The sequence below is a fragment of the Salvelinus alpinus genome, chromosome 23 (genome assembly GCF_045679555.1).
Source record: "Salvelinus alpinus chromosome 23, SLU_Salpinus.1, whole genome shotgun sequence".
Classification (NCBI taxonomy): domain Eukaryota; kingdom Metazoa; phylum Chordata; class Actinopteri; order Salmoniformes; family Salmonidae; genus Salvelinus; species Salvelinus alpinus.
The window spans coordinates 34,864,842-35,009,020 of NC_092108.1; the positions used below are offsets into that span (position 1 = coordinate 34,864,842).

Sequence of the window (144,179 nt, forward strand, 5' to 3'; positions counted from 1 at the left end):
CTGATGATTTCATCTTTACCAAGGATGAGTAGAAAAAAATCACGGTGAAAGTGGCATTAAGAGGCCGTGTTTACACAGGGAGAGTAATCTTTTGCCAATAGCTGGTCTTTCAACCAATCAGATCTTTGCCAATAATTTAGTTGTAATTGAATTGCCTGTGTAAATGCAGCCAGATAAAGCAGGGTTTCCCAAACTCAGTCCTGTTTTTTGCCATAGCACCACACAGCTGATTCAAATAACCAACTCATTATCAAGCTTTGGTTATTGGAATCCGCTGTGTGGTGCTAGGGCAAAAAACTAAACGTTCACCCAGGACCGAGTTTGGGAGTGTGGGAAAAGCTGATATAGAGGATATAATTTAGGGGTACTCCCCATCACCAAGCTGTCATCAACCAGTATGCCAGACTCATCTCACACTTTTTTTTTTTTTTTTTTACATAGATCAAGACTCTCAGATGCCCATCTGGCTGTGTGACACAATATCCACCTTTAGAGAATCGTCTCATTGAAACAGACATCAATGTCCTGCTAACAGTATAGCTAACTCCATTGTCCCTGTCCCCATATCAAACTCAAACCACTGATTTTCTGCTCGCTAACACACGTGACCGCCCCCCTCCTTGACAACATACCAACCGTTTGAGCTGTCGGGAAATATCTAATTCGATAGCTCCATCGGCGACATTTTAAGCTAGCTGTGGAGTGAGTTTACAGTACATTCTTAACTCTGTTACATATTTATAAGTGGTTTCTTCAATTTGAAAGAGAACTGGACAATAAGATCCTGGAATATGGTTACCAGAGTCCTGTTATTGCTTAACCATTAGACATTGTAAGTGCTGGACAGCGCCACTTTGTCATACATGTCTTTACTTTACTTTGTAATATCTAACCCATTGGGCACAAACTGGTTGAATCAATGTTGTTTCAACTTAATTTGCCAATGTATTGCGACGTCGAATCTACGTAGAAAATACATTGGACTCGAAAAAATTCAGCGACCATAAAAACGGTTGTTTTGAGGGTGAAATTTCAACCACAGGATTATGTCGTCATGGTCACCAAATTTCCACAAAGACATTTAAAAATCCATTTCATAGAGAGTGTTACAAATTGAACTATATTACAATGTCCCCATTACAGGCCATTCTAAAAAGTAAGCCTAAAGGCTAATTGAGAGTGAAATAATATACATAATACACTGATGATGCTCTCCCAAGATCATGTGATGAAGAGTAGGGTTAGGGAGCATGAAGCCTACAGGCCAGTTGTGTCATGAGTGTTGCCAGAGCATACATTCCCTAAAGCATAGTAAAGGGCAATATTTGCCTGCCACCAGAGAATACTTCCATGAGGGCAGTTCTGATATATGGACATGATGTTGGACATTTGAGTGCATGTGTGTTTTGGTATAAATACTTCATCCTCCCACTAATCTGGCTGGCCCTGATGGAAAACAGTGGCTGTCCGGATTGTGTTTCCTGGTTGATTCAATATGAATAGATCAACCAGATTCATGAGGAATGCTTTTCCAACAGTCTTAAAGGAGTTCCCACATATGCTGGCTGCAGAATGGATGCCTTTTTCATCCTAGCCCTGATCCCAATATAGGGATATTGCTCATTTAAAAACAATAGAAACAACCATGAATAAAAGTAATTATTGTAAAACATCCAATATGTAAAAGCCATTTAAAATGTGTATCAACAACTATTGTTTCAATTAACCCCAGAATTCAACTATAAATAGACAATACAATCGGCCTAAGGTTTCAAGCTCTGGTGGATTTAAAATGTAATGATGTGAACCATCTATCCACATTTTATGGAAATGTACCTTCTCCTTGGATAGTTACATCTGTGCCATTGACTTAATTAGTTATTGATATGTTGGATTCACGTCTCCATGTTACCAAAAATCAAATCAAATGTAAACTTCAATGGAGGCGATGGAGGAATGTGAGCATGTTATTTTCTTTTAAATGACGTAATCACCTTCAAGTAACATCAAACCAAATATGGAGTTGATTTTAATTTATTTCAGGTGATTTGCGCATAATTGTTTTACACGTGTTCTCATCACCACTTCCATTGAAAGTTAGCTGAAGTTTGTAGTGGTTGTTTAAAGAAGACTGAACCATGGATGACAGTTTATCTTGGCCTATAACCTACTTTCAGGGTGAGGAACCATCTAACACCAAGTTGTAAAATAGTGAACTACTCCTTTAAATGGTTGAAAGCCACAGTGATAGACATTTGTGTGAAAACTAAACAAAAAATCCGACATTGTTTTTTCATTGGAATTTGGTTGTGCTCTTCGATGGTTGAAAGCATAAAAAAATAACACATTGGAAATTCTAACTTCTGGCTGTCTTTTTGAGTGGGTGAATATAGGTTGTAATGTCATTGATCAACGTCTCAACGAAATATTATCCATTGAATTATCATTTTTTGGGGGGTATTTTTTAATATATGTTTTTTTTACCCCTTCTCCCCAAATCCGTGGTATGCAACTGGTAGTCCACGTTGAAATGACATGTGTGCACAGTGGGATGTGAGGAACATGCTGTTGAGCAAGATGGTTTGGAGAAAAAAGAACGGGGCGCGAGCGTGCGGTCGCGTGATTTAAAAAAACATTTATAGGGAGATTTTCTGAAGTCTGAACGTCTTCAATTCTGCTAAACTGAGTTCTCGGGATTAACATGATGATGGTCGGTGAAGGAGGGGGAATACGGTGGCGACCTCTTCGTTGTTTAAACTAGTCTAGCCTTTTCTCAACGGGCAAATCTGAAAAAGGAGAGGATAAGGTAACGACCAAAAACTATTCTGTTTTCTTGTAGCCAGCTCGATGTATTGGGGAGAAGGTCCTGTTTTTATACGATGTAGGACATAGGTGAATGTTAGCTAGTTAGCTAGCGTGTTTTTTTGAGACAACCGCTATCTTGCCTGGCTTCCAATCATTCTCGTTTGATGTCGCCTTGGTTAGCTAGCTAAGTGTTTAGCTAAGGTAATGTTTTTGTAAATGACTATCGTGTATACAGTTTGCAGTGGTGATTGCAATAGCTATATTCAATAACTAATTTAGTAACCTCACAAACCCAAGGCAATTTCACCACAGTTTATTTGATTTCACTGTGTAGCTAACGTTAGCTAACAAGTCAAGAGTTAGCTGAAGAAGTTAGCTATCCGTACTAATTTTCTTCTCTGTGGGTTTTGTGGGTGCCAACCCGACTGCTACTAGGGAAAAGTCATTTTATGTCCAACAAGCTGCCTACATAGTTTTTATTGAGAAACGGCTGCATTTCTGCATATAGAAATTGGGATTAATGGACCGTTATTTTCCTACGTGACGTTACGTGCTAGAACGTTAACCAGCTAGAACAAACCTGGGATGTAATCATTAGCCAAACAGTTTCGCAATTAAAACTAGAGTTTCTATGCTGGGACACATTCAGTTAGGTCCCTCCCGTTCTGTTTGCTTCCGTTTTAATACGTTTTTTGTAACAGAATCGGCGTAATGAATACGGACGGACTGGGACTAGAATTCGGCCCTGACATTTTATCCACTCCAGCCCACATCACTGCCTGCTCCGCACTGAAAACGGCAGTACTGTTTTCAGTACTCCAGCACCCTACACTTGTGAGGAGAAAGACATTTAAAAAAATGTTTTATGCGATTGGAGAACACATTGGGAGGTATCTTAGACCATTCCTCTATACACAATTTTTCCAGATTCTTAATATCCTAGCCTGCGTTTATGGACTGTCCTCTTCAATTCAAACCACAGGTTTTCAATGGCGGAGACTGAAATGGCAATTGCAAAATGTTGATTTTGTGGTCAAGTAACCTTTTCTTTGTGGATTTTGATGTGTGCTTGGTTATTGTCTTGCTGGAAGATCTACTTGCGGCCAAGTGTCCACCTCCTGGCAGAGGCAACCAGGCTTTTGGCTAAAATGTCCTGGTACTATGGGGCTATTTTGCTTCCACTGGTCCTAGGGCCCTTGTTAAGGTCAATGGCATCATGAGCTTTACCTGGTACCAGAATATTTTAGCCAAAAACCTGGTTGCCTCTGCCAGTAGGCGGACACTTGGCCGCAAATGGGTCTTCCAGTAAGACCTTTACCCCAAGTACTAATCAGTCAACCATTTCTGTACCAGTGACTGGTGAGACATGGTACTCGTCCTGTTTTTTTACCAGCTGATGTTTAAAACCAATGCAATATGTAAAAACACCAACTCACCACTGTAACTGTACGTCTGCTCTAGCCATTTTGTTTTCCGCCTTGTGCTGTCTTATCTGTCTCAGCACCTTCTCTCTGCTGTCACTGTTTTCTCTCTGCCAGTCTGCTTAAACCTTATGTTATAATAGCCAAGCTAACAACATAGGCTATATTGCAAATTAGTGCCTGTCATGTATTCCCCTGAATCAACAGCTACTGTATCCTAACAGCCTGGCCTCATAGCCATACAAAACATAATTTATGTATTTCTGATACCTACTAAAGGTTACTTAAGACAAACAAAAGTAGGGAAGTTGGACACACCAATATCATACCTCCCCTCTTAATGTAATGGTGAGAGGTTAGCATGTCTTGGGGGGTATAATATTTGTGCGTTTAACTTTCTCACATCATTCACGATTCATTGAGGATTATCCGTAATCATGGAAGCATCCACATTAATGTAGAAATGTTTAGAAGCGTTCTATTCTTATTTAAAAATACAAATTACTCCAAAATGACACTACATTATTTATCATTAATTTCTATTGGGCACAAAATAATCTGAAACACAACCAAAACAAACAGCAAATGCATCCATGTTTGTAGTCAAAAGCTTGAAGTAGTCATTGCGTGCTAGGATCAAATACTTAACTTTTTACTACACTGAACAAAAATATAAACGCAACATGCTTCAATTTCAAAGATTTTATGGAGTTAAATCATATAAGGAAATCAGTCACTCTAAATAGATGGGTGAGTCCCTAATTTAAAAAAAATTAAATGTATATTTTTATATTTAACCTTTTATGTAACTGGGTAAGTCAGTTAAGAACAAATTCTTATTTACAATTATGGCCAAACCTGGACACCGCTGGGCAAATTGTGCGCCACCCTATGGGACACCCAATCATGGCCGGATGTGATACAGCCTGATCTATGGCTTTCACATGACTGGGAATCCAGATTGCATTTTTTAATAGGTAGTGGCGTGGATCAGAAAAGCGGTCAGTATCTGGTGTGACCATAATTTGCCTCATGCAGCTCGACACATCTCCCTCGCATAGAGTTGATCAGGCTGTTGATTGTGACCTGTGGAATGTTGTCCCACTCTTCAATGGCTGTGCAAAGTTGCTGGATATTGGCAGGAACTGGAGCATGCTGTCTTACACGTTGATCCAGAGCATCCCAAATGTGCTCAATGGGTGACATGTCTGACGAGTATGCAGGCCATTTTCATCTTCCAGGAATTGTGTACAGATCCTTGCGACATGGGGCTGTGCATTATCAAGGTGAAACATGAGGTGATGGCTGCAGATGAATGGCATGACAATGGGCCCCAGAATCTTGTCACGGTATCTCTGTGCATTCAAATCAAAGTTTATTTGTCACGTGCGCCGAATACAACAGGTGTAGACCTTACAGTGAAATGCTTACTTACAGGCTCTAACCAATGGTGCGAAGAAGAAAAAAAAGAAGGTGTGTGTGTAGCTAAGTAAAGAAATAAAACAACAGTAAAAAGACATTTGAAAAAAGAGTAGCAAGCTATATACAGACACCTGTTAGTCAGGCTTATTGAGGTAGTATGTACATGTAGGTATCGTTAAGGTCCTGGGCTGGTGTGGCTACACGTGGTCTGTGGTGAGGCCGGTTGGACCTACTGCCCAATTCTCTAAAACAACGTTGGAGCCGGCTTATGGTACAGAAATGAACATAACATTTTCTGGCAACAGCTCTGGTGGATTGCACAGTCCCTTAACTTACGACATCTGTGGCACTGTGTAGTGTGACACAACTCAACATTTTAGTGTCCTTTTATTGTCCCCAGCACAAGGTGCACCTGTGTAATGATAATGCTGTTTAATCAGCTGCTTGATATGTCACACCTGTCAGGTGGATGGATTATTTTGGGAAAGGAGAAATGCTCACTAACAGGGATGTGAACAAATTTGTGCACAGAATTTGAGAGACATTTTTTTTTTCAGCTCAGGAAACATGGGACCAACACTTAACATATTTTTCATCAAATTTTATTGGTCACATGCACGTGTTTTAGCAGCTGTTTTTGTGGGTGTAGCGAAATGCTTATGTAGTTTGATTGTTAGTTCTCAGATTCTATTAAATATATAAACTCGGCAAAAAAAGAAACGTCCCTTTTTCAGGACCCTGTCTTTCAAAGATAATTCGGAAATATCCAAATAACTTCACATATCTTCATTGTAAAGGGTTTAAACACTTTCCCACTGTTGTTCAATCAACCATCAACAATTAACGAACATGCACCTGTGGAACAGTCGTTAAGACACTAACAGTTTATAGACGGTAGGCAATCAAGGAGGCTGAGGACTGCAGATGTGGCCAGGGCAATAAATTGCAATGTCCGTTAATGTGAGACGACTAAGACAGCGCTACAGGGAGACAGGACGGACAGCTGATCGTTCTCGCAGTGGCAGACCACGTGTAACAACACCTGCACAGGATCGGTACAGCCAAACATCACACGTGTGGCACAGGAACAGGATGGCAACAACAAGTTACACCAGGAAAGCACAATCCCTCCATCAGTGCTCAGACTGTCCGCAATAGGCTGAAAGAGGCTGGACTGAGGGCTTGTAGACCTGTTGTAAGGCAGGTCCTCACCAGACATCACCGGCAACAACGTCGCCTATGGGCACCCCACCGTCGCTGGACCAGACAGGACTGGCAAAAAATGTTCTTCACTGACGAGTCACGGTTTTGTCTCACCAGGGGTGATGGTCGGATTCCCGTTTATTTTCGAAGGAATGAGCGTTACAACGAGGCCTGTACTCTGGAGCGGGATAGATTTGGAGGTGGAGGGTCCGTTATGGTCTGGGGCTGTGTGTCACAGCATAATCGGACTGAGCTTGTTCTCATTGCAACTGAGCTTGTTGTCAATCTCAACGCTGTGCGTTACAGGGAAGACATCCTCCTCCCTCAGGTGGTACCCTTCCTGCAGGCTCATCCTGACATGACCCTCCAGCATGACAGTGCCACCAGCCATACTGCTCGTTCTGTGCGTGATTTCCTGCAAGACAGGAATGTCAGTGTTCTGCCATGGCCAGCGAAGAGCCCGGATCTCAATCCCATTGAGCACGTCTGGGACCTGTTGGATCAGAGGGTGAGGGCTAGGGCCATTCCCCCCAGAAATGTCCGGGAACTTGCAGGTGCCTTGGTGGAAGAGTGGGGTAACATCTCACAGTAAGAACTGGCAAATCTGGTCAGTCCATGAGGAGGAGATGCACTGCAGTACTTAATGCAGCTGGTGGCCACACCAGATACTGACTGTTACTTTTGATTTTGAACCCCCCTTAAGGGACACATTATTCTGTTTCTGTTAGTCACATGTCTGTGGAACTTGTTCAGTTTGTCTCAGTTGTTGACTCTTGTTATGTTCATACAAATATTTACACATGTTAAGTTTGCTGAAAATAAACACAGTTGACAGTGAGATGACGTTTCTTTTTTGCTGAGTTTATGTCCATTTATCTTTCTATATACTTTATCCAGTTTTAGTTTAAGTTTACACTGAAAGCAGGTTTTCCATTCCGAAATGAAAGTTACACTGATTGGACGACCCAAAGTAATATACATGGGTAAAAACAATTATTTGTTATTTTACAATTTATACTCCCCTCATATAAAAACCACAAAGACTGACGGAAAGCCACGAACACAAAATTGTCAATTCTATGACTCTCACGGTGGAGGACCGTATGGCCTGTAGCCTACTGTACACATTGGAGGAACGTATGGCCTGTAGCCCACTGTACACAATGGAGGACCGTACTGCCTGTAGCCTACTGTACATGGAAAGCTGTAAGTGTCACTTCACTTTTTAGTATGGCAAACGGATGTGAGGATTTTTCTTTTTACAATGTTCACAAGTAGCATTCTGCCCCGATTGCTCAGATTGTCCGGGCGGCCAGCTCTAGGAAGAGTCTTGGTGGAGTCTTGGTGGTTCCAAACTTCTTCAATTTAAGAATGGAGGAAACTGTGTTCTTGGGGACCTTAAGTACTACAGAAATTGTTAGTACCCTTCCCCAGATCTGTGCCTCAACACAATCCTGTCTCGGAGCTCTACGGACAATTGCTGTTAATACACTGTTAACCAGGGCTCTACGCACATTTTTCCCCCCAAGGAGTACAGTGAATGAAAAAATGTGGGAGCACAGTGAAAAATGTTCAAGTAACAGTTTATTAACAAACTATTTATTTCATACATAGTACACGTATACAGTATAAATAAGGGACACATCTGTGCAGCAGCACATACCACCAAAATCACACATTGACCCATGCCTACTAGACGCAAAGGATATCAGTTGTCTAGTTGCTTTTGTATGCGGTCCACGGCAGGAGTGGGATCGAACTCCTCGACAGAAGGCCCCTCCAAGCTGATCCTCATCAGGTCTTTGGTGGAGGAGACCCCAAGGCAGCTTCTTGTCATTCTTAATCCGGTTCAAGCAGAGAAGCCTCGCTCACACTGGGCGGCTGAAATGGGCAGCACCAGCATAAGCTGCACCAACTCCAGTATGTTCTAGGGAAAATATATCTTTCAATTTCATTTAAACTCTTACCATTAACTTATCTAAACCAACCATAGGATACTATACATAACCACTCAGGACTGTTAGTCTACCTTGTAATCGTGCTTGTAGAGGTCTTTTGTCAACATGGTCTCCCACAGGCCACTGTAGGACCACTGTAGAGCAAGTGAGTTTGCAAATATGCGAACATTGTCTCATATGGCAATGCAGTGTCAAATAAATTCTTACCTCTAGAGGCTCCTTGAAATGCCTCATCAGGTCTGCCACATCATCATTGCCAAAGGTGAGAAGGCTGGCCTGGTATTCTGGCCATGTGTCAGGGTTTAGCACTCTGAAAGACTCCACTGGGGTCTGGACACCCTCATCCTTCAGCAAACCACCAAACCTGGCTTTGAGATCATCCACGCCGATGTTGATGGCCGCCTCCATGTGCTGCTTCAGCTGGGGATTGGTGAGGTCCGTGAAGCCTTTCAGATTCCCCTTCAGTGTTATTCCCTTTAACAGAAATAACACACACACACACAATGAAATATTTGGCCATTTGTCTGTCTCCCATTTTTTTTATTTTGAAGACTTCTGCATTTCCCTCATTATCCTCAAATCATTCTGTTGGGCAACGATTACATTGATTCTCACACTGAGAATCTGTCTTAATCATCGATTTCTCTTACATCCTAACAAGCACTCATCCTAACACACCTGGAATCTCCTCTCATCACCCTGCTACTGAGCAAGCATGGTCTGGATCTTCTCCAGCATGCGTCCTGCCTTTGCCCTAAGCTTTAGTGCTTCCAGTCTGGTCACTGTCTTGCTCAACTCTGACATGGCTTGGGGGAGGAAGGTCATTCCTTTGCAGGGTGAGGCTAAGTGAGGATAGCTCACTCAAACATGTCTGTGAGGAAATGGCAGAATACACAAGTGCATTCTCCATGTCCCTCTTTATCTGTTAAGTAGTGAGGAAATAAACAGTCACCTGTCAATTACTTGATTCTGAAAGTTCATTTGAGTCTTGAACTTATTATTATTTTTAATAGTGTGGTATTACATTTCCTGTGTAAAACTGACCTGCTTTGCCCGCCCATGCCGCAGGAACACTTTGAGGGTTCTGTGGACATGGGGGATCCAGCGAGTTCCCTTGACGCTAGACAAATATCCACACCGAGCTCTTGCCCGAGACATAGAGCTCTCGTTTGGATTTTCCGCCGAAGTGATACGTCTTCCATATGAGATTCAGAAGATCGTACACGACAGACACCTTTTGGCTCTTTCTTCTGAATGGTCAGTATTGCCATCTACCCCGAAGGAGATGCACTTCTTCATCCATGACCCTCCGTCCTCCTCTGGGCAAACAGTATGAAATGTGGCCTTGGTGGCATCCAAAACACCTCGAATGACAACACAAATAATTATACAAAAGTATTTCTGACAAACTAAATTCTAACCATTACGAATAATGATTAAACTTGACACAATAATGAAGCCTATAAAGAGAAACGACTTACCAATGGCATGGGAGTGCTCAAGGGTCTGTTGTCCCACCAGGAGATTGACTGGCTTCCCATCCTCCAACAAGCGCACATAGACAATCTCGCATTTGGTGTTGGGTATATCAGTGTCTATTAGAATGACAAGATACTTTGCGGCTTTCAGCTTCGTTGACAGGCTCTCTCTCATTATGTCAGCAATTTGACCGATCATCTCCGCACATCTTACATCATTGTCGTATGTGGGATTAATGTCAACTCCATTTTTGTGGTGGAGTCTAAGCCCAAATTTGACGAAAGGTTCTTCTTTCGAATTGAAGTATGCAATGTATATCTTTATTTTCAGCTGCCTCCTCTTCTCCTCCTCAGATAGCAGCACTTGCCTCCCCATGCTGCTGACACCGTGCTTGATGGTTTCTCCTTTCTCAACAGGTACAGATCTCTGTACTGGATATGCCGCTGCGAGATGTTAGCATAGCGAAAGATATCTCTTTTCAGATGCGGGTTTCCTGACACGAAGGACGAGTTGCCCGCTTGTTTCTGCCCTCTACAATATTTGCAGAACATGATGTTTTCGAACTCTAGCCATGGGAACATTTTGAGCCAATTCGCATTGAATCTATATGTTCTCCCTCCGCCGGCTACAGTGGACATTGAAGTGACAGCAGGGGTCACCGTAGCTTCGCCAATGTTGTTCTCAGCAGCTTCGCCATCGTTGATGTGCTCGTAAATAATTTTTCCGGTTCGCACATATCTATTTTTAGGGGCAAATGTGAGTGAAATACTCGCACTGTAGAGCCCTGTTAACTGTGGGACCTTTATATAAACGTGTGTCTTTCCAAATCATATCTTTTTGGTATTTCGGTTTTCGCTTTGTCATTATGGGGTATTGTGTGTAGATTGATAATGTTTTAAAATCAATTTTTAAATAAGGCTGTAACGTAACAATGTGGAGAAAGTGAAGGGGTCTGAGTACTTTCCGAATGGATTGTATATAGTTGATTTTATTAAAACATTGTCTATATGAAAAAATAACTTGAAATGTGTTTCTACCAATCGATTGGTCGAAAGAACAGACAACTTTTGGTCAACCAATATTTATTTTGTTGTCGGGGACAGCCCTAGTATACATATTCCGGTCTCTGACATTGCTCGTTCTGATATTTCTTAATTTCCTTAATTGTTTATTTTTCTGGATTGTGTTTTTTATTGCTAGGTATTACTGCACTGTTGGAGCTAGAAACACAAAGATTTCGCTGCACCTGCGATTACATCTGCAAATGTCTGTACGCGACCAATAAACTTTGATTTGACATGAAATCAGTCAAAACACCTCAAAGCGAGACCTGGTGTCATCGGATCATTTTTCGTATCAGCAAAAAAACAAAAAGGGAGACAAATATAGCTTTGCTTTCCATTTATTACTTAAAGAACACTTACAGCAAGGAACTTTTCAATGAATCTTAAATATTGAATTCTCAATTGTTAGTGCAATGTGAGGCATGATACCTTCTTCCTTTGAACAATAGTGAATGAAAAAATATGCTGTGTCCACATCAAAAAAAAAGAAAAAAGCAGACCTGAGCTTATAACTTCAAATTATTTTTCAGAAAGATGAGGATGTCTACATTGTCTGGGGAAAGGGTAGAAAGGGTAGACCTCTTTGCAGTCACTATGTCCCCTGCCGTGGAGAACACCCTCTCGCTAGGAATTGAAGTGCCAGGCACAGCCAGGTAGTGTCTTGCCATCATGGCAATGTGAGGGTATTTGCACTCATTGCTTTTCCACCATGCCAGTGGATCACCATCCACCTCTTTGATGGTGTTGGCAAACGTCTTGCCTGTGTCCTTGCTCGCAAAGCTCTCCTTCATGGCCGAATTATTTTGTGGAGGAGATGCCTCTGAGTCTGCTCCTGTCGGCTCAGTGGCTTGACCCTGCAGAAAGAAATGATCTATTAAACTATTTTCATAGAACTATAATTGTGGCAATAATATTTAATAAAAGCCATTATTATTCCATATCAAAAATGAATGATTCTAATAGCAATAGCATAGACTAAGATTAGACTGCAGTATGTTCATTATTTAAGTAATTCACTCTTATTTTTTTTTATTTTTTTACCTCTTCAATGCCCACAATCTCAGTGGTGAGATCACTGTATGTCCTCTGGCGTAGGGCAGGGTCTAGGTGAGACAGGGACTTGGACCTTGGATCCAGTGCAGTAGATCTATGAAGGTAGTCCTGTACATTAGGGGGGTATCTGGGGTTCATGTCCTCCCTAATGGCAGCCCTGACATCTCTAGTGATGGTGCTGTCTTCCTCACTTGGGGCCATGGATTGTAGAATCCTTGTTTTCAGAGGTAGGATCATGGACACAGATAGTTTCACACAGTTTCAGTGCTCAATAGGGTTGTAACTGTTTTGAGGGGTTTGAGCACCTGGAGGACCTCCTCTGCCACTTTCACGTTATCATCAGACAAGGTGCTGAATTTTTTTGTGTATATATACACTGCTCAAAAAAATAAAGGGAACACTTAAACAACACAATGTAACTCCAAGTCAATCACACTTCTGTGAAATCAAACTGTCCACTTAGGAAGCAACACTGATTGACAATAAATTTCACATGCTGTTGTGCAAATGGAATAGACAACAGGTGGAAATTATAGGCAATTAGCAAGACACCCCCAATAAAGGAGTGGTTCTGCAGGTGGTGACCACAGACCACTTCTCAGTTCCTATGCTTCCTGGCTGATGTTTTGGTCACTTTTGAATGCTGGCGGTGCTCTCACTCTAGTGGTAGCATGAGACGGAGTCTACAACCCACACAAGTGGCTCAGGTAGTGCAGCTCATTCAGGATGGCACATCAATGCGAGCTGTGGCAAGAAGGTTTGCTGTGTCTGTCAGCGTAGTGTCCAGAGCATGGAGGCGCTACCAGGAAACAGGCCAGTACATCAGGAGACGTGGAGGAGGCCGTAGGAGGGCAACAACCCAGCAGCAGGACCGCTACCTCCGCCTTTGTGCAAGGAGGAGCACTGCCAGAGCCCTGCAAAATGACCTCCAGCAGGCCACAAATGTGCATGTGTCTGCTCAAACGGTCAGAAACAGACTCCATGAGGGTGGTATGAGGGCCCGACGTCCACAGGTGGGGGTTGTGCTTACAGCCCAACACCGTGCAGGACGTTTGGCATTTGCCAGAGAACACCAAGATTGGCAAATTCGCCACTGGCGCCATGTGCTCTTCACAGATGAAAGCAGGTTCACACTGAGCACGTGACAGAGTCTGGAGACGCCGTGGAGAACGTTCTGCTGCCTGCAACATCCTCCAGCATGACTGGTTTGGCGGTGGGACAGTCATGGTGTGGGGTGGCATTTCTTTGGGGGGCCGCACAGCCCTCCATGTGCTCGCCAGAGGTAGCCTGACTGCCATTAGGTACCGAGATGAGATCCTCAGACCCCTTGTGAGACCATATGCTGGTGCGGTTGGCCCTGGGTTCCTCCTAATGCAAGACAATGCTAGACCTCATGGCTGGAGTGTGTCAGCAGTTCCTGCAAGAGGAAGGCATTGATGCTGTGGACTGGCCCGCCCGTTCCCCAGACCTGAATCCAATTGAGCACATCTGGGACATCATGTCTCGCTCCATCCACCAACGCCACGTTGCACCACAGACTGTCCAGGAGTTGGTGGATGCTTTAGTCCAGGTCTGGGAGGAGATCCCTCAGGAGACCATCCGCCACCTCATCATGAGCATGCCCAGGCGTTGTAGGGAGGTCATACAGGCACGTGGAGGCCACACACACTACTGAGCCTCATTTTGACTTGTTTTAAGGACATTACATCAAAGTTGGATCAGCCTGTAGTGTGGTTTTCCTCTTTAATTTTGAGTGTGACTTAAGGACAATGTCAAATGTGATATAGCGAAGCACCTGAGTGAGTTGGGTACGCAGGTACTTTCCTGAAATTGATGACACAAACAACTGGATTCATTATCCCTTTCATGCCCTGCCTCCAGTCCACTTACCGATATCTGAACAAGAGAGCCTCATTGAAATTGCAACAAGCGGTTCTGTGAAAATGGAATTTAAATCAGAAGCCACTGCCAGATTTCTGGATTGGGCTGCGCTCAGAGTATCCTGCCTTGGCAAATCGAGCTGTTAAGGTACGTGGTTGCAAAGGGCATCAGTGTCTATGTGAGAGTGGTTTCTCGGCATAGCATGAACTCAATACAGGCACAGACTGTGTGTGGAAAATGATTTAAGACTTACACGGAACCCAAACCGGCTGCGCGCGTGCGCCATCGTGCATAAATGTATTTTGTCCCCCTACACCAAACGCGATCACGACACGCAGGTTAAAATATCAAGTGTACTGCATTGACTTGACTGTTTGTCTTTGACACACACGCTTTTGTGTTGTTTCTCAGTCACGTTACACCGTTTTATTGAATGTAATCTTTCTATGATTAGTCCTGTCACAGGTGTAGAATCTTCAAGTCCTATAGTATGCCTTTGCTTTTAACCCCTCGTCATCTGTTCGTTTTTCAGCTGCTCCATCGCTTTTCTAGTGGTCCCTGTAAAGAGAAGTAATGTAATCATATTTCAACTAATTCAGCTCCGTGAAGTTGCCTCGCTCCGCAGTGGTTTTGAAGACTAGTGTTTGCACAAGCCCTTAGCTGTTCTGCAAGAGAGAAAAAAGGAAAGTGAAATGGAATTTGAATTGTGGCTCAGTTTTACATTTCACGCCCACAATCCAAGCTGTGTAATGTGTTTCGACAGGTTCTGTGAGTGATAAAAGTCAACAAAGATTATTGGAATTTGCAGGTGAGACAATTTGCATTGTTGGATTATATTTTTTTTAACATTAGGGGCTGGGGTAATTTGGACATGGCACAGTATATTGTAGAAGATATTAAAGGAATGGTTTCATTATCCAGATTCAGCCACTATTTCTTTGTTCTTCGGTGCTGCGCTCAGATCTCAGGGCATAGTGGCTTTTCCTTTGTCTCAGTGGAAACAAGGGAACCGATGGTAGAGGAAGCCAGTTGGATAATATTACCTCAGTTATGGAGAGAATGAGAAATTTATGTTTTGGGAAATTAAAAAACGTCTCTCTCACAAGACTATACTGTATGATTAGCCTAGTTTGAGTGTTGGCTCAGCATAAAATCTTTCTTTAACTACACAGTGTTGACCACTTTCAACCATTGCAGTTTCTTAAGTAGCTGACAAGCAGGGTGTGCTTTACCTGTTAAAACAGACTTCTTTATCTTCCCCCTCCCCATGAGCACTGATCTTAGCATAATGGAAAAGTGAAACTAATAGCACTTATTGGGGATCCACCTTATTGCATAAACACAGCATTGGGTAGTCTTAGATCGCTCTCTAAAGAGCGTGAAGGGTTCTCCCGAGGAGAAGGTTGTGACGCCACTAAGTACGGCCGAGGGGAGGTCCCGAGGGGGACAGAGATTTTTGCGTGTTTGAACACCTGTAACTGCCATTTTCTGAAATCTAGAGCAAAAAATTATATATAAAAAAAAAAAAAAAATATATATATATATATATATATATATAAAAAAAAACAAGAGTAGATTGGATAAGGTTTGACATGGCCTAAGCCAGGGATCATCATTTATTTGTATTATTTTTCATGAGTGGGTGGTGGGGAGCCGAAACAATTTGTACTGCAAGAAGCCTGGACAGATATAATGTTTGACTCAAACGAAATCATTTCAAACCTTGCTTACCTTTTTCGTATATGATCACGTGTCTCTTTTATTATGTATGGGAATACTTGTACAGATTTCCAGAATGTAAAATCAATTGGAGCTGATATCCTGGTGTCTTTTATGTCCAACAATGAAAATGCTACATTTGTTTGTTGTTGCTCAGAACTTGGGGTGGGGGCAAATAAAACACACCAGTTGGGGAACCCTGGCCTAAGCCATTTCTCACAGCCAGACAGCCTATTTTCACACAACACTGACTCCTTCATCCTCAACTCCATTTTCCTCCTCTGCATCTATCCTGTAGGTGATGTGCCATGTGAATGACTGAGAACCACCATGAAGCCCTCACACAAGCTGCTGTTCGTCCTGTGCCCCATGCTGGTCGTGGGCTTCATCTACTACTCCTCTGGGAAGCTACACCTGCACGTATGGGGCCAGAAGCCACGTGAGTTACACTAGACAGCCTACGCCTCTCTCCAATCATCCATCCCTTCGCCTGTCTATTTGCTAGACTGCTGGTCTGCCTCTTTTTCAATTGACTTGCTTTTCAGTCTGTTGATTTACCTGTCTTTGTATGTCTCCTTGTCGGTCAAGCTACTGTCTCTCCGTCTGTCAACCTGTGTGCTTGTCAGTCAGTCCATTGTTCACGGATGGTCTGTCAGTTTGTGTGTCAAGTCTTCCTCACTTCCTGTTGTCGTTTCGGACCACAAGCGTATCTCGATTTGCCCGCTAGTCCCAACAGTCAATGCCTCCCCCGGTCCCCTTGGGAGAGCTTAATTAGAGTTGATGTACAGCCGCTCAGACTCCCTGTCTGACTTCCTGCTACTAGAGAGGATTGCAACAGACCTTGCAAGACAAGTCTAGCTGTTTGCTATATACTGTACATGTATTACTATTCCCTAGGTAGCCCATTTCTCTCATTCATTTCCTGTAGTTGACGAGGACTACATTTCCACCTGGACGGTACTTCTACAGCCGGGTTTTCTAACTGGCGGACCTCAGGTTTTATATATTTTTTCTGTGCAAAAGACATTTAGATTTTTACAATTTTGTTAGACATAAGACTGTAAGAACACCAGGAAATCATCTCCAAGTGATTTTAATTTTGTAAATCTGTTTACAAATGTAAGCAAGGTTTGATATGATTGTTTTATGCAAATATTATATCTGTTTGGGTTTCTTGCGGTCAATTTGCCAAATTATTTGTAATCATGTTCCGGCCCCCCGACCATCCTCTGTGGTCAGTGCCCGAACCCACCTGGCAGTTCTGGATACTGGCTGGTTATGAATCAGGGTGATGGAGAGGGTTACGTAACGGTGGAAAATCTGAAACCTGACAGGGCGTGGATGGTGGGGTGATGTTTCACTAGTGCGGGTCCCTGAAACTGTTCTTTGTAACCAGTAGAGGGGGCTAAAAGATTCCCAATAAACATTCCCTGGAAATATTTGAACTGGCAGGCGGAGGTGTGTTTCATATCAGCAGGGAACACTGTATTTGTGCTTCTCAGTGGAAAGGGTTTTTGTTTTGTGCTTTAGACTATGTTTGCCTCTGAGAAACATGTAGCCGGAGACGTTGTGTTGAAGGAAGCTTGAGGGGCTACAAGAATATCAGTTTGACACTTCAAGTTTTGGGGTCTTGTCCACCGGAGGGTACAGTAACAGCACAGTGAGACAGGCGTCCGAGAGGGGACGCCTAGCTTTTGGATGCCATCCTAAGTATCGGACTTCCTCAAGTAACTTGTCTTAATCTTTGTATACTCCTCCCATTTAAATTAGTCATAAACATTGGAATTTTAGATAGGTGTGCTCCTTCAAAGAAACTTATTTGAGTCTTTCATTTCACTCCTCTGAAGATGTATTTTTTTTTGTCATTCGAGTTATTCCAAAATAATGAATTAGTTATTTGAAATATATTCAGAAATGATTTATGAGGGTTCCGAAGTCACTGTTTCCAATTATATTTCTCACAACACCAAGATGGCAAATATTTATTCCAGAAAAATACTATTTGGGAGTTGGAGCTTTTTGCACGCTGCTGCCAGATGTTGAGGTCCCGATTTTGTTTTGTTTGTCCAAGAGGACAGGTAGCATGTTCGTAAGTCCCTTTTGTGTGCTCTCCCAAACTCTGACCTTGTGATCTGTTAATTCACCAGAGAGAGTCAAACAGGATAATCCCTGTTCTACACTTTTGAGGTATTCTACTCTGGGAGTCTGAGTCACCGTTGGTATCCAAGGTGGATACGCTTTTAACTACTGTTATGTAAATATGTATCCTTACAGTGAATAGGCTAAATTTTATTTTGGCGTTTGTCGTTATTTTGGCTAACACTAAACTGGTGTGTCACAAACCCTGAAATGGTCAACCGAGCAGGTAGGCTATAGGGCTGAGTCCTCATGTTTGAACCCTGATTGAAAGGCTATTTTGGCTTTTAACATGACCTACCTGACCCCTTGAACTTCAAACAAGTTCATATGAATGTTTTCATTCCCGCTGTGGCAACTCGAGAGGATGTTTGACACTTCTGAAGTTGCCGTGACAAGACCCCTGTGTGCATCGCTTTACACCGTCAATATTTAGGGTCCCCGGTTCCCCTCTCTGATTTCATTACTCTCAAGGATTAGAGCAATGATGCCCACATTGCCCATATACTACACTTGTTTATAGTGTCAGGAGACTGAGCCCCCCCCTCCCAAGTCCATTTGCACATCACTGACTAAGGGGTCTTTATTCATCTCTCATAAAGATGCCTTGGCTGGATTTGAGTGAGTGCTTCAGTTTGACAGTCAGTCTGCATCCGTTTAATATCAGAGCCTCTCGAGGCCTGTAAGTGGTCCTCCACTACAGACAAATGTAATGAGCCGTGACAACCGGAAACGGTTTGACGGTGTGCAGTAGGAAGTGAGAGCATTAGCCTCTGTTGACTTTTGTATGATTAAGGCTTAGTTAGCATTGGAGAAGAGGACATCTTGACATGTTATCGTTTCTCCCAGCCCTCATCGCTTCTGTCTGCCACCCTCGGCACTGTCACGCAGGTGTGACTGAAAGTGGACACTCAGTTTTTGTCTGTTGGTACATCACCCAAGGGTGTCGACTGTGAAAGACCACACCTGTGTTTGGCGTATAACCAATTTGTGGTTTGCGTCGGCGACAATCTATGCAGCACATTAGCCACCTGTGGCTTCATACACGGCTTTTGTTCTTTCTACACAGCTAGGTTTTTATCTAGGCAAGGCAGCAAGCACGCTTGGCCTTATGGTTACAATTAGTTTAGTTTCTAATTGGGAATTGTATTTGTTAACACGGACTTGTTGTACCATTTGAGAGAGAGTTTGGTTAAAATGCCAGTTTATGGCATAGGTATGTGCATCTTTCCCTTCTATATATCTGCTTTCCATTACCGGAAAGATATGTTTTAGTTTGAAACAAATCAATGCGATATGAGGATTTGTTGCATAAACACATTAATTTCCCATTCTAAATTCAAATCTGCTGCTGATGGAGCTCATGAGCTGGGCCTCTGAGCTGGATCTGTCTGAGCTGACTTCTCTCTCTTTGTGTGTGAGAGAGAATTATGTTTGTCTATGGTATGTACTATGTAGACGCCTGATTTGAGCCATAAGAGAGACTAGGCATCTTCCGCTCCACTATCAGATTAGGGGACGCAGTAATGTTCCCCCGACCCAAGGTTCTGAAATCCCATCATCCACTAATTAACTTGTTAACTTGGCAGATTTTAATTGAGTTGGAAACAATGATGCATCTGCAACAATCAACTATCATTCTGAAGACTAAGATGCCTAGTTTATGGCACAGTGTCTTATTTTAAATACGTTTGATCTTTTTTCCTGAATTGTGTACATTTTCACCTCAGATTCTTATTACCCAAATGTGTCCGGATTAAATTTCTAGTAATTTTATCCAATTTTACATTTAGATTTTTTGTTGTTGTTGAATAAAACACAGTTGCTGTAGTTTGTCCATAAACCATAATGTTATGCTACTTGAAGTTTACATTAAACTATAATATTTATTACATAAAAACATTGTCTGTGGACATGTTTCTCAATACCGTCATTGCTGTAAAAACTCATAATTTTTTAAATAAAATTGTAGTCACCCATGATGCATCCTCTAGAGCAGGTATTCCCAAACATTTTCAAACAGTCCACGTATGGCCCTGTTGGGAAATATACATTTGGGTGAGGTTTCTTTCCCGCCCAAGTAGCCTCGTTTCACTGCCAAAAATAAAATGAAACCATCTAGTGTTCAGCGAAATTAACAACACAATGTCAAATACAGGTAGCCTAGTCAAATAATTAACATCCAATCACATTAACCGTTACTCTCTCATGGGAATTACACTAACGGTCCGTATGTAGCCAAACGTAGCTGCTGCTCATGTTGGTATCTGTACTGATGGCGCAAAAGCCATGACAGGGTGACATAGTGGAGTGGTAACGCACGTGCAAGCAGTTGCTCCCGACGCCACTTGGGTATACTGCAGCATCCACCGAGAGGCTCTTGCTGCCAAGGGAATGCCTGACAGCTTGAAAGACATTTGATACTACAGTGAAAATGGTTGACTTTGTTAAAGCAAGGCCCTGAACTCTCATGTATTTTCTGCACTATGCAATGGTATGGTCAGCGACCATGTGACACTTTTTCAACCTACAGAAGTGCGCTGGTTATCAAGGGGCAAAGTATTGACACTTTTTTTTTGAATCGGGAGACGAGCTTAAAGTTTTCTTTACTGACCGTCATTTTCACTTGTCTGACCGCTTGCATGATGACGAGTTTCTCACACGACTGGCCTATCTGGGTGTTTTTTTTTTTTTTTTTTTTCTCAGCTGAATGATCTGAATCTAGGATTACAGGGATTCTCCGCAACTATATTCAATGTGTGGGACGAAATTGAGGCGGAACCCCTCGGCAACATTCCGCTGAAAAGGCAGCGCGGGAAATTCAAAAATATTTTGTTGGGAATATGTAACTTTCACACATTAACAAGTCCAATAATTCAAATGAAAGATTAAACATCTTGTTAATCTACCCATCGTGTCCAATTTCAAAAAGGCTTTACAGTGAAAGCACAACATATGATTATGTTAGTTCAGAGCCAAGTCAAAATAACACACAGCCATTTTCCAGCCACAGATAGGAGTCACAAAAAGCAGAAATATAGATCAAATTAATCACTAACCTTTGATCTTCATCAGATGACACTCATAGGATATCATGTTACACAATACATGTATGTTTTGTTCGATAATGTGCATATTTATATCCAAAAATCTCAGTTTACATTGGCGCGTTACATGCAGTAATGTTTTGATTCCAAAACATCCGGTGATCTTGCAGATAGCCACAGAAATCCCAGAAATACTCATAATAAACATCGATAAAAGATACAAGTGTTATCCACAGAATTGAAGATATACTTCTCCTTAATGCAACCGCTGTCAGATTTTTTTTAAAAATCACGGAAAAAGCATAATCTGAGTTAATTTGGTTCAGTTTGGGGTCTGCGGATCGATGCATCTTAAACATTTGAATTGGGGACTGGTGTGTACCGGTGAATCGTTACGTCCCTAGTATGGCCGTTTTGGTGCAGTCTCCACTTAAATACTAAGCTAGTACCAAACAAAATCCAGGGTTTGCCTGCCTAGAATAGCCATGCCTCCTGCTTTGCTTTAATGATCAAACAGAATACAATTCATGACTCCCGTCTCATTGTTCAGCAGAGGTCTGTTGGTTGTGCTTGATCATCAGCAGTTGGATAAAAGAACACGACAGCTGTCCTCTGCTTATTTTGATAGAGGAATTTTTTGTTGCTTGTGAAGACATGGGATGGTTCTGTTTGAACCTGATCCTCGGTATGCAAGAGTTCGCCATATTTATCTCTTAGAAATATAAATTAAAAAGACAAATCTGTAAGGGGAAGTGGAAAGGAAATGTGGACCTGTTGCCAACTGCTAAAGATAACAAACCCTCATAAACAGGGCAGGGGAATTCAAAGGTCAGGGTGGGTCCGCAGTTAATTGAATTAAGTTAAACAGTTTTACACGGCCTGATAGGCAATGGTTACATTTATAAGCCCTCCGTAATGGGCCAGTCCAACCTGCCTGAAAGTCACATGGACTTTAGGAGTAGTCTCCTCTGTCTTGAGAATATTTTGTAGGGCAAAAAAAACTATGTTCACTTTGAGCCCAAGCTGTGTCTCTGTGCATTCGTTTTCTATCCGTCTCTGTGCTTGTTTATGTGCTTGTTTATCTGCTCTGTCTCCCAGGCCTACTCTTCCTTTTCCTGTTGAGCCCTCTTGGTCTCAGTTGCTCCAATAGCTCACCGGCGATGGCACGAGTGAGCTGCCATTCTGGCTCCTCTGATGTCCTCTAACCCATTTTGTTTGCAGAGATTGATTCGGAGCCCACTCATATTCCAGTCTAAAGGTCAAAGCACCACAGGTAGAGGCGCTAGCCCTCTTTCATTGGGTGACAGTGTGAAAGTGGCGCAATCAGGATGCTTAGGGGCTCACGTTGGAACATCAACAACTTTCTGCTAACACTACAACAAAAGCCTTGCGTTTTATCCTCTCCTTATGTCTTTCTGAAGAGAATGTACTCATTCACTCTTTACTGTGGTCTTTGCTTGTACTGTTCAGAAACCACAATAACAAACACTAAAATAACCGGGAAGGTGCATTTCATATATATATATATACACACACACTACCGTTCAAAAGTTTGGGGTCACTTAGAAATGTCCTTGTTTTGAAAGAAAAGCCATTTTTTTGTCAATTTTTTAAATAACATCAAATTGATCAGAAATACAGTGTAGACATTGATAATGTTGTAAATGACTATTGTAGCTGGAAACGGCAGATTTTTAATGGAATATCTACATTGGCGTACAGAGACCCATTATCAGCAACCATCACTCTTGTGTTCCAATGGCACATTGTGTTAGCTAATCCAAGTTTATAATTTTAAAAGGCTAATTGATCATTAGAAAACCCTTTTGCAATTATGTACTGATTAAAGAAGCAATAAAACGGGCCTTCTTTAGACTAGTTGAGTATCTGGAGCATCAGCATTTGTGGGTTCGATTTACAGGCTCAAAATGGCCGGAAACAAAGACCTTTCTTCTGAAACTCGTCAGTCTATTCTTGTTCTGAGAAATGAGGGCTATTCCATGCGAGAAATTGCCCAGAAACTGAAGATCTCGTACAGCGCTTTGTACTACTCCCTTCACAGAACAGCGCAAACTGTGCTTTTCTTTAAAAAAACAAGGACATTTCTAAGTGACCCCAAACTTTTGAACGGTTGTGTATATATAAAACTTTGGGTACTAATGCCACTAACCTCTCCTCCTCCTCCTCCTCCTCCTTCCTCCTTGGCTGCGGACACTGTTTGCCATGGTAACCCCCACCGACTGGGTCTATCTGACCCTCTTGTGTTTCAGAGTTGGAAGCGGACATTTCTCTCACCGTGGGACGAATAGTAGGCCCAGGTACAAACCTTTCCAACCTTTCCTCTCACCCCTCTTCAACAATACACTTCCAAGTGCCTCCTGAAAAGCATATTATACCTCAGCGGCCGTGTTTGGGGGGGGGGGGGGGTGTTCCTCATCTCTTAAAAGTTCACGCTTCTTTTATTTTGTGCCAATAGAGCTTCTCTGCAGTCGACATCATCCCAATTAGAAAGTAAAATGCTTACATGGAACATGTCGTGGTATTCAAAGGCAAGCAGGGGAAGATGAAACGATCAGTAAATCTGGTCTTTGATAGACGGTATTACAGAGTAGGACAGTTTTACATTTGATAGTCGCTGCTCATCGTTATTGGACTGTGTCGCCTCCCAACATCGTGCATGGCCAGACTCCCTGCAGGGCTCTGTGTCGCTGCCCACTGTTTTTACAAAGGGCCCCACACTTGGCACCCTTTTCCCTGGAAAGGGCTACTGAACATGCTCCCAAACCGTTTTTGAAAGGCGTCCTATTGAGATGGGATGGCGAGCGAGCCATTTGTTTTACAGGTAAATGTGGCACCATCTCTCTCCAACCTTTTGAACCCAGTCAACAACCACGCATACCCTAGACATTTGGATGGACCCCAGACACTGGTGAGTGGGTGAGTTTCAGCCGGCCTGATCCAAAAAGAGCACAACTGTAAGCTGCACGTAGACTCCTCTCGACTTTGACCACATATCCCCAAACCCAATGTGGATGGAGCAAATAAAGCACAGCTCAATTATTCATGTCGCTTGTATTAAATGTGATTCAACAGCGCCCTCTGTTGTTGATCACCAGGAGAGTGCCTCTGGATCAGTCACGGAAAAGGGGCATAAAGTAAAGGTTAGGCGGCAACACAGAGTCTGAAGGCATCTGGCGCTCGGTGGTTTCAGTGGCCAAGGTTTGTGCTGTACAGGCAGGGTCCTGCTGCTTTCTCCACTCAGCTCAGGAGGCTACAACATGCTTCCTTCCACCAACACACACTCATAGCCGCTGCATTAAAACCCATGCCCCCATCCACCCGTTCCTCTCTCTCTCGCTCTCTTTCTCTCCTCTAGCATCCCCCTGAAGGCGTAGCACAACCACAGGAGTGGTGAGAACTGCTTCCCTTTCACCCTTTTCTCCCCAATTGCTAATTGTATTGTTTTGATGAGGTGTCATTTATGTAACAGGCATGTTTTGAAATGGCTGTCCTTTTCATGTTTATTGCATCACAGATATAGCCTATAGTATTTACTGGCTTCATCGGAAGATGCTGTTCAGTTGTGAGTAATGGTAAACATATGGATAATTGAGGAACTGTAGTAGCTTTTAGAGATTCACTAGTAACGTACTGTAAGTCTTTGCTGTATTTCAGAGACATGGCGAAATGTCAATACTTCAGTAACAGTTGGTTCCAGAGACCTGGAGCATTCTGTAGAGCTAACGGTTTGACAGAATGACATATAAACTAAGTTAGCATGCCTCGTAATAGATTGCCGTCATGCCGAGTCACGTCCAGGTCACAATGCTGGATACATGTGTACACAAACGGACTGAAGTGGAATTCAAATAACTGTCTTGCGGAATTAATTTCCATGTTGAAGGACACGCTATTACTAAGCTGTTAACAGTTTTCTCTTGTCTCAGGGGAAAACAGCAGGTAGATATTTTTAAAGGCACATTTGGCTTGTGCTTCTTTCCCCCTCTACTGAAAAAGCCTAACCGCCAACTACGCTTGAAACGGCACCTATGGACCCGACCCCACATGGTCCTCCTCCATAGGTGAACCACAACTGCTGTTTTTAACTTATCATTTGGACTTGAACCTCAGCGAGAATGTTTTTGGCTGGCTTTCCTTAACACCCCTGCTTATTTGACCGGCCGCAAAAAAAACCCCGCTCTCTAACCCTAATGCTTTCAACCAAGTGTTTTGCTTTTGTTTCTTTTTTCTTTATGAAAATGCACAGGCTGTTTACTTGGCGAGAGATGTACAACTACATTCAACATGAGGATGGATGATCACTCTGTCTCCCGTGTATGGGACGAGTCCTAGTTCACAAGCGATTTTGACTCCTGTTTGTTCATTTCAGTTTTCTCTCTTTCTAGTGTACGATAAGCAGGGCTTTCTGCTGAAGCTGGATGGACAGTTGTAAGTAAAACGATTTTTTTGGTACAATGTTTTTTTTTTTAAGTACAATTTTATCATTTTAAACCAATAGGGTTTGGTTACTCATCTCCAATTGATTGTTGTAGCTGGTTTTCCGAGGCTATTTTTTTTTAGGAATGGGCTTAGCTATAACCAAGACGTCTCCCCTCATAAGAATGGGCTGTATTCAGTTTAAACAAAAACAAATCAGAAACTGAACTGGAGATGGTGTCCTGAATATTAGTTGTATTGTTAGATTGACTCTGGTTCTTAGATTACATGTAGCCCAATAGATGTAATCAATGGGATAATTAGTCAAATGTGACATTGAATTTGTGATTTATTAATCTCACATCCATCAGTCCATTCAAATAAACATTCATTGGGATTATTTTGGCCAATTTGACACCAAGCAGGTGTGCTGGGTCGAATTGTAATGGCCATATGAATCTCTATATGGCTAATGAGTGTCAAGGTTTGTTTGTGGGTTAAATGGAGGTAGGTGTTGGTTCTGGCTTATATGCAAACTTGAGTAATTGTATTCTGTTGGCCTGAGAGCTCAGCTATGTATGTGTGTGTGTGTTGCACTCCTACTGTAAACTTTCATAGGAGGCCTCAGTCCCTCGTCCCCTAGCTCACAGGCCATATTCTCATCATCACTCCGGCCTCTGAGGGCATATCTGTCCTCCCCATACATTCACACTATAAGCACAACGTCAGGAGAAGGGTTATGCTGGTTCTTATCTGGGGCTGCTAATACAACTGCCTGCAGCAGTGGCCACCAATTCTGATCACTCCCTCTGACTTAGCAAAGATAGCACGTCAGCAAGAGACCCCAGTCCACTCCAGCTACAGCCTGTCCATCCACGCCCCTCCTCCCCCCTGCCATACCCCCCCATCTTATCAACACTGACTCGGTGTGTGACAGATAGGCCTCCCATAACGCTGGGACCTCCTCCTTTCCCCCTGTTTATTTGAACTAGTCTCATGCCATATAGCAGGTAATTAATGAGTATGATCGCAGTGAGGAGGAGATACAAGGGGCTGGTTTGAACTTGAGCTTCTTAGTCCCTACTTTACCTTTTAAATCGGACAGGACCAGCATAGGACGGGCTTAAGGGGACATATCAAACTGTTTTTAGTTCTATCTTCCAGGGAGAACTTTGTCTAAATTGGATTATGTGTAGAAGTGCAAACACTGCTTGTTATCAGGTCACGTTGTTCTCAGTCTCATCTAATCCCCTTTATCCTCCCCTCTTGGTGCCACTAACAGGCCGGCGGAGTTGGCGTACAAGTATGGCAACCTCAGCGAAGGAGTTTGCAAGCCGGGCTACGCAGCGGCCAAGATGACCGCCATCTATCCAAAGTGAGCAAAACTCCTTCTGTTCTCTCCAGGGTTTGATTAAAGTCATTGGGTGCATCTCAAGGGTCTTAAGAGGCTTCCTCTCCTTGTCTCCACCCCTTTTGTACTTTGCACTGACTTGAAAACTTGGGGCGGCAGGTAGCCTAGTGGTTAGAGCGTTGGGCCAGATCGAATCCCCGAGCCGACAAGGTAAAAGTCTGTCGTTCTGCCTCTGAACAAGGCAGTTAACCCACTGTTCCTAGGCCGTCATTGTAAATAAGAATTTGTTCTTAACTGACTTGCCTAGTTAAATAAAGGTTAAACTAAAATCAACTAAAAAAGTTGTAAGATGAAGGCAAATTCACAGTAGGCATATGCCATAGTTCAGTTCAGTTCAGTTCAATGGAGAGGAGATGAGGAAAGGCAGCCACTTTAGATTATTGAGACGCTCCCCTGGAGACGTTACGTCATTACTCCAGCCAGCATGGCCTACGGGGAACAGCTCGTAACATAAAAGCCCCACATTTCCACACAATCTTTTAGGTTTCAGTCATGTTTCATTCATTAATTTCCTCACCACAAACTTCATACCATTTCCTCGTCAGCCCTCCGAGCACAAAAGCATCTCTGTTGGGAGAGCGTAACCCCCCCCATCCTCTCCCCATTTGAAATGGTCGCAAGTGATGCCTCAGAGGCTTATTGTCGGAGGGGCACCGACTTCCTGTCCAGGAGGGCATGACTCATCACTTCCTCCTTCAAACACAATCCACGGAACACTTGACGGCCCTCCGTGATGTCACTGGGCCTTTGATGCCATCCCTCGACCCTTCTCTCCAGCCATAGGTCATTATTCCATGAGGCCTCATCAGCTATGGCCAATAGAGGAACATTTTCCACATAGCAGAAGATTTTCCCAAGGCATCTTACTCAGCTGCTCCTAAATGTGGAAGATGGTGACTCCATCTTAACATACGATGAGGTTGTGTTGATGTATAGTCTGAAAAGATGGCTAATTGTGTCTCATAAAGCTCATATTCGCTTAGACCAGCAATGACTGACAGCTTTATTAAAGATATCCTGATATTTCTTGTATTCTGTGTGTTATACTTTCTGAACCGAAAATACTGGCATTTTTTGTGTAGATAACAGATTTTCGTATGGAAACCCAAAGGGGCCGTTGAGGCGTGTTACACAAATAGGCTTATGATTATTATGACTAGAGAGAAAAGGGCTTACTTGGAAGAGCTACGCTGGGGCTCTGCTAAATTAGAGCAGTCGTTAAAAAAGCCGCCTGGTTTCCAGGGAACTGCCCTCCCAACTAGGAGGCTGTGTGTTAACGATGTCTCCCAACCACTTCTTCTAATCAGCCACACGTTTTCAGATCAAAGTTCCCTACAACAGCGAGCACCTGCTTGGGACCGCATTGATTACTACCACGTTCACTTCAGTCACACACAGTTCAATTAGCACTATTAATGGCTTAGAGTGACAAAGTTGGGTGTATCTGTTAGATGTCCTGGAGTTTGAGGTTTGTGATGGGGGAAAGCAAAACGTGATTGGTCGTACATGACATGTACAAACACAGATGCCAAACAGCTTGACTTTTCCCCCCAAAAAATTGTTACAGCCTGAATTCAAAATGGATTCAATATTTTTTCTCACCCATCTACACATAATACCACACATTTTTTAACATTCACACCCGTGATTCAATACACCTTTGGCAGCGATTGCAGCTGTGAGTCTTTCTGGGTATGTCTCTAAGAGCTTTGCACACCTGGATTGTTTAATATTAGTACATTATTCTTTTGAAAATTCGTGCTCTGTCAAGTTGGTTATTGATCATTGCTAGACAACTGTTTTAAATCTTCCTATAGATTTTCAAGCCGATTTTAAGTTTAAACTTTAACTTAGCCACTCGGTAACATTCAATGTGGTCTTGATGAGCAACTCCAGCGTATATGTGGCCTTGTTTTAAGTTATTGTTCTGCTGAAATGCAAATTCATCTCCCAGTGTCCAGTGGAAAGCAAACTCCATTCTTATTTTTTATCTCTCTAGTCCTTAACGATTACAAGCATACCCATACCATGATGCAGCCACCACTATGCTTGAAAATATTGAGTTTGTTACTCAGTAATGTGTTATATTGGATTTGCCCCAAACATAACTTTTTGTCCTGAATACAAAGTGTCAGTGACACAATCTCAATTTAATCCATTTTAAATTCAGGCTGTAACACATTTTTTTTGTGAAAAAGTCAAGGGGTGTGAATACTTTCTAAACGCACTGTATGTCTGTAAACGGCTACCTCTTCTTGGCCACTTTTCCATGTAAAGCCACTCTCATAGAGGAGTGGCAACCCCAGCTCTGTTATCCAGATCTGAATCCCATCTTTGGTCTCATGGCCAAATTGGATAATAATGCATGTAAACATGTAGCTAGCATTTTCTTTTTGGCAAATTACATTTTGGCATAAATTCATTTAGTCTGTAGTAAAAACAACTGATGGTTATTTACTTGGCCAGATCCCTTAACCTCCTGAATTTGAGGTCCCTCCCTAATCATCTCCATCCTCCATGTTTGTCCTCTTCCAAAAGGCCCTGCCCAGTGGAATCCAATTTATTTTCAACGCTTCCCCTCCCCTCACGCCAAACTGTTTGTATTGGAGCTCTAAATCAAGTGTTGGCGGTGAACTTGGGCGGTGCGGTTATGAAAATATGGCCCCCAGTGAGAGGAAATGAGCACAATGTGCCTGGGCCTCCTGTTTTGGGAGCACTCTCTCTTTAAGACAAGCAAACTATCCCCTGTCTGTCCATCCATAGGCTAGGATACTCTTGACAGTCCCAGTTATTTAATGCCCGGCTCGGCCCCTGAAGCCACACGTTCATGAGTCACGGTTTGTTTTGGCAAGGGTCTTGGCCCGTCTGTTTCTGTCAGGTGATGTGTGGAGAGAGAGCCAGACATGACTGTTTACTCTTTTTCTTTCTTGGTGCATCAAGTGCAATTAAGGAGTTTGGAGAACGAGGACAAGTGGCTCCTCTTGTAAACCGTGTTTGCTCATTTGAGTTCAGATACGATTAGTAGGATGTGAAGTTTGGTGACCTGATAGCGGAATCGGATTTATTTGGTGTTAGTAGCCATCTTGACTGGGTGCGCTGTGGGCAGCCGTAACTAATTGTTGGTTAAGACAACCCGTGGATGTAGACGCAGGTTAGCCTAGTGAAGCCAGCCTGAGTTCCTCCTCCAGATGTTGTTGTGGTTTGCGTCCCAGGCCTGTGTGAGTTGTAGAGAACGTCTTGTTGCTGTCAGTGTAAACACCACGGGGGCCTCGCTGTGTAATCACAGCGAACTAGTAGTCTCGCACACTAACACTCGCTCTCACATTGGTCCTCTATGCTGTGTAGGTTTTCATAGGACGCAAAAAGATTTTTCCTTGTTAAAATGGGCTTACAATATAGTATAGCATGTAATGTTTATCCATACACATTTTTATGACTAGAGTGACCTAAATCTAATCTCATATTACTTTTCTACCACAACCACATTTTTCAAAAGAGCTACTAATCATACAAAGAATTTCTCCACAAGAATCACTTCTGACATATAAACCGTCCTAGAACCAGTAATACCCTTGTTTAAACCCCAATCTGCGAGCGTGTTGTGAGTACCTTAAGTGCGAGCTGTAGAAGTGGAGTGTTGGAGGCGTGGGCTTGTTAAACGAGGACCCTGGTGCTCTCCCCAGCGAGACAGCGGGTCATAAAAACAGACATCCATCGTCCAGCCACACTTCCAGAAGCAGAACGTACAGCCCGGGTCTGAGGCCTGACCAGGGGAAGTGGCTCTTTTTTTTTATTTGAGAGGAGTGCTTTATCAAATAGTGGTTGGTGTAGGAGCACTTTGTTCGTGCACCGGCTGTTTTTGCAAACATTACAAATCAACACTGCCTACTTTAATTTCCTCGAAACATCCCTTCCCAAATCGTCTGGGACAGATAAACACTGACATCAGGACATGTATACCCAGACTGTGTCAAGAATGGTTTCGGCCTTTTCCTGGGAAGAAACATTGTCCATAAGAGTACATGTAGCAGACTTGTTCTCTATTTTCCTCTCTTCCTTGAGTCAACCCATTTTGCCCCCTGTGTGAACGGGATGGGTTCGGTGAACGGGGGAGTGGAAAAGTGGGATGACGCAGTTAGATTGATGAGTGGAACAAGCGTCTCCTCTTACGGCCCAGTGTCTTTAACTCCTGGCGGGGAATTAACACCAGAGCCCCAGGGTCACGGAAGAGTTAAGTGGGGGCCATGGGCTTCTAGGGAGGAAGAAACGCTTTTAGAAAGAAACTGTCAGCTTCTAAGTTAGTGTCCAGAGAGACATCAGGGTTGTGCACACCCAGACCCACGTACTCTGCTTGATAACCTAATACACAGGTGAGTGAGTTATCAGGTAAACTCTGTTGCTCATTGGCAAGTCTCAATTCAACTTGATGAACACAGCAATCGATCTATGGTGAATATCTCACTAAACATTATCTGGCGCAGGAAAGGGCTCGCTTTTGAACTCTGCATCTAGAAATGAGAGGACATCGCAACACAGTAGGCCTATTTTGGTTACCTTGAGTCATGCTGGACTTCTCATGAGTGGACAGACAAACTGTTTTACAAGTTTTATAGTATTTGACTTCAATTAAATGCAGTCTCAAATGTCCGCCTGGCCCTTTTTAATAGCCGGGCACACGTTTCAGCAAATAAACACGTTTTCAAATAACCGCTGGGTTTAAAATAATTATTTACGAGGTTACAATGGACACAGCTCTGATATTCCCACGGTCATGTGCATTAAACATACATTTTTTATTCTGGCATTGTTGCTAGCCGTTGCGTCCCTGTCCCTAATTTTTTTTTTCTCGAGCTCTCCATGGTGCTGAAGCGCAAAATCAGGTGTGTATGATAGGCAGCCTAGTCTGCACGTCTGATCTGTGATGTATTTGTTGTTTTAATGTTTATACAGGTCATACGGGTCACAATAAATAGTGTGGTAGTCTTTTCAATATTTTATTGAGCAAAAGCTGTGTGTATCATTAGCGGGACGCCGGTGAAATTGGAGTGCGCAATTTCCGGTGAAATTGGAGGGCGCGCAATTCAAATAAATAATCGTAATATTAAACATTCATGAACATACAAGTGTCTTATATCATTAAAAAGCTTAAATTCCTGTTAATCTAACTGCGTTGTCAGATTTCAAAAAGGCTTTACGGCGAAAGCATACCATGATTGTCTGAGGACAGCGCCCCACATCAACATATTTTTTTAACCAGCACAGGCTTCACAAAATTACAAATAGCGATTTTAAATAAATCACTTACTTTTGAAGATCTTCCTCTGTTTGCAATCCCAAGGGTCCCAGCTACAACATGAATGGTCGTTTTGTTAGATTAAAATCCTCCTTTATATCCCAAAAAGTCAGTTTAGTTGGCGCCATCGATTTCAGTAATCCACTCGTTCAACATGCAGACAAAGGAGTCCAAAAAGCTACCGCTAAACTTCGTCCAAACAAGTCAAACGACGTTTTTATTTAATACTCAGGTATCCTAAAATGTATAATAAAGTATAATATTTCATACGGAAAGTAGTATGTTCAATAGGAAAGTAAAATTAGTAAGCGCGCGCCCTCCTCCTCATGCGCTGAAAGACTGATATTGTACCGGTGGTCTCTTCACCAAAACTCCAAATACTTGTTTGTTTTTCCCCCAAAAAAGCCTGAAACCTCGAATAAAGACTGTTGACGTCTAGTGGAAGCCATAGGAATGGCAATATGGCAGACAGATTTACATAGAAACCCATAATAAGAGCCTGGGAGTTTTATTTTTTTTTTATCTTCGGATTTTCGCCTGCCATATCAATTCTGTTATAGTCTCAAACATTATTTAACAGTTTTAGAAACTTCAAAGTGTTTTCTATCCAATGCATATCCTGGCTTCTGGGCCTGAGTAACAGGCACTAGACCCTATCCCTAAGAAGTTAAGTAAATAGACGCTTGGCTCAAATAGGAGCCCGTCTCTAAGTGCTGTTTTTCTTCATCGATTGAAACACCAGGCTATTTATTGAAGTTTTACAGTAATCCCTCCTGTTCTTCTTTCTACTGTTCTTCTCACAGGTTCATGAAGCCAGCTCCCATGTTTCTCGACCGGAACTTCAAGCGGCTGGCCAAAGTCCGCAATTACTTGCCTCCATTTGGATTCAAAACACAAGGTAAGACAAATTGTGCGTCTAACATTAGACAGATTTGATTATTCCATGTATCTCATTGATGGCAATGGATGTGTCATTAACTTGTCATGGTGGTTTTGGAACTGTGTATAGATGATGATTTGTGCTGGATAGGTAAGCTAAAGAGAAGAGGGTGCCAGAGCTCTTACCATCCTTATCACCACGGGCCAGTTAGTGCATCTTCACGCTTGGTGATAGAGCTGGCAGAACATCCCTCCTGGCCTACTTGGGTTGATCTCACGCTTCTCCTGTCATGCTCTCTGATGGTTACACACACTGCCACTGACTGTGCCATTGCCTGGGTTGTGGCGAAGGGTAGAGGGTGAGAATGGGATGCTTGGATATTACAGGACGTTTCTTGCTACGGCAACATCTAGACAGTGAGACCACTTCAGTTTCTCAGAACTTCTACAAACTTTTATGGCTTTTTCTTCAACTTCAACACCCATCCTGAAGGTGAAATGCATCAAAATACTTAAGTCTTCATTCTTTCCTCAATTGTGAAGCAGTAGGGATGGCACAATAACCAACTGTTATGGATGAAGACCGTCATGAAAATAAAATTAGAATAAAATAAAAAATTATATTTAACAGCTGACTGAATGACCAAAATGCAGGAGCAGCACACATAGAAATATAGTGAATAGAACAGGCGTGGAACCTCTAACCCTGGGTATTTGACTGGCATACTCATGGGTACAATCCCAATGTCTGGCTGGTATTGTGATGTAGTAATTTCCATGGAAATGTACAATGTTCATTCAAATGACGGTAACAGATGTGGCTCATGCAATGGAATGTACTTTTTTGGAATGTGAGTTGAATCAACAAATCATAGCACATACTTGACTTCCTACTTTGCTCATAGGTCGAATGTATACAGGTTAAGACAACGTCGTCACAAATCTGAGACCAGCGCCATTGCTAACTGCCATAGCCGGTACCATTGTTGAAAAGAGTTATGGGATATTAAAATCACGATGTCTCAACATAGCTTTGCTTCTATGGGTATACTCGTAATGGCTGCCAGTCCACCCATTATGCCATCATTGACTTGAATGGGGACTCCTGTTTTAATTATTAATCATTTTTTTTGTCCGATTTTATTTTATAAACATTACAAACGACAAAATCATACAAATATCAACTACATCACACCTGCCCAGACCCACTAGCACACACCCCCATCACCAGCGCCCGCATCACTTTCCGCCACATGGTTTGAAACTGCACCATTTTGTTACTCTCCGTAGCCCACGCACTTTCAATATTTAAATAATTAATCCTTAGATTTATCCATTGTTATTGATGGCGGATTAATTTTCTGTGGGTTTAGTATAAAAAAAAACATTTGAGAAGAGAATTGTCAAATCCATCGGGTGTCTCACTACACCCCCATATGCCATGTCTTGAAATATGCAGACAGACGGTTTAAAAGTAGGTTTACATTGTAGTACTTCTGACAGACAACTTTCTAGTGCCGCCCAGAACTTCCAGACTTAATAGCATTCCCAGAAAGCAAAATTCCGCCTAGTCACATCTCAATACGGGTTTAGGTAGCTCACTGACGGGACCGTCAAGAATCTATGCATTTTACGAATCAAACATGAGCACATCATGCGATCGGAATTGGGAAGATAAGATAGAGCATGATTTCAGGCTACCCTTTATAATTCAATTTCCAACACTTAGGAGCGAAGTGCATGTAAAGGTACACTGAATGTTACCTTTGTGCTCTGGCAAGTGCCCTCTACCCCACACTCACACGCTGGTTTTCAAAGGCAAGTGCGCTACACCTGGTTTCTGTTTTCTCCACGGTTTGTGACTGCAGTGGGGTTTCCCTTTTAGCTGTATTCATGTGGAGAGGTGATACGTGTGGACCTTGAATAGAACTCCACAAAGGATTCCAAATTAGGAGAAAAAAAATAGAAACCTTGAAAATAAAAGTTTATTTGTACTTTTTTTTGCGGCCAAGCAGCCTTGTTTGCTAGACTTAGAAACACAGGGGAAACCTCCATCCTTCATGTGGTTTCTAGCCTCTCCATGATACTATAAGCAAGCATGGGGGGGCAGTTTTTTCACACAGACCGTTTTGACATCTGGACCTATATATTGGTATAAGCTTTTGGATTGCCTAAACCAGGTATTCCCAACCTGGGGGGTACGCGCAATGCCGTCAGGGGTACGCTAAATAAAAATGTGATTCACATGTAAAATATATATATTTTTATCACATTTTCAAACAGTCCATTTCTATTTCCCAACGGGGCTATACATTTGAGTGAGGTTTTCTCTTGCCTGAGTAGCCTCGTTTCACTGCCAAAAATAAAATTTAACCATCTAGTGTTTAGCGAAATAACAACACAATGTCAAATACAGTCAAATAATTAACATCCAATCACATTAACCGTTACTCTCTTGTGGGAATTCCACTAATGGTCCGTATGTAGCTACTGCTCATGTTGGTATCTGTACTGATGGCACAAAAGCCATGACAGGGTGACATAGTGGAGTGGTAACGCACGTGCAAGCAGTTGCTCCCGACGCCACTTGGGTACACTGCAGCAAGTATAAACACATATTTTTGAATTGGGAGACGAGCTTAAAGTTTTCTTTACTGACCATCATTTTCACTTGTCTGACCGCTTGCATGATGACGAGTTTCTCACACGACTGGCCATCTGGGTGATGTTTTTTCTCAGCTGAATGATCTGAATCTAGGATTACAGGGACTCTCCGCAACTATATTCAATGTGTGGGACAAAATTGAGGCTATGATTAAGAAGTTGGAGCTCTTCTCTGTCTGCATTAACAAGGACAACACACAGGTCTTTCCATTGTTGTATGATTTTTTTGGTGTGCAAATGAACTCAAGCTTAAGGACAATGTCAAATGTGATATAGCGAAGCACCTGAGTGAGTTGGGTGCGCAATTATCCAGGTACTTTCCCGAAACGGATGACACTAACAAACAACTGGATTTGTTATCTCTTTCATGCCCTGCCTCCAGTCCACTTATCGATATCTGAACAAAAGAGCCTCATCGAAATTTTAACGAGTGGTTCTGTGATTTAGACTGTGATTTAGACTGACTCTCTCCAATACAATCCAACATTGTGGAGTTAACCTACCGGTCAAAAGTTTTAGAACACCTACTCATTGAATGTTTTTTATTTTTACTATATTCTACATTGTAGAATAATAGTGAAGACATCAAAACTATGAAATAACACATATGGAATCATGTAGTAACCAAAAAAGTGTTAAACATGTTTGATGTTCTTCAAATAGCCACCCTTTGCCTTGATGACAGCTTTGCACACTCTTGGCATTCTCTCAACCAGCTTCATTAGGTAGTCACCTGGAATGCATTTCAATTAGCAGGTGTGCCTTTAAAAGTCTAAGTACATATTATGGCAAGAACAGCTCAAATAAGCAAAGAGAAGACATGAAGGTCAGTCAATGTGTAAAATTTCAAGAACTTTGAAAGTTTCTTCAAGTGCAGTCGCAAAAACCATCAAGCGCTATGATGAAACTGGCTCTCATGAGGACCGCCACAGGAATGGAAGACCCAGAGTTACCTCTGCTGCAGAGGTTAAGTTCATTAGAGTTACCAGGCTCAGAAATTGCATCCAAAATAAATGCTTCAGATTTCAAGTAACGGACACGTCTCAACATCAACTGTTCAGAGGAGACTGCGTGAATCAGGCCTTTGTGATCGAATTGCTGCAAAGAAACCACTACTAAAGGACACCAATAAGAAGAAGAGAATTGCTTGGGCCAAGAAACACGAGAAATGGACATTAGACCGGTGGAAATGCGTCCTTTGGTCTGGAGTCCAAATGGAGATTTTTTGTTCCAACTTCCATGTCTTTGTGAGACGTGGTGTGGGTGAACGGATGATCTCTGCATGTTTATTTTCCACCGTAAAGCATGGAGGAGGTGCTATGGTGTGGGGGTGCTTTGCTGGTGACACTGTCTGATTTATTTGGAATTCAAGACACACTTAACCAGCATGGCTACCACAGCATTCTGCAGCGATACGCCATCCCATCTGGTTTGCGCTTAGTGGGACTATCATTTGGACAATGACCCAACACACCTCCATGCTGTGTAAGGGTTATTTTACCAAGGAGAGGGATGGAGTGCTGCATCAGATGACCTGGCCTCCACAATCCCCCGACCTCAACCAAATTGAGATGGTTTGGGATGAGTCGGACCGCAGAGTGAAGGAAAAGCAGCCAGCAAGTGCTCAGTATATGTGTGAAGATGGTTGAGAGAATGCCAAGTGTGTGCAAAGCTGTCATCAAGGCAAAGGGTGGAGCTTTAAAAAATCTGAAATATAACATAGATTTTGATTTGTTAAACACTTTTTTGCTTACTAGAAGATTCCATATGTGTTATTTTATTGTTTTGATGTCTTCACTATTATGCTACAATGTAGAAGTAAAAAAATAAAGAGAAACCATTGAATGAGTAGGTGTTCTAAAACTTTTGACCGGTAGTGTATGTGCATCCTTTCAAGCACACCCTTCTCATTAACCTGTGGTAAGTTATTCAACATTTTCGATGAACAAATAAGGTTTTATATGTAAGATGATAAACTAAAGAGCAAAATTATTGATTATTTGTGCCCTGGTCCTGTAAGAGCTCTTTGTCTCTTCCCATGAGCCGGGTTGTGACAAACTCCCACTCATTCTATTGTTTAATAAATGTATCAGATAGTGTGTGTGGCATGCTTACAATGATGGCAAAAAACAACATTTGAGAGTGCGTTGACCCTGGTGCTAGAGGGGATACGCAGCTGGAGGTTGAATGTTTGAAGGGGTACGGGACTATAAAAGTTTGGGAACAACTGGCCTAGACCAACTGAGCAGACCATAATGTTCTCTTTAAACGACACCTAGAATAGATAGCTATATTATGATTCAATAAGCATTGTATGTTTGTATGTATTTCTTCATGTTCGACTGACCAGTCTCACTTGTCTCCCTTTACCTTGTGTAAGCAGCACGCTGTAGCAGAACGTTGAGATCATGTTCAGTGACACCTCCAACCCCTCCTCCACATTTCAGCTGAAGATTTTCCTCGCCAGAAAAGTGTACTTCAAGACGACGGCCATTTATCTGAGCTGCCGCCTAGACATACTTGGCTGAAGTGTTTATCCTGGGTGCTAATAACAATTAGCCGCCATGTCTCTCCTCTTCGAGAAACCTGTCCCAATTTTGGGGGGGGGGGGTTTCACCCTATTGAGTCGGGTGTGGTCTGGTCCTCTGTTTATGCTGACCGGGGTGATGCTTGATGCCAGACTTCGACGCCGCGTCCAAACAATGGGCCACTGCTCATTTTGTGCTGTTTAATCATGAGGCTCGTTAGAGGGGATAAAGCTGTAGTCCTACTGCATTACTCTTGCAAGAAGCAAAGGAGATGCCTACATGGGGTTGTGGTTGAGCCTAATGACATTTCATATCAGTTGTTTAACAAATGGATCCAGCACGCAACTGAAATGTGATTATACAAGCGAGTGATTAATTTGGATATTACCTTGTTGGATAAATTGGACACACAACCTATATATAAATCTCCCAATCTATGGTAGACCTATGACTAATATGAGAAGGAAAGAGTCAAGAGGTGCTAGTGGGCTGTGTGGGGGTGGTGGAGCGAAGACAAATGTGTCTTAAACACCAGAGTCATGACTCCGCCAGAATACCCTCTGGAACATGGCAGGAATGCACGCTATGGCTAAACATCCCCGTATCTCACACCACCAGACCCAGCTCCGAGTCCACACTTGAGAGAGCCCTAGCACAGCACACTTCAACCGGGAGAATGTGCTTGTTTGAAAACGGCATTCCTCACTGAGTGGTTTTATGGGCAGCTTTTTTCTCTGAAGTGCCGTTTCACCCGGATTCATCCGTCCTGAAAGGGCTGATGGTTTTCCAATGTTACTGTCACCGGGCCCGTGGCTTATCCTTATCTGTAATTTTAATAAACGGTTAGGAACGTTTTCTCCTCCAGACCTTCTCCCAAGGACCACCTAGCTTGCTACATTGTTTTCTGGGCGTTGAAGTCCTCGACAGTTTGTTATTAAAGAGGCGCTATTAATCCTTTTCATGAGGGGTTTTGTCTGTGACCTAGCAAACAACAATGAACTGTAGTTGATATCTGAAATGTCTTTTTCTCTCCCGTTTCATTTTGCAGAAAGAATCATAGACAGTATTCTAACTGCCACAAAGAACTATGGCTTGGGTGAAGACCTTGACAGGTAATTACCATGGGAATTAAGTAGCGCACTCACGTGCGCACACACTTTTTAACCCCTCAGATGTTCTTCTCTTCCAGTCTTGGTTGTAAAAGATGCATTATTGTGGGCAATGGTGGTATCCTGGCCAACAAGTCTTTGGGCTCGCGCATAGATGATTACGACGTTGTGGTGAGGTGAGTCTACTTCCAATGGAAGGGCAACATGATGCCAGTTAAGAGGGTAAAGATGATAGTTCTGCTGAGTGTCAGTTCCTCCTTTTGAACTCTGACACTGGTTAGACTTTAATGGACTTGGGGTTAGTTTGGTAGCCTGGGTGCCAGCCGCAGATTATGTTGTGATGTCAACACACAATGTATTTGCACCCATAGCATTTCTTCTCTAACCGCAGGTTGAACGAGGCTCCTGTGACTGGTTTCGGCAAGGACGTGGGCACCAAGACCACCATGCGCATCACCTACCCCGAGGGGGCCATTCAGAAGCCTGAGCGCTACGAAAAGGACTCGCTCTTCGTCTTCTCCGCCTTCAAACCGCTGGACTTCAAGTGGCTCAGACAAATGGTCTTCAAAGAGAAACTGGTGAGGCATACCTCAAGGCTGACTGTTACCTTTTTATTAATTTGGACCGCTAAGAAAAAGTTAGTTGGTCATGTTTGTTAGTGGTTGGGTGCATTTCCGCTGCCTTGAAAGAGTATGCATTCTTCTGCCAAATGTCCAGTCCCACCTCCTTTCTAGGTCTCTTCCATTGCTTCTCCATCTGTCATAACATTAAGGCGACCACATAAACGTGAATCCCACTGGATGTTATGGATAGTTTGAGTGCTTTCTGTGGCACCACGTGACTAGGGGTGTTTTTAGAAAAGCCATTATGGTCATAGACACCATACGTGCATCTTCTGTTGCAGTCATTTGCTCGTCTTGTGACATTTAGTAGATGTGGTTATGGGTTCTCACAATACTTTCCCATTTCGTCATGATTACGAATAACAGGGTTTAAATTGTGCTTTATTGAGAAACCAATCTGAGCAAATGTTCTCCACTTTTCATTCTGCCCTGGTGAGAAATAAAACACGATTTTCCCATTTAAGGACCTTTGTCCTTTCTTTTGACGAGCCACTGACAGCCTGCGAATTGGCCTCTTAATCCGAGGGTCTGGCTGACTGAATGAGCTTTTCCTTATCTCTGCCAGAGAGGACGGCAGACAATCCTGTATCACTGAAAGAGCTTGCACAAGCACTCTCGTCAGTCTGCAGTTACTCTACCACAGTCAGGGTAGGGTATGCTAAATTCAAGGACATTCGCAGTCTCTCCAGATGAAAAAATTGTCTGCTGTTGAACTTGCCGGTCGAGCATTCAATTTTGGCCGTGTTGAGTTTCTCCCTATAGGGGGCTGCTAATTTTCTGAAGGGATTCTTCTGGCAATCCAGGGTCTGGGGGATCCGCTTCCTATCCAGCGCAGCTGTGTGACTTTCAGGGACCAGTGGCCAGCAGGAATTTTTACTAGGTGACATTTGTCAAAATACAAGCCTCTGGAGAGATAAGAGGGGTTAGGAGGAGGGAGAGTGAGAAAGAGGGGGTAAAATTAGGGTAAGGGAGAGGGCCATAAGAATAAGGGAAAGCGTAAAAGAGTTGGCTGTTCGATGGTGCCATTGAATTGGGCAGATTTGTCTGGACTGTCAGCTGGTAAGTAGCGGGGACAGTGGAAATGGCGGACATGGAAAACATTTATCTGATCTCTGACTCCTCACAGATCAGCCTTAGATCTGCAAGGGAAGGAATACTTTCTCTCATTAAATAAATCACTGGTCAAAAGTCCTCGGTCTTCCATGACGGCACTGTAGTTGGGATGCATGCACGCACACACACTTAACTCAGTCACACCAACTCACTATTTTGGGTCGAACATGCCTCATGCAGCTCATTGTAACTCACTATAGGTGTTGGTTAACACTTTTACATTGCCACTAATGTACAGTGCTTTCAGAAAGTATTCATACCCCTTGACTTTTTCAATTTGTTTTTGTTTTACAGCCTGAATTCAAAATTGAATATGTTCATTTTTTTCTCATTGATATACACACACTACCCCATAATGACAATGAAAATAGGTTTAGACATTTTTGAAAATGTATTGAAAGTTAAATACAGAAGTGTTCACACCCCTGAGTTAAAACTTTGTAGAAGCACATTTGGCAGTGATTCTAAGAGCTTTCCACACCTGGATTGTGCAACATTTACCCATGTATTATTGTCAAATTGGTTGTTGATCATTGCTAGGCAACCATTTTCAGGTCTTGCTATAGATTTTCAACTAGATTCAAGTCCAAACTGAAACTCCACTCCAGAACATTCACTGTCTTCTTGGTAAGCAACTCCAATGTAGATTTGGCCTTCTTTTAGGTTATTGTCCTGCTGAAAGGTGAATTAATCTCCTAGTGTCTGGTGGAAAGCAGACTGAACCAGGTTTTCCTCTACGATTTTGCTTGTGTTTAGCGCCATTCCGTTTCTTTTTTTATCCTGAAAAGCTCCCCACTATGCTGGAAAATATGGAGAGTAGTACTCAGTAATGTATTGGATTTGCCCCAAACATAACACTTTGTATTCAGGACAAAAAGTTAATTGCTTTGTTTTGCATGTTTTGGAATAAAAAAATAATTCCACTTTGACATTCCGGGTATTGTGTGTAGGCCAATACCCCCAGAAATCTAAATGTACATTTTAAATTAAGGGTGTAACACAACAAAATGTGGAAAAATATAGCCTAACCTATGCAAATGTGAATTCAGCAGCTGACCTTTTATTGAAGCTGCAGAAATTCCTGACAACCACAACACTTTGCTCCTGAGTGGCGCAGTGGTCTAAGGCACTGCATCTCAGTGCAAGAGGTGTCATTACAGTCCCTGGTTCGAATCCAGGCTGTATCACATCCGTCCGTGATTGGCCCAGCGTCGTCCGGGTTTGGCCAGGGTAGGCCGTCATTGTAAATAAGATTTTGTTCTTAACTGACTTGCCTAGATAAAAAATATTGAAACATTGTGATGTACAGTTGGAAGTTTACATACACTTAGGTTGGAGTCATTAAAACTTGTTTTTCAACCACTCCACAAATTTCTTGTTAGCAAACTATAGTTTTGGCAAGTTGGTTAGGACATCTACTTTGTGCATGCCACAAGTAATTTTTCCAACAATTGTTTACAGACAGATTTTTTCACTTATAATTCACTGTATCACAATTCCAGTGGGTCAGAAGTTTACATACACTAAGTTGACAGTGCCTTTAAACAGCTTGGAAAATTCCAGAAAATTATGTCATGGCTTTAGAAGCTTCTGATAGACTAATTGATATCATTTAAGTCAATTGGAGGTGTACCTGTGGATATATTTCAAGGCCTACCTCAGTGCCTCTTTGCTTGACATCATGAGAAAATCAAAAGAAATCAGCCAAGACCTCAGGAAAATAATTGTAGACCTCAACAAGTTTGGATCATCCTTGGGAGCAATTTCCAAAGCCTAAAGGTACCAAGCTCATCTGTACAAACAATAGTACGCAAGTATAAACACCATGGGACCACGCAGCCGTCATATCGCTCAGGAAGGAAACGTCTTCTGTCTCCTAGAGATGAATGTACTTTGGTGCAAAAATCCCAGAACAACAGCAAAGGACCTTGTGAAGATGCTGGAGGAAACAGGTACAAAAGTATCTATATCCACAGTAAAACGAGTCCTATATTGACATAACCTGAAAGACTGCTCAGCAAGGAAGAAGCCACTGCTCCAAAACCGGCATAAAAAATCCACACTATGGTTTGCAACTGCACATGGGGACAAAGATCGTACTTTTTGGAGAAATGTCCTCTGGTCTGATGAAATACAAATAGAACTGTTTGGCCATAATGACCATCATTATGTTTGGAGGAAAAAGGGGGAGGCTTGCAAGCCAAAGAACACCATCCCAACCGTGAAGCACGGGGGTGGCAGCATCATGTTGTGGGGGTGCTTTGCTGCAGGAGGGACTGGTGCACTTCACAAAATAGATGGCATCATGAGGGAGGAACTTTATGTGGATATATTGAAGCAACATCTCAAAGACATCAGTCAAGAAGTTAAAGCTTGGTCACAAATGGGTCTTTCAAATGGACAATGACCCCAAGCATACTTCCAAAGTTGTGGCAAAATGGCTTAAGGACAACAAAGTCAAGGTATTGGAGTGGCCATCACAAAGCCCTGACCTCAAGCCTATAGAACATTTGTGGGCAGAACTGAAAAACTGTGTGCGAGCAAGGAGCCCTACAAACCTGACTCAGTTACACCAACTCTGTCAGGAGGAATGGGCCAAAATTCACCCAACTTATTGTGGGAAGCTTGTGGAAGGCTACCTGAAACGTTTGACCCAAGTTAAACAATTTAAAGGCAATGCTACCAAATACTAATTGAGTGTATGTAAACTTCTGACCCACTGGGAATGTGATGAAAGAAATAAAAGCTGAAATAAATCATTCACTCTACTATTATTCTGACATTTCACATTCTTAAAATCAGTGGTGATCCTAACTGACACTAAGAAAGGGAATTTGTACTCCGATTAAATGTCAGGAATTGTGAAAAACTGAGTTTAAATGTATTTGGCTAAGGTGTATGTAAACTTCCGACTTCAACTGCATGTACTGCCACTGAGCACAAAGTGAGGCATTACAGTAGTTAAAGGGATATTTTGGCAATGAGGTTACAGGTAGTTTTAACGAGCCAGTACTAACTAGCGTTACCCATAGAATTCCAGTCATTGCACCGCTATTATGCTTAAAGTGTCTTTTTAAGTGTTTGTTGCTTGACAAATGAGGCCCGTCATTGGTGTGAATTCCTGTTGATGAGAGATTATCCGAGAAGCTCTGTTCGCTCCTAGAGCTAGATTAGCATCGAACGCATACATTCCGTCTGTTGTGGCAAACAGTTTCTCTTTGGCCGTGTTTATTCTTTGGCAGGTAAATAAAAAGGAACGTCATTTAGATGTTCAACCAGACATTCAACTAATATCAGGTTCATTCATTCATTCAATTACCCTGAGTAGATATTTCTCTACGCATGATATGGGGGAAATTAATGATGAGATGCGGTCCGGTGTCCAAACATGATTCATTCTCTCAGTAAACAACCTGTAACCCTGGTAACAAGGTAGTCAGTCAGATAACTGTTGACTGGAAACTGTGATCTGCTGTTTAGTAATTTTGGGAACCCTCATCAAAAGACAAGTAATCCTGTTGATTGAATATTATCGTCACTTCATTGCTACCGGAGTAACTGCATCATAAAGGACCTAAATATTGCAGTGGAAACATAACACACTTTGTATGTCTTTAGCGACTGCGGCTAGCAAGCCCCTTTGTGCTGTCATGTTTTTAACCCCTCACATTTTCACCTGGTTAATACCAGTAGGCAGGTTGTACACCGGTAAAGCCATGAGTAACTGTACAAAGAAAACAAGCTTCAGAAAACGCATGTTTTTGGACTCCTGTTACACTAATCTCTACACATAGCCAACCCCTCTGCACTCTCTCCTTTTTGTCTGGCCCACAGGGAGACTTGTATGTAACTTTGAACAGTTGCTCTGTGGGAGCTTTGATGTCTTTGGTCTGGCGGGGGCTCCTTTGTGTGGCGTGGGCGCTCACAGGTGGAAGGAATGCAAGGCCCTTTCAGGATGCCTCTCTCACCAGGTTTGAAAGGGAAGGTTTCTCACAGCTTCTTTTATGTGGGTGGGAGGTGCGCTTTCGTAATAGTGCTTCTGAAAGTGACTCTCACCTGTGCTGTCATGGCCGTCCCCTTTTACCCCCTCTCTCCTGGCAGAAGTGTTTTGATGAGTGACTGACACCTCTGACTGTAATGTATTTTAAAGGTTGGAGAGTTTATCAACATTTCTTGCCCAGAGGGAGTTGGAAATGACATAATAAAAGTGTAATGATGGCCGTTTTATGGGCTCCTGACCAATTGTACTATTTTGGGTATTTTTTGAAAGCTGATCTTAACTTTCTTTGTACATAATGTTTCCACCATCGTTTCTATGACTGACAAGAGCTTCTGGGCCATCAAAACGGCTAACACTAACCTCGATTTGGATGAGGACTTCTACTTCACTGAGTTGGAGGCGAAAGACATATTCATTATCCTGGACCTGGCGTTGATCTCCGACACTTGTAGAAGGCGAAGACTGCTCTATATAGGCCGGCGCACGGACACCCTGGTGAGACTACGGCGGCGAATAAATAAATCGCCCCTTCCCTCTGTTCTATTGGCGAATGTGCAGTCGTTGGAGAATAAATTGGACGAGCTCTGCTCAAGACTATTCTATCAACGGGACATAGACTATGCTTCTCGGAATCATGGCTGAACAAGGACATGGATAATATAAAACTACCTGGTTTTTCTATGCATCGGCGGGACAGAACGGCAAAGTCCAGTAAGATCAGGGGTGGTGGCTTGTGTCTCTTTATTAACAACAGCTGGTACGCAATCTCTGATATTAAGGAAGCGTTAACATACCTCATGATAAGCTGTAGACCATACTATTTACCAAGTGTTCATAAAACATTTTTGTAGCTGTCTATTTACCACCACAAGCCAATACTGGCACTAAGACCGCATTCAACAATCTGTATAGGGCCATAAGCAAACAAGAAAATACTCATCCAGAGGTGGCGCTCCTAGTGGCAGGTGATTTTAATGCAAGAAAACTGAAATCCATTTTTACCTAATTTTCTACCAGCATGTCACCTGTGCATCTAGAGGGATAAAAATATCAGATTAGATCTCCTTTACTCCACACCCAGAGACTCATACAAAACTCTCCCCCACCCTTATTTGGCAAATTGGACCTTAACTCTATCCTCCGGTTCCTGTTGACAAGCAAAAACTAAAACAAGAAGTACCAGCGCCGTGCTCTATTCGCAAGTGGTCCGATGAAGCGGATGCTAAGCTACAGTACTGTTTTGCTAGCACAAACTGGAATATCTTTCGGCATTCATTTGACAGCATTCAGGAGTTTAACATATCATTCACCGGCTTCATTAATAAGTGTATCGATGACGTTGTCCCCGCAGTGACCATACATGCATACATATTCCAACCAGAAGCCATGGATTACTGGCAACATCCGCACTGAGCTAAAGGCTAGAGCTGCCGCTTTCAAGGAACAGGACACTAATCCGGACGCTTATAAGATATACCGCTACGCCCTTGGAACCATCAAACAGGCAGTCTCAATACAGGACTAACATCGAATCCTTCTACATTGGCTCTGATGCTCATCAGATGTGGCAGGGCTTGCAAACTATCATGGATTACAAAGGGAAACCCAGCTGAGAGCTGCCCAGTGACGCGAGCCTACCAGAAGGGCTAAATGCCTTTTTATACTTGCTTCAAGGCAAGCAACACTGAACCATGCGTGAGTGCACCAGCTGTTCCGGACGACTGTATAATCACGCTCTCCGTAGCCGATATGAGTAAGACCTATAAACAGGTTACCGTTCACAAGGCCGGAGGGCCAGACGGTTTACCAGGATGCGTACTCGGAGCATGCGCTGGCAAGTATCTTCACTGACATTTTCAATCTCTCTCTGACCCAGTCTGTAATACCTACATGTTTCAAGTAAACCACCATTGTCCCTGTGCCTAAGAACACCAAGGTAACCTGTCTAAATGACTACGGCCCCCGTGGCAACATTTGTAACCATGCTTTGAAAAGGCTGGTCATGGCTCACATCAACACCGTCATCCCAGAAACCCTGGCCCCACTCCAATTTGCATAACGCACCAACAGATCCACAGATGACGCAATCTCTCTTGCACTCCACATTGCCCTTTCCCACCTGGACAAAAGGAACACCTACGTGATAATGCTGTTCATTGACTACAGCTCACCGTTGAGCCCTCCAAGCTTATCACTAAGGTAAAGACCCTGGGACTGAATACCTACCTCTGGATCCTGGACTTTTTTGACGGAGGTAAGGGTAGGGAGGTGGTAAGGGTAGGGAGGAAGTGAGGCCCTGGCAGAGTGGTGCCAGGAATCGTGGACTTCAGGAGACTGCAGAGGGTGCACGCCCACATCCACAGTGGAGAAGGTGAAAAGCTTAAAGTTCCTTGCCATACACATTACTGACAATATGAAATGGTCCACCCACACAGACGGTGTGGTGAAGGCGGCGCAACAGAACCTTTTCAACGTCAGGAAGCTGAAGAAATGTGGCTTGGCCCCTTAGACCCTCACAAACTTTTACCGATGCACCGCTGAGCACATCCTGTCAGGCTGTATCACCTGGTACGGTTGTGCGGTCTGCCCAACTCATCACCAGGGGCACACTGCCTGCCCTCCAGGAAACCTACAGCACCCGGTGTCACAGGAAGGCCAAGAAGATCATCAAAGACCTCAGCCACGCGAGCCACGGCCTGTTCACACCTCTATCATCCAGAAGGGGAGGTCAGTACAGGTGCATCAAAGCTGGCACAGAGAAGCTGTTTTTCCGTTTCTATCTCAAGGCCATCAGACTGTTAGTCATCGCTAGCCGGCCTCCATCCGGTTACTCTACCATACACCTTAGAGGCTGCTGCCCTATGTGCATAGTCATACAACACCGGTCACTTTAATGTTTACATACTGTTTTAACCACTTTGTATGTACAGTGCATTCAGAAAGTATTCAGACCCCTTGACTTTTTCCACATTTTGTTATGTTACAGCCTTATTCTAAAATGTATTAAGCTGTTTTTCCCCCTCATCAATCTACACACAATACCTCATCTTGACAAAGCAAACAGTTTTTGTAGAATTTTTACAAATGTATAAAAAAAAATCTAAATAACGGAAATTACATAAGTAATCAAATTGTATTAGTCACATGCGCCGAATACAACAGGTGTAGACCTTACAGTGAATTGCTTACTTACGAGCCCCTAACCAAAAAGGCAGTTTCCAGAAAATATGGATAAGAATAAGAGATAAAAGTAACGGCAGCAGTAAAATAACAATAGCGAGACTATATACAGGGGGGTACAGATACAGAGTCAATGTGCGGGGGCACCGCTTAGTTGAGGTAGTATGTACATGTAGGTAGAGTTATTAAAGTGACTATGCATAGATGACAACAGAGAGAAGCAGTGGCGTAAAGAGTGGGTGGGGGGGGCACTGCAAATAGTCTGGGTAGCCATTTGACTAGTTGTTCAGGAGTCTTATGGCTTGGGGGTAGAAGCTGTTTAGAAGCCAACTGAGTTGCAAAGAAAAATCCATATCTCAGACTGGCCAATAAAAATAAAATTTAGATGGGCAAAAGAACACACACTGGACAGAGGAACTCTGCCTAGAAGACCAGCATCCCGGAGTCGCCTCTTCACTGTTGACGTTGAGACTGATGTTTTGCGGGTACTATTTAATGAAGCTGCCAGTTGAGGAATTGTGAGGCGTCTGTTTCTCAAACTAGACACTCTAATGTACTTGTCCTCTTGCTCAGTTGTGCGCCGGGGCCTCCCACTCTTCCTATTCTGTTTAGAGCCAGTTTGCGCTGTTCTGTGAAGAGAGTATTACACAGCGTACGAGATCTTCAGTTTCTTGGCAATTTCTCGAATGGAATAGCCCTCATTTCTCAGAACAAGAATAGACTGACGAGTTTCAGAAGAAAGGTCTTTGTTTCTGGCCATTTTGAGCCTGTAAATCGAACCCACAAGTGCTGATGCTCCAGATACTCAACTAGGCTAAAGAAGGCCAGTTGTATCCCTTTAATTAGCACAACAGTTTTCAGGTGTGCTAACATAATTGCAAAAAGGTTTTCTAATGATCAATTAGCCTTTTAAAATGATAAACTTGGATTAGCTAGCACAATGTGCCATTGGAACACAGTAGTGAAGGTTGCTGATAATGGGCCTCTGTACGCCTATGTAGATATTCCATAAAAACTCTGCCGTTTCCAGCTACAATAGTAATTTACAACATTAACAATGTCTACACTGTATTTCTGATAGATTTGATGTTATTTTAATGGACAAAAATGTGCTTTTCTTTATAAAAAAAAACTGGACATTTCTAAGTGACCCCAAACTTTTGTGTGTGTGGTGTGTGTGTGTAAAACCAGGAAAAGCACATTGAGTCTATCAAGGGAAGCCTGGCCAAGAAGGCAGCAACAATCAATAAATTACAGAATTCAAACATACAACAATACAATTCAACAACATGATCCAGCCTAAAAAAAGCATTTATACTCCTTTGTAACATAGTCTCCCATCAAAATGTTTAATTAATTCAGTGGCACTAACATATCTAGATGTAGCATGGATTGTAGACTATTCCATGCCTCTGGTGCACAAGACGACAAGGCAGTCTTGAATAATACTGTAAATGTCCTGGGGACTTTAAATAGCAACCACCTAGCAGACCGGGTGTGATGACTGCTGGTGGTGAGAGACCAGACTACAGAGGTAAAGAGGGATTTTACCCTAAAGGGCTTTGTAGATGAACACAGAAATGTAGATTTCTGCACATTCAAAGTGAGGTCCAACCCACTGTTTGGTACAAGGTGCAATGGTGGGTGAGGGACTTGGCATTTGCAAAAAAGTCCAGACAGAGGAGGCTGCATGCATATACAAGAAGACACTGTAATCAATTACAGAGAGAAAAGTGGCCTGAACAAGCTTCTTTCTAGCGGGAAGCAAGCCTTATTACGGTAATAAAAACCCAATTTTAATTTAAGCTTTGTCGCAAAATTATCCATATGAACTTTAGAGGACAACTTGTCATCCAACCATATACCTAGGTATTTGTAGGATTACTCTTTATTCAATGGATAAGCCACCAGATTTGACAATGCTAGCCTTCTCTGGCTGAGTGCGAGCTCTGGTAAAGGTCATGAATGTTGTTATTTAATATCAGTTTGAGACCATAGAGGGAGGCCTGCACTGACTGAAAAGCAGTCTGGAGTTCTTCAACAACCTGAACCAGCGAAGGAGCACATGAATATATGACTCTATCATCTGCATATTGATGCAACTTTGCTGGTTGCATCCCATTTCCCAAATCCTTAACACAAATTTAGAGCAACACAGGAGCTAACATGGAACCCTGGTGCACACCTCTAATAATCTCAGGAAAGCTAGACTTGTGATTGTCAGCAGATACATGTTGTGTTCTGTCAGAAAGATAGTTTCTAAACCAATTTACTGCCCCTTCACTGAGACCAATGTTACTGAGTCTAGCAAGCAACAATTTATGGTCAACTGAATCAAATGCCTCTTGATAAATCAACAAACAGATTAGCACAATGTTGCTTTTTATCAAGGGCATTGATGTAATTTGCCACTACCATAGCTGCAGTTGTGGTGCTGTGCCCCGAACTAAAGCCAGACTAAATCCTGCTTAGTATGTTATTTTCAATTGCAATGTTTTTTAGTTAGGGATTCATAGACTTTGGCCAGAATAGGATTATAGTTATTAGCATCTGAGGGATCACCACCCTTTAGCAGTGGGAGGACATAAGCTGATTTTCTAAATGCTGGGTATGGAATTGGTCAAGAGACTCAAGTTGAAAATGTGAGCCACAGGTTCAGTAATAATACCAGTTCCTATCTTTAAGAGGTAGGAGTCCAGGTTGTCTGGACCTGCAGACTTTTGCTTTATAGACCTCAGCATAAGAAACAGGCTCAATGTTAAAATGGTTCACGTGAGGGCCTATATCATAGTTGACTGTAACAGAGCTTACATTAAAGGCCCTGGGCCCCACCATTATCAAAAAGGGAACCAGCAGATATACAGTGCTTGTTAAAAAAAACTATATCAGCTTTACCCTTCCCTTCAATAGAACACTTATGTAAATAAGGTATTTCTGGTTTTTATTTATAATACATTTGCAAAAACAATCTAAAAACCTGTTTTCACTTTGTCATTATGGGGTATTGTGTTTAGATTGATGAGGAAATTTTTAAAATGTAATTCATTTTAGAATAAGGCTGTAACGACTTGCTTCCATTTAGCCACCAGCATAAGTGATGTCGGGCACTGATGTTGGGCGATTAGGCCTGGCTCACAATCGGCGTTCTAATTCATCCCAAAGGTGTTCGATGGGGTTGAGGTGAGGGCTCTGTGCAGGCCAGTCAAGTTCTTCCACTCTGATCTCGACAAACCATTTCTGTATAGACCTTGCTTTGTGCATGGGGGCATTGTCATGCTGAAACAGGAAAGGGTATTCCCCAAACTCTTGCCACAAAGTTGGAAGCACAGAATCGTTGAATGACATTGTATGCTGTAGCGTTAAGATTTCCCTACACTGGAATTAAGGGCCCTAGCCCGAACCATTATTCCTCCTCCACCAAACTTTACAGTTGGCACCTATGCATTCGGGCAGGTAGCGTTCTCCTGACATCCGCCAAACCCAGATTCGCCCGTCAGACTGCCAGACTGTGAAGCGTGATTCATCACTCCAGAGAATGAGTTTCCACTGAGTTCAATGGTGGCAAGCTTTACACCACTCCAGCCGACACTTGGCATTGCGCATGGTGATCTTAGGCTTGTGTGCGGCTGCTCTGCCAAGGAATCCCATTTCGTGAAGCTGTCGACGAACAGTTATTGGGCTGAAATTGCTTCCAGAGGCAGTTTGGAACTCTGTAGAGTGTTGCAACCGAGGACAGACAATTTTTATGTGCTTCAGCACTCAGTGGTCCCGTTCTGTGAGTATTTGTCTTTCTCACGATCAGTGAGACATCTGTATAGATGTAGCATGCATACATAGTGCCTTCAGGTATTCACACCCCTTGACTTTTTCCACATTTACAGCCTGTTTAGTCTAAATTTAAAACCCATAGTGTCCGTGGAATTGTTTTTTGTATTTGTTAAATTAGTTTAAAATCTAAAATATCTTTAATCAAAAAGTATTGAACCCCTTTATGGCAAGCCCAAATACGTTTTGAAGTCAACATTTTCAGTTGCATGGACTCAGTGGTGTGCAGTAATATTGTTTAAAATGATTTTTGAATGACTACCTCATCTCTGTACCCCGCACATACAATTATCTGTAAGGTCCCTCAGTCGAGCAGTTAATTTCAAGCACAGATTCAACCACACAGACCAGGGAGGATTTCCAATGCCTCACAAAGGCCACCTAGTTTTGTATATGTACTGACATGTATGTGTAACTGATAGATGCATGCACATTGCATATTGTTTTTAAATGTATATTTCGTTGTGTTTGAACTCTAAGACTAGCTGTCGCCATTGGCGTTGGCTAATGGGGATCCGAATATAATCTAAACCTATTGGTAGATGGGTGAAAAAAGTAGACATTGAATATCCCTTTGAGCATGGTGAAGTTATTAATTACTCTTTGGATGGTGTATCAATACACCCAGTCAGTGTGAATACTTGAATGTAGTGAAGTCGTTTTTCAGGGTATCTGTACTTTACTTTACTATACTTGAATGTATTGAAGTCGTTTTTCAGGGTAACTTTTACTTCACTACATTCCTAAATAAACAAATACTTTTTACTCCATACGTTTTCCCTGACACCCATAAGTACCCATTTTGAAAGCTTTGCAGGACAGGAAAATGGTCCAATTCAAGAACTTATCACGAGAACACCCCTGGTCACCCCTACTGCCTCTGATGTGGCGGACTCACTAAACACACATGCTTCATTTGTAAGTGATGTCTGGTGTTGGAGTGTGCAACTGGCTATTTGTAAATAAAAATTTAAAAACAAGGAAATGGGGCCATCTGTTTTGCTTAATTTAAGAAATATTTTTATTTACTTTGATACTTAAGTATATTTAAAACCATTAAAAAAAACTTTTACTCAAGTAGCATTTTACTGTATGACTTGAGTAGTTTTCTATTAAGATATTTGTACTGTAAGACAATTGGGTACTTTTTCCACCACTGCACACAGTCACTACAAAGATACAGTACAGGCGTCCTCAGTTGCCGGAGAGGAAGGAAACCGCCGAGGGATTTCAGAGGCCAATAGTGACTTTACAGCAGTTTAGAGTTTAATGGCTGTGGTAGGAGAACACTGAGGATTGATCGATAACATTGTAGCCACCATACTAACTTAATTGACAGAGTGAATAGAAGTAAGCCTGTACAGAATAAAAATATTCCAAAACATGCATCCTGTTTGCAATAAGGCACTCAAGTAAAGCTGCAAAGAAAGGAACTTTATGTCCTCAATACAAATAGTTATGTTTGGGGAAAATCCAACACATCACTGAGTACCAATCTATTTTTAAGCATAGTGATGGCTGCATCATGTTTTCCTAGAGACACTGGGAGACAAATTCACCTTTCAGCAGGGCAATAACCTACACACTGAAGTTGCTTACCAAGATGACATTGAATGTTCCTGAGTGGCCTAGTTACAGTTTTGACCTAAATCAGCTTGAAAATGGCTGACAATGCTCAACTTGACAGAGCTTGAAGATTTATTTTTATAATGTGCAACTATTGTACAATCCAGGTGTGCAAAGCTCTGATTTACCCAGAAAGTCTCACATCTGTAATCGCTGCCAAAGGTGATTCTAACATGTATTGACTCAGGGGGTTGAATACTTATCTAATCAAGATTTATTGTTATTAAAAGCATATGTATTTTTTTTATACAAATGTTTAAAAAGTTAAGTATTTTTGTCAATTAAATACATTTTAATCCCACTTTGTAACAATTTTTTGGGGAAAAGGCACTATACAGAAACATTTACCTACCAGTAAACAAGGGTTAAGAACATTAGCCAAGCAGTATCTGTGTATATGCAAGAAGTCAAATCCAGATTATTTTAAACAAAGCAGAATCATTCATTTAGCCTGCTAACTTTTGATACACCTTCAGATGTAGGCTAGCTCTTAATTCCCTGGTTTTGACAGAAGACTGGGTTATTGAGAGTATCTTGATGGAGAGGCTTCTGAATATTATTTTGATAATTTGCTACACTACTCATTTAACTGCTTTGAGAACCATGCTGTAGGTCTGTTTGCTATAAGTAAACGGCTCCAGACTCTGCCAGTGGAACAAGGGTTGTCTAAAGACACCCTCTAAACCGCCCTGAGGCCACATAGTTCACGCAAGTCCTCCTTTGGGTCGGAATGCTGTTAAGTGTTCCCATTGTTTTCCCTGTTTGCCGTCATGGGAGTGCGAAGGCACGGGTTTCACACACCGGATAACCCCGGCATGACCGGGAGAAGAGAAACTCACGTGACCCGCAGAGAGGGCAGAGGTCGTAGTGCGTGTCAAGAAAAGCAAATTGGCAAATGCTTCAGATTTCTCCTTAACAAAGGGAGTAAGCATCGAAGTACCTCATAGAGTTTGGGTTGTTTTGGATTTTTGGTAACTGGAACCTTGGTCTGTCTGGCCAACCTGGTTTTCTCGAGGCGAGAGCCCTTCAAAAACCTTCTCCCCCCCCTTCATATTTCTTTCTCAAGTTCCTCCTCGTAAACTCGTAAACTCTGAGTTAAACATGTACACAGCGCTAATGACCTCCAGACAACCTTAATTGGGTTTGTTTGTAGCTTGGTGCTGCTATTTAGACCTTTAGTTACACTTAGTAGTACATTCCTGTGACCTGCTCTAGCCTGGTCCGTAAACAAGTCCTGACGACTACCCCTTCATTGATAGCAGATCGGAAGGAACCTGAATGGTGCAAGCAAAAAGGCCGAAGCTTTCCTAAGCCCATTGGAAGCCCAGCGCCTATTGCTTACAGGACACCTACAGTGTATCGGGTCCTTCCAGACCTTCAGAACATCTAAAGAGTAGCCTACTGGGAGGGGGTATGGGGTTATTTTTGCACAGGGAGTCAGTGTCCATCTCTCTGGTGTGCTCTTACCCTTTCCAACTTGGTCCAAGGTCTCGCCTGGCTGCTTGTGGCTGGGCGCAGGGTGAAGCGTGTTTTCTCCATCGTCTTTTCTCCATGATCATCTCCCCCTCTCATTTGGTCCCTCAAGCAATGGTTGTGAACTAGAACATGCACAGTGTAAAAATAGCTAATTTTACTTTAACAGCGTGGGTTCCGGAGGTTTATCTACCTCGGCTATACATAAACTGAAATGCAAACAGGAAGCCGTAGAGGCTAGACATCTCCAGGGCGTTTTATTGAGGCCGCCTCCTTCCCATTGAGGACCAGAGCTTAACTTGAGTGGCTTCTCTTCATCACTTAAATTGTACATCTATGGAGTGAATGCACCACAGGAGGTTGGTGGCCCCTTAATTGGGGAGAACGGGCTTGTGGTAATGACTTTAGTGGAATGCTATCAAATACATCAAACATGGTTTCCAGGTGTTTGCTGCCATTCCATTAGCTCCGTTCCGGGCATTATGAGCCGTTCTCCCCTCAGCAGCCTCCTCTCGAAATGCACAGTATGTTATATCATTGTGTTTATGTGTACGTGCACATTATGTACTTGCCTCCGAAGCGCCTGGGGCTACTATTAGTCGTCTAATGGTATTTCTATGTGCTTTAGAGATGATTTATTATCATATACACTACATGGCCAAAAGTATATCTCTCTGTGTGTTGTCTAGGTGACAGGCAGGAAGCTATATGGTGTGTGTGTGTAGGTAAGTGTTGCAACCGAGGGCCGAGTATTTTTACACGCTTCAGCACTCGGCGGCCCCGTTCTGTAAGCTTGTGTGGGCCAACCACTTCGCAGCTGAGCCGTTGTTGCTCCTAGACGCGTGGCTGAAATAGCAAAAACAACTCGCTTGAAGGCGTGTCCACATACTTTTGGCCACGTTGTTAGAGGGGTTTGTGTGGGCCGTAGAGGTTGAAAGTGTTATCGCTGCGATTACACATCGGTCAGGAATGTACAAACCTTTTGAGATAGTCTTCCATATACTTCAGGTGTTTAGATGCTTATGTTCCGCCGCAACTTTTTCCAGTGAGGGATTTAGAAATCTTCTTGGGGGTTTTGGATTTCGTGTTAGTGACATTCAGTCTTTTCAATATGACTGTCCTTGAGCACCACTTTCGTCAGACTGTTGGTTGCAAGAATTTTTCCCATTCAGATCAACCCACCCCCCCCATCTTGGTACACATCTCTATTCTTCCCCGACCTGGCATTGTCTTGCTTTAATCCTGCCCTTGGCTCTTGTGTAGGTTGATCTGTATTTTCCTATGACTTGGGAACAACTAGACAGAGCCACTTACCAGAGCCTCTGTTGTAGAGCACTCACATACAGTGGGGAGAACAAGTATTTGATACACTGACGATTTTGCAGGTTTTCCTACTTACAAAGCATGTAGAGGTCTGTAATTTTTATCATAGGTACACTTCAACTGTGAGAGAAGGAATCTAAAACAAAAATCCAGAAAATCACATTGTATGATTTTTAAGTAATTAATTTGCATTTTATTGCATGACATAAGTATTTGATACATCAGAAAAGCAGAACTGAATATTTGGTACAGAAACCTTAGTTTGCAATTACAGAGATCATACGTTTCCTGTAGTTCTTGACCAGGTTTGCACACACTGCAGCAGGGATTTTGGCCCACTCCTCCATACAGACCTTCTCCAGATCCTTCAGGTTTCGGGGCTGTCGCTGGGCAATACGGACTTTCGGCTCCCTCCAAAGATTTTCTATTGGGTTCAGGTCTGGAGACTGGCTAGGCCACTCCAGGACCTTGAGATGCTTCTTACGGAGCCACTCCTTAGTTGCCCTGGCTGTGTGTTTCGGGTCGTTGTCATGCTGGAAGACCCAGCCACGACCCATCTTCAATGCTCTTACTGAGGGAAGGAGGTTGTTGGCCAAGATCTCGCGATACATGGCCCCATCCATCCTCCCCTCAATACGGTGCAGTCGTCCTGTCCCCTTTGCAGAAAAGCATCCCCAAAGAATGATGTTTCCACCTCCATGCTTCACGGTTGGGATGGTGTTCTTGGGGTTGTACTCATCCTTCTATTCCTCCAAACACGGCGAGTGGAGTTTAGAGCAAAAAGCTCTATTTTTGTCTCATCAGACCACATGACCTTCTCCCATTCCTCCTCTGGATCATCCAGATGGTCATTGGCAAACTTCAGACGGGCCTGGACATGCGCTGGCTTGAGCAGGGGGACCTTGCGTGCGCTGCAGGATTTTAATCCATGACGGCGTAGTGTGTTACTAATGGTTTTCTTTGAGACTGTGGTCCCAGCTCTCTTCAGGTCATTGACCAGGTCCTGCCGTGTAGTTCTGGGCTGATGCCTCACATTCCTCATGATCATTGATGCCCCACGAGGTGAGATCTTGCATGGAGCCCCAGACCGAGGATGATTGACCGTCATCTTGAACTTCTTCCATTTTCTAATAATTGTGCCAACAGTTGTTGCCTTCTCACCAAGCTGCTTGCCTATTGTCCTGTAGCCCATCCCAGCCTTGTACAGGTCTACAATTTATCCCTGATGTCCTTACACAGCTCTCTGGTCTTGGCCATTGTGGAGAGGTTGGAGTCTGTTTGATTGAGTGTGTGGACAGGTGTCTTTTATACAGGTAACGAGTTCAAACAGGTGCAGTTAATACAGGTAATGAGTGGAGAACAGGAGGGCTTCTTAAAGAAAAACAAACAGGTCTGTGAGAGCCGGAATTCTTACTGGTTGGTAGGTGATCAAATACTTATGTCATGCAATAAAATGCAAATTAATTACTTAAAAATCATACAATGTGATTTTCTGGATTTTTGTTTTAGATTCCGTCTCTCACAGTTGAAGTGTACCTATGATAAAAATGACAGACCTCTACATGCTTTGTAAGTAGGAAAACCTGCAAAATCGGCAGTGTATCAAATACTTGTTCTCCCCACTGTAGGTTGATTAGCCAGACTGCCAGTGAATGTTTTTCAAGTATCAGACTATTTGTGGAAAGTCACAAACCGTATCCAGCCATTCCTTTGATGGTGATCAACAGAAATAGTTAGTCTCCAGAAAAAAAACACACCACTTGACATTTTGATATGATTTGTTAGGTCTACTCAACATACTTTCCCAGAAATGCTCCCATTTTATAAAATGATCTCCTCCTCCTCAATGGTGTTTACCATCCATACACATTCTGTTTTCCACAGACGCCTGTTTCTCATCATGGGAAAAAGTTTTTACCTTACCAAGTCTTACACCTGTTTTATGATTGTTGTTGAACAGTTAGGCAGTTAGAGCAGATGCCTTTTGGAAAGTCATTTCATATCATCTATTTGTTTTGTAACTCAGATTTGTTAAACCAAGCGGCCTTTGTTTTTTTTGAATGCCGTGTTGAGTGTTGAAGAGAAGATTTAGAGATTGAGTCAGAGGCTAGACTGAGGGAAGAGGCCAAGAAAGTTAGTGAAGGAAAGAGTGAGGTGAGAGAGAGCGAGAGAGGATGACTACCCTCTTGCTATGTGATGTTTATAGAGTGATTTAACATTGGGCTGGCACGCTGCGGGGCTAGTTTAGAGGGTCACCGGCAGGAGTGACATCCATTGACTGGTGCAGGAGGAGGGCGACTCGGCCAAGAAGCCTCACTCACCCGCTGGGTTATGGGTCGGCTCAGTTACACATCCCGCCGCGAGGGAAGAAAGCGTGGCGGTCATTAGCCTGACTCTCGCGTATCGCTTAAGGGCTCAACGATCAATCAGGTTCCCCTTTCTCTCCGCAAAGTTGAAATTCCCAAACTGGAATGCTGGTGGGAGTTCTGGCCTCGTGCCAACCAGAGAAGACAGCTGGGGAATGTGGAAGATTTTGAAATAACCAGAGGCTTGAATGGGAAAATCAGACCCTGGCACAAACACCACAATGAGGACATTTGTGTATGCCAGGGCTGTAGAATAGTAATGTGAGCATTGGTCTCACTGAGATGACAACATGTAGTATGGACTCATTCAACACTGTGTAGCATCTTAGATGGCCATGTAATACAATGATGTTCATGTCTTTCCGTTTTGTGGGTCGGTCCCTGGGTGACAACATATTTGCTTTCGTTTTCTGGTATGATGAAATTAAACACTGGATGTTCGGCTAGCAGGCCTGTTATAAGTCTCATTACTGTGTGACCGGTGACCCACCCATAGCTCCCATGTCTGGTTATTGAGTTAACCGGGGACCCACCCATAGGTCCCATGTCTGGTTGTTGAGTTAACCGGTGACCCACCCATAGGTCCCATGTCTGGTTATTGAGTCATTCCCCCTTTTCGACCTTTAATATATGACCAAGAGGCGACATCTGTGTTCTCTCATTGATGAGCCACTGTTAGGCGTTGAAATATGGTCACCCCGTAAGCCAACGTCAACGCTGGTGGAACTGAGGTAGTTTGGCCAGAGTTGAAGCCCTTGTCTGGATGAGAAATCTTGACCACAGTCTCATTCTCTTTCCCCGCTATGCAAACTATTGCCTCTCCAATTAAAGCCGATTATAACAGGTGCTGGCGTCAGGGCACACAGCCTTGTGCACGTACTTAAAGTAACTGTGCAGTGTTTCCAGATTTCTATCATATGACCTGCAGTGCATTCAGAAAGTATTCACACCCCTTGACTTTTTCCACGTGACCCGATTCAGGAAACTAGGCGTATGTCGCAAGTCATGACTTCACAGGAGAGCCGTTTGAACATCAAAAATGTTTTTATCAAAATGCGTTTTTTTGGCAGAAATGCCTTCTCAAACATGTGAACTTTCATGTGCCTTAATATCAAACTTGTAAGCCATCTGTAAATACGAATAAAATTGTTAAATTACGAGCCTAGTTGGTTTAGCCACAGAAAAAGTGAGCAACCTTCCCGCTAGCCATGATTGACTGAGATAATGAGTGGGCTGGACATGCCGAGGGATGAGTTTGGATTGGTCTGCCATATAGCTTGCGTCTGTCTATTGGAACTGGTCAGTATGTCTAGGTAATCGTGTTGAACGCTGCTTTTTTTTAAATGTATCGCATAGTAAAACTGCATAAACCTAATGTCAAGTTAAAGTGTACTGTTAGCTAGCTAATGTTAGCTGGCTGGCTCGCTAGCTAACAATGTGTATGCTCTCCACTTTCTTGATGACCGAGTTTTGAAATCAGTGTAATTTGAGTACGATAGCTAAGGAGATTTAGAAAACACCCGTCTGGATTATCTTCAAAAGGCACCCATGCATGGCATCAGACAGAAGACGCGTTCAACCATGATGTATACGGGTAAGATAGTCTAGCTAGCTACATTTTCAGATATTACACGTTTCTAATTTTGACAACGTGGTTTCTCTTCAAGTGTACTGTTAGCTAGCTAACGTTAGCTTGCTGTGCCGCTAGCTAAAGTTATGTGTATGATCTTATTCTTCGTATATCAGACACATTTGCTTGACTAGTTATAGCCAAATAACCTGGTTGGTTAGCTACCTGCAGATTCATGCAGGGTAGTAACGTCATGAGTTGTGATTATGGTCCATTGTTTAGCTAGCTACGTGTCTTAACAAAAGACTCCACTATGCAAGTATCCATTTCAATAGAATGTCACTGCAACAGTTGATAAGACGTACTAGCAGGTAAATTCGCTCTGGCTATCTACTCTGATTTCAGACCACTGGTAAGATAGTCTAGCTAGCTACATTTTCAGATATTCCGCGTTTCTAATTTTGACAAAGTGGTTTCTCTTCAAGTTAAAGTGTACTGTTAGCTAGCTAGCTAACATTAGCTGGCTGGCTGGCTGACATTATGTCATGCTTTAGGATTCATTGTTTACCTAGCTAGCTATCTAGCTACATTTCTTAACAAAAGACTTGTCTTAGTGTGCCAGAGAGCAGAATAACTGATGCATTTTTGAACGCTCAACGCCCGTTGAATATGTCCAGTGTCAGTAAACGTCGGCAACAAATCGTAATTCAATTGTTGCCAGCAGCACAGTTAGCCACCAACGCTCTGGATAACATGAAAACAGCTTAACCAGCTCTACTAAGGTGAGTAAAATGGTCAGAGTGGGGTGTTCTCTCATTGTGTTCTGGAAGTAGCTAGCCAATGTTAGCCAGTTAGCTTGGGTGCTTGGCTGTCGTTGTGAGGTCAGAGCTTTTGGATCAACCCTACTTATTGGCCAGAGCGTCCAGTCTGCTAGGGCGAGTAATGTTCAGGTAGCTGTTCTCTCGCTCTTTAACATCTGGAAGTAGCTGGCAAGTTAGTACAGAACTCTCGGATCAACCCTTAAATAGATGGGTGGGGCTAAGGCTTTTGAGGGTGTGATCTATGCTGAATGGGTGTAGACAAAGAGGGCTCTCCAATAGTAGTACCAAAACATTGAAAGACAGTTTTCTCAAAAGTGAGTTTACAAGTTGATCAACTTTCAAAGTAGAATTACTTTCCCATTGTTTCCCCAAATGCAGTGTATGATATACCATGTTGTAGCTGTGAGTCTCTACTTTTATCCAATGTAAAAAAACAGATTCAAATGTTGCTACATAAGACCGAATCCAGGTGGTGAGTCACATTTTGTTGTTACAAAGTGGGATTAAAATGGATTGAATTTTGTCAAATATCTACGCCAAGTACTCTGTCGAAGTTGAAGACAAATTCTAACATTTGTATAAAAAAATATATGAAAAATTAAACACTATCTTGATTAGATAAGTATTCAACCCCTGAGTCAATGCATGTTAGAATCACCTTTGGCAGCAGTTACAGCTGTAAGTCTTTCTTGGTAATTTTTTTATCCTGAAAAACTCCCCAGTCCTTACCAATTACAAGCATACCCATAACATGATGCAGCCACCACTATGCTTGAAAATATGGAGAGTGGTACTCCCTAATGTGTTGTATTGGATTTGCCCCAAACATAACATTTTGTATTCAGGACAAAAAGTGAATTGCCTTGCCACATTTTTTGCAGTATTACTTTAGTGCCTTGTTGCAAACAGGATGCATGTTTTGTAATATTTTTATTCTGTCTTCCTTTTCTTTCTGTCGATAAGGTTAGTATTGTGGAGTAACTACAATGTTGTTGATCCATCCTCAGTTTTCTCCAATCACAGCCATTAAACTCTGTAATTGTTTTAAAGTCACCATTGGCCTCATGTTGAAATCCCTGAGCGGTTTCCTTCCTCTCCGGCAACTGAGTTAGGAAGGACACCTGTATCTTTGTAGTGACTGGGTGAGCTGATACTCCATCCAAAGTGTAATGAATAACTTCACCATGCTCAAAGGGATATTCAATGTCTGCTTTTTTTATTTATTTGACCCATCTACCAATAGGTGCCCTTTGCGAGGCATTGGAAAACCTCCCTGGTCTTTGTGGTTGAATATGTGTTTGAAATTCACTGCTCGACGAACCTTACAGATAATTGTATGTGTGAGGCACAGAGATGAGGTAGTCATTCAAAACTCATGTTAAATACTATTGCACAGAGTCCATGCAACTTATTATGTGACTTGTTAAGCAAATGTTTTACTCCTGAACGTATTTATGCTTGCCATAATAGGGGTTAAATACTTATTGACTCAAGACATTTCAGCTTTTCATTTAAATTATTTGTAAAAACCTTACTTCCACTTTGAGAGTGTGTGTGTAGGCCAGTGACACAAAATCTTGATTTATTCAATTTAAAATGAAGGCTGTAACACAACGAAAAAGTCTAGGTGTGTGAATAATTTCTGAAGGCACTGTATAATTAATTAGTGATAGTTTTCCTTGTAAGTTTTTCACATTTTATTTCATTTTTTATTTAACTAGGCAAGTCAGTTAAGATCAAATTCTTATTTACAATGATGGCTTACCCCTGCCAAACCCTAACCTGGACGACACTGGTCCAATTGTGCGCCGCCCTATGGGACTCCCAATCATGGCCGGTTGTGATACAGCCTGGAATCAAACCAGGGTCTGTAGTGACGCCTCTAGCACTGAGATGCAGTGCCTTAGACCGCTGCGCCACTCGGGAGCACTTAACATAATTATGTTAAAAGGCTGCTTTTCTGTGTTGAAATGGGTTTGGGCGTATACTAGCCATTAAAAATATTCAGGCAAGTAGACTGCTGATTGGCCAGCCCATCCTCCTCTAGACCGTGGATTGGCCAGTTCATCCTCCTCAGGAGTATGACATCATTTTTTAAACCGCCAGTTTGAGATACACGTTTATGCTTTGACAGAAAATATGACTATAGGGTGAGTCAACAACATTTATTTGGGTATGAGTTAACAGAATATGAACTTTCACTTGACAGTTACTTAATCTAATAATCCAGATCAATTTAACCATAAACCTGTCACGAGAGAAGGGGGAACAGCCAGTTCCTTAAGGCTATAACACAACCCAACACAGCCACCGCCCTACACAAGCCATACACGTCTGCTCACCCTATAGTGTGTGTGTGTGTGTGTGTTCGTGCTCGCACATCCATATACGCGTATGTATGGTTGACTCAGGTTTAGCATGGCGTGTGAGTGAGTAGGACGGGATCATTCTGCAGCTTCCTGTTTTATCTGTTCAAACGGCCCATCTCCTGACTCACCGGCCCATGTCACAGCTCAGGGGAAATCACTTCCTGTCCCCCAGGGGCCCATTCAGAGACAGTTCTTTGGGTTCTGAGTGATAGAACTTCATTACATACAGAAATGTAGAAATAGGCTATATCTCTCATTTGATGCTATAGGTAGCTTTATTGGAACTGATCAGTGTTTATTGAAAAGCACTGCTGTTACCTGCTATTTGGATGTACTCTTCTCCAGCACTCTCTCTTAATACTTGTTTGTCTGACTCAGACATGACACTCTTGTCTCAGTGTGTGTGTGTACCGTCTATTTGAGTCGGCACCATGCTCTCCACAGTAAAACAAATGACTTACTGCTGCTACAGCTCTGCCAAACAGATCCCCTAACACAAGCAGCGTGTTGACAGTAGAGATGAGGTTTTCCTGCCACGGCTTGCGGAGGGCTCGGAGGCCCCTGGTTAAAAACATGCGGTTAGATTATTCCCCCCCTAATATCAAGGCGGCAGGGCGGGCGTCTGAATATTTGAACAGGTTTCCCATTTACATCTGCCGACCCCTTTGAATTGTGTGCAAGGTAGTCAGTCAGGCAAGCAGGCAGGCTAGTCAGTCAACCAGTGCTGTTTGTGGCAGAATGCTACTGTTAGTGTGTGTGTGTGTGTGTGTGGCGCATCACAGTAAAGGAATGATGCCTGAGGGATGTTTTCAGAGGACAAGAGCTAGCCGTAGCTACTTAGCTAACGTTATTAAATATTTTTGTGGATTTGGCAGATTTGGCAGATATTTGCGAAAAATGACTTCAGATTTTTATCTTTATATTCTGACTTTACATTCACATGTGTAACTCCAACTTTCATTGTCTTGAGTGAAGTATGCGCAAAAGTCTCTTTTTGGTATTCTGGAGCATATGAAGTCAGACAACAGGCCCAGTACGTGTCCTTAGATTTGGGAGTATTCTACCTCCGGTGTGGCGAGTCGGGTCTGGTCTCTGGTGATTGGAGTAGGAGGGACCAGGGGGGTGTGAGTGCTCCCGGAACCCCTGCTGAGGTCAGGGTGTGATTTGGCTCACTTCCTGTAACACTTCCTAGCTGATGAGGGGGCGCTGCTGTGGTCGTAATTATGGTCGATTGGCCATCCTCCATGTTACCCCCGAGGCACAGAGCCATTTTCTCAGTCCGTGTAGGGAGTGAGTTTGTAGGTGGGCCTCTGGGTGATGTGACCGTTTGTGTTCTATGTCAATGTTATAAAAGATCATCTCTTTGTGTTTGAAACTCTGGCTACCTCATACTAAGAAGTGCTCCTTTGACCCCCCCCCCACAAAAATTACAAATTGGATGTTTTTTTAAACTTTCAATGCCTTTCCTGAAACTCACCATCTCTCTTCACCTCTCAGCGGGGTACAGAGGGCTTCTGGAAGTCTGTGGCACACTACGTCCCCAGGGAGCCCACAGAGATGCGCATCCTCAACCCCTACTTCATCCAGGAGGCTGCCTTCCAGTTCATCGGCCTGCCGCTCAATAACGGCCTCATGGGCAAAGGGGTGAGTGACACTCAAACAGAAACCCGCTCCAGTTTAATGAAAATATTAAACTGGGAAGAATGTCCTGAAAAAAAACATGTATGGTGCTATGTTTGCGGAAAATGGCATGTCTTCAGTCACCTGGATTCAGGTGGATAAGATTCAGCTCGGTTTGCAGTCTGCATGCAAACACAAACACAGACATGCATTCACACATGCAGTACAAAGTGCATAGACTCTTACTCACTTTTTTTCTTAAGTTCAAGAATACAAACACAGGCACAACCTGACAGTCGCATTCCCACTTTCACTCTCTCACACATGCGACGAAACGGTACAACGACTCCACAGGCAGTCGGGAGCCGTTGACCGAGGACACGGTCATAACCAAAGTGTGTTTGACACACTTCAGGCCCCAAACAGTAGATTCGCTGTTCCTATGACAACCACCGTAACGCAGCACCTTGCCATGTCATCACAGGAAATTAAACCGTTAAAGGGATACGGCGAAATTCTGCCATTTTAAGCCCTTTTATTTACCCAGAGTCAGATGATGTGCAGTATGAAGGAAGTTAGTGGCCGTTTTGCGAGGCTAACTAGCGTTAGCTTAATGACTGCAACTCTACCGGTACGGTAGCATTATCCCGCAGTATGAATGACTAATTATAGATTGTCACGGAGCCACAAAGGAGTCGTTTAAGAGCGACAAGGCTCCAGTGCCACACGTGGCAGACCCCTGCTCTAGATTTTTTTTTTAAGGAACTGTTTACGGAGGGAAAATGAAGCGTTAGACGTATTACCTCCTTACGTCCTCCACATAGATTAATTTTGTTCTCATTTTGGTTTTGAGGGGGGCATCAGATGAGGCTGTAGATTCTGGACTGCCACAAGGTCTGCTGGTTTTTCTCTCCTTGGCACGTAACTAATCAATCAAATTAATTGATTGTCTTCACAAGGCCACTTACCTGGTTTACTGGGACCGTGGCTGGCTGATCAAAGGGATAGGTTAAAGTTCAGCAGATGCTGTCACCCTCCAGGATAGGAACTGTACAGGAAGACTAGCTTGAAAGGCTAAAGTTCCACAGAGGAGAGCAAGGGAGATGGGTTAGGCCGGGGGTAGGGAGGTGTGCTGCAAAAGGGGTTAGGGAGTTGGGAAGGGGTACAAGAAATGTACAGCCTTCTGCCCTGAACACCTGGTCTACAGGAACATGTGTAGAACATGTGGGGAGCACTGGTACCCCCTCAGTGTGTGTGGGTGGGGGGATGGGGCTGTCCCAAACAACAATACTGATCAAGGCAGGGTGCAGCCTGACACATCATTCCCCTAAAATGCCCACCTTTCTTGCCCCTGATTAGTACTTGTGTGTGTTTGCGGGCTCACACAGCAGGGGGGGACCCTAAGCTACACCTGCCCTAGGGCTCCAAATCAAGCTGATGACTTAGAGGGGGCCTCATCCCCTCCAATCGTCCTCCCCATGTACCCCCTAGGCTTTGAGGAAGTGAAGGTCTGCCCTCTCAAACTACTGTGACATTGGGGGGGGGCGGCACTTTAAGCAAATTGTTGATCACGTTCAGATCAGGACAAGTTAACAACTCTGGCCCAGAACAAAGCCATGAGCAACAGGGAGTGGGAAAGGAGGGTGGTGCCAGACCAGTCACAGACTAGGCGCAAGATAGCAGATTTAAAGGAAGATGGAGAATACAACGGTTCATATAGGCATTTTCAGTTTTGATTTGATTTCCCAATGCTTGCTTGTACTACCTACTGCTCTTAGTGGAAAGGGTGTTGGGTCATTGACGACAAACTCTCATCTCACCTTCTAATAACGCTTTTTTCCTACATTGCACCCCAACATAAGATACGACACACTATAAAAAAGTGACATGGCCACTAGTGAGGCTCGGGTCGACTCATAACCCGCAGTCCCCACGGTTATATCTGCTGGGCAGGTGGGATTAGGGTCATGAAATATTGTGTGGATAAAGGCCGTGTGGGTGGCGGCCGGGTTGAATAAAGAAAAAACGACATACATTTTTTTTATATTAAAATACAGTTAAAGTCGGAAGTTTACATACACATAGGTTGAAGTCATTAAAACTTGTTTTTCAACCACTCCACAAATTTCTTGTTAACAAACTATAGTTTTGGCAAGTCGGTTAGGACATCTACTTTGTGCATGACACAAGTAATTTTTCCAACAATTGTTTACAGACAGATTATTTCACTTATAATTCACTGTATCACAATTCCAGTGGGTTAGAAGTTTACATACACTAAGTTGACTGTGCCTTTAAACAGCTTGGAAAATTCCAGAAAAGGATGTCATGGCTACCAAACTCAATGCCTCTTTGCTTGATATCATAGGAAAATCAAAAGAAGAACCTCAGAAAAATAAATTGTAGACCTCCGCAAGTCTGTTTCATCCTTGGGGGCAATTTCTAAACGCCTGAAGGTACCATGTTCTTCTGTACAAACAATAGTACGCAAGTATAAACAGTCTGTTACCAACTCTTGTTACCAACTCTTGGTAAAATTTTGTAAAAAATTGTGTTTGACCAGATACAATGCTATTTTACAGACAATGCTATTTTAACAGACTTTCAGCACGCTTATAGGGGAAGGACATTCAACAAGCACAGCACTCACACAAATGACTGATGATTCGCTGAGAGAAATTGATAATAAAAAGATTGTGGGGGCTGTTAGACTTCAGTGCTATATTGTGGATAAAGAGTTACCTGTCTAACAGAACACAGAGGGTGTTCTTTAATGGAAGCCTCTACAACATAATCCAGGTAGAATCAGGAATTCCCCAGGGCAGCTGTCTAGGCTCCTTACTTTTTTCAATCTTTACTAACGACATTTGAGTAAAGCCAGTGTGTCTATGTATGTGGATGACTCAACACTACACATCAGCTACTACAGCAACTGAAATGACTGCAACGCTTAACAAAGAGCTGCAGTTAATTTCAGAATGGGTGGCAAGGAATAAGTTAGTCCTAAATATTTCAAAAACTAAAAGCATTGTATTTGGGACAAATGATTCAATAAACCCTAAACCTCAACTAAATCTTGTCATAAATAATGTGGAAATTGAGCAAGTTGAGGTGACTAAACTGCTTGGAGTAACCCTGGATTGTAAACTGTCACGGTCTAAACATACAACAGTAGCTAAGATGGGGAGAGATCTGTCCATAATAAAGTGCTTCTCTACCTTCTTAAAACTTCTTATGGCTGCATCCCGCTAACGGGATCGATATGACAACAGCCAATGAAAGTGCAGGGCGCCAAATTCAAACAACAGAAATCTCATAATTAAAATTCCTCAAACATACATGTGTCTTATATCATTTTAAAGGTAATCTTGTTGTTAATCCCACCAAAGTGTCCGATTTCAAATATGCTTTTCAACGAAAGCACTACAAACGATTTTGTTAGGTCACCACCAAACCACAATAAGCACAGCCATTTTTCCAGCGAAATATAGCAGTCACAAAAAGCAGAAATAGAGATAATATCACTTAAAATCACTTACCTTTGATGATCTTCGTCAGATGACACTCATAGCACTTCATGTTACACAATACATGCATGTTTTGTTTGATAAAGTTCATATTTATATAAAAAAAATCTGAGTTTACATTGGCGCGTATTCACTAGTTCTAAAAACATCAAGTGATTTTGCATAGCCGCATCGTTTCAACAGAAATACTCATCATAAATGTAGATGATAATACAAGTTATACACATGGAATTATAGATATACCTCTCCTTAATGCAACCGCTGTGTCAGATTTTTTTTTTTTATTACGGAAAAAGCAAACCATGCAATAATCTGAGACGGCGCTCAGAACAATAGCTAAATTAGCTGCCATGTTGGAGTCAACAGAAACCAGAAAATACATGATAAATGTTTCCTTACCTTTGATGAACTTCATCAGAATGCAGTCCTAGGAATCCCAGGTCCACAATAAATGCTTGGTTTGTTCGATAATGTCCGTTATTTATGTCCAATTAGCTACTTTGGTTAGCGCGTTTGGTAAACAATTCCAAAGTCACAAAGCGCGTCCACTATAACGTGACGAAATGTCCAAAAGTTCCGTAACAGTCAGTAGAAACATGTCAAACGATGTATTGAATCAATCTTAAGAATGTTGTTAACATACATCTTGAATAACGTTCCAACCGGAGAATTACATTGACTTCAGTTGAGAGATGGAACGGAGCTGCCTACCACGTGAACGCGCATGTTCAATATGTGGTCACCTCATGGCAGTGATTACTCATTCCTGTCTCCCTCGGCCCCCCTTCACATTAGAGTCATCAGCCAACGTTCTATTGACTGTTGACATCTAGTGGAAGCCGTAGGAAGTGAAAACTCATCCATATCTCGCTGTAATTTCATTGGGAGCTTGAATGAAAATCTAGCAGCCTCAGAAAAAATCCAAACAGGAAGTGGAACTTCTCAGGTTTTTGCCTGCCATATGAGTTCTGTTATACTCACAGACATAATTCAAACAGTTTTAGAAACTTAAGAGTGTTTTCTATCCAATACTAATAATAATATGCATATATTAGCAACTATTACTGAGGAGCAGGCCGTTTACTCTGGGCACCTCTGTGCACCTTTCATCCAAGCTACTCAATACTGCCCCTGCAGCCATAAGAAGTTAACCTTTTGTCAATAGGGGGAGCTGTTAGCATTATTTTTTTTTTTACATTTCCAAATTAAACTGCCTCGTACTCAATTCTTGATCGTACAATATGCATATTATTGTTATTATTGGATAGAAAACAGTCTATAGTTTCTATAGGAGTTGAAATTTTGTCTCTGAGTGGTACAGAACAATTTCTACAGCACTTTTCATGACAGGGTTCAGATTTCAGAAATTTTTACCTCTGATCTGGGGTCTGTTTATAAGGCCACAGTGAATGCTATGAAGAAACCGACACTACCTACGTCTTCCTCTGGGTGTCTGTACGTCATCACGTTTTCAATGAAGTCTATGGGACGTTCACAGCCATTATAAATGACAAAAATGTACAGAGACCCCTCTTTCTCAACGTGCGCCTCAAGCGTGAAGGCCATCGGACCTGCCTCGTTCCAAATCGTTTTCTAACCAGCAGTATTTCTCCGGTCATGTTTTCAGTCGTTATAGTTGTTAAAAACATCATAATGTAGTGAATTTTAACCGTTTTATATCAATTTATATCCGTTTAGTGCGATTTTGAGGAATTTCTTTGTCGTGCACTCTGAAAGTTTGGACACGCTTTAGGGTGTCGGTCGTTGGTGATGGACATTTCGAAGGACAGAGGACATCTATCGACCAAAAGACGTTTATAACATAGAAAGGATACATTGCCCAAGAATATGATGGAAGATCAGCTCAAAGTAAGCAATATTTAATATGATAAACCGTGTTTCTGTCGAAATATTTTAAACGCATACATCGCCATTTTGTTTGGTATAGCTTCACTTGGCCAACCCTGTATTGAAAAGTAAGGATAATTTTAAAAATGTAAATCAGCGGTTGCATTAAGAACTAATTTGTCTTTCGATTCCTGTCAACCCTGTATTTTTTAGTCAAGTATATGATTAGCTTTTAATTAAACTAGATCACTCTGATAGATGACGTCAGACATATTGAGGCTTGATTTCCTAGTATTTTCATTGTGTAACCACGGTTTTGTATGGCTAAATATGCACCTTTTCGAACAAACTGTATATGTATGTTGTAAAATGATGTTACAGGAGTGTCATCGGAAGAATTCTGAGAAGGTTAGTGAAAAAATTAATATCTTTTGGCGGTGGTTACGTTATAGCGCTCTTTGGCTGGAATCGATGCTCTGGTAACGTTGGAACATGTAGTATGCTAACTTATCGATTTATTGTGTTTTCGCTGAAAAACGCTTAGAAAATCTGAAATATGGTCTGAAATCACAAGAACTGGGTCTTTCCATTGCTATGCTTTGTCTATTTTTATGAAATGTTTTATGATGAGTAAATTGGTCATACACGTTGCTCTATCTAGTAATTCTAGTGGATTTGTGATGGTCGGTGCAATTGTAAACTGTGATTTCTACCTGAAATATGCACTTTTTTCTAACAAAAACTATCCTATACCATGAATATGTTATCAGACTGTCATCTGATGGTTTTTTTTATAGGTTATTGGCTATCAATATCTTAGTTGAGCCGAATTGGTGATAGCACCTGAAGGAGTAAGAAACTGATGGAGTTAGAATAGTGGTGTATTTTGCTAACGTGTTTAGCTAATAGATTTACATATTTTGTCTTCCCTGTAAAACATTTTAAAAATCTGAAATGGTGGCTTTATTCACAAGATCTGTATCTTTCATCTGGTGTCTTGGACTTGTGATTTAATGATATTTAGATGCTACTATCTACTTCTGAAGCTATGCTATCTATGCTAATCAGTGTGTGGGGGGTGGGGGGTGCTCCCGGATCCGGGTTTCTGAGGCAGTAAAAGTTAACAGCACTATCAATATGGCAGGTCCTACAGGTTCTAGTTTTGTCGCACCTGGACTACTGTTCAGTCGTGTGGTCTGGCGCTGCAAAGATTACAATTGGCTCAGAACAGGGCAGCACAGCTGTCCCTTGGATTTACACAGAGAGCAAACCGTTAATAATATTCATGTCAATCTCTCCTGGCTCAAAGTAGAGGAGAGATTGACTTCATCACTACTGTGAGTGCTATTAACATGTTGAAAGCACAGAGCTGTCTGTTTTTAAACGACTAGCACACAGCTCAGACACCCATGCATACCCCACAAGACATGCCACCGGAGGTCTCTTCACAGTCCCCAAGTCCAGAACAGACTATGGGAGGCGCACAGTACTACATAGACCCATGACTACATGGAACTCTATTCCACATAATCAGGTAACTGATGCAAGCAGTAGAATCAGATTTTTTTTTAAACAGATAAAAATACACCTTATGAAACAGCGGGGACTGTGAAGCAACACAAACATAGGCACTAAACACATGTACACATGGCTTTTGTGTTGTAGATATGTGGTAGTGGAGTACGGGCCTGAGGGCACTCACTTAGTGTGTTGTGAATTCTGTAATTAATGTATTGTAATGTTTTTAAAATTGTATAACTGCCTTAATTTTGCCGGACCCCAGGAAGAGTACTTGCTGCCTTGGCAGCAGCTTATTGGGATCCATAATAAATACAAAAACAATAAATATGCAACCAAGCCGAACTGAAATCCTATCAGAAACATGTTGGGTCGTTTTCACAGCTTTTGTATTTCCTTACAACCGGTCAAACTGATGTCAATTGGAAATTTGGCACTGAAAATGTTTCCCATTTTTCTTTTATTTTTCCCCGGTCCCTAAATGTCTTTGCTCCGCGAAAGAAGCAGGGATGACATTACTTTACCGATGTCAACTTGATTCATTCTATAATTTATGACATTCTGGTGAGCAAGGGTTTATTTAGTCTTCTAGGTTAATGTATACTGACAGAAGAGAAGCTGCATGTATTTAATTATAGACAAGTTGACTAACAAATGACAGACATTCTAAGCAGAAACATATGTAAATTAGGCAAAGAAAATCCTGCATCCCTTGTCATAAAATCATTCCGCCGTCTGACTATATTTACTATATTTGGGGGTCGCGTGCGGGCCTCAGATTTTCCCTTCATCACATAGTCAGGCGTTTGCAGATGGGTTATTAACGATTGCAGGCGGGTGCAGGTGAACAAACAGCTGACCCGTACACCACTAATGGCCACCTCTGTGCTTTTCCTTCTCCAGAACATTCCAACCCTGGGGACCGTCGCCATAACAATGGCGCTGCATAACTGTGATGAGGTGGTGGTGGCTGGCTTCGGTTATGACATGAACATGCCTCACGCACCCTTGCACTACTACGAAACGGTCAAGATGTCCGCCATCAAAGAGGTGCGTGTTTTTGTTGCATTCATATCAACTGGAAATGGGTGCATCTCAGTAGTCTTCGAGTGGCGTGTCCTCTCCTTGTCTACGCTAAGTCAATGTGAAAGAACTGGAAGAGTGAAAACGCATTGTCAGTGCACAAATCCACCGTATTGCTTTCCCCGATCCTGTGTTTTCAGGAGAGTGCAGATGAGAGAGCGGAGACTACATTGGCTCCCCGCTAGACCTGTTGACTGACGAAAGTGTTATTCCATTATCTGTGTCTTTTGATTGGCTCTCGTATCCCCCCCCTCCCTTTGAACTATGACCAAATAAATTACTCCAAGACGGGGCGTTTTAATCCTCCACTCCAGACTGCATCAGTGTTCTGTTTTTACAGATGTCACAGAGGGGAGCTGACGTAGGAACTATGAGCTCAGAATGATAACCTTTGTCTAAACTCCCGGTGAACTCCTGACATTTGCCATGTTGAGCAATGCAATCAATGGAAACATCATCTAGTAGGTCTATCGTCATTGGAACACAAAGACTACCGCTCCCTCATGTCCTTCCGCTGGTGGTAATGTGCTGAGGTCACCTCTGAGGGGGTGATGAGATGCAGTAGTATCCTTACTCACTGTCTGACGTGAACTAGTCCCCTCCTCCAGCCAGCGTTACCCACCGTAGATGCGAGATGGATCAATGTGTTTTTCAACTTTCTCTAGCTTAGTGTAAAGGGGTCGTACAGGAGTGAATGTAGAATAACACACTGTACAGCATGGCTGTACACACCATTTGTATGTGTGTGTTATGTGGATGCAAAGATGTTAAAGCAAGAGGGAGGTTGCTTCCATATCATCTACTTTCTGAACTAGCTCCTCATCCCTGGACTTTCAGCCTGAATCAGATAGCAAGGCCTGAAGAGAGACACCGGTGTTACCGCTCACATGGGTTTCCCGGCCATGCTCCCTGTAGAGCATTGAAACCCTAGCCCTGGTTCCGTGTGAGTGAGATCCGTCAGTGTCCGGGCCGGGCCGACCCAGACAGGCCAGGGGCCCTCGAGCGGCTCGGTCCCACAGCTTGGACACAGGTGGGTTCCCTGGGGCAGCTGTGGGGCCCGGTTCAGCCCGGTCCTCGCACTCTCAGGCCCCAGAGCCCACCACCTGCTCTGGTTACACACTCTGCCGACCGGACTGACGGCCTGGATCACAATGGGGAGGGAAACACGGTGTGGCTCCATACACACACAAACAAACGTCACACTATAATCTATCACACATTTATCAGAAAAACAATGCATGCTTTTACTGAAGTGCCTATGGCAAGGCTCTTAACCAGGTCAAGTGAAATGTTTTGATGCAGAGAGAGATGATGCAAACAGAATAGAATGCAAGGAACGTCCTTCAAGTTTAGGCTGATGAGAACAGGGTCTTTGAACCTGACCTGCATTCATCTGACATGCTTCTTGTTTCTGATTGTGTTCCCTTGCACCTCCGCAGTCCTGGACACACAACATATCCAAGGAGAAGGAGTTCCTCCGCAAGCTGGTGAAGGCCAACATCATCACGGACCTGACTAATGGGATCTGAGTCTGACCATCCAAGAGGTTTGCCTTTTCCCAAAAGAACTACAGAACAGAGGATGCTGGGAATGAACCTGGGTGGTGGGGGGGAGAGGACCCTTAGAACCCAGACCCTGGTGGTCTGCACACTGCCTGAGTTTTTATGTAGAGGAGATTTAAGCGGATGACTCGATGGAAAGGCGCACATATGTGCCTTCTGACCCAGAGGCTCCTGTCTGACACAGCCAGGAGGGACGGGCATGGATCGAACGCCAGTGAGCGGACAATCGGACAACCGCGTTTACCGTTTTGAAACCAGCGAGCATCGAATGAACACATGAGTGGTATGGAAGAGGAGGACGGAAGGTCTGACAGACAGATATAGAGACTGACAGACTGCAGGAGAGAGACAGAGGGACAGATAGTTACAGCAGTGCCAAATGTACCTCGTTACAAAGGGGGGAGGAGAATACCTCTCCCTCTACTGCCTGAATGTATTTACTTTAACAGTGTAAATGTCAAAGATTTTTACTATGCTTTTTAACAAGCTCCAGCGACCTCCACCCCATCCCCAGTTCTCTCAGTACTGTCTTTCCCGGCGAGCCTCCATCCAGGCCTGGTGGGGAGAAACCTTTTTCAAACCTCTATCTCCCCCTTCTCACTTCCATATCGGCAGGCGTTTTTGAGGCCACCGTGCATTTTGAGATTAGCATTTCAGATTTTAACAGGAAGTTTAAGTTGGATTATTTTATTTTGGTTAAATGTATTTATAATTTAAGGCTGATAGAGCACTAACTATCTTTTCCTTCTAACAGTTCGCCTTAACGTGCTTCCTCAATGATTCACTGTGGTGTCATAAATTGTTGAGTGGATGTCCTTCAAATCCTAGTATTTCTAATATGGCTCTTCACAAAATCAGAACAATTATATTTCCGGTCGAAAACGTTCTAAATGCAGATACCACTTTTTTTTCTTTTTTTTTTACAAACACAGGAGCTTGTTGAATTGTGTTGTGAATATCATTATGTGAGCGGTGAGGCAGAGAGCCTAGGCCTAGGTTACCAGCCACGCAGCGAGAGAGTGGAGATGGGAACTCTCTATTATTTGTGTGGTGCTGAGAAACATTCCTAATTTGTCCACATGCAGAGCTTATGTTCCCTTCCGCCATGAAACTATATGTTGCCAAGTTTATTTTCCCTGACTCGTAGCACATTGTGCTACGTGAAAATTGTTAACTTAACCTTTATTTTTATTTCCCCTGTTATGATGGTTGAATATACACCATCGTGGAAACAGTGAAATCCCCGTTTTAGAGGCCACAACCCGGTAGATGGATACACAGTTAAAGGGCAAGCAGGTGTTTGTTTACGATAATTCTGTTTATTATCGGTTCATTATTACATGAATTAACCTTGCACAGGCTATATAAAGTTTAAACCTGTGTGGCTGGTAAAAGTTTGAGTAGCCCATTTTTGCAGCCTTATAGCCTATTCGATTTTGGGAATTGTTTGTTTCAATTCAAAACAATATTGAATGTAAAGGTATTGTTTTATGTCGGCTATAGGCTTTCATTAGTTAAGAAGGCTAATTGGAAGGCTCTTTTTAAAAGCGATTTGAGTTGTCAATGTGCTGCATTGTGAATTATAAGAGAGGCTTATTGTTCTTAATTCATGGTATTCTTTTATCCATATCTTGAATAGACATGCAGACAAATTAATAGAGGGAAGGGGAACACCTATTACCCTCCTACTCTGGAGTCATAAAAACAATTGAAATATATACTTTTTTTGGCGGGTCACGGATCGGCTCTCTGAACAATTCTATGTGGTTGGTTCGGGTTGTGGAGAAAAATCTGTCCTGATGTCAAATATCGGTTGGGGCTCGGAATTGATGTGCCTGACCCTGGCAAGACTCTAGATTGCAGTAAATTATCCACAGGAGTTGTATTATAATATCCTTTTGACTTGCAATATTAAACCCAGACTGGTATTACAATGTGAAAGCTTACTGGTCCCAAGTTTCTCAGCAAAAAACGACATTTTCTTTTGTTAGTTACAGTTCAGTATTTAAGTGTTGCTCCGTGCATAGCAGTGGTTCAGTATTGACCAGATAAGACCACGCTATGGTTGCCTTTTCTGCCTCCCTCGCTGCTTCCCTCAACATCAACAAAACTTAAGAATGTCAATTTTAAGATTTGAATATTTAAAAATGTACCGAATGTAATAATCAGCTTTATATGTTGAATTTTATTCTGACATGATACGTTTTGTTTTGTTTGTACCATTTTTGGGGTGACATTTGAGTTGTTTTTTTGAAAGTCAGTCATTTTCTGAGGCTTTTTTAATTAATATTTAAAAAAATGTTGTGCTTCCTGGACTGGACAGGAATTTAAACAGAATTGACCCCAACCCTGTTTTTCCAGCCTGGTCACTAAGCAGAATATAACTATTAAAACTGGAGACAACAATGACATCATACAGGAAACCTCACCATATCACCCATTGGTAGAGGTCTATATCAGTTATCACCTTGCCCTGAGCAATCAATCACTGGCAAGGTCGTTACACTTCAAATCACAAGTGTTGCTGTTTCTTTTTATATTATATATACAGTGCCTTCAGAAAGTATTCATTCTCCTTGACTTATTCCACATTCTGTTACAGCCTGAATTCAAAATGGATTTTCTCACCCATCTACACACAATACCACATAATGACAAAGTGAGAAAATGTTTTTTTTTTTAAATGTATCACATTTATTTAAAATAAAATACATAAATATCTAATTTACATAAGTATTCACACCCCTGAGTCAATACTTTGTAATCGCCACCAAAGTTGCTTCTACATCTGTCTTTTTGGGTAAGTTTCTAAGAGCTTTGTACATCTGGATAGTACAATATTTGCCCATTATTCTTTTTCAAATTCTTCCATCTCTGTCAACTGTATGGTTGATCATTGCTAGACAACCATTTTAAAGTCTTGCCTTAGATTTTCAAGACGATTTAAGTCAAAACTGTAACTAGGCCACAGAAGCATTCAATGTTGTAAGCAACTCTAGTATAGATTTGGCCTTGTGTTTGAGGGATTGTCCTGTTAAAAGGTGAATTTGTCTCCCAGTGTCTGTTGGAAAGCAGACTGAACCAAGTTTTCCTCTAGAATTTTCCCTTTGCTTATAGCTGTATTCCTCTTATTTTTGTCCCCCAAAAACTCCATAGTCCTTGCCAATGACAAGCATACCCATAACGTGATGCAGCCACCACCATGCTTGAAAATATGAAGTGGTAATTGGATTTGCCCCTAATGTAATGCTTTGTATTTAGGACAAAAAGTAAATTTCTTTGGTACATTTTTTGCAGTATTACTTTATTGCAAACAGGATGCATGTTTTGTAATATTTTTATTCTGTCCAGGCTTCCTTCTATTCACTCTGTCAGTTAGGTTAGTATTGTGGAGTAACTGACTGGGTGTATTGATGCACCATCCAGAGGCTAATTAATAACTTAACCCCATGCTCAAAGGGATATTCAGTGTCTGCTTCTTTCTTCTTCTTTTTTTTAACACACATCTACCAATCAGTGCCCTTTGCGAGGCATTGAAAAACCTCCCTTGAATCTGTGCTTGTAATTCACTACTCGATTGAGGGCCCTTAGAATTATCTGTATGTGTGGGGTACAGAGATGGGGTAGTTACTCCATAATCATGTCAACCACTATTATTGAACATGGAATGAGTCTGTGCAACTTATTATGCGATTTGTTAAGCAAATTTTTATTCCTTAACGTATTTAGGCTTGCCATAACAAAAGGGTTAAATATTTATTGATTCAAGACATTTCGGCTTTTAATTTCGCAATAATTTCTAATATTTTCTACAAACAAAATTCCACGTTGACATTATGGGGTATGGAGTACCACAGTGTGTCAAAATACCAATAAAACCTAGTGGTCAAGCAGGGAAATAGTTCCAATCGTTTCTCCACCATTCATTTTTCCCATAGGGGATTTTGGAAACACTTAAAATAAAGGGGCTGTGTTTAGTGTAGGCTTACCCTGGCGTGACATTTTATTAACCATGTAAATCTCTCTCGGACAAAGTGACTTTTATAAATATATATTTACCTGTATTTATCCCCCAAAATCAAATAATTAGCTGCTAGTGTGTCTATCATAAAGAACTACAAATGCCATGATGATCTGGATTGAGACTGCGAAATCGAGGCAAAGGTAAAAATCTCTGGATTAACCATCTAATGCTAGCTAAGTATAGTAATGAGTAAATAGGCTACATTTTTTTAAATTGACAATAAATTGACACAATACCTGTCAGCAAAAGTGTCAGCTAGAAATGATGCGCAGGAGTTTTGCATGATGTCTACTTTTATGCCTATTAGCATTTTTGAATCTGAGAGTAAGTAGAGCCGGATATATTGATGAAAGTCACCTTGTCCGAGAGATTTACATGGTTATCAAAACGTTATGCCAGGGTAAGCTTACACGAAACAAAGCTCTTATTTTAAGTGTTCCTAAAGTGAATGGTGGAAAAATTATTGGAACATGTTTTGACCGCTAGGTTTTATGGCACCTCCACTGTGGTGCCCTATTGTGTGTAGATCAGGGACACAATCTCAATTGAATCAATTTGAAATTCAGGCTGTAACAACAACATTTGGAAAGAGTAAAGGGTTGTGGATACTTTCTGAAGGCATTGTATAAGCGTCTGTGTGTGTATATATAGACTTTGTCCTATCTGCGACTTGTTAATAAATACGTTGACCATTTGGTCGCTTGGTAAGGTGACTGATGGATGGTGTGTATTTATTTGTTTTGTTTGTTTTTTTGTTAAAACATAAAGGACTGTCAATGGGTGGTCTAGTTTGCAGGCAACTATCTGTGCAGGCCTTAGGTTAGGTTACAAGGCCCTGGTGTTCTTTCCTGTTGTGCAGCCCCCATACTATAGCTGTGTCCATTATTCTTTTATAGAGATTATAGACTCCACAGGAAACATACTGTTAAGTTAAAAAAGCATTGGTCTAAGCCTGGAGCAGGATTTCCTGATTCCCGCTACCTGCAGAGAGACAGGAAATCATTTTTAATGCCCTATCCACTACTTCCTCTTGCACACTTTCTCTCTCTTCTTCACCTGCCAAACCCTTATGAAGATCTAGTTTCATTGTACAGTCGTGGCCAAAAGTTTTGAGAATGACACAAATATACATTTTCACAAAGTGCTGCCTCAGTTTGTATGATGGCAATTTGCATATACTCCAGAATGTTATGAAGAGTGATCAGATGAATTGCAATTAATTGCAAAGTCCCTCTTTGCCATGCAAATGAACTGAATCCCCCAAAAACATTTCCACTGCATTTCAGCCCTGCCACAAAAGGACCAGCTGACATCATGTCAGTGATTCTCTCGTTAACACAGGTGTGAGTGTTGACGAGGACAAGGCTGGAGATCACTCTGTCATGCTGATTGAGTTCGAATAACAATCTGGAAGCTTCAAAAGGAGGTTGGTGCTTGGAATCATTGTTCTTCCATCGTCATCCATGGTTACCTGCAAGGAAACACATGCTGTCATCATTGCTTTGCACAAAAAGGGCTTCACAGGCAAGGATATTGCTGCCAGTAAGATTGCACCTAAATCAACCATTTATCGGATCATCAAGAACTTCAAGGAGAGCGGTTCAATTGTTGTGAAGAAGGCTTTAGCGTGCCCAAGAAAGTCCAGCAAGCGCCAGGACCATCTCCTAAAGTTGATTCAGGTCAATCCTCAAGAGGCGGGTGGACAAACAAAAACACACTAATTCTGACAAACTCAAAGCATTGATTATGCAAGAATGGGCTGCCATCAGTCAGGATGTGGCCCAGAATTTAATTGACAGCATGCCAGGGTCGATTGCAGAGGTCTTGATAAAGAAAGGTCAACACTGCAAATATTGACTCTTTGCATCAACGTCAGGTAATTGTCAATAAAAGCCTTTGACACTTATGAAATGCTTGTAATTATACTTCAGTATTCCATAGTAACATCTGACAAAAATATCTAAAGACACTGAAGCAGCAAACTTTATGGAAATTAATATTTGTGTCATTCTCAAAACGTGTGTAGTGTAGTGTAGTGGCCCGGAGGGACCCATCCAAACCAGGACACAGACTGTTGTAAGGATACTCTTAAGATGCACACGCAAATTATCTGGCACACATACATTGCCTAGTGAAAGTTGACACACCTCTTGCACAGTCTTCACATTTGGCTGCCTTACAATTCAATCTAAAAAGGGATTAAATCCGATCGTACCGATCTACACAACCTACTCCACATTTACAGAGTGAAAAATTGTCTTCATTGTGTGTCTTCACACCCCAGAGTTTACACTTAGTGGAAGCGCCTTACAGCTGTGAATCATTTTGAATAAGATTATACCTTTGCACAACTCTTAGGGCAACATACTGTGCCCTCTGTAATTATTGGGACAGTGAATAATTTTTTTCTTCTTTTGGCACTATACTCAAAGTTTTTGGATTTGAAATCAAACAATGGCTGAAGTTAAAGTGCAGACTGTCAGCTTTAATTTGAGGGTATTTTCATCCATATCGGGTGAACTGTTTAGAATTTACTGCACTTTTTGTACATAGTACCCCCCATTTTAGGGGAGCAAAAGTATTGGGACAAATTCACTTGTGTATTAAAGTAGTAAAATGTCCCACATTCATAGCATGCAATGACTACATCGAGCTTGTGACTACAAATTTGTTGGAAGCCTTTGCTCTGTTTTGGTTGAGTTTTAGATTATTTTGTGCCCCATAGAAATGAATGGTAAATAATGTATTGTGCCTTTTTGGAGTCACGTTTATTGTAAATAAGAATATAATGTTTCTAAACACTTCAACATTAACGTGGATGCTACAATGATTATGGAAAGTCCTGAATGAATTGGGAATAATGAGTGAGAAAGTTAGACACACAAATATCCGTAATCATGGTAGCATCCATTAATGTAGATGTGTTTAGAAACATTCTATTCTTATTTCTTGTAGTCATTGCGTGCTAGGAATATGGGACCAAATACTACACTTTTGACTACTTTAATACACAAGTGAATTTGTCCCGATACTTTTGGTCCCATGAAATGTGGGGGGAACTATGTACAAAAATGTCATTTCTAAACGGTTAAACCAATATGGATGAAAATACCCTCAAATGAAAGCTGACCATCTACACTTTAACCTCATAGTCCTTGTTTGATTTCAAATCCAAACTTTTGTAGTATTGAGCCAAAAGAAGAAAAAAAGTTTTGTCAAAATTGCACAAACTCAGTAAATTTGTTTGGGAATCATTAGTCAGGTTTCCATTCGACAAAAGCAATGTCGCAGAATCATTGCGTCATGTAATGGAAACGGCAGTTATAGGGGACATTTTCAAAAGATAGACAAAAATGTTATTTGTTTGAAGGGTGAATTTTTCTTTTGTAAAACTTCACTGCAAAAAATTATGGTAATTGTTTTTCAAGGCACGTCCTCACGTACAGTGGGGCAAAAAAGTATTTAGTCAGCCACCAATTGTGCAAGGTGTCCCACATAAAAAGATGAGAGAGGCCTGTAATTTTCATCATAGGTACACTTCAACTATGACAAACAAAATGAGAAAAAAAAATCCTGAAAATCACATTGTAGGATTTTTAATGAATTTATTTGCAAATTATGGTGGAAAATAAGTATTTGGTCACCTACAAACAAGCAAGATTTCTGGCTCTCACAGACCTGTAACTTCTTCTTTAAGAGGCTCCTCTGTCCTCCACTCGTTACCTGTATTAATGGCACCTGTTTGAACTTGTTATCAGTATAAAAGACACCTGTCCACAACCTCAAACAGTCACACTCCAAACTCCACTATGGCCAAGACCAAAGAGCTGTCAAAGGACACCAGAAACAAAATTGTAGACCTGCACCAGGCTGGGAAGACTGAATCTGCAATAGGTAAGCAGCTTGGTTTGAAGAAATCACCTGTGGGAGCAATTATTAGGAAATGGAAGACATACAAGACCACTGATAATCTCCCTCGATCTGGGGCTCTACGCAAGATCTCACCCCGTGGGGTCAAAATGATCACAAGAACGGTGAGCAAAAATCCCAGAACCATACGGGGAGACCTAGTGAATGACCTGCAGAGAGCTGGGACCAAAGTAACAAAACCTACCATCAGTAACACACTACGCCGCCAGGGACCCAAATCCTGCAGTGCCAGACGTGTCCCCCTGCTTAAGCCAGTACATGTCCAGGCCTGTCTGAAGTTTGCTAGAGAGCATTTGGATGATCCAGAAGAAGATTGGGAGAATGTCATATGGTCAGATGAAACCAAAATAGAACTTTTTGGTAAAAACTCGTCGTGTTTGGAGGACAAAGAATGCTGAGTTGCATCCAAAGAACACCATACCTACTGTGAAGCATGGGGGTGGAAACATCATGCTTTGGGGCTGTTTTTCTGCAAAGGGACCAGGACGACTGATCCGTGTAAAGGAAAGAATGAATGGGGCCATGTATCGTGAGATTTTGAGTGAAAACCTCCTTCCATCAGCAAGGGCATTGAAGATGAAACGTGGCTGGGTCTTTCAGCATGACAATGATCCCAAACACACCGCCCGGGCAACGAAGGAGTGGCTTTGTAAGAAGCATTTCAAGGTCCTGGAGTGGCCTAGCCAGTCTCCAGATCTCAACCCCATAGAAAATCTTTGGAGGGAGTTGAAAGTCCATGTTGCCCAGCAACAGCCCCAAAACATCACTGCTCTAGAGGAGATCTGCATGGAGGAATGGGCCAAAATATCAGCAACAGTGTGTGAAAACCTTGTGAAGATTTACAGAAAACGTTTTACCTCTGTCATTGCCAACAAACGGTATATAACAAAGTATTGAGATAAACTTTTGTTATTGACCAAATACTTATTTTCCACCATAATTTGCAAATAAATTCATTAAAAATCCTACACTGTGATTTTCTGGATTTTTTTTCTAATTTTGTCTGTCATAGTTGAAGTGTACCTATGATGAAAATTACAGGCCTCTCTCATCTTTTTAAGTGGGAGAACTTGCACAATTGGTGGCTGACTAAATACTTTTTTGCCCCACTGTAACTAAAGTTCCACGCCACATTATTTTTCTAATTCTACTGCCTGCAAAAACATTTTTTTTCAACTGTTAAACTCTTTCTTTGCAAGACAAGGATTGTCCTGACTTTAATGAACTCCTGAATAGCTTTTCTGGTTGGCTGGCAATTTTCACCATCCAATTATTTCAGATCTACAGGATTGCAAGTTTCACCATGGCACCGACTGTGGCAATACATTGGCACATGAGAATTAATAGTGAAAGAGAGCGACCCCGGCTCTACGTATTTTACTGGTTTGTGACTCACTGACACCGCCCCCGGTTAAAGGGGAATAAAGCAGCCCAAGAGTTAAAACACAAGGAAGAGGAACATGGGGATGGAAAGTGGGAGAGGTAGTGGAATGATGGTGGAACTATAGTGGTTCTGGAACAGAGGTAATGAATACACTGCTCATAATACTATAACTGACAGCACAGGTAGTGCAACAAGGCAATTGAGAGCATCCTGTCAGGCTGTTTCATCGTCTGGTAGGGCAACTGCACCGCTAACAACCGCAGGGTCTCCAGAGGGTGGTGCTGTCTGCACAATGCATCACCGGGGGCAAACTACCTGCCCTCCAGGACACCTACAGCATCTGATGTCACAGGAAGACCAAAAAGATCAAGGACAACAACCACCTGAGCCACTGCCTGTTCACCCCCCTATCATCCAGAAGGGGAGGTCCGTACAGGTGCATCAAAGCTGGGATTGAGACAGAAGCTGCACGCACACCATCCCACAAGTCCGGAGATGTGAGTAAGTCCAGATGGTGGATTAGTTCGGACCCCAGGGACAGGAATAGGTAGCGCTCCTGGAACAGGACACTGGGTGGCAGAGTCTGGGTGGTCAGCCCCGGTGAGGTCTGGTGTGTCCCCACAGTCCCGTCGGGGTTCATTCAAGCAGCAGCAGGACCAGGATTGGAGCTGGGTCAGGTAGTGCATGCTGGGTAGGGGCCATCCTGGACACCCCGAACGGGACCCAGGGCAGTGTCAGGTGAAGCGGTACTGTCAGTGTCTGGTGACGGGTGTGGCTGGGTTCCCCCATGGGCCCAGGTCAGCGCTGGACCGGTCATCGGAGGTAGCAGCAGACAGGTCCAGTGCTGCTGGAGGGTCCCCTAGTGCAGGGACAGGCAGAGAGTCAGAGGCAGACACGGCCTCTGTCGCTGGCGACAGCTCGCCAGGTAGCTCTGGCTGGTGATGATCTGGTGGCGGTGAGGAATAGAGTCCAGTCAGCAACATAGGCACACTACCGTCTAGCGATGCTGCTGGAATCGCATAGACCGCCCAAGCCAGGGAGAGGGTTCCCCCAGAATCCCCAGCAGTGGAGGGGTGATCGGTAATTACGTCTGTTGTGGGCTCAGTCTCCGTAGCAGGCAACTCTTGAGGACCAGCGAGGGCTTAGGACATGACGTGTCCCTGCCCGGTCTCAGTCACAGCCATGCCCGACAACGGTGCCGGGGATGGAGAGGCAATATAGTCACACCAGACAGTCACAGTCACACCTGGCAATGGTGCCGGGGATGGAGAGGCAATATAGTCACACCAGACAGTCACAGTCATACCTGGCAACGGTGCCGGGGTCGATAACACATTCTTGCTGCTGTCCTCCATATGACTGGCTGATGTTCTCCACTGCAACCTGTTGGAGAGGGCTCCGCTAACAGGAAGAATCCCGGGATCTGGTCTTCTGTTGCATAATGCGAAGAACGCTGTATATTCTGCTCAATACGGGCAAAACGTGCTTCCTGTGACTTCCCAACGTAGAAGAATAATCCACACGCTGGGTTGTTGGGGATGCGACCCCACCTGGTCCTGAGTAGTATCACACAGGTGGAGGAGACGGGCCATAGGGTTCAGGCTGCACCGTCGGCAGGTGTGGGGCTCCCATAGACTACACAGAGGGGGTATAATACACATGGTCGTAGTTAACTGGATACCCCAGAGCCATACTCCATTGGACTGCAGGTGGCCTGTGTGGAAAATACCCTGTGTGGTCTCTGGGCCGCCATATTGTGGCGGTGTCAGCAAAGTCACAAATCCGTCTCGAAGGAACTTAAAAGAGAGCGACCCGGATCGACGTATTTTACTGGTTTGTGACTGGTTAGAGGGGAATAAAGCATTTCAAGAGTTAACACGAACGGGAACTTGATTTAAACACTCGGAGGACGATGCACATGGGGATGAAAAGTGGGAGAGGTAATAGAATGATAGTGGAATGGTAGTGGTTCTGAAACAGGAGAGACAGAGGTAATGAATACACTGTACACAATACTATAACTGATAGCACAAGTAGAGCAACAAGACTATTAAAGGGAAGGATGAAAATGTATATGCTACCTGCACATATGACAGTTATACACAAAGACGGCATACAACAATAGTAACAACTAACTATTAAGAACAATATATACATGTCACACAACTCACTTTGTGCACGATCACCATCCCACAAGTCCAGAGATATGAGTGAGTCCAGTTGTTGATGGGCAGGGACAGAGATATTGGTCTTTGCCACTGCTTGAGGGTGACTGCAAATATTGTGTGATGTGGAGTCAAGAGGATGGGCAGATGTCCGGGCCCCTAGTAACCTATCAGGGCACAGGTCAGACAGGTCAAAGAGCGTTTGAGAGGCAGGTTTATGGTACCCCCTAGATTCTCAGTCTCCGGTTGTGGGGGATGGGGAGTGGAGTGTGCAGCTAGCTCATTGTTGTGAGGTGCTAATAATAGTCACCGGCAGCCATATAATTAGAATATGGCAAATATTAATCAATTATTGCATTCTATCCATGTTGGATTTCACGGGCTACATGAAACGGGTAGGTGGGAGGGCATTTAGTCTGTCGCCAATTTATTAATGCGCAATTTGCCTAAATGGGTAATGGAACAGTAGCGGTGCGTGGGTAAAATCACTGGGGAAGCTAATCCAAAAAAAAGCCATATTACTACCTACAGTGGGGAGAACAAGTATTTGATACACTGACGATTTTGCAGGTTTTCCTACTTACAAAGCATGTAGAGGTCTGTAATTTTTATCATAGGTACACTTCAACTGTGAGAGAAGGAATCTAAAACAAAAATCCAGAAAATCACATTGTATGATTTTTAAGTAATTAATTTGCATTTTATTGCATGACATAAGTATTTGATACATCAGAAAAGCAGAACTGAATATTTGGTACAGAAACCTTAGTTTGCAATTACAGAGATCATACGTTTCCTGTAGTTCTTGACCAGGTTTGCACACACTGCAGCAGGGATTTTGGCCCACTCCTCCATACAGACCTTCTCCAGATCCTTCAGGTTTCGGGGCTGTCGCTGGGCAATACGGACTTTCGGCTCCCTCCAAAGATTTTCTATTGGGTTCAGGTCTGGAGACTGGCTAGGCCACTCCAGGACCTTGAGATGCTTCTTACGGAGCCACTCCTTAGTTGCCCTGGCTGTGTGTTTCGGGTCGTTGTCATGCTGGAAGACCCAGCCACGACCCATCTTCAATGCTCTTACTGAGGGAAGGAGGTTGTTGGTCAAGATCTCGCGATACATGGCCCCATCCATCCTCCCCTCAATACGGTGCAGTCGTCCTGTCCCCTTTGCAGAAAAGCATCCCCAAAGAATGATGTTTCCACCTCCATGCTTCACGGTTGGGATGGTGTTCTTGGGGTTGTACTCATCCTTCTATTCCTCCAAACACGGCGAGTGGAGTTTAGAGCAAAAAGCTCTATTTTTGTCTCATCAGACCACATGACCTTCTCCCATTCCTCCTCTGGATCATCCAGATGGTCATTGGCAAACTTCAGACGGGCCTGGACATGCGCTGGCTTGAGCAGGGGGACCTTGCGTGCGCTGCAGGATTTTAATCCATGACGGCGTAGTGTGTTACTAATGGTTTTCTTTGAGACTGTGGTCCCAGCTCTCTTCAGGTCATTGACCAGGTCCTGCCGTGTAGTTCTGGGCTGATGCCTCACATTCCTCATGATCATTGATGCCCCACGAGGTGAGATCTTGCATGGAGCCCCAGACCGAGGGTGATTGACCGTCATCTTGAACTTCTTCCATTTTCTAATAATTGTGCCAACAGTTGTTGCCTTCTCACCAAGCTGCTTGCCTATTGTCCTGTAGCCCATCCCAGCCTTGTACAGGTCTACAATTTATCCCTGATGTCCTTACACAGCTCTCTGGTCTTGGCCATTGTGGAGAGGTTGGAGTCTGTTTGATTGAGTGTGTGGACAGGTGTCTTTTATACAGGTAACGAGTTCAAACAGGTGCAGTTAATACAGGTAATGAGTGGAGAACAGGAGGGCTTCTTAAAGAAAAACAAACAGGTCTGTGAGAGCCGGAATTCTTACTGGTTGGTAGGTGATCAAATACTTATGTCATGCAATAAAATGCAAATTAATTACTTAAAAATCATACAATGTGATTTTCTGGATTTTTGTTTTAGATTCCGTCTCTCACAGTTGAAGTGTACCTATGATAAAAATGACAGACCTCTACATGCTTTGTAAGTAGGAAAACCTGCAAAATCGGCAGTGTATCAAATACTTGTTCTCCCCACTGTATGTGTTGTGATTATTGCGTTGTTTTCTATATAACATGTTAGTTCATATGCCTTGTGACTGTGATATATAGGCCAAAGGCCAAGACAATAAGAATACACAGTAGCAGAATAAATTCAACCACACCTTTGTTTCATTACAAAACCGGAGAGCAACATCTGTCCGGTGAAGTCCACAATTCATATCGCATGTAACAAACAGTTAACATGACCTACATCATGGTCAAGCAAGGTAATGTTTCCGGCATTTTCGGGCAACTTAACAACTATTGATTTAGAACCACGGAGAGTTACTGCAAGTTGCAAAGAAAACAGGAGCTGCGTCCACTATTCCAGCACCATTTAAAATTCAACATTTCAACATCATCTACCTAATAACCTATGCTTAGTCTAATATAGTAACAACTAAAAGATACCAAAAATAATTTTGCCCAATCAACGTAAGCTAAATAGGATGTGGCTGTCCATGGTTCTGATTTGTGTGTGTGTGTTCAAGTAGAAAAAACATATTGACTCACCCTACTTGTAGAGAAACGCCAATGCCATCCTCTCAGGCCAGGGGCACAATGTATGAATTTATGGTTGGATCAGAATCGCCATTATAATCATTGGCCAGTATGACAAATTAGGTAAAACCACAAGTCCAAATCCCTATCTCCATCCATGGCTAATTTAGGAAAGGGATTATTTTAGCTAGCTAGCCACTGGACGAAAACAACACAATGAGGTGCAACAATTCAAGTTTTTTTCTGTCAATAATGACTGTTAATAATGACATTTGGTCTGAAGCCAAATCCAAACTGTCTTCCCTTTACACTTTTTTTGGGGTGTGCCAGGACCATTCACAGCTGAGCTCGCTCAGTTTAGCTCAATGCTGATTTGGCTATTAATTATTTATTCATTTTTATCAAGGGAGGCCAAATTATCGCTGGCTTCCCTTGCATTCAACGCTATGGGCGGCATAATGTCATACTCTTTGTCATACTTTTTCTGACCAGGCTACACATACTGAGACAAAGAGGCGCTGTTTCGTTCGCTCTGAAAATTACTCCAGTGAGATACATTCAGCCTCTTGCAGATTGAGGGACATTTATGAAACACAGAGAAGAGAGGAAAGCTAAATTCTTATATATTTTTTTCTTGGTACATTTTTTGAGGAAGGTAGGCTTCTTTTGGCATCCATGAATACACAACACAACACTGTAATGGAAACACTTCAACCACTTCATTTTTATTCGACACTGCGGGATTTAGCTAAACGTTTTTTTGTGATGTCATTACGTCCAGCTGTTTTTTATTGACACAATAAATGGTTAAACATTTTTTATTTAACTTGGCAAGTCAGTTAGAAACAAATTCTTATTTACAATGACGGCCTACCGGGGAACAGTGGGTTAAATATCTTGTTCAGAAAGACAGATATTTATCTTGTCAGCTCGGAGATTCGATCCAGTAATCTTTCGGTTAATCTTTCGGGTAACACTCTAACCACCTGCCGCCCCAGGTTAAATGTAAACGCACTGTAGCAGGCAATGTGAAGTCTCTACTTTCTAAAGGCACTGTAAAGTCTGCCGAAGGTGCTTTCCCATAGTATTAACTCTGGCGTGTAGACTTTCACTAGGTACTGATCTATGCATACGGAAGTGGGAGCGAGTGAGAGAAATTACTTCTGCACAGCTGCTGGTGCTGTAAGCGAATTTCGAGTGGGGGACGCTGGAGCATTTTAAAAGGCCAGTGGGGGTGTTCCATCCTGCCGTCGAAAGGGGGCCCGCAACACCGGGCCCATTACTCGCGGCTGGCCACTAACACGCCGCTCTCACGGCTCTGTTGACTCTGACTCAACAGACTTTACTATCACCACGGCTAGCCCCAACCACGCTCGGCCTCCTGGGCGGCGAATGTGTGCGCCTGCGACCCTTCAGCGGACTCCCCTTTTATTCCCCGCGACAGGTTCTGCACTCCGCCTCCTCTCCGTGGGCTTGGAATGGGAAGGGTGTGACCCCTGGGCCGAAACCTAAACTCCTCGTAAATGTCGAGGACGTGTGAAAGGGAAAGAAGGCACGTACACACAGACAGGAGAACAACATCCGCCTTTCACTCTGTTGACTTTAGAGAGGGTAAACTGAGACAATGGAGAACACCCTCTCTGTCCTCGTTTTCTCACTCTCTGACGCGCGTTGTCCCTCTCTTCAGTACATGGCATTGGTGACCTAATCAGTGTCAGGTTTACGGCTTTTTAGGAAATACTGGATCGATAATGTGATAAACGATCTTCAGAAAACGTTTATTTATATATATATATATATATATACGACCATTCAAAAGTTTGGGGTCCCTTAGAAATGTCTTAAAAAAATAAAAAAAAGCAAATGTTTTGTCCTTTAAAATGACATCAAATTGATCAGAAATATAGTGTAGACATTGTTAATGTTGTAAATGACTATTGGAGTTAGATTTGTTTTGGAATATCTACATAGGCGTACAGAGGCCCATTATCAGCAACCATCACTCCTGTGTTCCAATGGCACGTTGTGTTAGCTAATCCACAAATGCTGGAGCATCAGCATTTATGGGTTCGATTACTGGCTCAAAACGGCCAGAAACAAATAACTTTCTTCTGAAACTCATCAGTCTATTCTTGTTCTGTGAAATGAAGGCTATTCCATGCGAGAAATTGCCAAGAAACTGAAGATCTCGTACAACGCTGTGTACTACTCTCTTCACAGAACAGCGCAAACTGTCTCTAACCAGAATAGAAAGAGGAGTGGGAGGCCCCGGTGCACAACTGGGAAAGAGGACAAGTACATTAGAGTGTCTAGTATGAGAAACAGACGCCTCACAAGTCCTCAACTGGAAGCTTTATTAAATAGAACACGCAAAACACCAGTCTCAAAGTCAACAGTGAAGAGGCGACTCCGGTATGCTGGCCTTCTATGTCTAATGTCCATTGCTCATGTTTCTTGGCCCAAGCAAGTCTCTTATTATTATTATTGGTGTCCTTTAGTAGTGGTTTCTTTGCAGAAATTTGACCATGAAGACCTGATTGACACAGTCTCCTCTGAACAGTTGATGTTGAGATGTGTCTGTTACTTGAAATCCGTGAAGCATTTATTTGGGCTGCAATTTCTGAGGCTGGTAATGAACTTATCCTCTGCAGCAGAGGTAACTCTGGGTCTTCCATTCCTGTGGCGGTCCTCATGAGAGCCAGTTTCATCATAGCGCTTGATGTTTTTTTGCGACTGCACTTGATGAAACTTCCAAAGTTCTTGACTTTTTCCGTATTGACTGACCTTCATGTCTTAAAGTAATGATGGACTGTTGTTTCTCTTTGCTTATTTGACCTGTTCTTGCCATAATATGGACTTGGTCTTTTACCAAATAGGGATATCTTCTGTATACCAACCCTACCTTGTCACAACACAACTGATTGGCTCAATCGCATTAAGAAGGAAAGAAATTCCACAAACTAACTTTTAACAAGGCACACCTGTTAATTGAAATGCATTCCAGGTGACTACCTCATGAAGCTGGTTGAGAGAATGCTAAGAGTGTGCAAAGCTGTCATCAAGGCAAAGGGTGGCTATTTGATGAATCTCAAATATAAAATATATTTAGATCTGTTGAACACTTTTTTGGTTACTACATGATTCCATATGTGTTATTTCATAGTTTTTGGATGTCTTCACTATTATTCTACAATGTAGAAAATATTAAAAATAAAGAAAAAACTTTGAATGAGTAGGTGTTCTAAAACTTTTGACCGGTAGTGTATATGTCAGTAAACGTCACAGAAAAATCATAATTAAATTGTTGCCAGCAGCACAGCTAGTCACCAAATCTCTGGATAACATGAAAACAGCCTTACCAGCTCTGTTAGGGCAATTTAAAATTGTCAGAGTGAGGTGTTCTGTCATTGTTTCTGTAAGTAGCTAGCAAGCTAGCCAATGTTAGCCAGTTAGCTTGGGTGCTTGACTGCCGTTGTGAGGTCAGAACGCTCAGATCAACCCTTCTCCTGGGCCAGAGCGTCCAGTGTGTGCTCTGAACACTCTGAGAGCTTCACTCCAGAGTGAATTTTACGAGCACACCCTAAAATGGCAACAACAGGAACCCTTCAGAAGCAGATAGATAAACATCTGGAATAGCAGCTTTCTGGTATCATCTGTCATTACTGGAACATTCTCTAATTACAATTGCAGTGGTTAAAGTGCTACCAAGGGTTATAAACAACTTAACAGGCTTATGGGGAAAACAAAAATAAACACAAAGTGACAGGTTTGGTTCGTTAGCATTACCATGGCCATACTGCCATTATGTACAGTGCCTTCAGAAAGTATTCAAACCCCTTGACTTTTTCCGCATTGAATTTAAAATTGATTAAATTTAGATTTTGTGACACAAAAAGGAAAATCTTTATTTAAAATGTATTTAACTCTGCAAGTAAGTTAAGAACAAATTCTTATTTACAATGACAGCCTACTGGGGAACAGTTGGTTAACTGCCTTGTTCAGGGGTAGAACAATGGATTTTTACCTTGTCAGCTTGGGGATTTGATCCAGCAACCTTTTGGTTACTGGCCCAACGCTCTAACCACTAAGCTGCCTGCCACCCCAAAATGTTGCAAGCCTAAATATGTTCAGGAATAAAAATGTGCTTAACAAGTCACATAATAAATTGCACGGACTCACTTTGTGTGCAATAATAGTGTTTAACATGATTTTTAAATGACTACCCCATCTTTGTACCCGACACATACAATTATCTGTAAGGTCCCTCAGTCGAGCAGTGAATTTCAAGCACAGATTTAACCACAAAGACCGGGAGGTTTTCTAGTGGTTCACAAAAAAAGGCACCTATTGGTACATAAAACAAAAAAACAGACATTGAATATACCTTTGAGCATGGTGCAGTTAATTACACTTTGGATGGTGTATCAATCCACCCAGTCACTATAGATACAGGCTCCCTTCTTAACTCAGTTGCCGGAGAGGAAGGAAACCACTCAGAGATTTCACCATGAGGCCAATGGGGATTTTAAAACAGTTACAGAGTTTAATGACTGTGATAAGAGATAACGTACAGTAGGATGGATCAACAACATTGTAGTTACTCAACAATACTAACATAAATGACAGAGTGAAAATAAGGAAGCTTGTACATAATACACATATTCCAAAACATGCATCCTGTTTGCAATAAGGTACTAAAGTAAAAGTGCAAACAATGTGGCAAAGAAATGAACTTTTTGTCCTGAATACAAACTGTTAGGTTTGGGGCAAATCCAACACAACACATTACTGAGCACCGCTCTTCATATTTTTTGCATCATGTTATGGGTATGTTTGTCATCGGCAAGGACTAGAGAGATGTTTAGGATAAAAAATAAATAGATCTAAGCACAGGCAAAATCCTAGAGGAAAACCGAATTCAGTCTGCTTTCCAACAGACACTGGGAGACAAATTCACTGTTCAGCAGGACAACTACCAAAAACACAAGGCCAAATAAATATACACTACTTACCCAGATAACATTGAATGTTCTTGAGTGGCCTAGTTACAGTTTTGACTTAAATTGTCTTGAACATCTATGGCAAGACTTGAAAATGGCTTTCTAGCAATGATCAACAACCAACTTGACAGAATAATGGGCAGATATTGTACAATGTAGGTGTGCAAAGCTCTTAGAGACTTACCCAGAAAGACTCACAGCCGTAATCACTGCCAAAGGTGATTCTAACATGTATTGACACAAGGGGTTGAATACTTACCTAATCAAGATATATTCATATTTTCCATCCATTCCTGAAGAATGTTCAATTTTTTAAATTCACTTTGACATTACAGAGTATTTTGTGTAGATTGTTGACAGAAATTACAATTAAATCAATTTTAATCCACTTTGTAACACAACAAAATGTGGAATAGGTTAAGGGTTGGGAATACTTTCTGAAGGCACTGTAAGCTGTATTTGTTGTCTGTTTGCATAAACACTGCCATAACAAGCCTTGAGAGACCATTCATGAAATGAAAACCCCCAAAATATTTTATGGAAAATGTTCAATTCATGATTTATTTCATAAATTGACAAGCGCTAAAATGGCATTGACCTAAATTGGGACTGTCTTAATAAAAAATATAATACATGTCATTTAGCAGACGCTCTATCCAAAGCGACTTACAGTCATGCATGCATACATTTTATTTAGGGGTGGTCCCGGGAAGCAGACCCACTCTATCCTGGTAGCCTTTATATAACCTTGTCCTTCAACCTAGATTTGATGGAGGTGCACTCTTGTAAAGAGAAAAGCGAAAACAAACTTGCACATGGCAGTTGGACAAGACCCAAGGAGGAAAGGCACCTTGGGATAGAGGAGGGTGGGGGCAGTGAACGGACCTGTGCACTAGATGAAACTGGAGAAACCCAAAGGGAACCAAACTCTCTTAAAAACTGTCCCTCACATCTGGAGGGTGCACCACACTACTACCCCCCTCCAACGTTCTCATAATCCCCCCCATCCGGGACTGGGACAGCCCTCGATCCTGTCTGGAAACAGGGCGGGACACGGTCAGGTCCAACGGCCCAGACGTCCATCTGGTAACCGTGGAAACTGCTCTGGACAGCCGCCTGCTGAGCAGTACAGGTACTTGAGAACTCTGGTCTGCTAAGAAACATTTTGGTAATAATAAAGTGTCCTGTGCGCGCTGGACTGGAGCGAGAAGCCCTCTTAACAGGACAATGGCTTTGCCTGGCAGCTGGCCGGTGACTTGCTGGCATAACTACATAACTAACTATTAAGTCATTCAGCTTTTCATCTCGGGCATCTCTTTTAGGTGACTATCTAAGACATTTAATGAAAAGTGTGATGAGGAAATGAGTTTGAAAGTATAAGTAGGCTATAGAAAAGGCATGTTATACTATATGTGAAGTAGCTTATCAGATTAAGTGTAGTACAAAGTACGGATTTGTCATTGCAGGTTGAGTCAGTATGTCATATTCATAAGAGGTAAGAAGTAATGTCTGTTTGTATTACAGTTTGTATTGTTCCACAGCCAATTCAGTTGCAGGTAAAAGGTTGGCAGTCATGTAACTTGTCATTTATCCAAAACCTTAGTTGACTACATTTCTCTGACTCGGCTATTCTTGGGAGTACTGGAGGACGCAGGTCTCCGAGTTACTGGCAGAGATTTCACCTATTGACTTTACCGTCTTGTGGGGATGGGAGGAGCAAGGTGACACAGCATTACGTGAGGTGACATGCAGCATATTATGCCCAAAGTAGTGTTCGGAGTGTGTGTGCGTCTATGCGTGCATGTGTGTGTGTGCTTTAGTGTGTGTTTGTGTGTTCTTGGTGCCTGAGAGTTTGTTGTCCTTGTGCGCATGGGCTTAACTGTGGGTATACACAAAGCTGTGCTGTGAAGTCGCACACAATGCCGTACAAGTTCATTACCATCTGTCAAAGTGAAGGCTTGGTACCCATTACCTAGGGGACTTCTCTTGGCTCTTGTCATAAAGCCATGCATTTCAAAGCACATTTTTGGTTATTTAAAGGCCCAGTGCAGTCAAAAACATGTTGTTCCTGTGTTTTATATATATTTACACACAGGTTGGAATAATACTGGGAAATTGGGATTATCACGATAATGCCCTTTTAGTGTCAGAGCTGTTTGAAAAGACTGCCTGAAATTTCAGTCTGTTTTGGTGGGATGGAGTTTTGGCCTGCCCGGTGACATCACCAGGCAGTAAATTAGTTAATAGACCAATAAGAAAGAGAGTTCCAAACCTCTCTGCCTATCACAGCTAGTTTTCCGTTTTCCCCTCCCCAATCAGACCACTCCCAGACAGTCCTAGCAAAATTCTTGCTTGAGAAATTGCTCTTCGCAAAGAAGCTATTTTGTTTCCTTCCCTCCATTTTAGTTGAAAACAATCACAGTAAGGCACTTAATTGTTACTCAGATATCATTTGGGATAAAAAGAAAAAAGGTTGCATTGGACCTTTAAGTAGCAATGCCGATGGAAGTGATGTCACGGCTGTAAAGTAAAGTTGCCAGTGAGAAAACATATATGTAGGCAGCACCTATTGCCAAAGGCATGTTCGAAGAAAACATTGTCAAGCTCCTCTTCAAAAAGCTTTGAAACTGTCATCCATTAATTTCCGTGTTCTTGTAGTTCATTATCGCTCTTCAGCATTGATGAGGTTTTATGCCTATGGTTTCACATTTCTGTCTCTAACTGTGTGAGGGTCATCCAGAGAAATGTAGTAACCATGTATTGCTTAATCCTCCCCATTTCCCCTTACCCAGATTTCCCCTTGCTTGACGGTCCCTCTCTGGCATAGGCACAGAACAGTCCACGGGTCCCACTTGTTGTTGAACCTGCCATGAGGTGCTGTACACATTCCTGCCTGCCACAGTCAGCTGTGTGTATTGTTACCCAGGTTCTATTTATAGGGACCGCGGATCCTCCCCTGCGTTTGTCTCTGCCTTGTGTGTGGTGGAGCGGGGAGCGGGGCGAGCAAGGCGCTGTTTGCCCAGGATTTGTGCTCTGCAGGCCCCACTGTTTGCCATGGAGGGAGTTCCCCCATTGTGCAGGTGCTGGAGGGAGTTTGGGCTGGCCTGGTAAGGGGGTGGAAGGTGGGGTGGGTTGGGGCGCGAGGCCCTGGTGTTGAGGTGCGTGCTGTACGGTGCAACCATAAGCCTGGCCTGAAGTATGTCAGGCAGACCCTTTCTGAAGGAATCCCCCTCACTGCCTCTGCCCTCAATCCATCCCTCTCGCCATGGCTGACAGTAGACTTGGTGACACAGTCTGTAAGGGAGGCCCTGTGTGACTATGCAAACATGGAGTGGAGGTTGGCAAACATAAACGAGTGTGTGTGTGTCTTGTTAGTTGATTAATTAGAATGTAAGAAATGTAGTAAAAATTCTCAGGTTTATGGGACTCGGAGCGTAAACAACTTGGGAGTCAGTCCGTGGGCGATCTGTTCTTATTTTTTCTAAGAACCTTGTTGTCAATACTGATTCACCGACTGGTCCCCAGATCCAAACACAAAACCAATTAAAATATGACAATTCCAGTGCGCCCTCTCTCCATGAACAAAACTATATTTGTAGCTTTGTGGAGGGGCAGGAAAAATCCCCGCACTCTCACAGCGTCAGTTCGCTCTGGTTTCACAAGGCTTTTGACAGGCAGAGCAGCGTGGTGAATATTTAGCCTCCAGTGCTTGTGTATTGTATAGTATTTCTGTAGTGTGCGGCAGAATAGACACAAGAGCGGCAAAGGTTGAACATTGGATACATTTTTTTTGGTCCTAAGTGTGTCTGATATCTCCTCAACAAAGATCGATGGCATAGCCAACAATATTTGGAGCTTCGGTAATAGTTGCAAAGTCACCACGTAATGACACGGAGCATGGAGTTGAAATGTTGCAAATGCGTTTATCCTCAGTTGCTGAGAAGTAGATTTTGACGCGCGCAGGGTCTCATCAATAGTCTTTGAACCTGAGGTATACGTGTGAAAAATAACAGGTACCAAAGACAAGAACGGCATCGAGTTCCAAGGTCTGAATGAGAGACACTATAGCCAACGTTTCTGTAACAAGGACATGGCCGGAATGCAGTTCAATCCCAAAATTCGAACGTGTATCTTGGAAATGTTATGTTTTTAAATTTTATTGTGGAATAACCCAGGAATAGCCTAAAGGTTATGAGCGTTCCTGGCGCGTTGTTTAGTCATTTCTCAAATCAATGTTTGGAGGCAAGACTGAGCAAGTCCTAAAGGTAAGGGTGAACTTAATATACACGTTATATTGTTTTGTATGTTAATTTTTTTTAAATAAATGTCAATAACAATGAATGATACATAAGACGCCGAGTCTGTAACTTATCATACATGAACCCTCTCTCACACACACACACGTCATGTAATAACGTTTGTTTGAATTGATAAACCTTTGTTTGATTGTTTGACATTTCTACAGATGTGCCCAACATTAAATAATTAACGTAATGTTCCCATGAGATTTAAATTAGCCAAAATGTACTTGCAGTGCCTTTAATTTCAAATTTTGGTAATGTGCGTATTTATGTGTACTATTCAACTTTTTATGAAATTAAAATTATATTTATACACATTGTGTTCCTATGCAGGGTGAAACTGAAAGGATTTGGTGGAGAGGAGAAGAGAAAGGCTTGGCCGCATAGAGGGAGGCGCCTTTCGCGCTCTCCTGAAACCAAAGCCTTTGAATTGTTTTTTTTTTGTTCACTTCAGGCAAAGAGGAGATAACCTGAAAAGTTGGACGCTTGAGAATGATGTGCATTTAAAGGACATCATTGTGTGGATTTTCACCGCCAAGACATGCTCCACAGCCGACCAGGAGCACGCTGCGGAAAAGGGTCTGACCTCTCCGGCGTGCGCTCAGACTGGACTAATACGCATGGGATAGTCGGTAACTCACAATTTTCCTTTGAATTCTACAACAACAACAAAAAATTGTTTGAATAGGAAATAATGAATTTAGACTACATGAGGTATTTCATTTATTTAAAACTGTGATTTTTGATGAATTGATTCAATACCTATTCGTTTACTTGCGCGTTATGGTACATTGCTGCTATGAAAGCCACATTCCTTACCTGTCATTAGTCATTACCCTTCTCTTAGTATTTGCTATGCCAACAATTAAATGGCTGGTTTGATGTCAAAGGCTTTCTTTTCACATCAGCTGCTTTTGTCATGTAAAACTCTCTTTGATCACACCTGCCACCTGTTCTGGCCTGACTTGTTGAGTCACCAGATTTTTTTTATGCAGACCTATTGGGAGTATTTTTGTCATAAATGTTTATCTGTTATGCCACAAACTGATTCTGCCTCTGTAAACTGATTGAACACTATCGTTATATTAATAATACAGCCTTTCTAACCTTTCTGATTCAAATCAGTCCTAAAAAGCTTATTCTGTGTGTAAATTGAACCTGCCCAATGTAGATTGGCTACAATATAGGTTATCCTTGACCTGTTCTTGTGCCAATTCCCTGGTAATCTCTTACTCTGAGGAAACAGTGGCAGCTAGGAAGTCTTAGTGTGTGACCCTCTCCAAGGGTGGGCTGCAATCTGAATATCAAAGCATTGTTCACACACGTGCTAATGTTCAGCGTGTACCCCCCCTCAAAGCATGCATACAACCTCACACGTACAGGCGTATCCATTTCCCCTGATTTCCATTGCCTCCCAGGTGCTAGAGACTTTTTTGGGTCATTTAGCAGACACTCTTATCCAGAGAAATTTACAGAAGCAATTAGGATTAAGTGCCTTCCTCACGGCCACATCGCCAGATTTTTCACATTGTCAGCTCATAGATTCGATCCAGTGACCTTTCAGTTACTGGCCCAACGCTCTAACCGCTAGGCTACCTACAGTATTAGTCTGCTTTCTTAGTTGACTTTATACTCACCTCTAATGGGAAGGCTGATGCAGTGGCGGCTTTCGTCTCAGTGTTTCGTCGGGCACTTACTGGACATCTAGTATCCCAGTAGCACAGTGTAGATTGGGGAGGTCAGGGAACTGGGCCAAATTGTATAAGTTTGAAGATGAATTTCAAACTCAAGGTGGCTCATACTGTTAGCTACTCTGTAGTCTGTAGGGAAATCAAGTCCCCACAGAATGAAACACGGGCGATGTCAATCCACCAGCATTGATACGAGTTGCAGAAAGCAAACCAGGAATCAGCAAAAGAGCAGAAAGATGATATTCTCCAACATTCAGCAATAAGGGCTCTGCTTTTATACACAAACAATGTTTGTGCATGCATTTGTGAAGTGAGGCACTAAATAGCTCCCTTGAGTTGATTTAGGACTGTCCATTTACTTTTCGGCTATTTAGGCTATTTCACTTCCAGGTAGTATTATGTGTGTGTGTGTGTGTGTGTGTGTGTGTGTGTGTGTGTGTGTGTGTGTGTGTGTGTGTGTGTGTGTGTGTGTGTGTGTGTGTGTGTGTGTGTGTGTGTGTGTGTGTGTGTGTGTGTGTGTGTGTGAGAGAGATCTGAGGTATCTCACATTCTCCTGTGATCCTTCCACTGGTTCCACTTTCCCGGGTCAAAGGTCATGGAGGTCTGCAGCCCGGTTAGGGATCAGATCAACTGGACACTCTTTTACCCTTTTCCTACAACCTCCCTGTGTGTGGCCTGCATGGTCTGTTTAAACAAGCTTGTACTTTATGGGAATGAGAGGGTGTTTTTTTGGTCTGGAGGTGTATTTCACTACATGCTCTCATTTCTTCTTCACTTCTCTTTCATTGCTGCATCTTAACATCCATCTGTATCGCCTCTGGGAGGCAGTTGGTTCCATATCAACGTTAAATGCACCAACGTGTTGTATATTTCTTATTACCTGCAAGTAGCTAAGCTCAAGTGTTGTTAAAGTTCTACACCCTCCCCCTAGTGGTAAGCAAATATTAGATCACTTGAAAATGTACAGTGCCTTCAGAAAGTATTCACACCCATTGACTTTTCCCACATTTTCTTGTGTTACAGCCTGTATTTAAAATGTATTACATTTATATTTTGGGGGGTCACCGGCCTACACACAATATCCCATAATGTCAGAGTGGAATTATGTTTTTCATTTTTTTAAACAAATTAATTAACAATTAAAATCTGAAATATCTTGAGTATTCAACTTCTTTGTTATGGCAAGCCTAAATAAGTTCAGTAGTAAAAATGTCCTTAACATGTCCCATAATACATTGCATGGACTCAATCTGTGTGCAATAATAGTGTTTAACATGATTTTTGAATGACTACCTCATCTCTGTGCTCCACACATACAATTATCTGTAAGGTCCCAAAGTCAAGCAGTGAATTTCAAACACAGATTCAACCACAAAGACCAGGGAGGTTTTCCAATGCCTTACAAAGAAGGGTTGGTAGATAGGTATAAAAAAACTGACATTGAATATCCCTTTGAGCATGGTGAAGTTATTCATTACACCCAGTTACTACAAAGATACAGGCGTCCTTCCTCAATTGCCGGAGAGGAAGGAAACCGCTCAGGGGTTTCACCATGAGGCCAATGGTGACTTTAAAACAATTACAGAGTTTAATGGCTGCGATAAGAGAGAACTGAGGATGGATCAACAACATTGTAGTTACTCCACAATACTAATCCAATACAACACATTGCTGAGTACCACTCTCCATATTTTCAAGCATAGTGGTGGCTGTGTCATATTATGGGTATGCTTGTAATTGTTAAGGACTGGGGAGTTTTTCCAGGATAAAAAAGAAACTGAATGGAGCTAAGCACAGGCAAAATCCTAGAGGAAAGCCTGGTTCAGTCTGCTTTCCACCAGACACTGGGAAATGAATTCACCTTTCAGCATGACAATAACCTAAAACACATGGCCAAATCTATACTGCAGTTGCTTACCAAGAAGACTTCCATTCAGCCACAAGAGCATTAGTGAGGTTGGGCAATGACGTTGGGCGATTAGGCCCGCAGTTGGCGTTCCAATTCATCCCAAAGGTGATCGATGGGGTTGAGGTCAGGGCTTTGTGGAAGCCAGTCAAGTTCTTCCACACCGATCTCAACCAAACCATTTCTGTATGGACCTCGCTTTGTGCACGGCGGAATTGTCTTTAAAAAAAAAATATATATTTACCCCTTTTTCGTGGTATCCAATTGGTAGTAGTTACAGTCTTGTCTCATCGCTGCAACTCCCGTACGGACTCGGGAGAGGCGAAGGTCGAGAGCTATGCGTCCTCTGAAACATAACCCAACCTAGCCACACTGCTTCTTGACACAACGCACATCCAACCCGGGAGCCAGCCGCACCAATGTGTCGGAGGAAACACCGTACACCTGGCGACCTGGTCAGCGTGCACTGCGCCCGGCCCACCACAGGAGTCGCTAGTGCGCGATGAGAACAGGATATCCCTGCCAGCCAAACCCTCCCTAACCCGGACAACGCTGGGCCAATTGTGCGTCGCCCCATGGACCTCCCTGTCGCGGCCGGCTGCGACAGAGCCTGGGCTCGAACACAGAATCTCTGGTGGCACAGCTAGCACTGCGATGCAGTGCCTTAGACCACTGCGCCACCCGGGAGGCCTCACGCGGGCATTGTCATGCTGAAACAGAACAGGGCCTTCCCCAAACTGTTGCCACTAAGTTGGAAGCACAGCATCGTGTAGAATGTCATTGTATGCTGTAGCGTTAAGATTTCTCTTCACTGGAACTAAGGGTTCTAGACTGAACCATGAAAAACTGCCGCAGACCATTATTCCTCCTCCACCAAACGTTACAGTTGTCACTATGCATTGGGGCAGGTAGCGTTCTCCTGGCATCCGCCAAACCCAGAATAGTACGTCAGACTGCCAGATGGTGATGCGTGATTCATCTCTCCAGGGAACGCGTTTCCACTGCTCCAGAGTCCAACGGCGTCAAGTTTTACATCACTCCAGCTGGCACTTGGTGCACAAAGCGACAATGCCCCCGTGCACAAAGCAAGGTCCATACAGAAATGGTTTGGTCAAGATAGGTGTGGAAGAACTTGCCTGGCTTGCACAGAGCCCTGACCTCAACCCCATCGATCACCTTTGGGATGAATTGGAACCACTCCAGCCGACACTTGGTATTGTGCATGGTAATCTGAGACTTGTGTGTGGCTGCTTGGCCATGGAAACCCATTTCATGAAGCTCCTGATGAACAGTTCTTGTGCTGACGTTGTTTCCAGAGGCAGTTTGGAACTTGGTAGTGAGTGTTGCAACCGAAGACAGATGATCTTTACCCGCTTCAGCACTCAGCGGACCCGTTTTGTGAGCTTATGTGACCTACCACTTTGTGGCTGAGCCGTTGTTGCTCCTAGACATTTTCACTTCACAATAACAGCACTTACAGTTGACCGGGACAGCTCTAGCAGGCCAGAAATTTGACAAACTGTTTTGGAAAGGTGGCATCCTATGACGGTGCCATGTTTAAAGTCACTGAGCTCTTCAGTGAGGCCATTCTACTGCCAATCTTTGGTCTATGGAGATGGCATGGCTGTGTGCGCGATTGTTTTGGACCTGTCAGCAACGGGTGTGGCTGAGATAGCCAAATCCACTAATTTGAAGGGGTGTCCACATACTTTTGCATATATAGTGTATATAGTTCATTTTCAATACATTTGCAAACATTTCTAAAACATGTTTTCACTTCGTCATTATGCAGTATTATGTGTAAATCTGTGAGAAAAATAATACATCTAATCCATTTTGAATTCAGAATTTCTGTAAGGTCTATACTAAATCCACTGTAATAGAGTTCTATGTAGAAGTCAACACAGGGAAGTTTTGTCTGGCTTGCCTTGTTTGTGAGAGTGTGTAAGTAATGAGAGAGATTGGTTATGCAACCCGGAGTGCCACAGGGCAACCTACCTCAATCTGGAATTGTTTAACGAACTCACTGAGCTACAATACATCTTCTGGGGTAAAGTGAAGGGGGCATGATCTGAGCAAAATAAATTTAGATTTTTTTGTAAACGCTCGACATTTTTGTCTTACTTTCTTTCAGTTGGGACATACTGCTAAGTATACCAGTATTATACCTGTGTTATTGCACTTAATGTCTATTGCTGATTTGTCGTCGAGCACTTTGGCTCTTCAAACAGACTTAAATTTAGAACAAAGCGATAGTTACCACAGTTCAAAACACTGATGAAACACGTAGCAAAACTCCTGTTTTTATCGCAAGATCTCACTCTTACAAATTTGCTCTTGAATTCGGAAGAATGTTAACTAGCAGTGTTTGCACTGCAGTGTTTGTGGCTGCGAGCACTTTTTTGATACAATAAGCTGTATTCTTCCGAAATTGCCGGGTCAGCTTCATTCATCATGGTGTCATGGGCTCCTTTGAACTACCGGGCCAGCAGGTCATTACCAGAGCCCGTCTGGGGTTCAAGACAAGCGGGCGACACGGAAACGGTCTGCAGGGCGTTTGTTCATCCAGATGCAGTGACGCATTAATGGCCAGCTTTCCCTGGGTCTGGACCACACTCAACTTAATTAGACGAAATGAGACATGGGATGTTGAGGGAAAGGGGAGAGGAGGTTTGGTGGGGTAGGGTTGGGGGGGGAGTCCTCACAAGGATAGTAAAACAAGGACAATTCGGATAATTAGGGACATTTCGCCGGTCCCTAGGTTTAGGGTTGGGGTTACAATTAGGGTTAGGATTTTGAGGTTAAGGGTTAGGTTTCGGGTTAGATTTAGGGTTAGTGTTAAGGTCAGGGTTAGGTTAAGGGTTAGGGTTAGGGAAAATATGATTTTGAGTGAGAATCAATTTCATTGGTCCCCACAAGGATAGTAAAACAAATGTGTTTGTGTGTTTTAAAAAGAGATGATGACATATTGAGGACAATTATGTTTTTGCTTTTCATTTTTATTTTTTTTAGATCTCTCTCCATATATTGTCTCCAACATTTTCCTCCTTTTTCATTCTCCCACTCTCCCACTCTCACTCTCCAACAGATTGTAGCGCTCACAAAACCTGTCATCTGAAATCCTATCCTCTATCGCTGCCATAACACAACTTAATGTGTTCCCATTTAAGGTGAGGTTCACCCAAGTGTTCTTTTTCTGTGACTCCCTCTTAAACGGCATTAATCAGCTTGGAATTTGGGATCTTATAGGGACTAGGGAGTGTGCTAGCAAGAAACAAAGGCAGAACCGTTACATGCAGTTTCTTGGTCATATGAAGTTATAGTCCGTTATTGGTTGCGATGAGGTATCTCCAGAAAACTGTCTGTGAAGGCCGTTGTTTCCATTCACACAAAGCACAAAGCTCAAATCAATTGAACATTCCAATGACCCAGTGGCTGACTTAGTAGAAAAAAAGGCAGACATTGCTTTTCACATGGAAAACCCCACAGTAGTACATTTCTTTCAGTTAGAATAGAGCCCCACAGTGGAGGTGTTATAATACCCAACAAGGAAATGGTTCCAATCCTTTTTCCACCATTCATTTTTCCCATAGGGGATTTTAGAAACACTTAAAATAAGGGCTGTTTTTTTGTGTAGGCTTACACCGGCGTGACGTTTTGATAACCATTTAAATCTCTCTCGGACCACATGACTTTTATCAATATAGTCGGCTCTGTTTAATTAGCATCAAAGTAGACATCATATAAGACTACAAATCCCTACAAGCTCCTGCTTGTCATCTTTCGCTGACACCTTTGCTAACAGGTATAGCGTAAATTAAGAATTTGCCCTAGAGAGTTCACAGAATTGTAAATTAAAGTAAATGTTGCCAATTTATTCATCACTAAATGTAGTTAACAGATTGTTAATCCAGAGATTCTTACCTTTGCCTCAATTCGGCAGTCTCATCCAGAGCATCACAGAATTTGTAGTTCTGTATGATAGCCACATTAGCAGCTAAATAGCATTTCATTTTTGGGGGGTAAATACAGGCAAATATATTGATAAAAGTCACCTTGTCCGAGAGAGATTTACACGGTTATCGATACATCACGCCAGGGTAAGCCTAAACAAAACACAGCCCTTATTTTAAGTGTCTAAAATCCCCTATGGGAAAAATGAGTGGTTGAAAAACGATTGGGACAATTTCCCGGTTTGACCGCTAGGTTTTATGGGTATTAAGACTCATACTGTGGTACTCTATAGAGCCAAGCGAACTGACCAAAGAACCAATCAGAGCAGTGGGAGTGGATTAGTGCCATTGAGGTTAAGGTTAGGGGTGATATGTCTCATGTCCTTCTGGAGGATACATTTTAATGCCCACCCCTGGACCCTGTTCCTTATAATAAGAGGCTGGAGAGTATGATTTCCCACTCCACAGCATCTCTGAGAGGGACAGGGGTTTAGGCATGAGGGTGAGGGTACTAATCCGCCCATGCTACTTCAAACACTTGGTTCCCCAGTAAAAACACCATTACCTGGGTTTCTCTGAACCTTTCTAGAGCTCTCCTCCACGGTGAGAGGATGCTAACCTTGGGGCCATGGAGGTAAATCACTGCTCACTTAGACCTGAATTCGATCTTGAGATCTGTGTGCGGAACCCAAGTTTTTGCACAGATCTTCCATTGACATCAAGGGCGGCAGGTAGCCTAGTGGTTAGAGCGTTGGGCCAGTAACCAGAAGGTTGCTAGATCGAATCCCTGAGCTGATAAGGTAGAAATCTGTTGTTCTGCTCTTGAACAAGGCAGTTAACCCCACTGTTCCTAGGCTGTCATTGTAAGTAAGAACTTGTTCTTAACTGACTTGCCTAGTTAAATAAAGGTTAAATAAATGATTTATGAGAAAGTCCAAGTTAAGTGCACACATCTCAAGTAAGGATTCTGCCCTTAGGTTATAGTTTTATCACCAGGCAACCACTTTGTTTGGTTCTAACCAGCACCACTGATTGCAACCAGCTTACTCTGTCTACCCTTAAGGACTAATTGAGGTTCTGTTGTACCACTTCCTCTTTCGTATCCAGAGCCACTATGAGCTAAACACTGATCTTGGCCCTTGTTCTCTCATCTTAACAATGACCCTGCACTGGTATATCCTAATCCCATATCTGCTTGTGCTGTCTTGTTAATGCCTAGCATGACAATGAATGTGACAATGTGGCATGACACTGACCATAGGAGTTGGCAAGACAGCACAAACAGATCTTGGACCAGGCTGAGCCTATACAGCTTGACTAAGCACTTCTGTATGATTTCTTAGTATGATCGAAAGCACAGATCAGTACTATCTTATTAGCCTGTCTTTGATCTGTAACGGCTATTCTGTTGTGTGTCAGTATCTTTGTGTGATACACCTGAGAAACACAACCCCCATGTATGTATGAATCTGTCAAGACTGTCCCTGTCTTCAGTAGAAGACTCTCAAGCAACTCTTCAGTGCAAGAAACGCACTGACATCTAGCTAGCATCTCCTTCAGGGATAGTCTGCCCAGGGAAGTGTTGTCCACACCTTCTGATTGCCGGTTATCCGAGCCGCAAACATCCCCAGCTATCTGTTTCTCATTTTGGCAGCGTTCTGTGGATTTTCCACCGGTGACAGCTCGGCTAAAGAGTGGAAACTGGCACTAACGAGTAATTACCTCTTCTCCTCTCCAGCCTGGAAGGGATTAGGGGATTATGCAGCGTATTCAGACCCTCTGGTTCTGTCGCTGCTGACTGCAGTCTAGTCTAGCAGCAGTTTGAAGGGCACATCTGGCGCAGCAGTGCAATCAGTGTGGTGAGAGTAGTAGGGGGGAATCGAACCCAAACCTGACACTTTAACACGTAAGGACATACAAGTACAAGACTGGGTGGGGTTTGTGGGTTTACTACCAGCACAGTCTAAAAACTGAAAAGCAAACAAACATGTAGTAAACTGCCAGACGTACAAATTGTCTGTTCTGACTGGACGTGAACTGTACATATCAGAACAGGTTTGCACAGGAACCAGAAGGAATAGGGAACACGTGTACCGTGTACAGTATATCATCATAGGTGTTATGGGAGTTTGTGTACCCCCCCAGATAAAAATGTGTCTGGTAATGATCAGGCAAGGACCCGGCGGCGGTGGCTAGTACTCTGCATCTCCTCTTCTCCTCTTTCTCCCCAGGTGTCTTTTATTGCGGGGGTGATTTAGTGAGGTCCTTTCCATACCCCCATGCCGGCAGGGCTCTGTCTATGACAGGTAGAGCTGGCGGATAGAACACCTCTAATGGGGCATCATTATAGGAGAGGGTTCTGTTCTGGAGAGATGGGATGTGGGCTGTTAAAGGGGAAGTTCAAGATTTTACAACTTGATGTTAGATGGTTCCTCACCTCGTAAGTACGTTTTTGGCCAGGAGAAACTGTAATCCATGGTTCGGTTTTCTAGCAGCCGCGATAAACTTAAACTTTAGCCACCTCTAGCTAAAATCAATGGAAGTGATGATTTATAGTTTCTCCTGGCCCACAGACTTCCTGTTGAAAAACAATATCCCACATAAAAATACAGTAATGTACACACAAGTGACAGTAAAAAAAAAAAGTTTGCGCCCTCCGATGTCACCGGCCTCCCCCCTTGCTTGTGTGAACAATAGAGCAGCAATAGAGAACAAAAGAGGGAACCCCCCCCCCCCACACACACACACACACACTTGTGCCATGTTATGAGGATGCCTGGACCACTTATTGAGATGTGCCTTTTGTTAAGTAAATGAGGTGATAAATGAGGTGAAAAGGACACTGGAGTGCAACTTGAATACGTAAAATCCTGAATTTCCCCTTTAAAGTGAGACAGAACACAGGAGGGAATCCCAGCCTAGCTTGCTCTACGCTTCTATGAGAGCTTTCACACATGTAGAATACAGAATGATGTACAGTGCCTTCAGAAAGTATTTATACTCCTTGTGACTTATTCCACATTTTGTTGTGTTACAGCCTGAATTGAAAATGGATTAAATATATTTTTTTCCTCACCCATCTTCACAAAATACCCCATAATGACAAAGTGAAAACATGTGTTTAGATTTATTTTACAAATTTATTGAAAATGAAATTCAGAAATATCTCATTTATATAACATTCACCCCCCTGAGTGAATACTTTGTAGAAGCACCTTTGGCAGCAATTACAGCTGCAAATCTTTCTGGGTAAGTCTCAATGAGCTTTCCACATCTGGATTGTGCAACATTTGACAGCTATTCTTTTCAGCTCTGTCAAATTGGTTGTTGATCGTTGCTAGACAACCATTTTCATGTCTTGCCATAGATGTTCAAGTAGATTTAAGTCAAAACTGTAACTACGCCAGTCAGGAACATTCAATGTCATCTTGGTAAGCAATTCCAGTGCATATTTTGCCTGGTGTTTTAGGTTATTGTCATGCTGAAAGGTGGATTCGTCTCCCAGTGTCTGTTGGAAAAGAGGCTGAATAAAGTTTTCCTCTAGGATTTTGCCTACGCTTAGCTCCATTCAGTTTATTGTTTGTCCTGAAAAACTCCCCAGTCTTAATGATTACAAGCATAACTATAACATAATGCAGCCACCACTATGCTTGAAAATATGGAGAGTGGTACTCAGTAATGTGTTGTATTGGATTTGCCCCAAACATAGCACTTTGTGTTCAGGACACAAAGTTAATTACTTTGCCACATTATTTGCTGTATTACTTTAGTGTCTTGTTACAAACAGGATGCATATTTTGGGAATATTTGTTATAGTGTACAAGCTTTCTTATTTTCACTCTGTCAATTATCTTAGTATTGTGCATTAACTACAGTGCTGTTGATCCATCCTCAGTTTTCTCCTCTCACAGTCATTAAACTCTGTAACTGTTTTTTTTACTCCTGAATTTATTTTGGCTTGCCATAAGAAAGGGGTTGAATAGTTATTGACTCAAGACATTTCAGCTACTCATTTTAAATTCAGGCTGTAACACAACAAAGAAGCCACTTTAACCGTATAGCTAGCTACCCAACTCGGTGATGATAAGGTGAAACGCGTTTATGTTCAACCAATGTCATTCGTCCATATATTAGTTTTGGGCGCAAGCCCTGAGCAAATATCAATTAACATGTCATTATTGATTGTTTAATAAAACAGTTTTTAAGAAGGAGAGCTTACATTATTCCCCCAATATCAGTGCAAATGTATCCTTACTCAGAACAGATGTACAATTCAATGGCCTGTATAAGTAATAGGTGGGCACTGTACCAACAACACAAGTATAAGGTGACAACCAATCGACCTTCCTATTGCACTTTTGCAGATGAACAGGCTGCTGACCATATCAAAGCCCTTGAGGCACATCACATCACACAAACATACATTCACACACAACTCTCCCGCCCTCTCTCACACACACACACACACACACACACACACACACACACACACACACACACACACACACACACACACACACACACACACACACACACACACACACACACACACACACACACACACACACACACACACACACACACACACACACACACACACACACCATGAGCACAGGCTCCGAAGCTCTGGAGGTCTTCAGGACTCAGCAGCCCACCTCCACCTTCTACCCTGAGGGGCTGGAGGTATTGGACTGTAAACAGCTCCAGAGTGGTGGGGTGAAGTGAGCCGGCCAGACAGGCCCACATAGACACCCAGCGTACAGGGCTAAAGGAGGCTAAACGCTCCCAGCTGTGGCATTAAGGACTCAGTACAAGATCTCTCAAGGGACCGAGAGGGGATCTGTTGAAAAAGCCCCTTTAACCTCTCTCTCTTAATGGCCAGCTTTTAAATCAGGTTAGGGGAGAGGGAGTTGGCGAGTTTGCTGCCTGGTTTTGGATTGCAGTCTCTCTCGGTCTCTCTCCTCCGACACACACATGCGGGTGCGCACACACGCACACACACACACACACACACACACACACACACACACACACACACACACACACACACACACACACACACACACACACACACACACACACACACACACACACACACACACACACACACACACACACACACACACACACACACACACACACACACACACACATGTATCTCTGCTTTTCAGGTTCCATTGTGTAAGAGATTAATGTCTGCTTTCTCCCTGGGCCTGATTTGACCTATTATTTCTCAGTAACTATATTGATATAGTCAAGCTTCTGTAATCTTCGGCAGCATAGCCGGTGATGCATACACAGATCCTATCGTAACCTTTGCACTGTAATCTTCTCAGTCCTCCATCATCCTGAGTAAAGATAGCATCACAATGATTGTCTAGGAATTGGCACCCTATTCCTCCATATAGTGCATTTCTTTTGACCAGAGTCCTATGGGCCCTGGCCTAAAGTAGCGCACTATAAAGGGAATAGGGTGCCATTTGGGACGCACCCTGAGGGTTGTATTTAGAAACACTGAAGAGCAGCAGAGTTTACATACCTTACCGTGGACCTTCACGTCCCGCTCTAGTTCAGCTACCAGGCTATCGCGTCTCTCTGGTGGATGATAGATGACTGTTTATGTATCTTATATAGGCCTATGCTCGTTTTTACAGAATCTGCTGTACCATCACCGTATGTTGTGTCAATGTTTTTGGTGAGCTGAATTTCATTTCGCCATAACATCTGTTGATGTCGAAACCAACCAAGTTTGACTGAGTTCATCGTATAGGCTTTAACGTTTCCAGAAGAGATCGAATTCTCTTGAGAAACGGTGTTGTTTCTAGTCAACCCCTCCACAATTGCACGTATCCTAAGGTGTTACTTACATGGCACGTCAGCTGGGACACGTATGGAGAGCTGAGAGACAGGACCAGTAGCAGGATGTGGACAGATAAGCCCCCAGCTGCTCAATGAGAGTAGTGCAGGGTGCTGAATCCATGCCTAATCTCTGGCGCAATTCCGTGTGCTTTTAGTTCTTGTATTCCGAGATGAGTCCACGACGAATAAATGGCAACTCATCTCTTTGGAGAGAGATAGAATCACTTGTTTCTGTTGCGTTTCTGAGCCCAAATGATTAAATGAACGCTCCGTTGTTCTAGCAGCAGGTGCTTCACTGTGTTAACAAGTTAAGTGGAGCAAACGCCCATTGGTTTTCAATTAGCAGACACTTGTCCAGAGCGACTTACAGGAGAAATTAGGGTTAAATGCCTTGCTCAAGGGCACATTAACCAAGTGTATACCTAGTCGGCTCAGGGACTTGAACCAGCAACCTTTCAGTAACTGGTCCAATGCTCATAAACCGCTACGCTATCTGTGAATCTGATCTGCTCTGTTAGCTCTATTTACATGTTTGTTTACTATTAACCTCAAATTTGTTGCCGAAACTGGTGATCGAACCAGGAACCTTTCGCGAATGTTCTAAACCCCAGTCAAATGTTGTGTTTGAGCCTTTTTAGGGTTCTTTACAGGAAAAACCCCTGAGTGGGGCATGTGGTGCTGCCATTGACATACAGCTAACCCGGTCACACTGTACACCTCATATGTAAACATCTGCGACGCTCGCACCCCTTATCACCATCTCCTCATCTCTGTGGTTTCCCCCGGTGCCCCTTCTACAGAACCAGCCCTACCTCCTCCTAAATAAAGAATGCCTTTGACAGGTATCTGACTGAAGGTAGCCTTTGTCGCTGGACAGGAGCTGTTGTGTGGCTGTATGTACAGACAAGCCGACACTAGCCGCACTACCCGGGCTGCAAACACTAGCCTTTTTACCTCAGTAACAATAAACATATCCTTCCCATTGAGGACGTGATTGATGTGACACGTCGGGTTGTTTAAGGGTTGAAAGGGTGTTTTTGTACAGTATTGGTTAATATGGATACGTTATCGCAGGCCACATCATGTTGTGCAGTTAGTTTATGTTATTCTTTTCAGAGTGCGTTCTTGAGATTGGGACAATTGACAGAGCGAGGCCTTGTTCTGCTTTCCCTCCAGGTGGACCAAGATGGAGGAGGAGAGACAGACCGGGGGTTACCGCAATGCCGTCAGCAGGCGCCCCTTACCACCTGAGTAACTGGACGGTGAGTGACTCGTTCTGCTTATTGGTGACTTATTATCTTTACCATCATTATCATCATCTTCGTAATCACCACTATTATCATCAACTATCAAAATCATCTCATCATCTCATCATCATCCTCCTTATTATAGTTGTCATACTGTTGGCTGTGTTGTTTCTCTGCTCTGTGGACCATCTCCCATTAACTACTGTCCGCTTTCGTAGGTGATGCTGTGGGTGGTGGTCTCTTTGCTGCCCCTGGTGGAGGGGGCCCGTATTGGCACTGGTTTGGGGGCAGACTCTGTCCAGGCTGTGGGACTGGTGGGAGGGATGTGGGAGAGGCAGCTCCCAGACACTCTACCTGAGGTGGATGAGCAACAAGAGGAGGAGAGTGACCCGTACTCCCCCTGGCATGGCCTCTCCGGTAAGAGTGGAACCAGGAAGTGCTTTTTAGATCTCTGTTTTCTACATCACTTGTTAATCCAGCATGATGTTCTCCATGAATAGGGAAGAGTAAAAGAAGGGTGTGCAATAAGATTATAGAGTACAAGCCACTGATCTTCTCTCTCTCGCTCTCTGGCTCTCTCTCTTTCAGACCCCTCTGTGATGGACGAAGCAGACGACCACCCCAGTGGCCGGTGGGTGGGACGTTCCCCCCGCAACTCTGACCCCTCAGACGCCGAACCAAAAGGCTTGGCCAAGAAAAAGAAGAAGAGGAGGAAGAAAGAGAAAGAGAGGGACAGAAAGGGCAAAGGAAAGGGAAAGGGCAGGCAGCCCCAGCAGAGCAGCCCAGACTGCAGGGTGGAGAAACGAGAGATGCGGGTGCGGGACTTGGGCCTGGGCTTCGACTCGGACGAGATCGTCCTCTTCAAGTTTTGCGTGGGCTCCTGCCAGTCATCCAGGACCAACTACGACCTGGCTCTATGGTCCCTGATGGAGAATGGGTCCCTGCCGCGGAGGACCTCCCGGCGGGTCAGTGCCCATCCCTGCTGCCGGCCTGACCGCTACGAGCCAGTGTCCTTCATGGATGCCCACACCACGTGGCAGACCATCCAGTCACTGTCGGCGGCCAGCTGCATGTGTATGGGCTGAGGGAGCCAGCCAAGAGGAGGATGAATAGGGCAGGGTGGCAACTGGCTGTCACTCAGCCCTGCCTGATAATATACAGATGGTGGCTCGCCGTTGAGTCTGGGTCTAGGGCGAGCCTCTGGGTTCTGGGAGGGCAGAAGTAGTCGCTCCGAAAACATATGCAACAGGGCTGGTCCCCAGTACAAAGCAGGATGGAGATTCTGTAGAGGGTCTATGATGGTGGAGTGAGGCCACGCCTCTTCCTGTTGTACATTTTCTGCTGAGGATCAAGTGGATCCGGTTGCAATGAGAGACTGCCATGACCGAATGGCAAGACAGTCTCTGGGAACAGTTTTTAACAAGATGGTGACCACACAATGGTAGGATCTTAATAGTCACAGCAGTTGGGATATGTATAAGACTGACCTGGAGTACTGATTTAAAATATTGACTCAAAGGTCAAAACGAGGACCATATCTCATTGCATTTGACCACAGGCTCAAAACAGGGATTTTCCGTAACTACATTTTTTCAATGTTCTCTTGAGTTGTACGAAATGGATGCCATGCATCTCTTTGCATTACCGCATTATAGTCAACATATTTATTACAGATAAGTTATTTATTTATTGTCATTTCATATGAGGTCCTTTTTATGGACTGTAGATTTATATTTATTGTCATGATCACATTTGTGTTGCTGGATCCTTTGACTTTGAATTGTGTTTGATTTTTGGGGATTTTGAAACATTGATAAGATCAGAACAAGTGGGAAAGGAACTCAACATTGCAGTATGTCTCATTTCACACAAAGGAAGGAAATAGTCTTGTGGCTGAAAACCTAACCAGGTTACAAGCTTAGTTTCGTTTTTTCATTGTTGTTTCAGTATTTCAGAACAATTACAGTCAATATTATTATTATTATTGAAATGGTTTCCTTTATTTTTGTACAACAATGACATTATTCTGTGTAGGAATAAAGTATTTCTAGATATACTGTGGATTGCTTATTATTTCTAAGATTCCCCCCTTACCCTCACTTCACCTCTGCTTGGTTGGGAGTCCTAGAATATATCACACCCTCATATGATCTTTCAAATCAATGCTGAATTAGAGGTGATGCTTGCAAATTAAGAGCTGGATTCAATCTGTATCGCGGATGATCCGCATAAAAATGTTTCCGAATGAGCCGACATTTAACGTGAATGCAGTCTTCGCAAAAACGGGTACATTGTCTTTAAATTTCAAGAGGTATAATCTCCCGCTATACCTCTGCAATACGGATTGAATCCATCCCTAACACTAGTACCCATGGTAGTAGACCAAGCAAACTGCAAAACGTACTTGAAAAATAATTGGCTTGTTAAAGGCTGTCACGCATGCTAGATTTTTAAGGCAATTTTCAAGAGGTCAAATGTAAAATCTGGTGAAAATTGACATAATGGAAATAGTGATACATTTAGGTCACATATCCTGAAATTATTTTAAAAAATGGAGGGGATTATCAAACATATACACTTAGACTATGGAATTGATGCCGTAATAGTTACTTGTCATACAATTATTATGCTTTACACCATGCAGATATACAGAAAATATTACAATTCAGATGTGTTCCGCTACAGTTGTGGTCTGTAGCGCCACTAAGGACCATTCTCAGATGATGTAGACCCTCTCAGAGGTCTACAACTGCGGGAGACCCCACTGGACCAGAGAGCTTTAAGCCAGGCATGTACAAAAGAAAAGCATCAGTTCCATCATTTTGGTCAAACTTGGCCCTTAGCAAACAAAAACACTTTTCTCAGACAGTGTAGATCACCTCTAACTACGCAGAAAGAAATCTCTGAACAATAAGCACTTTACCTTGTGAGGATCGGGCATTCTGAGGCAGAGATATTGGAACTAAGGGGTCAAGTGTAAATGCAGTCAAAGTTGACATTTTTGAGGTACTGATAGATTTAGGCCATGTTCACTGAATATAAAGACAAAACAAATGTACAGTACCAGTCAAAGTTTGGACACACCTACTCATTTAAGGGTTTTTCTTTATTTTTATTATTTTCTACATTGTTGAATAATAGTGAAGACATCAAAACTATAAAATAACACATATGGAATCATGTAGTAACCAAAAAAGTGTTAAACAAATTCAAATTTATTTTATATTTCAGATTCTTCAAAGTAGCCACCCTTGTCTTGATGACAGCTTTGCACACTCTTGGCATTCTCGCAAATGGGTCTTCCAAATGGACAATGACCCCAAGCATACTTCCAAAGTTGTGGCAAAATGGCTTAAGGACAACAAAGTCAAGGTATTGGAGTGGCCATCACAAAGTCCTGATCTCAATCCTATAGACAATTTGTGGGCAGAACTGAAAAAGCGTGTGTGAGCAAGGAGGCCTACAATCCTGACTCAGTTACACCAGCTCTGTCAGAAGGAATGGGCCAAAATTCACCCAACTTATTGTGGGAAGCTTGTGAAAGGCTACCCAAAACGTTTGACCCAAGGTAAGCAATTTAAAGGCAATGCTACCAAATACTAATTGAGTGTATGTAAACTTCTGACCCACTGGGAATGTGATGAAAGAAATAAAATCTGAAATAAATAATTCTCTCTACTATTATCCTGACATTTCACATTCTTAAAATAAAGTGGTGATCCTAACTGACCTAAAACAGGAAATTTTTACTCAGATTAAATGTCAGGAATTGTGAAAAACTGAGTTTAAATGTATTTGGCTAAGGTGTATGTAAACTTCCGACTTCAACTGTATACACTCAGAATCCATGATGACAGGTTATTGAAGATTACTACTGTAATTTATGACACACAAATAAATCCACATAATTTCTAAAGCATTTGATGCTCTCTGTGGTATCATTCTATGGGAATTTATCATTTGGACATGGTGATCAATTTGTATAATTTTCACTTAATATCTTCAGTGTTTTTCATCTCAGGTTTATATTTTATTGTGTGCCTAGTAGTAATGCTACCCAGTTAAAAATAGCAATGAGAAAGGTATTGAGTTAGCTAACGTTTCCAAAATCTAACAAAAAAAAAACATTACTTTTATGAGATGTGTTTGTGCCGTCATGTGCATTACTAGCACAATTTAGGAAGGTGTGCTTAATGTTTTGTACACTCAGTGTGTATTTACACACTACGAGGTTGGAATGATACTGTGAAAATTATGATAATGTCCTTTAAGTGTAAGAGCTGTTTGAAAATACTGCCTGAAATATACAGTGCCTTCAGAAAGTATTCAGACCCCATTACTTTTTCCACATTTTGTTACGTTACAGCCTTATTCTAAAATGTATTGTACATTTTTTCCCCCTCATCAATCTACATACAATACCCCATAATGACAAAGCAAAAACAGGTTTTTAGAAATTCCTTGCAGCTGAAAAACATCCCCACAGCATGATACTACCACCCCCATGCTTCACCGTAGGGATGGTGTCAGGTTTCCTCCAGATGAGACACTTGCTATTCAAGCCAAAGAGTTAAATCTTGGTTTCATCAGACCAGATAATCTTTTTCTCATGGTCTGAGAGTCTTTAGGTGCCTCTTGGCAAACTCTAAGCGGGCTGTCATGTGCCTTTTACTGAGGAGTAGCTTCCGTCTGGTCACTCTACCATGAAGGCCTGATTGGTGGAGTGCTGCAGAGATGGCTGCAGAGATGGATTCTCCTATCTCCACAGAGGAAGTCTAGAGCTCTGTCAGAGTGACCATCGGGTTCTTGGTCACCTCCCTGACCAAGACCCTTCTCTCCCGATTGCTCAGTTTGGCCGGGTGGCCAGCTCTAGGAAGAGTCTTGGTGGTTCCAAACGTCTTCCAATTAAGAATGATGTAGCCACTGTGTTCTTGGGAAACATCAATGCTGCAGAAATGTTTTGGTAACCCTTCCCCAGATCTATGACTCGACACAATCCTGTCTCGGCGCTCTACAGACAATTCCTTCAACCTCATGGCTTGGTTGTTGCTCTGACATGCACTGTCAACTGCAGGACTTTATATAGACAGGTGTGTGCCTTTCCAAATCATGTCCAATCAGTTGAATTTAGCACAGGTGGACTCCAATCAAGTTGTAGAAACATCTCAAGGATGATCAATGGAAACAGGATGTACCTGAGCTCAATTTCAAATCTCATAGCAAAGATTTATGTAAATAAGGTATTTCTGATTTTTAGGTTTATTACATTTGCAAAAAAATCTAAAAACCTGTTTCTTTTAGCTTTGTCAATATTGGGTATTTTGTATAGATTGCTGAGGAATAATTTTTATTTAATCCATTTTAGAATAAGACTGTAACGTAACAAAATGCGGAAAACATCAAGGGGCCTGAATACTTTGCAATGGCACTGTAAGCCTTTTTTGGTGGGATGGAGTTTTGGCCTGCCTGGTGAAAAGACACTCAGACAGACACTTCTGAACGGTAGGGGAGAGTGGGGTAAGTTGAGCAAAAGGGGTAAGTTGAGCCATATTTGTTTCTAGGAAACCGTACACAAAATGAATCATTTTAACCAAACATTTAGGAAGAGGTCATCATTTCATGGAGTCTGTGGAGGAAGAAATCACATGGAAAAGTGGTAAGCAAGTTATGTTGAAAAAAACGGATTTTCACTAATTTATTGTGTTAGAGGTTTCATGATGCTTGTATCTAAACCAAAGTAGATAATTGTAAGATTCTTCTATACATCAGTTGGGGTCTCTATAAGCTTCAATATGAGGTCCTAAACCTAGCATGAAAGTGCAGCCATGTAGCTGTGAGGGCTAATATAGTCCAAATGTTTGCCTTGGGGTAAGTTGAGCCAATTGCCATGGGGTAAGTTGAGCCTATAGTTGAGCAAATTGAAGTGTTTTCTTCCTAGGCGTAATGCAAGACATTATCACTGGGATATGAGTTAACAACAGGGCCTGGCCTATGTTGAAAGTGTTTTAAAAAGTACAAAGTGTTTGTTAGGTGTTAAGCCTGTGTTGAAGATTTACTCTGGGATCTTAAGCACAACAAATTCATAACATATTGCACAAATGTGATTTGTAACATATCACATGAATTATAAAACTCATATGATATCATACAATTGCAAAATTCGTAACATATGACTCGAAATGGATGACCTAGTAAACAATCGGATGACGTAGTACACAAAAACGGGGACCCATTTTGGCTTGTGAGCGCCACTTTAAAAACTGTGTTGAATTGTGTCTGGGAAATATAGATAGACGTGGTTTTAAAAAGGTAGTGGTAATATTTTGTTCAGTACAGAAATATGTAGGCAGCTTAACTGTAAATTGTGCCGAGGACAAGCTCTGTTGTCAAAACTGTAATGTTTACATAAACTCTGATTATTTCCAGGGATACACAACATCCCCAAATAGATGTAGATCTCTTTGTTAGAAAGAATACTATATTTCCCTTGACGGAGTGTTGCTGAACTTAAAAATGGCTCAATTTATCCCCCTCTCCCTTACACACTTTACCTTGTGAGGGTCAAACGTTCTGAGGCAGAGATATTTGAGAGATTGGAACTAAGGAAGAGCTACTGGAACTAATGCAGTCGAAGTTAACATTGTCGAGGGAATGATAGATTTCGGCCATATTCGTATTCGCGGCCATATGAATAACATACAAATGTATACTTAAATATACTGCACATACTTGGAAAATGGCAACTTCCTTCATGCCTGTTTATTGGTTGATTTGTAATACTAACCAAATCAAATGCCCGTACTAAGACCTTGACGGAGGTTGTGTGGGTATGTGGAACATTCTCTTTAACATTCATCAAGGTATGATCATAATTATGACTAAAGTCATGCGACGGAAAATATCTTCCATTTCAATCATGTTGTGAAATGAACGCAATTAAGCTCTTACTGTATGCGAGCAACAGCCCTATACTGTACCTTGGTTACAGTGTAAATCTAGCTACCATACTTTTTTCAATGAATTTGGAAAATTGAAAATATCTATTAGGCACACAACCTGAGATTATTATTTTTTTTAAACACACACTTTGACGATATATTCAGTGAAAATCTTCTAAATTGATCATCACATGCAAATGTTTATGATTACTATATCTACATGTGATTCATTACATATGATATTAAAACGCTAATGGATGGCCCTGCATAACACGTTTGTCTTGGATGTATTTACCTTGACAAACTTTAGAGGGGGGCTAAATTCCCATAGAATGGTGGCACAGAGCAAATGTCATCAAATGCTTTAGAAATTATGTGTATTTATTTTATTTGTCATAAATTACTGTAATTATCTTCAATAATCTGCCGTCATGTATCATTCAGAGGGTGAATGGGCAAGACACAAGATTGAAGTGCCTTTGAACGGGGTTTGGTAGTAAGTGCCAGGCGCACATGTTTGAGTGTGCCAAGAACACACTCAACAGTTCCCGTGTGTATCAAGAATGGTCCACCACCCAAAGGATATCCAGCCAATTTCACACAACTGTGGGAAGCATTGGAGTTAACATGGGCCAGCATCCCCGTGGAACGCTTTTGACACCTCGTGAGTCCATGTATATGGTATATATAGTACATTTATTTTTTATTTATATTTAGTAACACTTTACTTGACACCCAGCATCATAACACGTTGTGACACAGTCATAACCATATCATAATGTCATAACAGCTGACATAACTTGTCATAACCTGTCATAATATGGTCATAACACTGTCATGACACATATTTACACCTGTTGTGACATACTGTATGTTGCGTTATTTTATGGCTGGTTATGACACCTACATAATAGTGTAGAAACTCTAAAATAACTACCGTGGTAGGTTTTGTATAGCTGGTTATGACACCTACATAAGAGTGTCAAAACCCACAAAACCTACCACACAAGGCAAAACATTCCATTACACCTACACAGCCTATATGTCAACAGTATGCTTATGTTATATATATATATATATTTTTTATTGACCATATTAAATTGTAATTGTAATTTCACACACATTGATGTCAGACATGCACCTACCCCAATGCTCTGTTGCTGATGACTGGGATGAACACAGGAGCAGATTTCAGGAGCAGGACAAGACACCCTCTTTTTGACTGAGAACTGATATAAGGGCTTGTATGTGATAGGCCTATCTGGCTTATATGATTATGATGGTCATAATTCTTCTTGACAGTGTCATACAGTGTATTTTCTACAAGTTATTTAAAATATGATGCAAAAAACATGACTGTAAAGAATGCATTACAACAACAAGAACAACAAAGGATTCAAGAAACAAACTTGGCAGAATTTCTTTAATTTAATAGTATGTGGGTTTTAACACTCTTATGTAGGTGTTATAACCAGTCATAAAATAACACAATATATGTCACAACAGGTGTAAATATATTAGTCATGACAGTGTTATAGCCATATTATGACACGTTATGTCAGCTGTTATGACATATTATGACATGGTTATGAATGTGTCATAACGTGTTGACACTGGGTGTCAAGTAAATTGTTACCGTTTAGCGAAAATGGCCTAAATCTATCAGTACCTCAAAAATGTCAACTTTAACTGTATTTACACCTGACCCCTTATCTCTGCCTCAGAATGCCCGATCCTCACAAGGTAAAGTGCTTATTGTTCAGAGGTTTCTTTCTGAGTAGTTAGAGGGGATTTACACTGTCTGAGAAAAGTGTTTTTGTTTGCTAAGGCCCAAGTTTGACCAAAATGATGGAACTGATGCTTTTCTTGTATGAATAGTTTAAAGCATAATAATTATACCAAAAGTAACTATAAATATGTTTATTCCATAGTCTAAGTATTTATAAATGATTAAATAGTCAGTTTGTATTAATATGCTAAACTGTATGAAAAGTAACTATTAATGCATCCTTTCCATGGTCTAAGTGTTTGTTTGATAATCCCCTGTTTTTGTTGTGAATTTCAGGATATTTGTGTCAATTTATGCCTATTTTCACCAGATTTGACCTTTGACCACAAGAAAATGGCCTTAAAAATCTACATTTGATGTGACATCAAGCCTAACTTTGTGTATCACCCCATCATTGTTTGATCTAGCATGGATAACAGCCTTTAACACACATTTTTTAAAGCACTTTTTCCAGGTTGGCTGGAAACCCCTGGCAACCCCTCTTTTACGCTGCTGCTACTCTCTGTTTATCATATATGCATAGTCATTATAACTATACATTCATGTACATACTACCTCAATTGGCCTGACCAACCAGTGCTCCTGCGCATTGGCTAACCCGGGCTATCTGCATTGTGTCCCATCACCTGCCAACCCCTCTTTTTACACTACTGCTACTCTCTGTTCATCATATATGCATAGTCACTTTAACCATATCTACATGTACATACTACCTCAATAAGCCTGACTAACCGGTGTCTGTATATAGCCTTGCTACTGTTATTTTCAAATGTCTTTTTACTGTTGTTTTATTTCTTTACTTACCTACTACACACACACACACACACACCATTTTTTCGCACTATTGGTTAGAGCCTGTAAGTAAGCATTTCACTGTAAGGTTGTATTCGGCGCACGTGACAAATAAACTTTGATTTGATTTGACAGTCCTGTTCAGTTAGAGTGGTAGTTTTCCTTGTGTCATAGTGTCCCCTACAGGTTGGATACAGAAATACAGCAACCTGAAAGGTGTTCAGTTCACACTATTCATCTCAAGAAGGCATCACACGTCTTCACCTCAATAATCCATATAAATTTTCATCAACGTCCGAAGTGTGTGAACCATTATCAGGTTGATGATCTCTCAACACAAGTGTTCATTGCTTTTGTTTTCAGAAAAAGATAAATAAGACCTCAACAAATACATAAAATGGCCCGTGCTTCATTTAATAGATTAGACCGCAAAACTTGATGCCACGTCACCTCACGTCACAATGACTTGTAACTGTTGTCGGATCTGATTCTGTTTGAGCTTGATCACCTTAATATGTGTGCGCGTAATATGCTTATTATGTAATTCACTCACTACTCATTAACTGCATTTAGTTAAACATCCTTGAGGTAACACGTTGTACTGTTCAGATGCATTCATTCTCCATTAATTAAAAAAACGCACAATACTAATGACACCATTTTTTTCACGAGATCAGAATGAATTTTCCGATAGTTTTAAAACACATTTAAATAGGAAAGTTGATCATCACTCACAGTTACGTCATCAAAAACATTCAACAGTAAAAAACAAAGTTTGACATGTTGGTACATTCAGTTACTATTCCCTGCATGCAACATTGGTATGGCACAGAAAGAAGCAGCACTTCCAATTACTTAATTAACATTGCAATTAGACCGACAGTGTCATTGCATCAATGCAGGGAAATATATTCTGCAGTTAAACTTTTTTACTGGATATGTGTGCAAGAGAATTTCAACAAACACCTTTTGCTACTATTTCTGTCAAGTCTACGCATACAATTTGATGCATACGTTGGATATATACAATGTGTGCACCACACTGTACACAGAATGCATTGCAACTGCCTCTGTGACCCAATACTGTAAGGCAAATGCAGTATTCCATTGGAAATTAATGTACTTCTGATGTACCAAAACGCAATGACGCTGTCTGTGTGAGCGAGGAGTAAGCCATTGCATTACTGTCTGCAGCATTGAGTTGTAACCTGGGCGCATCCTTTTACAGAAAAAAAAACATATTTGTATCACTCAAAGACTGACATCTGAATATATCAAGAAGATCCTATAAAATGGGACCAATGTGTAAAAATTACATTCTTAAATTCATTGAATTCAAAAAGTATAAAGAGATTTCTGTCGTGAAGGCAAGTAGGTGCCTATTGTACCCATATGGATGATAATAATAGAATCACCTTACAAACTTAAAAACTGCATCTTAAAATGTCCAAATGGGTCCATTTGGTACATCAAGGCTACATCAAGGTCCCTGCAAACAAAAGTTAGTCCTTAGGAAATCCCCAGAACGTCAAAAGGCTTGTGTCTTGGTCCCCTGGACATCCTTAGAACGCCCCGTTTGCTGGGGAAAATGACCTGTGTTTGTCTGGCTGTCAGCATCTCAGATATTTGCTGTTAAAGTCCATGTGAAAACATTCATGTTTTGTAGAGGATACCACAGTCCTACAGGTGCTCAGAGGCACTTCTCCGTATGACAGGAGCTAGGTGTGCTGAAGGTACAGGTGACTATGTCCACTTTACTGACATGGCTATGGAGACCTGCTGGAGCGCACTTCCCCGGAAGCGCCTTACTGCCTCCGAGCATTGACGCCATCATGGCCGGTTTGGACACCACAGCAAGTTCCGCCTGGAAGCTGAGCACGGCAGTTTGGTCGACACTAAACGGATGGAAGTTATCCCGCGCTGTGTCAAAGTCCCAGGCTTGTCGCATGGTAAAGTCTGTAAACGATTTACTTTTGGTGGTAACCTGGTTCTCGAATTCATTTCTGTAGTTGGTTGTGCATAATGACACATAACTGGTCTCGTTAGTGCATTCAAATGACAGGTGTGAATGTTGACTGCTAGTGCCAACAAAGACTAAATTAGGCCCGGGCCCCGCCTTGACTTTTCCAACTGTATTCTTCATCCTCTCACAGCCCTTAAACAACAGGTTCTTCCGACAGAGGATGTAGACCCAGGGGTCCAGAATGGGGTTGAAAGAGGCAAAGCGGATGGCCATCAGATCACTCCGGTAATCCGGTTTCACTCCAGCACAGATGTAGGCAGGACCATACAGCTGGTTTACAAAGATGCGCACCTGTCAGATTGAGAGAATATTTAAAAATAGTATATGTGGATAAAGCAAACAATGTTTCAGTAATATTCTATTCATGTATGTCTGTGTTGCATAGCTTTGTCCATATTTGAAACACATGCCCATGGCATGCACAATAGCTTAAATGAAATTTCCATAGATGCCTTTTACTTACCACTAAAGGAATGGAGCACACCAGGAAAACGATGGTCATAAATATTAGCAGCCAGAACATTTGGATCTCAGCCGCGGACAGGCTGGTGACAGAGGGCAGGAACCCGCGCAGTGAGCCACCGTGCCCGGACACCTTCGCTCTCACTATCCGCGTCTTCTGGCTCATCCTCACAAGTGACAGACACACTGCGAAGTTGCACAGAACTGTCACCGCAATCAACAGCAACATGAACCCACCGTAAAGAAACGAATACGAGGCGGCGAGGGGGTCCGTCGCCCTCCAGTCCAAGAAACACCAAGTGCCCGGAAAGTGGCGCATGTTCTTCCCGAACCCAAAGCTGGGCATGATGCATAACGCAATGTTGGCCAGGTAGATGCCAATGAGCGCGAAACGAGCCATTGTCCGGTCAATGTATTGAGAGTAAAAGTATGCGTAGTTTATGGCCAGGTATCGTTCAACTGCCATGGCGCACAGGATGGACATTCCAGCCGAGCCGAAAAAGAGCATAGAGAAGGAGAATAAATCGCACAGTAGTTCTCCACCAGGCCACCTCTGGACTATGTAGGTGGCGATAACCACCGGGCTGGTGAAACAGGTGCCTAACAGGTCCGTGATAGCCATTCCAACAACCAGCGTATAGAAAGTGGTCTCCTTCTGCTCTTTCTTTGAGATGGACAACACAACAATGGCAATGAGGTTCCCCAGGACTCCAACGGCGAACATAGTGGCTGAAGTGACCAGGGATTTGGATTCCAGTCGCAGAGGTGGGAAAGTGCTGTGGTTGTAGGTGACACAGAGCGGTTGGAGTAGTTCTGAAATGTTCGAGCCATTGTCATTGACGGAATAATTCATAATTCTTAAATTAAAACGGAAACAAAATAGCTTGATAGCTTCAACTTCTAAGAAACATTTCCTTCCCACCATGCAGTATCTTTACAAGAGAACATAAAAGAAAGCGTAGCCTACGATACCACAGAACATGTGTTGCTGGGCTTTGTTTTTGTCCTACCATCAAGCTCAAACAGTTCCCATAACAGTGTGGTTTTGTTAGGGTTGTGTCTACAACCGCTCCTGACGCTGCTGCTGGTATTTAAGCTACTAGCTGTTCGCTCGCACACACTCATTGATGTCAATAATGTGACGTCAGGCACACGAGGTGTGGCCTACATTTTTTTTTAAACATTGAACGTTTATTTATCTAGGCAAGTCAGTTAAGAACAAATTCTTATTTACAATGACTGCCTACCCCAGCCAAACCCGGACGACCCTGGGCAAATTGTGCGCTGCCCTATCACTGCCGGATGTGATACAGCCTGATACTATCATACTTCTAGGTTCAATAATGGACCCTGCATGACTTCAACACAGAAAAATGATATTTGTGCCAAACGTCTATCCTTGGAAAGTAAGTCTGTGAATATTTTTACAGTGAATGTTGAACCGTTTGTTTTAAACTCATCTTTATTCAACAGTAGACATAGTCTGTCTACTCAGTGTACAGCCCAGCAACACAGCCCAGATGATCTGAGCCACACCTATGCTTTTATAGATCATACTTTGGGGCAGGGGCGCAACTTTCACTGGGGACATTTTGCAGTATATTATAATAACCAGTGAATGGATTCAAAGTTCCATCTTGTGTTGATGGGTAGGCTACAGTCTGGGATCTGGGAATAATGGTAATTTCAATGATTGAACCATTGATTCTATTCATTGGTAATATAATGTATAAATGTACACCAAGGTAGTTCTTTGTAATGCCTCATCTGAGCAGGATCAGATGGTGACGGGTCTCATCAGGGTCAGGAAGCTAGGGACAATCGGGGACGGCATAAGAGGTGAACTTTTGCAGATGTAACACTTTATTCCCTCCGTGCAGCGAACACTGGACAAGCAAGAAGCTTCAAAGAATTGAACTATTTTTAGGCAATCTTTTAAACCCCTAAAGTTGATTTCCAAAGTGTATCAAGGGTTGATAGAGGCTTTTCCCGATGACACAAAACACGTAAAACAAAAAAAATGTGAGGAAGATCTGGGAGACGCTACGATGATGAATGGATATAGATATGTTAGAATGCCCAGTCATGTTCATTTCATCTCAGACATAAATTACTGCAGTTTAAGACCATCCATATAACATACTATATGCCAGTTAAACTGAATATCATGGACTCAGAAATGTCATTATTCTGCTGGAGGTGTAAAACAAAAAGGGGACATATTTGCATATGTTATGGTCTTGTTGTCACGGCTGTTGAATTAAGTGGACTAAGGTGCAGCGTGGTGAGCGTACATTTTATTAAAGATGAACACGCGAACAAAAACAACAAAACGACCAACGAACAGTTCTGAAAGGTGCAACAAACACTAAACAGAAAATAACCACCCACAACTCAAAGTGGGAAAACACGCTACCTAAGTATGGTTCTCAATCAGAGACAAAGAATGACAGCTGCCTCTGATTGGGAACCATACCAGGCCAAACACAATAGAAATAGAAAACATAGACATACAAACATAGAATGCCCACCCACATCACACCCTGACCAAACAAAAAATAGAAACATACAAAGCAATCTATGGTCAGGGCGTGACAACTTCCCACAAAGACAGGTGGGAAAAAGGGCTACCTAAGTATGGTTCTCAATCAGAGACAACGATTGACAGCTGTCCCTGATTGAGAACCCTACCAAAACATAGAAATACAAATAATAGAACATAGAATACCCACCCCAACTCACACCCTGACCAAACCAAAATAGAGACATAGTGGCAGAATTCTGCCAAAAAGTATGTGCTTTTATCTCAGCATGTCTACAGATTCTCCCTTCTCTTTGTTTTTGTTTGCTTGGAAATGTTGATACCTGAGACTGTTATCAGAAGAAACTGTGTAACCTAGCATTTATAGCGGCTAAGAAATGCATTGCCATTAATTGAAAAGGTTGGTTATCCTCACACAATGTCACAATGGATGGCAGAAATGTCAAGTTACGCATCACTAGATTTGATTTATTACAAGATTAAGGGTATACTGTGTGCCTTATATGGAATAGCCTACTGTATACCCTACTGTATGACAAAATTGGCACTCCTCATTTAGTACTTAGTATAACCACCTCTGGCAAGGATAACAGCATGGAGTCTTTTCCTGTAATGTTTGACAAGGTTAAGGAACACATTTGGAGGGATTTTGGACCATTCCTCTATGCAGATCCTTTCAAGATCCTTCACATTCTTGGGTTTGCGCTTATCAACTGCTCTCTTCCACTCAGCCCACAGGTTTTCGATTGGATTGAGGTCCGGCGACTGAGATGGCCATGGCAGAACATTGATTTTGTTGTCACAGAACCATTTCTGTGTGGATCTTAAGGTATGTTTCGGGTCATTGTCTTGTTGGAAAGTCCACTTACGGACAAGTCCCAGCCTTCTGGCAGAGGCAACCAGATTGTCAGCCAAAATTGCCTGATACTTGGTGGAATTCATTATGCCATCAATCTTAACCAGTGCCCCTGAACCTCTGGAATTAAAACAGCCCCAAAACATCACTGACCCCCTCCATATTTCACCGTGGGTATGAGGTGCCTCTCCTTGTACGCATCTCTGTTTCGACGCCAAACATGCCGATGCTGTATCTGACCAAAACTTTCAATTTTGGTCTCATCTGACCAGAGCACCTTCTTCCAGTCATAATTTAAATGACGTTTGGCAAACTCCAAGCGCTTGCGTCTGTGTCTTGGGGTCAGAAAGGGCTTCCTTCTGGCAACCCTTCCAAAGAGCCTGTGGTTGTGGAGGTGGCGTCTGATGGTGCTTTTTGAAACCTGGTGACCCCAAGACGCCACCAAGGCCTGCAATTCTTTCACAGTGATTCTTGGGGATTTTGTTGCTTCTCTCACCATCCTTCTCCCTATCCTGGGGGGCAAAATGCATTTGCATCCTCTACCCATGAGGTTTTCAACTGTTCCATATCTTTTGAATTTTCTAATAATTGCCCCGACAGTGCTCAGTGGTATATTCTATCGTTTGTGGATCTTCTTGTAGCCATTACCAGATTTATGAAGGTCTACGACCATCTGTCTCTTTTGAACTGCCAGTTCTTTTGTTTTCGTCATGGTGTTGGATGACAGTGGGATATTGCATGTGTGTTACCTCATTTTTATACCCTAGTGAAACAGGAAGTGATGTAATGGCTCAATATAGTTCCTTAAGACTTAAATAAGTGGAATTTAATTTGTGGTTTAATTTTGGTAGATGTTATTTACAATAATCTTTAAGGGTGCCATTAATTGTGAAACCTTGATTTGGAGGACATTGATTTTTAAGTAAATCAATTAATTATTTTGGTTGGTTCCATTGAAACATTAATAAAGTATCGTATTTCTCACATGTTGGTATTTTGAGTTTATCTATTTATCTTTATCTATATAATTATATTGCTTATATTTGTTTAAGCATGATTTGCGCATTGCCAGTCAGGGGTGCCAGTAATTCTGGAGCCCACTGTAGGTCCCCTTTTGTGTTTTACACTTTGAGCAGACCAATTACATTTATGAGTGCATGATTTTCAGTTTCACTGGAATATAGCATGTTCTATGGATGGTCTTAAACTGCAGTAATTTATGTCTGAGAATATATGAACATGAATGGGCATTCAAACATACAGTGCATTCGTAAAGTATTCAGACCCCTTGACTTTTTCCACCTTTTGTTACGTTACAGCCTTATTTTAAAATGTATTAAATACAAAAAATAAAATCACTCATCTACACAAAATACCCCATAATAAGAAAGCCAAAAAAGTTTTCAATTTTTTTGCACATTTATAAAATATAAAAATAAATATATTACACAAGTATTCGGACCCTTTACTATGAGACTCGAAATTGAGCTCAGGTGCATCCTGTTTCCATTGATCATCCTTGAGATGTTTCTACAACTTGATTGGAGTCCACCTGTGGTAAATTCAATTGATTGGACATGATTTGGAAAGGCACACACCTGTCTTAAAAAGGTCCCACAGTTGACAGTGCATGTCAGAGCAAAAACCAAGCCATGAGGTCGAAGGAATTGTCCGTAGAGATCCGAGACAGGATTGTGTCTGGGCACAGATCTGGGGAAGGGTACCAAAAAATGTCTGCAGCATTAAAGGTCCCAAGAACACAGTGGCCTCCATCATCCTTAAATGGTAGAAGTTTGGAACCACCAAGAGACTTCCTAGAGCTGGCCGCCTGGCCAAACTGAGCAATCGGGGGAGAAGGGACTTGGTCAGAGAGGTGACCAAGAACCCGATGGTCACTCTGACAGAGCTCCATAGTTCCTCTGTGGAGATGGGAGAAACTTCCAGAAGGACAACCATCTCTGCAGCACTCCACCAATCAGGCATTTATGGTAGAGTGGCCAGACGGAAGCAACTCCTCAGTAAAAGGCGCATGACAGCTCGCTTAGAGTTTGCCAAAAGGCACCTAAAGGCCTCTCAGACCATGAGAAACAAGATTCTCTGGTCTGATGAAACCCAAATTGAACTCTTTGGCCTGAATGCCAAGCGTCGAGTCTGGAGGAAACCTGACACCAACCCTGCGGTGAAGCATGGGGATGGCAGCATCATGCTGTGGGGATCAATTTCAGCGGAAGGGAATGGGAGACTAGTCCGGATCGAAGGAAAGATGAACGGAGCAAAGTACAGCCAGATCTTCCAACAGGACAATGAACCTAAACACACAGCCAAGACAACGCTGAAGTGGCTTTGGGACAAGTCTCTGAATGTCCTTGAGTGGCCCAGCCAGAGCCCGGACTTGAACCCGCTCAAAGATCTCTGGAGAGACCTGAAAAAAGCTGTGCAGCGACGCTCCCCATCCAACCTGACAGAGCTTGAGAGGATTTGCAGAGAAGAATGGGGGAAACTCCCCAAATACAGGTGTGTAGCGTCATACCCAAGAAGACTTGAGGCTGTAATCACTGCCCAAGGTGCTTCAACAAAGTACTGTGTAAAGGGTCTGAATACTTATGTAAATGTGATATGTTTTTTTATTTTTAATACATTTGCAAACATTTAAAAAAAAAACTGTTTTTGCTTTGTCATTGTGGGGTATTGTGTGTAGATTGATGAGGGAAAAAACAATTGAATCAATTTTAGAACAAGGCTGTAACGTTACAAAATGTAGAAAAAGTCAAGGGGTCTGAATACTTTCCGAATGCACTGTATCTGTATCTATTCATCATCATCAATATTGTGTTGGGTACTGACTGTGCACCATGACATTGTAGTCTGTAGAGCTGTTTATACTGTGTCAGTGTGAAAAGTAGGGAATTAGCTATGGAAACTGACAGATCAATAACGTTACATTGCTATACTGACTCAAATAAAAACTCACATTGCACTGTCAACCAGCGTTTGGCCGCTGGGTTTCATCGTTTGATTCAGGTCTAGTGTGATTGAGGCAAAAATAATATCTAAAGTTAGTGAGCTAGCTAGCTAACGTTAGCCAACTTTTGGCTAGTTCTAATGGTACATCAACTGGCGAAAACTAGCCAAGTTAATTTACTTCTGTTGAAACGGGACAAAAAGGCTACAAAACATTTCCATACACACAGCAGCTGTAGATACTGCTATCTGACAGATAGTTAGAGGCTAGAGCTGAACTGTTTGTGGTAGATAATAGCTAGCTAGTTAGTTCATTCTCTTCAGACAGAACATCAGTTGAGAGGGGGATGAAACATTAGCTAACGGTCAGTTACACTATCAGCTCAGCACTGGGAATATACACTTTTTTTCTGTTAAGTCAAACAGCAGTTGCCTTGCTGGCTACATCAGTCAATTAAAGAGTAGCCAGTTTCTGCTTTGCTTTCTTTTACAACTCTGAGAAAAAGAGCAACACACAGAGACAAAAGCTGCAGACAGCAGCACCGTGCTGGTCAGAAGCTTTGCCATCACACTGCCTTTCCACAAGCTCTGTGGTGTCTGCATGGTCCTAAATCCAGCCGGCTGAAACCGCCAAACAGCCTATCCGACGCTCTGAGGCGTCCGCTTGGTCCTAAAGCACACGATGCCGCTTTTTTTGTATCACAGTGCAATTATAAAACTTGGGGGGAGAAAAATGCTATTTTGAGAATGTGGGGGGAATATCATGTCCCCCCCGTCCCCAGTGAAAGTTGTGCCCCTGTTCAAAATATTTCACCAGAGAGAATAACTTAGCAACAGAGGAGCATTAGCTTATTTAAATTTTTCTAAAGCTGTGGATTGTTTCAAATCACAAGTGTGTAGGCCTATGCCTATTTGTGAATCTCGCAATTTGGGCAGGGTGCATAACAATATGTCTAGCTGATTGAGTTGCGGCTGTCAGTGAAAAGCATCTAAAATACAGGCAGTTGTTGCAAGAAAAAGCCATATCTCAGACTAGCCAATAAAAAGAAAAGATTAAGATGGGCAAAAGAACACAGACACTGGACAGAGGAACTCTGCCTAGAAGGCCAGTATCCCGGAGTCGCCTCTTTACTGTTGACTGGTGTTTTGCGGGTACTATTTCATGAAGCTGCCAGTTGAGGACTTATGAGGCGTCTGTTTCTCAAACTAGACAATCTAATATACTTGTCCTCTTGCTCAGTTGTGCAGCCAGTTTGCGCTGTTCTGTGAAGAGAGTAGTACACAGTGTTGTACCAGCTCTTCAGTTTCTTGGCAATTTCTCTAGGCTTCATTTCTGAGAACAAGAATAGACTGACGAGTGTAAGAAGAAAGGTCTTTGTTTCTGGCCATTTTGAGCCTGTAATCAAATCCACAAATGCTGATGCTCCAGATAATCAACTAGTCTAAAGAAGGCCAGTTTTATTGCTTCTTTAATCAGACAACTGTTTTAATCTGTGCTAACATAATTGCAAAAGGGTTTTCTAATGATCAATTAGCCTTTTAAAATGATAAACTTGGATTAGCTAACACAACGTGCCATTGGAACACAGGAGTGATGGTTGCTGATAGTGGGCCTCTGTATCTGTACGCCTATGTAGATATTCCATAAAAAAATCTGCCATTTCCAGCTACAATAGTCATTTACAACATTAACAATGTCTACACTGTATTGATCAATTTGATGTTATTTTAATGGACAAAAAGTGTGCTTTTCTTTCAAAAACAAGGACATTTCTAAGTGACCCAAAACTTTTGAACGGTAGTGTATGTGTGAAGATAATGTGTCTTGAGTATCATAAAAAATGTAGCAACAAGAAGGGGAGAGGTGTGTGGCGAAGATATGGTGTGTCTTTCTCCAGAATGCACGCACTCAGCTCTCCAGAATGTGCTCAGCTGTCTCCCACCAAGTCTTGCCCATTCATTCTTTAATTGTGTGAATTGTTTATTTTTGATTAATTCTCCATTACATGTGTCACCAGTAGGTCTAGTAAATGTACCATTAATCCCTCTTCATTTGGTTACATACATTTCTGTAATGCATGTATTAATTACAGTCATTTCCCATTCTCATTCTCAGAGTTGAAAGGTTGTTTGCGACGCTCACAACCTGTGCGGTACGTGGGTAAAATACCTGGGGAAGACAAGCCAGAAAAGAATACATCATTTATTACAACCTATGTGTTGTGATAATTGCATTGTTTGCTCTATAACCTATTAGTTGATATGCATGGCCACCGTAATATATTTTGTAGGCCTAAGGCTGAGACAATAAGAGTACACAGTGGCAGAATAAATTCAACCACACCTTTGTTTCATCACTAAACCGGAGAGTAACCTCTATCTGGTGAAATTCACAAAGCATATTGTATGTAACAAACAGTTACATGACCTACAACATGGTCAAGCAAGTTAATGTTTCCAACATTTTTGGACTACTAAACAACTATTGATTTAGGCCCACGGAGAGTTACCGCAAGTCGCAAAGAAAACAGGAGCTGCCTCCACTATTACAGCACCATTTCAACTTCAACATTTCAACATCATCATTAGTCTAAAAGATACCAAAAACTATTTTCTCCAATCAACGCAAGCTAAATATGATGTGGCTGTCCATGCTTCTGATTTGTGTGTGCGTGTGTTACTGCAAGTAGAAAAAACACGTTGACTCACCCTACTTGTAGAGAAACGTCAATGCCATCCTTCTCTCTTTCATGTTGATGAAATGCTCTATGACTCTCATAGAGTACACATTTTTATTTTTTGTTGTCCTAGGCTACCTGGCTAAAATGCTTGCTCGCTAGCCTAACTTCCTTTCATGGGCAACGTTAGCTAGTTAACATTAGCCTTCTACATCTAGCTACATATTGAACTTCCATCCTCTCAATCCAGGGGTACAATGTCTGAATATATGGTTGGATCAGAATTGCCGTTATAATCATTGGCACACTTAATCATGGCACACTTCAGAACCATTTTGGTAGCTCATTTTGACCAGTAGTGTGTGCCACAGAAAGTATTTGACTCTAGCCACAAAATTAAGGATATTAGAAGGGGGGATTTTGGCAGGCAAGAAAACCAGCGTATTTCCTGTGCTCTAGTTGTTGTTTTTCCTAGTCTTCCCAGTTCTGACCTTTCTGCCTGTCTTGACCCTGATCCTGCCTGCCGTCCTGTACCTGCCGGACTCTGATTTGGATTACTACCCTTTGCCTGCCTTGACTTACCTTTTGCCTGCCCCGTGTACTATTATAAACTCTGAGACTCGTACTATCCATCTCCTGTGTCTGCATCTGGGTCTTAGTCTGAGTCCCGATAGTACGAACTGGCCCTGACTGACCGAGCAGACTCGGACCAGCTCCGCAACTCCGTCTCCTACCAAGGAGAAACCATTGGAAGACACGAGGAGTTACTTCAAGGTCTTATGGAAGGATTCCAGACCTTGGCGGAATGCCATGACCGTGCCTTCAATACATTGCGGGAGCAATTCCGCAGATTGTCTGTTAGGCAGCCAGCCCCTACAGTAACCTCCCAGCCCCTCAGTAACCCCTCTGTCAGCAGTGCGTCTCTCCAGTCTACCCCAGCTTCCTGAGAACCCCGCTTACCTTTTACGGAACGCTTTGCTGGAGATTCAGGAACCTGTCTGGCGTTTCTCTCCCAGTGCTACCTCATCTTTGAGCTACAGCCCTCGTCCTTTCCCTCGGATTGCTTGAAGATAGCGTACCTTATAATGCTGATGTTCAGGAGTGCTCTCGCCTGGTCTACAGCTGTGTGGGAACAACAATCTGCCATGTGCTGCAGTCTGGAGGAGTTCGTGGCGGAGGTGAAAAAGGTTTTCGATTCTCTGTTGTACGGGAGAGAGGCTGCTTGGAAGCCACTCCTGCTTCCTCAAGACTCCCGTAGTGTGGCAGACTATGCGGTTGATTTCTGCACGTTGACCGCCTAGAGTGCCTGGGACCCGGAATCCCTGTTCGACACGTTCCTTCACTGATTATCGGAGGAGGTTAAAGACGAGCTTGCCACCCGGGAGTTTCCCCCGGATCTCGACTCACTCATCGCCTTAACCATTCTGATTGATGGGCGGCTACGGGAACGTAGGAGGGAGAGGTCTGATTCCGGTCCCACTCGCTCGCCGAAGGATCCCACCTCGCCTCTGAGGAATCCTGGAAGTCCCCGGGGTCTACGTGACGGAGAGAATCTGAGGTTCAACCCCTCTCCATTCCCGTAGATGTCAGAGCACTGGATGGGCGCTCTATAGGCAGAGTCACCCACAATACGGTTCCTATCAACCTGCGAGTGTCAGGGAACCACAGTGAGTCTATGCAGTTTATGCTCATCAAGTCACCTCAGGTACTCGTGGTGTTGGGGTTTTCATGGCTCCAGCGACACAATCCTTTTATCGACTGGACTGCTGGTGTATCATGGTCTGGAGCCCGTTCTGCCACTCTCATTGCCTGAAATCATTGCAGCCTGCTCCGGGACGTCTCCTGTGGGCTTGGAAGAAGCCACAGACCTCTTCGCCATTGCCGCGTAATACCAGGATCTCTGGGAGGTTTTTAGCAAGGCCTGTGCCACTTTGCTTCCTCCGCATCGGCCCTACGACTGCGGGATCGGCCTTCTCCCGGGCCCTACTCCACCCCTTGGGGCGGCTGTATTCTCTGTTGCGTCCGGCGACCAAGGCGATGGAAACGTACATCGAGGACTCGCTGGATGCAGGGTGTATCCGTCCTTCTGCCACCCCCACCGGCGCAGGGTTCTTCTTTGTGGCGAGGAAGGACAAAACCCTGCATCCGTGTATCGACTACTGGGGCCTCACTTATCGCCTCAGCTTTCAAGCCACTAGCCTGAGTCCTGATAGTTTTGGAGGATGAAAAACAGGTGCAAGGTTTGTAACTGGAGCAAATGCTTAGGGACAGTTAGAAAATTACTGGGGTTGTCCAAAATAGGGGAGGGTCCCTCTAAACTTTGCGCGTGTGCACACGCAATAGCCCCGAGACCGCCACGCAGCTCCCCGAGACCACCATGCAGCTCCCCGAGACCACCACGCAGCTCCCCGAGACCGCCACGCAGCTCCCCGGGACCACCGCGCAGCTCCCCAGGACCACCACGCAGCTCTCGGAGACCGCCACGCAGCTCCCCAAGACCGCCACGCAGCTCCCCGGGACCACCATGCATTGACCACTGTTAAAAGACCAGTGCTGATTTAGCAGTGTCAGCACCCCTTTTCTAGTAGTTTGTTGTACTTGCTCAACACCCCCTTATTTTCTCAACATGTAGTGGTACCTCCGAGTCACCCCACTTGTATCAGCCAATCACAGTCCGCCATTCCCCATGCACCTCACTGAACCCTCCTCCTCACTGAACCGTGCTCAGGTCTTCAGGGTGAGATCATGGTCAGAATGGAATGGCCTTGCTGGACTATTCCTTATGTTAATTGTGTTTGATCTGTGTTTTAGTGCACGCATCTAATTGTAAGTACTATCCGACATGTCTTTTGGGTTTTAGTTGGGTGTTGCTAAGGCAGTAGAATATGTACCATGTTTGTAATGTTATAAGGTATTTTCTCATGGTCAGAAAGGAATGAACTTGCTGGACTTTTCCTTATGTTAATTGTGTTTGACCTGTGTTTTAGTGCATGCATCTTATTTTAAGTACTGTCCGACATGTCATTGGGGTTTTAGTTGGGGGTTGCTAAGGCAGTAGAGTATTTACCATGTTTATAAGGTATTTTCCTTCCATGTGCTTCATGCTATTTCTAACCAACTAGCCTAGGTGCTAGCCAGTCATGCTAGCTCGTTATGCTGTGTACCACATGCTTCGTTTAGGATAGCCTATCATATAAATTATGCTCATACTTTCTGGTTAAGTTAATAGCTGTGTTTATGGACATTTAGAGTCTTTATGAAGCTTCATGCTACCGTGTACTGTGTGTAGCCTTATGATGTATGCATGTAGCCTAATTTAGCCTGTGCAGACCTTAGTTACGTTGCAGTCATGTTTCAGTTGTTATATGCTTACCAGTAATTGGGCCTTTGAATTCTACTATCTGTTTTTGTCTGTAAGCCTGTACTTACTGCTATTATTTTATTCTCTTTCCATAGAACCACTTTTATACACTCTCACTTTCTGTGAGCTATCATTACAGAAGAGTGTGGTGTGTTGAGCCCAATATCTGCAATAAGCCTGTTCTGAAGACATCTGACTTGTTGTTGCCGAACAGACCTTTGGTGGCTGAACATTATCCATTGACACCTAATAGCTCTCTACTAGTTCCCATTCTACGTGGTCCTCCCAGATCAGCCCCTTTAGTATTTGTCATTGTCCTTCGCTTGCCGGATATTATAAGCTACCACAGCCCAAGATGTCTCAGAGTTACACAGAGTCAAGGCGTTGGTCACCATCCACCTCATCCCGGTCTCCTCTCCCTGAACGAAGACAAGCAAACAAGCCTGAAGACACAGCATGTCACTCCCACTGCACTAGACGCAGTGACCATTGGGACGATCGGTGGTATGCTATCAGGGAGAGGTTCTAGATCCTCCGTCGCAGCACAGCTCTCCTCTCTAATCTGATGCTACTTGAGGCCAAGAAAGAGCTCAAACTGATGGTGCATAGGATAGAGCAGCTCAAGACTACACTAGCCAAACCATGCCCACAACCAACTGAATCTCCAGTGCCACAGGCTCGTACCAGCACACCACGGAGGGTCAGTGAGAAGATGCGGGGAAGGGACGGCTGTATCTACGACGAGGAGAAGATCACCACCATTGGTCACCAAAAGGGATGTCCATCCTGACCTAGTGGAGGCTGACCAGTCCTCATGTCACCTTTCTCATGCACCTTCTCGATCACTGCCAGTTGCTATGACTCATATTGAAGGGGTTGCTGCAGGCCTGCAGCTCCACACCACTCTCATCAGCATAAAGTTGCTCATCAGCGCTTTCATAAGCATAAGCCCTCGATGACGCCCTCACCTTCAGCATCAGTCGCCATCAGCCCCGGTCTCGGATCCAACCTCTGCTGTGGAGTCCCTCAGTGTTGCTAGAGCCTTCTCCAGGGCCAGAAGAGCTACCAGAGCTCATCCTGGGGCAGCACCCCACGACTGTGCTCCAGCCAACCGCAGCCATGCAGATCCAGCTTGCTCAGACCATGGAGCTCAAGTTAGTAGTGGGGCCTACTACACCCGCTCCTGCCATGGAGCCTCAGCCTTCTCCAGGGCCAGAGGAGCTAGTCCCCCACGTCAGCGACAGGAGAGCTTACCCTGGGGGAGCACCTTACCACTGTTCTCCAGCTGACACCCACTGTGGAGTCCATCACAGTGGTTCTACAGCCCTTCCAGGGATGGAGGAGCTACCACAGCTCACCTTGAGAGAACACCCTACTCCAGCCAACATATCAGAATGTCAGTCGGACCCTGCCTGGTGGGATTGACCTCATCTTACCTTCCAAGTCCAGCTTGCTACCATCCAGTGGTGTCTGCCTACCTCCACACGGACAGCTCAGGCTGGCCCGACTCTGTCAGCCCCTGCCTGTGGGACTTGCCTGTCACCACCTTGGGGGTCTCTGCTGGCCACTCATGCTAGTACCCTGCTAACTCCAGTGTCCAGAATCTCGCTACCTCCAGACCCTCTAGATCTTGCCTTGGGAGACCCTCCTGACGTCCCATTGGGGTAACCTACTGATGTCCCATTGGGGGACCCTCCTATCCATGGTGTTCAGTGTCCTGTCATAGGAGACACCTCATCCTCTGCCTTACTACATCCTCAGTCTATAGCTCCTATAGCCCCAGTAGGTCCAGAGCATCTTAGCTCTCAGTTCCCTGATTTCCTTGATCACCCAGTGCTTTCACAGTTTCCTGCTATGCTAGGCCCACTGTATCCCAGAAAGCCCAGAGTTTTCTGTCCTGATAGGCCTAACATCCCCTAGCTCACAGTCTGTAGCCCAGTCAGGCCCTAAGTCACTAGCTCAGTCAGGCCCAAAGTTATTAGCTCTGGGCACTCAGTCAGTTTCTCCTCGACCAGCTGTCCAGCTCTCTCCAGTCGTTGGGTATATTTTATCCCTCTCTATCAGGTGAGCCGCTGTCTCCTGTCCTCCTGAGATATCCACCCGTTGCTGCTGTGAGGATCCAGCTGATCTCAGCTCCTGTCCCTGGGCCCTCTCCTGCTGCTGACGTGGGGGTCTGCCGTCTGCTGTCCTGAGATCACTGTCCGTTGCTTCTGTGGAGATCCAGCTGACATCAGCTCCAATCTTGGATCCCTCACCTATCATCACTGCGGGGGCCCAGCTGAGCCCTCCCACTGTGGCCTGGCTTCCTGATCTGGGGCCTTCGTCTAATTGTCCTGCTGCGGCCTGTCCTCCTGATCCAAGGTCCTCACCTGGTCCCCCTGCCTGTGTCCGGCCTTTCCGGTGGCTGCCACCCGTTGCTGCTTTGTGGGTCCAGCCACCAAAGTATCCAGTCCCAGTGTCCTTGTTGAGCTCTACTGCTGCAGCTATGCAGTCTCCAGTCCTTAGATCCTTGTCAAGCTCTGCCGCTGGGTCTCACCTGCCCTCACTGCCGAGGTCCTCTTTTTGTCTTTTTCTGGGCAGAGGGGGTGGCCGCCATCGGATCCACCTCTGCATGCTGATGGCTCACCTTTTTCAGAACTGCAAAGCCTGCAGTGGTCTCGGCCTCATCTCACAGCCAGGTTTTGTGACCTCAAGCACCTACTTGATGGGGTGGCCAGATGCACCAAAGAACAAACCCTGTTTGGGCCAGACGCATATTGTCTACTTTTTTGACGGAGTGGCCAGACACTCAGAAAGACTGGACTTTTCCTTGTCTGGCTCCTTCACAGCTCTTCTTCCCTGTCCAGGCAGATGAACACACAGTAGTGGCCTTATATTCAGTTGTACAACTGACTATGTATCCCCCTTTTCCTTATGTCATCCCCTTTAAAATAGAGCCTTTTGTTTAGAGTTCACATTTACACAGTAGATGTGGGGGTGGCTCTGCCAGGTCTGATTTAGCAGTTTCAGCACCCCTTTTCTAGTAGTTTGTTGTACTTGCCCAACACCCCCTTATTTTCTCACCATAGTAGTACCTCCAAGTCACCCCACTTGTATCAGCCAATCACAGTCCACCATTCCCCGAGCACTAGAAGCCTTTACGGGTCCAAAAAGTTGGATCCGTTCCGAAATGGACCTGGGGCTTTCCCATCTGTACCGATATGCATAAATACCTTTTTTTATATAGAGACGCGTTACGAACAGACCTGAAGACAACTAGACCCGTTCCATATAGACCTGGTCGGATCCAGACCTGGTCCAATCCGAGTTAGAGATGCAGCAGAAAAGTCAATTTCTAAGCTATTTTAATAACCGAAACTGATAAAACGTGAGGGAGAGGAGGTAGAGAGAGGTAACACTCAACAGGGGCCGTGCTGTGTGTGCAAGCTACTGTGAGTGTGAGTGACTGACACAGGGAACAGGGAGGGAGGGAGAGACGAGAGACCGCAAACAACCAAGCCGACTCGCGCTACAGTAGACTAATAACTGCCATAACTAGGTTATTTATCATCCAATATGATTTACGTAGTACCTGTCTTGACTGCATCAAACCGGGAGAAGCTAGTTAAGCTAGCTAGCTTGTCTAATTGAAGCTGCATGCACTTTATCATCCTACACAGGTACAAACAACAACAACTCCATTCAGGTGGCTCGTCCATTAGGGCGTTAGAGGCAGCGCCCCACTTGTGATTGGTTAAAAAAAACTTTAAAGAACGAGACTACAGTATCTATCAAGCACAGATGGCGCTAAAGCAAAAAGCTAATTGTAATTAACTTGTAAATAAATCATTATAACAGTCATAGGAGCCTTGGACCTGATAAACCGGACAACTACATCCAACAACAGTCGAAGGACAGATGGAGTACACTAGCTAGACCTTTCTCAGCGCGGATCTGGAAGGACAAAAAAGAATGGCTAATTTTATTGTGTCCCCCTGTTTAACAAAGCATGATCAGGGTGTATCACAAAGCATGATCAAATTAATTAGCCAGCTACTGCAATTTTGAGAAACATTGAGAAATAGTTTGGTCGATTTTTGGTCAAATTAACCAGTTATCTACCTTTTGATAGGCAGCTAGCTAGCTAGTCAGCTCCCATGCCAACTTCTAAAGTCATATCTGACTAACTCGGAAATATAAAGTTATTTCAGAATGAACATTAACTGTCTAGCACATCATATGCTTTGTGACATCATGTTAGTTAATATCCCCAGTTAGATAATGCGTTTTCACTTATTGCATCTGTATGCTTGTTGCGTTCTCCCTGGTGCACTCGTTTCGGGAGCTGTCTGCTTGTTCTCAATAGTATAATCTAATCTGTTTAAAACAGTGGCAACATGTGCAGCAGTGGTCATTCAGTTTTTGACATGAGAAGTGAAATAGGTGTATTTATGCTGTTGTTCAAATGCACAGATCGCTTTATGTAACTTCTCAAAGAAACTACCGGTAGTTCTAAAAATTGGCATCATATATCTGTCATGCTGCTTTGTTAACAACTCCAACCATCTCGCGCCCCGGGTATTCAGCCAATCGCTGGACTTATTACTCATGTTTATTGTATTTGACCTGTGTTTTGGTGTGTGCATCAAATTGTAAGTACTGTCCAACATGTCAATGGGGTTTTAGTGCCCGTTCTACATGGTCCTCCCGGATCAGCCCCTTAGTATTTGTCAACCACAAAAATCAACAATTTGCAATAGGCCATCTCAGTCTCCGGACTTGAACCTCAAAGATCCCTCCCAATGTGTTCTCCAATCTCATAGAGACTTAAAGCATTTTTTAAATCTTTTTTTTTCAATGGACATTTCTTTGTATATGTCCATAAAAATTATGCCAACTGATTCATGATTTCAACTAGCTGAGAAACGCTGCCTGCCTGTCTGTCTCGTCCCGACTGCCGACATGTTCATTACTATGGGACAGCTGCAGATCGAATTTGAATATTGAAACAATGTTGCAAATGTTAGAGGGACAGATAGCAAGGTTTATGCAAATCTCCACTGTTGAAAAACGAAATGTTAGTCTAAAAGAAATGTGAGATAATGTCTAGAAGCTTTTTATTGTGGAGATCAAGTTTATAAATTGCCTGGTTGGGCTGATGAGACAGTGGGTTGCGCAGTCAGATGGAACAGAGTAAATAGGCTTTTTAACGTCAGATTTAGCCGGTGGTAATTTGTTGGATTGACACCGGCTGGAATGAGGTTTTAACCAATCAGCATTCTGCATTAGACCCACCCGTTGTATAAATAGGGGATAGACACTGGTTAGATAGCAACTGAATGGCCATCCATGTGAGTATCACGCTGCAAGGGAGGCTCACAATGACTGATTTCACACAGCCAGGTATACCACAGACAATATGAGCCCCCAACCTAGGGCTGGGTAATCTGATCTGGAATAATGCAATAATTTGTCATATCCAATGGTAGAGGCTCTAATGGTAGCCTACAATATAGCTGTGGCTCTCTGTCTCTGTAAGTGGATTCCTCTTTTCCTAGTGTTGCGAGCTGTTGGACAGATCACCACTGGGTGTGTGGTTTTACGCAGACTGTTTGTACTCCTCTTTGTGAGCCGTTCCTCGGACGTCAGATCACAGCTGCCCACACACACGTACACACATCAACACATGGCCAGTCCTCTACACATACACGCATGCACACACACGCATGCACAGTCACACACACATGAATGCACACACTACCTGAGGGACAGATCTCCACCCCCACAGACCCTGCGTCCGACAGTATAGGTTTAATGAGGGCTCGGCCATCTGTGTGTGTATTTGCATACAGTACCAGTCAAAAGTCTGGACACCTACTCATTCAAGGGTTTTTCTTTGTTTTTTCTACATTTTTCTACATTTTCTACATTGTAGAATAATAGTGAAGACATCAAAACCATGAAATAAAAATATGATACTGAGCTGTTTCTTTTCATGGCATGTATTGTCTCTTCGTGGCAATGTAGTACAACTACATTCAAACGCTGCAAATAAATGCAAATGAGGTCCGAGTCAACTAAGACAGGTGACAAATCCCAAATAGTGAAGATACAATCCTAAAATAAATGTTTTTAAATACAGAATGAACCCATGTTAAAAAATAACACTGGTTCAAGTATATTACTTGCCACAGTAATGGTGTGGTGTCACATATTCATCCCCACATAATTCCCTCAAATGTCATACCTTCAGTTATAGGTTTTCTGCATTACACACCATTTTAGCAATGTCAGAACAATTACATTTTCCTGCATCCTCCCCTGAAGCTGGGGTTGTATATGATTCGACTATACATCCTCCCCTGAAGCTGGGGTTGTATATGATTCCACTATACATCCTCCCCTGAAGCTGGGGTTGTATATGATTCCACTATACATCCTCCCCTGAAGCTGGGGTTGTATATGATTCCACTATACATCCTCCCCTGAAGCTGGGGTTGTATATGATTCGACTATACATCCTCCCCTGAAGCTGGGGTTGTATATGATTCGACTATACATCCTCCCCTGAAGCTGGGGTTGTATATGATTCCACTATACATCCTCCCCTGAAGCTGGGGTTGTATATGATTCGACTATACATCCTCCCCTGAAGCTGGGGTTGTATATGATTCGACTATACATCCTCCCCTGAAGCTGGGGTTGTATATGATTCCACTATACATCCTCCCCTGAAGCTGGGGTT

The 144,179-nt window shown here is 42.8% G+C and overlaps 3 protein-coding genes across 9 annotated transcripts; 2 read left to right on the plus strand and 1 right to left on the minus strand.

Annotated features, from left to right (window-relative positions):
• The first annotated feature begins 2,078 nt into the window (after positions 1–2,078).
• On the plus strand, positions 2,079–98,949 carry LOC139550859 (CMP-N-acetylneuraminate-beta-1,4-galactoside alpha-2,3-sialyltransferase-like). Of its 7 annotated transcripts, none has more exons than XM_071362075.1 (12): positions 2,079–2,178; positions 16,304–16,444; positions 23,459–23,506; positions 25,595–25,637; positions 26,908–27,000; positions 33,133–33,227; positions 39,449–39,512; positions 39,590–39,685; positions 39,901–40,087; positions 65,296–65,442; positions 73,215–73,361; positions 74,834–79,693. In XM_071362075.1, exons 2-12 carry the CDS (start codon positions 16,336–16,338, stop codon positions 74,921–74,923), a joined length of 1,119 nt encoding a protein of 372 aa, XP_071218176.1. In that variant the 5' UTR covers positions 2,079–2,178; positions 16,304–16,335; the 3' UTR covers positions 74,924–79,693. The 7 variants fall into 7 exon arrangements, with proteins under 7 accessions (XP_071218176.1, XP_071218179.1, XP_071218181.1 ...); XM_071362074.1 differs by lacking the exon at positions 2,079–2,178 and adding an exon at positions 2,509–2,806; XM_071362076.1 differs by lacking the exon at positions 2,079–2,178 and adding an exon at positions 15,045–15,094.
• Positions 98,902–115,109, plus strand: LOC139550861 (artemin-like). The gene is made up of 4 exons (XM_071362081.1): positions 98,902–99,029; positions 112,983–113,068; positions 113,272–113,470; positions 113,642–115,109. Exons 1-4 carry the CDS (start codon positions 98,939–98,941, stop codon positions 114,136–114,138), a joined length of 873 nt encoding a protein of 290 aa, XP_071218182.1. The 5' UTR covers positions 98,902–98,938; the 3' UTR covers positions 114,139–115,109.
• An 8,122-nt stretch (positions 115,110–123,231) lies between these two features.
• LOC139550862 (prostaglandin E2 receptor EP4 subtype-like) lies at positions 123,232–126,127 on the minus strand. Its single transcript, XM_071362082.1, has 2 exons — positions 125,059–126,127; positions 123,232–124,886 (listed from the first exon to the last, which is right to left on the minus strand). Exons 1-2 carry the CDS (start codon positions 125,980–125,982, stop codon positions 124,263–124,265), a joined length of 1,548 nt encoding a protein of 515 aa, XP_071218183.1. The 5' UTR covers positions 125,983–126,127; the 3' UTR covers positions 123,232–124,262.
• Between the last annotated feature and the right edge of the window lie 18,052 nt (positions 126,128–144,179).

Bases quoted from the DNA above. Each gene is read 5' to 3' on its own strand.
- LOC139550859 (XM_071362075.1), top strand. From the start codon at position 16,336: ATGAAGCCCTCACACAAGCTGCTGTTCGTCCTGTGCCCCATGCTGGTC. The intron at 33,228-39,448 runs GTAAGACAAATT...TTCATTTTGCAG, and splicing joins ATTTGGATTCAAAACACAAG to AAAGAATCATAGACAGTATT. The intron at 40,088-65,295 runs GTGAGGCATACC...TTCACCTCTCAG, and splicing joins TGGTCTTCAAAGAGAAACTG to CGGGGTACAGAGGGCTTCTG.
- LOC139550862 (XM_071362082.1), bottom strand. From the start codon at position 125,982: ATGGTGGGAAGGAAATGTTTCTTAGAAGTTGAAGCTATCAAGCTATTT. The intron at 124,887-125,058 runs GTAAGTAAAAGG...TCAATCTGACAG, and splicing joins TGTGCTCCATTCCTTTAGTG to GTGCGCATCTTTGTAAACCA.
- LOC139550861 (XM_071362081.1), top strand. From the start codon at position 98,939: ATGCTCCACAGCCGACCAGGAGCACGCTGCGGAAAAGGGTCTGACCTC. The intron at 113,069-113,271 runs GTGAGTGACTCG...CCGCTTTCGTAG, and splicing joins ACCACCTGAGTAACTGGACG to GTGATGCTGTGGGTGGTGGT. The intron at 113,471-113,641 runs GTAAGAGTGGAA...TCTCTCTTTCAG, and splicing joins CCCCTGGCATGGCCTCTCCG to ACCCCTCTGTGATGGACGAA.